A 144179-nucleotide genomic window follows, 5' to 3' on the forward strand; every position below is an offset into this window, starting at 1 on the left:
GCCAATTTAGGTCCTAAGGAAAAATAAGGGAAATACCTGATAGACTTTATGAATCTTTTATGAAGGGATCCATAGACATTCTGCTTTGCTTCAGTGCACATTATTGGTCCCCAGATTAGGATTTTGGGCTGTTCACAGATTACAGTTGTAGCCTGTAGGTTAGTGTTGTTATGACATTCAGTAGAGATTCAGAGATTTGTCTTCTTACAAGATCCTCTTTAACATAAAAAGTCAACATATAATCATATTTCCATCTTTTACTTACTCAAGTGATTAATTATTAGCCAACTTTTTTTTTTATCTAAGTATGTTATTTGATAATTAACAAGTTGAATAAGCATAAGGATATGCACGTGATTTAGTATTTGCGCTTCACTCTAGGTTGAAACGTTCCCAAATAAAGGTGAATATAAATGTCTGAACAATATATTGTATATATTATAACATTAAAAAAATACAGCCTTGACGTTCAGACAGAAAAAAACACCCAAGTTAAACTTTCCCGACTAACAAGTAGTATACTACAGTGGACTCTCGATATAACGTATCGGTATATAACGTATATCGGCTATAACGTATATTTTCTCAGGTTCCGACTAATCTACATGTATTTTTATCCCGTTATAACGTAATATGGTTTGCATATAACGTAGCTCTTTTTCGGATCCCCGCAGCCAATTGCATGCACTTGACTCTGACGAGTCTCTCACCGCACTGCCCTCTGGGTAGATTAGTTCGCCGGAAGCAAGGCGTACATGTCTCGTGTCATGTGAAGTGCCAGTTTCCGTTGTTTATTGACATCGGAATGCCTCCCAAAAAGAGGACTAAGCTTACTGTGCAGCAGAAGGTAAGTCAGACATGGAGTTGCACACTGGTTTTGTGTCTATTGCATCGCGATGTCATTACGTGTCTATTCTCATTGATCAGGTTGAAATCATACGGGAGTTGGAAGGCAACTCTAGCCTCAGACAGACAGATCTATCTATGGTACTACCGTAAATAACGTATTCGGGGTCCGGCATCGTGAAATCCGTTATATACATTTAACATATTCGCCTTATAAAGTATTTATTTTCCCGGTCCCGACGATACGTTATATCGAGAGTTGACTGTACCAACCACTTTGGTCAATGAACTTGAGACGAGTTATCATACCAACATAGGGAAAAGGCCAGCTACAGGCTAGCAGGTGTTAGGATGGGGTCCCGCAGGTTTCCCTTCCAGCACACAGCGCCACCTGCGGATCAACCCAGCTCTCGCCCTCAGCGTCGTGCAGTGGGATGTGTGGAGTCTAAAGTCCAGCTTTCTGCCTACTGAGCATGTTCGGACCTTTTGGAGGCGCTCAGAGGCTAAGTCCCATTCTTCCCCTACTGAGCGTGCTCAGACCTTTTGGAGGTGCTCAGAGGCTGTCCCATTCTCTCCCAACTTAGAATGCTCGGACCTGTTGGAGCCGCTCGGATACTAAGTCCCATTTTGCCCATACTGAGCATGTTCAGTGAAGTTATGGCCACCGCCCTGTGGGCGGGGACTTGCCTTTTTATAGTGTGAGCCAACGCCCACCGGGTGCTCACACTTTAACTAAAATTCTTTGAGACTGGAGGTCAGGGCTAGGTTCCGGTGTTAGGCAGGTTGCCAGACTAGGCTGCTAGGATAGCATTCCTTGGCCCAACCAGGGCACTGTCGTTAGGGACCAGAAAGCTGACTTAACTGCCTGTTCTAATCAAAGAGACCTGAGTGCATTACCCCTGCCAGGCACGTAGCCTGACTAAGGGCTCTGTGCAGTGGTTGCTGTTCCAGCCCGTGGCGCTTCCAGCAGGACTCTGTGGAATATACTATTGTCCGTGTATTGACATGTTAGCTCCAAGCTGTTGTGGAGCATTTTTGTATTGCTGATCAGGGGTGACATTTTTTCCCTTATGCATAGTCTTCACCCCCTTCCCTAAAGTGCATATCCTTCACAGCCTTAAAGCTCAGGAATGAGTTGAGCTACACCTAGATTGAGATACACAGAAGACCCGTACTGGACAACCAGGGAGTAATATTTTCCAATTAGGGATGGACATATCGCATGTGCAGTCAATTTAGCTGCACAAGGCGCAGGGAGGTAATGGGCCCATTCAGCTGACACAAAAGGTTTGCCATATCTAATACAAATCGGCCCAGCTTGCTCTGTGTGATTTGAGTAGAGGAGAGCCTGGTATGGTGTATTTTACAGCAGCAGTGCAGGCGGTCTCAAGCCGCACAGTTCTGCCCGACTGAAGAGTAGAGCATCGCTGCTAAATTTAGTCAGATCACTGATCGGTTGACTCTGCTGAGTTTCTGTCAATCTGTGTTAGGATTCTTTAGCTCCGCCTCCCGACTCAGTGACTGCACACAGTACAGACACAATCCTATCTGTGGTGTATTTGACTGATGCTGTGTGCATAATATTTTATTAGAAGTCAATAAATACACTAATAATAAATATAAAAAAAGAGAGATTGAAGCAAGGGTGGTAGATAACATGATACAGATACACAAGGAGTTAAATTAGAAAATACATCCCACAAATTGTCACACAATTTTTTCCCGAGTACATTAATACCCCACGTGTGGATGAAAACAGTTTGGGTACATGACAGGGCACTGAAGGCAATTAGACTTTTGGAGGAGAGCATCATTTTCAAGTGCCATGATGCACTGGCAGAGACTACAGAGCCCCTGAAGTGCTACTGCAGTGAAAACTACCAACAAGTGATCTCATTTTGGAAACCTAACCGCTCAAACAATTTATTATAGGATATAGTGATCATTTTGACCCCAGAGATGCTTTCCAAACAGTAATACACAGTACATGGTGCAAAATTAAAATTTTAACAGATATCTGCTATTTCAATGCCCTCTATGTCATGCCCAGCTTGTGGCACTGTGAAAAGTCAGCTCTCTAGTTATTATACTCTAGCTTTCTGATTTTAAAACCACCATAAACTATGGCACTAATCCTTTGATTGGAAATATGACAAGGCTCAGAGGTGAAAGAGCTGCAGCCTTTGTTGCCTAAGACCATATTCACATCTGTGCAAAAGTCTCCATTGGAAAATCGAAGTAAAAAGTCCTGCGAGTCTGGTTTTAGTTTAAAAACAGCGGACACCCTATGGATTCCATTATACTGAATGGGGTTCGTCGGGCTGTGTGTGTAACCGCTGTTTTAGCGGTCCATCTCTATCTTGTTTGGGTTTCCCGATGGGCCCGACCAAAAAAAAAAAAAAAATCACCTCTGTAAATATAACCTTATTTTAGAAACTATATCCCTCAAGGAATTTATGACGAGGTATAGTGAACATTTTGAGCCCAAGCGTGCTGCCCAAAAATTAATTTGCAAAGTGAAAAATTGAACGTTTTTAAGAAATATGTCTAAAGTGACCAGCATGTTGTGTTCACTTTGTATCAATAGAGATACGCACCCATAGAACTTTTAAGTAGCTTAGATCAGGTATAACAATGTTGTATACAATGTAAACTGCAGTTTGGGCATACAGCAGAGCTCAAAAGGGAGGAAATAGTGTGCTTTTTTGCTTTTGGACACTATACTGCTCTTGCAGAGGCACAGAGCTGCAAAGCAGGTTCCCAATTTTGTAAACAACACCCCTCAATAAATTTATTAAGGGGAGTAGTGAGCATTTTTATCACTTGAATGTTGCATTTATTCAATTTCCATAAATGAATTAGCAACTGATTTGAGAAAATTACATTCACAGTGCAGTCACATGGGGTGTTTTTTGCTTTTAAATACTTGCCTCCATTGCTGAAATATTGCCATCTGTCAAAATGCAAACATCTCTTTGAAACAATGAGAGCATTGCTACTTACTTCTCTAAAGCGACGGCAAGGCTCTGGTTGCTCTAAAAAGCTAATTTGCATTATGACAAACACTATAATATCTCAGCAATGGATGCACTGATTCACAAGGGGAAAACACTGATTCAGGTGGCCTAACCTACCTAGCTGTGGATCTGGGTTGATATGTTGGGTTCTGACAGACTTTGGTGTTTTGCGTGAAATTATGTCATTTTTGGCTTTTTTTTCCCTTTTGTTTTTGTGTTGTTCCAATACACACATTATTTAATTTTCTGGAAATATTTCAGGAGTGCTAAAACTTACAGACATGACTATACATTTACAGTGGGTATTAAAAGTATTCAGACCCCTTTACATTTTTTACTGTTTCATTGCAGCCATCTGCTAAAATCAAAAAAGTTCATGTTATTTCTCATTAATGTACACTCAGCACCCCCTCAGAAATGTAGATATTTTTGCAAATTTATTAAAAAAGAAACACTGAAATATCACATGGTCATAATTATTCAGACCCTTTGCTCAGCATTGAGTATTTGCACCCTTTTGAGCTAGTACAGTCTTGAGTCTTCTTGGGAATGATGCAATAAGTTTTTCACATCTGGATTTGGGGATAATCTGCCATTATTCCTTACAGATCCTCTCCAGTTCCGTCAGGTTGGACGGTGAACGTTGGTGGACAGCCATTTTCAGGTTTCGACAGAGATGATCAATTGGGTTTAGGTCAGGACTCTGGCTGGACCAGTCAAGAATGATCACAGAGTTGTTCCGAAGCCACTCCTTTGTTATTTTAGCTGTGTGCTTAGGGTCAATGTCTTGTTGGAAGGTGAGCCTTCGGCTCAGTCTGAGGTCCAGAGGTTTTCTTCCAGGATATCTCTGTACTTGGCCACATTCATCTTTCCTTTAATTGCAACCAGTCGTCCTGTCCTTGCAGCTGAAAAACACCCCCATAGCATGATGCTGCCACCACCATGTTTCACTGTTGGGATTGTATTGGGCAGGTGATGAGCAGTGCCTGGTTTTCTCCACACATACCACTTAAAATTAACACCGTAACGTTCAATCTTTGCCTCATCAGACCAGAGAATCTTATTTCTCATAGTCTGGGAGTCCTTCATGTGTTTTTTGGAAAACTCTATTCAGGCTTTCATATTTCTTGCATGAGGAGAGGCTTCCTTCGGGCCACTCTGCCATAAAGCTCCGACTGGTGGAGGGCTGAAGTGATAGTTAACTTTGTGTAACTTTCTCCCATCTACCTGCTGCATCTCTGGAGCTCAGCCATAGTGATATTTGGGTTCTTCTTTACCTCTCAAAAAGGCTCTTCTCCCATGATTGCTCAGTTTGGCTGGACAGCCAGGTCTAGGAGGAGTTTCTGGTCGTCCCAAGCTTCTTCCAGTTAATGATTTTGGAGGCTACTGTGCTTTTAGGAACATTGAGTGCTGCAGAAATTCTTTTGTAAACTTGGCCAGATCTGTGCCTTGACACAATTCTGTCTCTGAGCTCCTTCAGCAGTTCCTTTGACCTCATTATTCTCATTTGCTCTGTCATGCACTGTGAGCTGTGAGGTCATATATAGACAGGTGTATGCTTTTCCCAATCATGTCCAATCAGTTTAATTAAACACAGCTGGACTCCAATGAACGAGTAGAACCATCTCAAGGAGGATCAGAAGGAAATGGACAGCATGTGAGTTAAATATGAATGTCACAGATAAGGTTCTGACCATGTGATATTTCAATTTTCCTTTTTTAATAAATTTGTAAAAATATCTACATTTCTGAGGTTTTTTGTCAAGATGGGGTGCGGAGTGAACATTAATGTTGGCATTAAAGTTTTTTGATTTTAGCAAATGGCTGCAATGAAACAAAGAGTGAAAAATTTAAAGGGGTCTGAATACTTTCCGTACTCACTGTGTATGCATGCATATTTGCAACATCTATACATTTGGGTATATCTAGAAATGTAGATACATACACTTCTAGATATATTTTTACATGTACCTAATTTTTCTGATTTTAAGATGCCCTTTTTTCCCCTCAAATTTGAGAAGAAAATGTGTGGTACATCTTATGGTCCAAATGTTGGGGAGGGGGGCGTAGGAGCGCAGTCGCATCATTGTCCCATTGCTGCCACTGCCAGCCTCCTGCAGTGGAGCTTCCTGCAGCAGCAGGAGTGGGGTTGATTCTGCGGGCCCTGGGCTTGGAGGAGACGGTGTCCCAGCAGTGCAAACCTATCCCGACATCTGCTGTTCTATTACAGTGGATGCCAGGTCTGTGAACATGATGGTGGCCGCTCAGCTGCCGAGCGGTCGCCATGGCTACTGGGTCTCCGCTGATTCAAGCCCCCTAATAAAAAAAAGAGCTAGCTATCTATCTATCTATCTATATATATATATATATATATATATATATATATATATATATATATATGGAGGGGTTGTACATCTCACCCGGACTACTAAGGTGTGTGAGATGAGTAAACTCCAGAAGGAATGTTTGTTCTCAGCAGACAACTTTCGTCTGCTGAGCATTTTGGTAAATGCTCAGTATTGGGCTGGATTTTTAGGAATGGAAGGTAGGTTGGTAGTGGGACCTGTCATTCCACCCCCCTCCAGTCCATACTTTGGGGATGTTCCGGCAGCGACTCAGCTGCAGAGAGTATCCTCGTCAAGGAGGCTTAAGAAGCCAGCTCCAGCAGCAACACTTTGGCAGAGCTTGGCTGGAGAGCTGACAGAGAGGTCATATTTTTGGAGCTGTGTCCTGAATCATTCTACTGGCTTTTGATTTCTGTTATTCTAGGTGAGGTAACCTATTCTATGTTTAGTTAGAGCCTAGCCGGGCAGGTATTTATTTTTGTATTGTTTCCTATTGTTGCTGCACTACCTTTTTTAGTGAAAATAAACTCTACCTTTGTTTTGGACTAAAGAATCTGGACTTTTGTGTCTATTCCACCCCAGACCCTGACACATATATATATATATATATATATATATATATATATATATATACACACACACACACACGCTAAAAGTTCTAAATCACCTCCTTTCCCAAGAATCCATATAAAAGTAGAAAGTTACTGTGAAACACATACACATTAGGTATCCCTGTGTCCAAAAACGCCTTGTCTACAAATTTATAAAGATATTTTTCCCTTAGGGTCAACATCATAGTGGGGGGAAAAAAAGATTAAAAGTGGTGAACTGCTGTTTTTTTCCGCAGTTTCTCCTCTGATTTGAATAAAAAGTGATCAAAGCAATAGACATTCCCCAAAATAGTATAACTAAAAAGTACACCTGGCCCCTCAAAGAAAAATGCCCTATGAATCTTAGCAACTTTAAGAAAATAATTTGTTGCAAAGTTTTAGATCCTTGTTAAGGGGTTAAAATGCAAATAAAGGGTGCATGCACACTACGTAACGCCGGGCGTGTATGAGAGCCGTACATGCCGGCGTTACAGCAGGGCTGCCGAACACTTCCCATTCACTTCAATGGGAGCGCTCGTAAACGCCGCTGTTACGAGCGCTCCCATTGAAGTGAATGGGAAATGTTCGGCAGTCTGCTGTAATGCCGGCGTGTACGGCTCTCATACACGCCCGGCGTTACGTAGTGTGCATGCACCCAAAAGTATATAAATTTGGTATCCCTAGAATCGTACTGAAACATAGAATACAGGTGACATATAATTTTAGCTGCAGAATAGAAGCCGTAAAAACGAATCCCGTAAAGGTCACACAAATAAACTTTCTCCAATTATACCCAATTCTGATTTTTTTTTGCATCTTCCCAGAATAATAAATGGTACCATTATGAAGAACAATTCGTCCCGCACACATTAAGCCTTCACATGGCTTGTGAATGGAAATATAAAAAGGTATGGGGTTTGGGAGGTGGGAGTCAAAAACAGAAATCGAAAATCAAAAAATGTCACCAACAGGAAGGGGTTAATACAATACATCTAATATCCAATATATCTTGATGATAGGTGTGCTTGAGTAGTGGGCAGGGTCTCCTTTAGTAAAATTGTGTCGATCCTTGACACAACCCCCCCCTTCCATAATTCCTGGGGATATCAGGGATTCCCGGAGACTGTGTTTGTCCCTAGGAATGGTGACTTGCTATAGGTGAAACCTGGAGGAGCTGGCTGTTTCGGAATGGCACTGATTAGATGGGATATCTCCTAAATTTTCAGTTTAGAAATATTGATCATTTTAAGTTCTTAGTGTCACCTGTTACTTTCTTGATTTAGGGAGCGTTCACACAACCGTCGGTGTCCGACAGGTAGTGTCCGCTCCTAATGTCCGCTCAAAATCTGGCACGGACATTAGGAGCGGACACTAGCTGTGTCCGTGACACCTGTCATTCACTTAAATGGGCATCGGGTGCGTTCTTTTGCACTCCGTGCCCGTCCTTCCCTGTCCGCAAGTGAAGATGTCCGACTTCTCAAGCGGACAGAAAAACCCGACTTCTCAAGCGGACAGAAGAACCCTACATGTCGGGTTTTTCTTTTTTTTTTATAAATTCTTTATTTATAAACACAGATACAGTAGAAACCGAGCAAACTGTAAAAAACAGGCAAACGATTGTCATAACAACAAAGGGCCCCTGAGACCCAGGAACCGAACAAGACAAGCAAGTAAGACAGACTAGGACGAAACAATATGTACTACAACAGAAGCCGAACCCAGCTAATCCAGGTACGGAAAACACAAAACAGTGGGACAAACCCACTAATGCAAGTCTCAGAGGCACACCGCGGTATGCGCTCAGAGAGCTGCCAATTACAACTAACCGGGGGAGAGGTAGATCAAGAAAAAACCCGAGCTACCCATTCCCACAGCGGCAACTCCTAACAAACAGTAAAAAAAAAAAAAAAAAAAAAAAAGAGAGTGAAGGGGTCACAGCCTAGAGCTAACTTCCCAAAGGCCGTGATCTCTCTCAAACTCGGAAACCACCAGATCCCAGGGAGCCGGAACGCCCCGCATCCAAAAGAAAAACAAAGAACAAAAACGATAACAATGTGACTGTCTGCGGTCCCAGGGGCAGCGCCCCCAAATAGGGGAGCCCCACCACCAGGAGCAGAGAGAGAGAGGATGCGAGGCGCCCCAACCCGCCCAGGAGACGGAGGGGGGGCGAGACTCACCGCGGGCAGGCGGCGCAGACCGAAGTCCAGAACCGCCCACACGCGGGGTACAAAACTTAGCTCTATGCAAAAGAGAGAAAATAAAGCATGAAACAAATTCAAACAGTGGAACAATACGTTTCAGAGGGAAAGCGGATTAGCGACCAGCAGGACCGACCGGCCCAGGAAAGTTCAAGTGACCGTAGGAGGCACCGATCCTTCGGGAGGAACCAAAGGGGAGTCTACAGCTCGGAACCCCTGGCGTGGCAACGGCTGGGAGGAGGGCCCGGTGACAGGCGGAGGGGCAGGGAGAGGAAATTCCAACCAGTCCGGTAGGGATAGGCCCGGGACATCCAGGAAATGGGCCAGGGCCTCCACCTGATCTGGAGAGTGGAGGGTAAAGGTGGCGCCATTGCGGCGTATTTGCAAATGAAATGGGTGACCCCAGCGATAAGTGGCGCCAGAATCCAGGATGAGGCGAAGAACGGGCTTTAGGAGGCGCCGCATAGCCAGCGTGCGGCGAGAAACGTCCGGGAGAAGAGTAATTGAACCATCCAGGAACGGAACCGGGCCATGACGCCACGCAGCTTGGAGAATGTCTTCCTTTTCTCTGTAATAGTGGATACGGCAAAGAACATCTCTGGAATCGGAGGAGGAGGCCCTCCCTGGCCCCAAGACACGGTGGATCCTGTCAATATGGATGTCAGTGTCCGTCGGCTTAGACAGAACAGTGTTGAAGACGGAGATAGCGATGGAGGGGAGTTCTTTAGTAGGGACAGCATCAGGGATACCCCTCAGTTTAATGTTGTTCCGGCGTCCCCTATTTTCCTGATCATCGACCTGCAGCAGTAGGTGACGGTTAAGCGACCGTTGGGTAGTTAGGGTTTGCTCCACCACAAGTAGACGCTGATCAAGGGAATCCGTGCGGAGTTGATGGGATGAGACTTGAGACGACAAAGAATGCAAGTCCGCCTTGAAGCCGGAGAGAATTTGATCCTGTCTTTCCTCAACCCTGCGGACCATTGCCTCCATGTCCATTTTAGTAGGCATAGTACGGAGCAATTCCATAATATCTGACAACTTAGGGCGTTTGGACCGACTCCGGGATGGTGAGGTACAGGAGGAAGAATCAGAAAAAACAGGAACCGTGGGGGTCCGCAGGGTAGTGGGAGTAGCAGAGAAATCCATGTCAGGATCAACCTGAGGCGTGGGCTGAAAGGGGTCGCCTCTGGCAGGTAGAGACCACTGCAGCCCTGGGGAGACAGATGAGGAAGGAGCCACGTGGGATAGGGCCCCCGGTGTCCCATAGGATGTAATGGGAACCAGAGAAGAGGACACAGCAGTGGGGGCTGGGGGGGCATCAGATACAAGTCCTTGGGAGGAAGGGACCAAAGGTATCAGCAGGGGGGGCACCCCACCCAAGTCCTGGGAGTGAGGGGGGGCTGAGTCCTGTGCAAGTCCTCCATGAGGTGGTATAGAGCAGGTAGAAACAGCCTGGGGAGGGCCAGGAGGGGAGCTGCCGGAAGAAGAGGGGGGGAGGGGGGACGCCACGAGGTCCGCTCCACCACCATACTGAAGGCCGGGTACCTGAGCAGTAGTGTGCCGGGGAGTCCCCACGTCGGGAGGGAGAAGAGCCGGTGCCGGAGGACGCAGAGAGTCGGCTGGGTCCAGGATCTGGAGCGGAGGGGACAGCTTCTGCAGCATCGCTGCCTCCGAAGTTCTGGCAGGAGCGCGCGCCGGCGCCATTTTGGAGCCGCCAGGCATGGGGGCTGAGGAGGCCGCAGACAGGAGGAATCGTGCCAGGGGAGGATCGATCCGGGCCGAGACGGTGGACTTGCGGCTCGCACGTCGCACCATACTGGAGCGGGGAGCAGGTAGGCTCTGTGACCCGAGTAATCCGGGGAAATTGCCGCTGGAGTCCGGGAGCTCTGGAGGACCACGTCTTCACGCTGCCATAGCTAGGCCACGCCCCCATGTCGGGTTTTTCTGTCCGCTTGAGAAGTCGGACATCTTCACTTGCGGACAGTGAAGGACAGGCACGGAGTGCAAAAGAACGCACCCGATGCCCATTTAAGTGAATGACAGGTGTCAAGGACACAGCTAGTGTCCGCTCCTAATGTCTGTGCCAGATTTTGAGCGGACACTAGGAGCGGACACTACCTGTCGGACACCAACGGTAGTGTGAACGCCCCCTTACATAACTTTACTGTTTCTCTTTCTTGATGTCACAATTTCATTGTTGAGGAGGCTATATAAATTGGATATTGCTGAAATTGTACTGACATATAAAAAAAAGTTACCATGTTATTTATACTGCATGGCAAGCTTTGTAAAAAAAACAAAAAAGCCATAATTGCTGGGGCGGGGGTTTCATATCACTTTTTAAAAAAAAAAAAAAAAAAAAAAAATGGAACAAAAAGTGAACAAAATATCGTATTTTATACCTCAAAATTTAGGTTTTTTTTGTAAACGTATATTTCTTGAGTAAAAGTAGTAAAACATAAAACCTATAACGTGTTCATACAAAATGTAAAAACAGCCCTGTGATGGCCGTTTAGAGAACACATTAATACCAATGGGTGTATTCCATTTTTTGACAGTCCATTTTCATAGACCTTCATACATAGGACATTTTCGGCTGTTTTTATGGTCATGTGGACCTAACAGAAGTCAACGGGGCTGTTTTGAACAGCTGTCAAAATGTAATAGCATTATGGCCATTGAATGCTTCTAGGAAACACAGTGTTCCTGTGACGCAGTAGCTCTCTAAACAGGAGAGACACAGTACACTGCAGTCTTGCTTCTGACAGCACATTACCTAACTATGCCAAATCGCATGGATCCTGAACAGCTCATTGCATTTATCTAAGACCATCTTGAAAGGGAATGTATAAGTTGTGTGAGCATGCATCAGGGTACACCCCAGGTTTTGTGATCACAAGGGAAAATACACCAAAATTGATCTCCCAGAATTCCCCCCCAATCCTAAGAGCTAGAGGGAAAATAGTAGGGAATTTGGTATACCCTATGCTTAAATATTCACTTTTCACCATCTGTTGTGCATTTACTATCTTGTACTTACACCCCTGGAAACTTAATGACATTACAACCCTTGGTAAATTCCTTGAGGTCTACAGTTTTCAAAATGAGTTTACATTGCGAGCGATTCCACTTTTCAGGCACCTAGGAGCAGGGCTGGTTTAACTATAGAGCCAAGGGTACACTTGCATATGGGTCCTATGGTAGTGGGGGCCCTGTTGAGATAGTCCTACATATGTTGTCCTACTGGGCTGCCCAAATTGTATATAATAATGAAGTTTCCCTGGGAACTGCAGGGACGATGTGATGATGTCACGCCTGCAGCTCCCTGAAGACTCCAGACCTGAGACTGCAGGGGAGAAAGGAGAGGTGATTATTAGTGTTTTATTTTTCTCTTTTTATATGGTAGGAGAGGGACATTAAACTGTAGGGATAACTGCAGGCATATGAAGATGACCATGTATTCATTTTAAAGAGGAGTATCTCATCTTTAAAATGATGCCAAGATATCATCATGATGGCCCTTAGAAATCCAGAGCAATTCGCTGGTGATAACAATGATCTCAATGCAAATCTCAATTCCCGAGAGCATTTTTAACAGTAAATTTCTCCCAATCTATAAGGGCTTTCACGAAGATCTTGGTACCATTTTAAAGATGAGTTTCTCCTCATCTTCATAACCCTAAGGGATCCTGAGATATGGGGCTCTAAAGTTCCCTCCCTTCCTATCTCAGGCAGCATTTTAGAGCTACCTGGGGGAGGAAAGAGGGGAAAGAGCAGAGCCACAGACTTCAGCGACAATGAGAAATCATCATTGTCTTTGCATTACCTGTGTGTCACTCCAGGGGGAGGGAGAGTGAGGACTTCTGTCCATGTTATCCCCTCTCCTATCAATCAGGGAACATATTATACTTTTGCACTATGATTATCCCATAGAGGCATGATGTAATACCCCTCTGAGCCTAATCATAGGGTTGTTCTTATGTAATACCACTCTGAACATAACCAGGAAGTTATGGCGCTGTGACCCAGATGCTTACCATCGTCCAGGACGCAGCACTAAAAGAGTTGTGCCAAACACTTAAACAATACATACTCAAAGTCATCAATAAATTTACATTTGACCCATACCTGATCTTTATAGAGTAAAATATGCCGACCGCCTCTATAGTAATATCCATTACATACTATAATAATAGGAATAATGGTCATTAGAGATGAAAATATAAAACATTTCTGACAGGCCGCAAAGTTCTGTCAGTCAGATAACACATTTTCAACCACTGAATGCCACCATATAAAATCCCAGTTTTGGGCAGCTTTCAAATGGGTATAATAGCAGGTGGTAATGTAGGGGGGCCCACTTATGAAACCTTTGCATTGGGCCCACCAATGTGTTAAAATGGCCCTGCCTTAGAGCTGAGATGTAGCAGAGCTGTCTCAACTCTGCTATACCTGAGATCGGACCACAATGGAGACTGCTGTGGACCGATCTTAGACTCCGCCTCCTCACAGACAAGCCTCCGGCAGAACCAGCATTAATTGGCCGAATGCTGTACACTGTATGGCATTTGGCCAATCAACACTGGTCAATGCATTCCTGTGGGAAAAAGTCAGCTCCCACATTATTAGTGGCGTAATATAGGGACTTGGGCATGTTAGGTGTAATCAGATTTTATTGAAATTTTTTGCAATAAGGGGTGAAACAGATACACAAAATAATGGAACAATAGGGAAGAGGGGAACAAGACTTATATGTAAATAATGTGACCACGCAGGGCCAAAAAAGCAGGCAATGGAAAACATGGGGAAAACCCCAACATAATGGGCATCAACCAAAATAGAAAGTGAGTAACAAGAAAGACAAGGGGAGGGGGGAAAGGACGAAGACACAAGACACAAGGGGAAAACAGGACAGGCAAAAGGTGCAACGAAAACAGAGAGAATTAAAGGAGGGTGGACTCAGAAAGGGGGCAAGGCCCGGAGCAACAGATCACACAGGAAGCTAGGAGATCATGCGAAAAGGGCAGTGAAGTCTGACGACTCCTGGAACACCACCCACGGGGGACTTGGGCATGTTAGATGCCCCCAGGCATGCTTCCCTTGCTGTCCCAGTTGCATTCCAGAGGTGTTGTCATCATTTGCTGAGGTGTCATAGTGGACTTGGTGACTCTCCTGAGTCGAATAGTGGTTTCCCCTGAAACAAAGCTTTTTCCCCATAGACTATAATGGGGTTCGATATTCGTTCGAATATTGAAGGGCTATTCAAATCGAATATTGAATATTTCACTGTTCACTCATCTCTAGTCCCAATGGTAATAAAATCTGTGAAACAGCTGTGGAGTGAAAATGCTCACAATACTACTTGATACATTCCTTGAGTGGTGTAGTTTCTAGAGATGAGCGAACACTGTTCGGAACAGCTGTTCCAAACAGCACGCTCACAGCACGCTCCCATAGAAATGAATGGAAGCGGCCGGCACGTGGGGGGTTAAGCGGCCGGCCGCCGGCAAACTCTGCGTGCCAGGTGCTTCCATTCATTTCTATGGGAACGTGCTGTTTGGATCAGCTGATCCGAACAGTGTTCGCTCATCTCTAGTAGTCTCCTAAATGAGGTCATTTTTGGGCCATTTCCATTGTACTGGTATTTTAGGGGCTCTGTAAATGGCCAGCAAAATTTATCCTTCAAATGCCCAGTGGCACTCCTTCCCTTGTGTGCAAATTTTGAGCCTAAATTAAGGTGTTATTGAAAAAAAAAATTTAAATGCCTAAATTTCATTGCCATATTATTTTAATTCCCATTAAATGATTAAAGGAATAACAAAGGTTCCAAATGCTGTTTTGAATTATTTCAGGAGTGCAGTTTTGAAAATGTAGTGATTTATGAAGGTGTTAGGAAACAGATGCAACACTGAGCAAATAGTGAGTACCAGTTCCCAATACACTGATCAAAATGGCATAATACTGCACTGAGCGTCCTGTGCACCCCGGGCTGCACCAACCCCAACCCTCCAGAGATGTTCACCAGTGCCCCTGATAGTGGGGATGGACTTGGAGGCTTCCATCGGGCAAGGCAGTACGGGTCAGGGAGAGCGGCACGCACAGCGCACCAAAGTCACAGCAGAACCTATTTAGGCTTCCGCAGGCCACATGACCCTTGTGCCAGAAGGCCACAGTCCGGTTCAGAAGGGGGCTGGCAACCCCACATGCCAACGTGGAAGTTTCAGCCCATCCCCTTAAGAACCTGGAAGGAGAGGGCCGCGGACAAAGAGAGAAGAGGTCCAGCAACCCCCGCATGCCGCCGCGGAGGTTTCAACCCAACTTCTAACAGGAGATTTCTAATATATAGGCCTTTAAAATCCCCTTCAGAATTGAAGTGATTACTACGAAATGAGTTTGAGAAATTTTCTTGTAAATTTGGAAAATTGCTGTTATACTTGCAAGCTTTCTAACATCCACAATAAATTGAAGGAGGATTAAAAGATGATTGCAATATAAAGAAGAGATAAGGTAGATAATATGTATTAACTCATTTGGGTGGCATGACTAAAAGTAGAGCATTTCATATTTTGAAAACTTTGAATTTCCAGATTTCAACCAAATTTTCATTTTTTTCATAAAAAAAACACAAGAAATATCTACTAAACTTTATGACTAGAGATGAGAGAAGGTTTTGGAGAAATTGATTTTGCTGCTTCTCTGGATTTCCCCCCAAAAATTGATTCTATCCGAATTAATTAACTGCAAATAGCGTTAAAAAAAACAGCTATTTCCTGGCTGCAGAAAGCCTGTATAGTGGTGGAGAACACTGTGCCTTGCAGTAACACGCATAGGGAGTCTTATGTGGTAGTCAAACAATACAGTGAAACAGTATGACACACACATGACAGTCTTCATTTCTTAGAACCGCCTGTGTCAACCCGCAAAGAGCTCGTGAACCGCATCCAGGCTGCGTTTGTCGTGGTGAGGGTCATGTCAGGAGTCTGTGAACAGGTGCGTCAATCCATCTCCCGGCGTTGCACTGCTTGCATCAAGGCAGGCGGCCAGCATTTCGAGCAACTCTTATAAATAAGGAACAGTGATTAAACTGATTTCCCATTAAAGCGCTTTCTCTTCTTCGTTTCTCCTTTCACATGGCGCAGCGAGGGATAGGAAACCGACATCTCGGTCTACCTGCAGTGCCACAACGGTGCATTTCCGGGCACATGTTCATTAATAAAAAATGCTTCATATACCGGATAAAGTCCACCCTTTCATTTTGTGTACTTACTTTCCGGACACCCTGTATGTAGTGTCCCAGAGGATGCAGGTGTTATAGTAGGACCTAATGGGGGTAGTAGTCCCTCTGATAGCTCAGCTATTAGAATGTTCACAGTAGCTGACGGTACAGACTGCGGAGCACCCCTCAATGGACACACAGCAAGTAAATTTTCAAAAAGTAGTATAGCAAAAGACATAGTCCTTTGTTAACAAAACGTTTCTTTACTGAGGAGAACTTCCCTAAAGTGCAGCAATACCTCCCACTGATACTGTCTCTTATGTACAATACAGCGGGGTGCGTGTAAGGAGGATTCCCTTATAAGGGCTAGTTCACACAGAGTTTTTTGGCATCAGCATGATGGACACCTTTCATAACAGACATTAACAGACACTAACTGATGTTAATGTGTCTGTTTTTTTTAACTGATCCATTTAATGGACACACTAGCTTCATTAGTGTCCGTTATTGTCAGTTAGTGTCCGTTTTTTTATACTGTTTTTTTCTGGATTGTTTCTGCTTTCTGAGCATGGGCAGAAAAAAATGGACACAAAATAGCAGACAGTAACTGATGGTTATCAGTTACTGTCCGTTATAAGTCCGTTGCCCATAGACTTTAATGTTAAAAAAATAAGGGGCACTTGTTGTCCGTTTTTTTTTAACAGACAGAAAAGTCCTGCATGTAGGATTTTTTGTCCACTGGAAAAAACGGACTTCTGACGGATTGGGTGTAGACGGACACAAATAAAATGAATGGAAATGTTAACGGATTTGTGACGGTTCAGCTAGTGCCCGTTGCTAAAATCTGCTACGGATACTGCTAACATCACTAACTGTAGTGTGAACGCCCCTGAAGTATAAATCCTGCCTCTACACCTAGATGTCATCATATCACAGATGTATCAATATAATAATAAAACATGGTAGTTTCTTCAGTAATCTATCCAGTTATTATCTGGATGTAAACACTAGAAGAGATGCTGTACATTGCCTATCTGCATGCAGTAGAGTGTGATGTGCGGCACTCATGAAGGAGTGGGCTGGCTAGCGACCCCCCCTGGCTCTGGGGTCTAGTGGGATATTCACCTGCTCCCCTGTGGTCCAGTCCAAGCATACATACCGACAATCTATTTTCAGAGCACCTCCCTTCTATCGTTATGTTCAAATGGAGGTGTTTGAAGCTGATTTTTGTGCAGATTCTGCTACAAGATCAGCTCTAAATTTCGTATGAAATCTCATTAATTTTAATGAGAGGCCAAGGCAATTTTTTTTATGCTTTTTTTTTTTTTTCAGATAGCAGAAGAAAAAAGTGTAGTTTACACTCTTTAAGTAGATTCTGCCTGAAACTCCAATTAACATGAAAGGAAGGCAGATTTTGGAAATATTTTATTAAGCAGATTTTTAGAATAAGGCCCAGAATCTGCCACTGACTTTGTGGCGAATTCTGTTCCAAAATCAGTGGCAGATTCCATCCTCATTCAATCCGCTGTTTAGGTGGTGAGATGGTGGCAGAAATGAAGATGAATCCAAGGTGGATGTCCACTTCATATTTCCATACCTCCCAAATTTTGATGAACTGAAAGAGGGACAAAATGTGCAACGCGCTTAGAGCGCCGCGTCAAATTTAGCTCCACTCACTTTTATGTAGACTCTGCCCATTCTCATTCATTTTCCATGTGCCCCCACACAGTATAATCCTCCTACAGTCACCCGTAAATTATATGTCCCACCTCTATCTCTCCCCCAGTTTCATTTACACCCTTCATGTGCCCCCAGTTTCATGTCCCCCCTCCATCTCTGTCCCAGATTCATGCCCCCCATCTCTGCCCCTGTTTCATGTCCCCCCATCTCTGTCCCCAGATTCATGTCCCCCCATCTCATCCCCCCATGTCCCCCCATCCTCCAGACGCAGATCTGAGATGAAATCGGGACATACCTCCCTCCAACCGGGACCGCGGGACACGTCACTGAAATCGTGAATGTCCCACGGAAATCGGGACGGTTGGGAGGTATGTATTTCTCTTCATTTTATGACTTTTGGACGGTATCAAGATCAGCCTCAAAATGTGCTCCAAATTCCTAAAGATTTTTTCTCTCTGAAACATTATGTGTCAAATTCCTCCATGTGAACCAGCTCTAAAACTCCATTCCTTAAATGAGTTCTCCATGAAGTATGTTGTCACTTTACCTCCTCAGGAGTTTTGTATGTGACAAGCCCAGGCGTTTTGGGTTGCTTTCGATCCCAGGTCACATGATTAGAACCAGAACCCAGCACTTGAGTCGCTCTGCCTCCTCTCCCATGTACACTGTGAGTTACCTGTATCTTGGAGGTTGGCTGAATACATGATTATAATAGCAAAGATAGCCCCCACAATAAAGGTAACTAGCAGTTAAGACAGGAGAGGAGGAGGGAGGCAGAGTGACTCGAGCACCAGATGCTGGTTCCGATCACATGTCATACAAAACCCAGGAATAAGTGATTATAGTCTCCTTGGGGAACCCATTTAAATCAATTTTTGGTGTTCAAATGAAACTGATAGTTGCTCCAAACCACATTCATCTACCTTAAAAAAAAGTGTTTTAAGTTAACATTATTTGTAAATACACTACATAATTCAAAAAAATTAAAAAAAGTTCTGTGACAGCATTCAAGATAATAGAAATAAAACCACTCGGTTAGTTGCACAGCATAACTCCATCTCCCATTTGGGGTTACTCACAAAGAAGAAAAGCAGTCCTTTCTGTCAGCAACCATATAAAGCATAGCAGGAATTTTTTTTATTCAAACCATAGCATCATACACCACTTATCGACTTTTCTGCTGTGTGTTATCAAGGTGGAATGGATCTGGAAGCCCCATAGACATAAATGTATCATGTGTGGGGAATGAAGCAGCAATGGTGCAGACCCAACCAGTCAAAGACAGGGACAGAAAATCTGGTGCAACACAGGTTTATTTAAAAAAAACAGTAAAAGAAATAAACCTTCACTTTAGGTACAAGATAGGCAAAATAAAATACAGCCTTAACTTCAGGAAAAAATGTCAAACCCTGCTTGTCTGAGCACTAACTTAAACAGTATGAAGCTAACTATACGTGCAGCTTACTACCAGCCACACGAGCAAACAGATAACACGATTAAATCTCACCAGTCTCTGAGTTGCAGGACAGCCCCAAACAACTCTTCTCACTCCCAGGATCTGCCCTGAAGTGCAGGCTCTGCAGCAATTTATGGCCCGATAATGAGCTCAGGAGCCACACCTGGGGCTGAAGCCTATTCAAGACCCACACTAGACCACATGTATGTCAGAAACCTGGGGGTGATATACCGTGACTCCAGCTCTCTGCCTGTCACCTTCTCACACATGATATGCACTTCAATGACAATCGGATGTCACTCTGAGTGTCATCCGACTGCATCCCATGATGGCCCTTAACTCGGATGCACACTTGGCTGTGTGCATGGACCTTTATAGTCATCATGCACTAGCTACATCCAGAGGTGCATTTACAAATCAGCAGCACTCCTTGCTGGCTCAATGTATATAAATAGTGTGAGAGAGTGAAAGGTGCAGTCTGGGAAGACAAGTATGTTCCAGGCAGGCACCTAAGGGGTGTGTGGCTTTATGTCTAAAGTCACCAGGGAATTGTGTAAACTTTTTAATATCAAACAGTTGCGTACATCTGTTTACCATCCCCAGACAGACGGGTTAGTAGAACGGTTTAACAAAACCTTAAAAAACATGCTAAAAAAGGTGGTAAGCAAGGATGGAAAAGACTGGGATGTTCTGTTACCCTACTTGATGTTTGCCATCCGTGAGGTACCGCAGGCTTCCACTGGGTTTTCTCCTTTCGAGATGGTTTACGGCAGACATTCTAGGGGTCTCTTGGACATCGCCAAAGAGACGTGGGAGCAAGGATCCACTCCTCACAAAAGTATTATTGAACATATTGCTGGTATGCAGGGCAGGATAGCGGCAGTTATGCCCATGGTTACAAAGCATCTGCAGGAGGCCCAAAAGGCTCAGAGCCGTGTGTACAATAGGTCGGCAAGGGTAAGGACCTTTAAACCCGGTGATCAAGTACTTGTTCCCACAGTGGAGAGTAAGTTTCTGGCCAAATGGCAAGGCCCCTATGAGGTAATGGAAAGGATAGGGGAAGTGAACTACAAGGTTCGTCAGCCAAGTAGGAGAAAATCTGAACACTTTTATCATGTAAACCGGCTAAAGGCGTGGAAAGTCTGCTAACAGAAAGGTCTCCAGTTAAACTGTCTCCCGTGAAATCCCCACAGGCTGTAGTTGGGACTACTGAGGTAGCAGCAGGAGTAGGAATATCAGAAACCCTCACAAAAAAACAACAACAAGAGTGCAAAGAGTTTGTAACTAGGAATACAGATGTGTTCTCTGAGCCCCATGTGAAAGTACGGATGAGGCCATACCGGGTCCCTGAGACTCGCCGACAAGCCATTTCATGGGAGGTGCAGAAAATGTTAAAATTAGGAGTCACTGAGGAGTCCAAAAGCGAATGGGCCAGTCCCATGGTTCTACTACCCAAACCGGATGGGACATTGCATTTCTGCAATGACTACAGGAAACTACATAAATGAAGTGTCTAAGTTTGATGCCTACCCCATGCCTCGGGTAGACAAACTTATTGAAAGACTGGGAGGGGCCCGGTACTTCTCTACGCTTGATCTCACTAAGGGATATTGGCAGGTACCCCTAACGGATAGCGCCAAAGAAAAGGCTGCCTTTATCACCTCTGAGGGACTTTTTCACTATGTCGTGTTACCGTTCGGGCTCCATAGGGCCCCAGCCACGTTCCAACGGTTAATGGACATAGTTTTGAAACCTCATAGAAAATACACCTCAGCGTACCTGGATGACATCATCATTTTTAGCAATGACTGGGAGAGTCAGTTGGCCAAGGTACAAGCTGTAGTGGATTCGTTGAGAGCAGCTGGCCTGAATGCCAACCCAAAAAGTGTGCTTTGGGGATGGAGGAGACACGCTATTTGGGGTATGTGATCAGCCGTGGTATAATCAAGCCCCAGATTAACAAGGTCAACGCTATCCGGGAATGGCCTCGACCTCTGATCACCAAACAAGTTAGGTCATTCCTGGCCATTGTTGGGTATTACAGACAGTTTATACCCAATTTTGCCACAGTATCTGCTCCCCTGACGGACCTTCTAAAGGGTAAAAAGTCTGTTATGGTGCAGTGGAATGACAAGGCCGAAAGTGCTTTTCAGGTGCTAAAGGAGGCCTTGTGTGGATCGCCTGTCCTCATTACGCCCAACTTTAGGATGGAGTTTGTGGTCCAGACAGATGCGTCAGATGTAGGGCTGGGAGTTGTCCTGTCTCAGCAAGTGAATGGAGAAGAGCATCCAGTCACCTACCTGAGCAGGAAACTCACAGCAGTAGAAAAGAGTTACAGCATAGTAGAGAAAGAGTGTCTGGCCTTAAAATGGGCATTAGCAGTTCCGTCTGGGGACCGACCACTCACCCCTCACTTGGATGAGCAGGACCAAGGACAAGAATGCCAGGGTTACTAGGTGGTTCTTGTCACTGCAGAACTTTAAATTCACAGTGGAGCACAGAACCGGGAAACTGCAAGGCAATGCGGATGCCTTGTCCTGAACTTATTGTTTGGTGACTGGAGTTCGCCCAGAGGGGTCAGAACTGAGGAGGGGGGTATGTGAGAGAGTGAAGGGTGTAGTCTGGGAAGACAGGTATATTCCAGCCAGGCACCTAAGGGGTGTGTGGTGAGACCCACACCAGGGGGGTCAGCTGATTAATCAGGCCCTAATAACAGTCTGAGTGTGAAGACTAGCAGGGTGGCACCACACTGACAGAGTTGAACTGTCCAGACCAGACCTCCAAAGCAGGTATTGTCCCACCCGTTGCTGTTGCCAAGGTGGGAGACTGGTAGCCAGTCTCCTGTATAGTCAGAGAAAAGTTTCCTTACGTTTAATTTAGTTTTCTCTGTCGAGAAGGATTTTGTTTTGTTTATCCTGTGGCTTTGCAAAAGTAGTGAATGCATTACATGTGAATAAAGCCTGAACTTGTGTGCAATCCAGTGTCTGTGTCCCTGTTTCCTGCACTGCTACAAGCATCTACCTGAGCGATTCCCCACAATAGCTTGTCCTGGTAAATTACACACTGGGACATGGTCTACATGCCTGACCGGCAATCTGATGTACCGTGTTTCCCCGAAAATAAGACAGTGTCTTATATGAAATTGTCATCTTAAATATAGGACCTGTCTTATTTTCGGGGGACGTCTTTATTACAACTGGCAGTCATGCCGGCACTTCCTTAGCGGAGCGTAAGCATAACTGCCGGTTGTAGGTAGTGTAGGGGAGGGGGGGAAGGTATCCTACTTACCTTTCCCATCTTCCTAGCAGCGCAGGTGCTGCTGTTCGTCCCGGCAGTGGTGGGTGGGGCTTAGTGAGGCTTCGGGAGCAGGGCTTAGTGGAGCTTTCGTTGGCGGGGCTAAGCGATCCCCACTTCACTGACACAGCAGCCAGCTGGATGTCGTGCTCTGTGCTCCGTGTGCACAGCAAAGCCGGCTACTGTCTTTTCTGTATACCGGCTGCTGCCTCTGGGATTAGCTGGGAGAGCTCATCCTACAGCAGCAGGGACAGTGGACACAACAGCAGAGGCAGCAGCCGACTTTGCTGTGCACACGATTTTTGGGCATGCCTTATTTTCGGGGGGTGCCTTATATTAGGCAATTCAACAGAAACCCCCGCATGCCTTACTTTCGGGGAAACACAGTAGTAAGAATAATACTCTCTTTAAACTTTATTATTGCCTTTTGTTGCTATTGCGTGTCAGGAGAATTTCGAAACATATGCATTCAATAGAAAGCTGCAATGTATGCCACTACAGTGGCTTGCAAAATTATTCATACCCATGAGACTTTTTCTCATTTCGTCACCTTACAACAACAAACTTAAAAGTATTTTATTAAGATTTAAGTGAAAGACCAACACAAAGTAGTAGATAATTGTGAAGTATAAGGAAAATGATACATGGATTTTCAAAATTTTAATCAAATAAAAATCTGAAGTGTGACGTGCAAAAGTATTCAGCCCTCTATATCAATACTTTGTAGAGCCACCTTTTGCTGCAATTACAGCTTCAAGTCTTTTATCTGCAGCTACAGATTTTTGCCCATTCTTCTTGGCAAAATAGCTCAAACTCAAACAGCCAGATTGATTGGAGAACGTCTGTGAACAGCAATTTTCATGTCTTGCCACAGTGGGGTTTAGGTGTGGACTTTGACTGGGCCATTCTAGCCTAACCCCACTTTAGGCCAGAGCCCCATGTGGCATAGACGCAGCAGAAAAAAATGCAGCAGACTGGGTCCGGCCGTGAGCGTTTTATGCTCTCCGCTGCGAAACCGTTTTTTTAAATCCGGACACAGAGTACTGCATGTCCGACATTGTGTCCGGATTAAAAAAACCCGGTTTCCGCTCACAGTCGGACAGCTTTCTCACCCATTCAAATGAATGGGTGAGAAAGAATCCTGCAGGTTTCCGTATCCTGCTCTGTTTTATGCAGGAAACGGAAACGTGCATAACGGAGTGCCAGGCGCAGATGTGAACAAGCCCTTATACTACAAGCTACAGTATCAAGAGGATATAAAGGAATAAAATATAAATATATTTATAAAGCATACCTGAAATTCTAAAACAATCTTTGATAAATGAACAATAGATGTCGATACAAAAAACTTTATAATATATATTGTTAAAGAAATACGTTCCTGAACCTCTTATCAGACTGAGCTACTTTTTTTTTTTTCTTTTTTACATAAAAATCTATGGAGAGGGGAGGGCAATGGGAATGAGAAGGCGGCTGCTGGAAAGACATACAGATAACTGCAACTGTTAAACTCTGCTACATTGTGAGTCAAGTAGCTCTTTAACATGCCTATGTTTTAAGATATGACTCTACAACTGCACAGAATGAAGCCTTGTGTGAGAAGTGAATATGGAGACTAACTCAATATAAGGCTAAGTTCTGTTAATATGGCCCTTTGCTCTAATCCATTATAGGATGAAAGCAATGGACTAAAATGTTTTATCCACTTTCTAATACAGATGGCCTATCCTTTCGAGCAGGGCCATATGACATATGAGCAGCGCTGTCCCACTAAATGCTATGTAAGCTTTACCAGGAACAACCCTATGCCCGAACAGCTGATCTGCGGGGTCTCGGTAGTTGGACCTCTGTAGAGCTAATATTGATTGCCTAGTTTAGGATAGGCAATCAATATTAGAAAGTGGACAACCCCTCTAACTGGGATTCACTTGCATACCTCCCAATTTACAAAGGACAGAAAGAGGGACAAAATATGCCCAATCCTCCAGTTGCCCTCAGTTTAATGTCACCCTCTAGTTGTCCCCATATTAATGTCCTTCTCTAGCTACCCCCAGGTTTAATGACCCACCTCCTGTCAGTCTTAAGCTACAAAAGCTTAACATAAAAACCAGCTCACCTCTCCTCGCTCCCCTGCTGTGCAGTCTGCAGTCTCTTGTCCCGGGAGCTGCAGGCATGATGTGAGTGAGCTGGAGCACAGTGGTGAGGCAGGAGGCGTCCACTCCTGCTTCACTACTGTATAATCCAGACACAGATGAGTTGAATCCTGCTGACTGGGACAAGGCTCACAATCCAGGACTGTCCCACAGAATTCGAGACAGGTGGGAGGTATGCACTTGTGGGTACAGGATACATAAAGATTGGTGTTGATAACAACACTCTTCATAAATCTTCTTTACTGTATGCAGTGTAGGGCAGCTAGACTCCATCCACCAGTTTGCAAAGAACTATGAATTCCAAATATCGCATGCAGCGGGGAAAACTGCAAAATATTTCAGGCTATAAGTCATGTATGGCCTGAGTATTATGACATAACATAAAGAAATAACTTTCACACTAACGTTGGCCTAGCTATAATTCCAGGGCCAGAACAAAGGATAGGCGAACCGCTACGACAGTGCTCACATATGGAGCCCAAAGGACCTTATTAACTAGTATGGGATCCATTGGTTGTGCTAAAACCGCCGGACGAAAAAGTCCGACTTGCAACATTTTTTTGTTAGGCAATTTTCAACCCTGTGACGGAGTCTCTAAACAGAGTCTAAGGCTCCGCTCCCACGGAGTAACGCGCTGTGCATTCAGACAGATGCCATTCATTTCAATGTGTGCCAGCTCACGTGCGCTACACATTGAAATCAATGGGTTAAAAAGCCTCCCATTGATTTCAATGTGTAGCGCACGTGAGCTGGCACACATTGAAATGAATGGGATCTGTTTTGAGCGCTCACACTCTGTGTATACGTGTCTGAATGCATGGCGCGTTACTCCGTGGGAATGGAGCCTAAGGCCTGGTTCACATCTGCCTTTGGTATTCTGTTCTGGGTGTTTGCTTGGGGACCCCCCTGAATGGAATACCGAACGCATTAAAAAGCGGTGAGCAATGAGAACACACAAACCCCATAGACTATAATGGGGTTTGTGTGTTTTCCACACGAATCATGCGGAGACAAAAGTACAAGGTTAGGCAGGGAGGTATGGATGATTTGAACAGGGTGCCACGCAAGGTGGGGATAACCTTTGTGGCTAAAGAGTGGGGGTATCTGCTTGCCAGGAGCCGCCATTTTCGTAGCAATGGAGACGTGATCGATAGAGCATCGTGTGTTTGTGTAAACACCTTTATTGAAACGGGCCGTTCTGTCATTCAAACACAGAGACGTTTCCGGAATCATTTCAGCATTGGCCATCATGGTTGTGCACCGAAGTTTGACACGATAATGAAGTGGGTGAATAACTTTCAACGAACAGGTTCTTTGAGACTCGGAACTGCACGACTGTCACAACATCTACAGCAGTGTATGGACAAAAACCGACACCAATTAACAAATGTAATTTTTCATATGTAATTAATGTTTTAATTTCTTTTTTCTTTTGTTTTTCTTTGATTTTTGTAATGGCAACATCCAAGCTACACATTGAAAAAATAAAATTTGAGTTTTGTTGAAAAATGAGTGTGTAACTGTTATTTCAAATCATTCATACCTCCCTGCCTAACCCTGTACTTCAAGTACTACATGATTTGTGCGAACAACGCATGGAAAACACACGGATCCCATTATAATCTATAGGGTCCGTGTGTTTTCATTGCTCACCATTTTTTAATCCGTTCAGTATTCCCCGGCACGGAATACTGAACGCATATGTGAGCCAGGCCTAACCCATGTGTGAACATAGCCTCATGATTACCTAGTAAATTCTTCAGCAGAGAGCAGTGGCTTAACTAGGAATGGCGGGGCCCCGTGGTGAACTTTTGACATGTCCCCCCCCCCCCAAAGACCTCGACCAACCCCCTCCTACGCATTCCTGCGCATTCTATTATGCCCCATAGTGGCCCCTTCACACAGTATTATCCCCCATAGTGGCCCCTGCAAACAGTATTATCCCTCATAGTGGCCCCTACACACAGTATTATCCCCCATAGTGGCCCCTGCACACAGTACTATCCCCAATAGTGGCCCCTGCACACAGTATTATCCCCCATAGTGGTCCCTGCACACAGTATTATCCCCCATAGTGGTCCCTGCACACAGTATTATCCCCCATAGTGTCCCCTACACACAGTACTATCCCCAACAGTGGCCCCTGCACACAGTATTAAGTCCCACTGTGGACACCCATAAACAATTATTATACTCTAGACCCCAGAGTATAATAATCGGAGACCCGGGGGAATAAAAACATAAAAAACCACTGTTACTTACCTGTCCCCTGGCTCCTACGTTGTCTTCTCCGCTGCCATCCCTCGTCAATGACGTCGGACGTCACATGACCCGGGACGCAGGCCGGGTTCATGTGACGTCAGTCAACTAGGAAGGAGGCCTGGCAGGATCGTGGAGAGGTAAGTAACAGTGTTTTTTATGTTTCTTACCTCTCCCGGTCCGCCGATCATTATACTCGAAGGTCCGAAAAGACCCCCGAGTATAATGATAGCAGCGGTAGTGGCTGTCACCGGGCCCCTGATGTCCCAGGCTCTGTGGCAGCTGCCTCCGCTGCTATGGCGGTAGTTACGCCACTGGCAGAGAGACAATAACACACTGCAGCCAGTCATTGGCTTCAGCGTTCACGTGCCATACTTGCTTTGCTCTCTGTTGAGGCCATTGTTTGGCTGCAGAGGTTACCTGAAAGATGTAGGTGAAGTTGACACTGCTGGATTGGTGGGTCAACTAAAGATAACCCAAGGAAGCATACGTTTTTTCCTTTATTTGACACCATATCCTGGTGTGCTCCATTTTCTTTAAATCACAGAAACCTCTTTAACTTTTCTATTATTTACCTTTCGCACTGCCATTTTACCTCAGGTGTTCTCTCACATGACAGCAAGTGAATGAGTGCAGATTAATAATGTAGGAAATGGTTTTCTCCTTTCAGACAGAAGCCAGCCCCCAGGCACATTTTTGTGAGGGAATCTCCTCACGTGGAGATATTTGTTCTTATTTACCTCAGCTGTGATGTCATTTTGTCTGAGTTAGGAATGTGCACTCACACTGAGCCATCCTGTACTTATGTATACAGTATACAGACATGAGTGACCCACTGACTGCTAAATCCCGTCACAAATAAGGAGGTGCATGCTTTCCGCCATTGTGACATATATAGGTGGCCGAGGCCAGCTATATAAAGAAGGACCCAGTGGAATGACTAAGGTCTCCTCCATAATAATGCTGTGAGCAGGACTTGTAATGCAGTACAAGTGATTTCTTTCCTCCCCTTGACTTGCAGCTTTCTCCTCCCCACTTTCTCAACGTCATATGATCCAATAGTGAATTGGTTGTAATAGAATTACATGCATGGACTAGACGAAAGCAAAAATCTCGATCTTTGTATGAAGTAGACGGCTCGGTGGAGGACATGGAAGGCACAAAGCACACAGGATGCAGGGGGCACAGTGACAGCCGTGCACAGTGAGTGAGGCACATTGCTGTGTAGGATTCCTGGGATTTGCACTCCTGTATAACTGTCTATCCCTGCTCGCTGGGAGAAGGTCCGCCATATTCTGCCTTACCACGCCCGGGGAGCAGAGCCATTGAAAAGGCTGGCTGGGGAAATGATTGCAGGCAGACACAGTGAACGCCAGCGACAATACACGGCCAGTGTGCGGGCATGAGAAGAGGCTTTATTCCGGGAATAAACCCAAAGACCCTGAACGTGAAGCGACGAGACATTTGAAGATCTGGAGGAAGGAAAAAAAATGTGTGAGAGGGGGAAGGGCACAAGCTGTTAGCGCTACGACTACCGGGGGCTTCCAGCGATCTGCAGCCAGTTTGCGCCTTACTACCGGGAAGATCGGAAGAGTCGAGGAACCCGGGACCTGCCCCGCTGCACGTCTGCCCATATCTAGCGCTCGTCTTCCCATGGATGTCACCATGTTGTTTGGTGCATGGTTCTGAGAGGAGGCGGAGTTGGAGCAGGCGAGTGACAGCAGATCGGGTGTTAGGTGTCCCCTGTACACGGGCAACGGCAGCACCCACCCACCCACTTTAGGGTGCCATCAGATCAGCCGGCTGCTGGGGGGCACCTGAGTGCCGGGCTGCCCTAAGCTGTGGATCTCTCCCGTATCTGACAGTGTCTCCCCCGATTCTGCACGGCGAGCCCCCTCTTTCCAAGAAGAAGCAGCAGCAGTAGGTCTGTGACTTGCAGGGTGGGGGTCTGTCTCTTTCCAGCACCACCAGCAGTCAGGAGACATGACTCTGGAGTCCATCATGGCGTGCTGCCTCAGCGAGGAGGCCAAGGAAGCTCGAAGGATCAACGACGAGATCGAGAGGCAGCTTCGCCGAGACAAGAGGGACGCCCGCAGGGAGCTCAAGCTGCTGCTTCTGGGTGAGTGTGTGCCCGGGTGTGAAGGGGATTGTGCCCCGGCCTCTTCCTGCACACACATGTGTGTCCCCCTCCCTACTCCTTGTGTGTCCATTCATCCGCACAGCAAACAGTGTACATAGAAAATGCCATATACGTGTGCGTGTGTCATACACTAGGATGGAGGATGTGGCACATAGGGCAGAGTGGGCACTGCCAGTCTGCACATATAATGTAGCCTCTAGATCTTCCCTGGTTACATAGAGCCCCTGCTGTCAGTACTGGGCATAGGCCTAGTGGGTCCATTGCAATGCTTCTTATCCGGATGTCCATATAATCCATCTTGTGTACACACCCCAACCAACCATCCATCCTGCTTCATGTTTATTCACATATGGAAGTTGATTGTATTTCTTTATGCAGGCACTGACAGGCCTTATATTTCTAGGGCATTAGGCTATCATTACATTCCCCGTGTCATGTGTATTATATGTAATAACATTTTATAGATTGTAGTTGTAGAATTATCAAATATTCTTGTATGCTATGCAAGATGTTTCACACTGCAGAAGATTACATGGTAACCCCCATCATCCCCATCTTTTGTATATAAATTCCACCTGTAGTGCTTTATGTATCCCATAGTCTGTTTGCTTTTTCCACATTTGTGTGCATATATGTAATATTTATGGGTATAATAAATATATAGTGTGTTTATACACACAATGACCCTTCAGTTGACTAGAACAGACATTGGATAACTCCTCCATCAGAACAATATAGTTGTTGGATTTTATAGGATGTCAGAGCCACAACCCCACATATATATTACTTCAACACTTCATTTCTGTTTTATATACTGAATAGCATTTGACTGCAAATAGTTGGTATTAATGCTTGCATGTTTATAGCTACAAGGGCATTGTAAAACAATAAATATCTTTTATGCGGTTACCGTTTCCACAATAGTGATTCGGATCTATTGATCTAAGCTTGTGTGTAACATACATGTGTGCATTACTGTTACATTAAAGATGGATGGATAGTCTGCAAGTAACCACCGTTAAGTGATGATGAATATCAAAATGGAGCTGAGCATGCTCTGCTAATGCATTGCTTTTATGGCCTTGCTGTTGAGTGAAGCTAGGTGCGTGAAGCATCTAGAATTGCTTTCGTTCTTGGTAGGAAAACAATAATGAAATAATGTCATTACGCTGCCATCATGACCATTTTATACATTGATAAAAATCCAATTTCTGATATGTGTCCAGTATGTACTGTGTCCATGGTATGGACTGTGGGTGCTTCAAGGTAATCTGTAGAAGGAATATAAGGAGCTGCAGTGTGGTTAAATGAAAGATCTGAAATGTCAGACTTGGCACAATCTGAATTGGTAGGCTTTCCGATTGGTGTATCCACAGAGCATTCACACTTGGTCGTCTGGAGCTTAGTTTTAGCTGCCTGGTTTCTTATCCAGATTCATACTACACTGGTGTGTGTCTTCTAAGCCATTGGCGTTCTTGCATCCTGTTCAGTTCTGTTGCACATATACTTGTTCCCAAAACTATAGTATGTTTGGTGTTTTATTGTCCTTACTGTTGTAATACAATAAATTGCAAGATGTAAGTAATGTTAGCTTAAATTTACAGGTATAGAGCCGCCTAAAAGAACAATTACTGATAAGCCAGTAGCCTTTTCACGTATGATTTTTTTTTTTTTTTTTTTTTTTTTTTAAATATTATTTTTGAATTGCATATGAATCAAACTCTACGCTGCAAACTTTTTAGGCCTTTCTGATCACTGAAATAATGGTACATGTAGTTTGGGTAATAGTCGGCAATGATTCGTATACAGTATTCTCACATATGGAGGTTTGTCTTATTCCTGCAGTAATAAAAGGCCTTGTGCAGTAATTTCTGACCCGTTACAGCAGAGGAACACCTGAATTGTACTTGGTCTTTGGAACCTCTAATGCCATGCCTGCGTAAAGAAGCTTGGCATAGGGGCAAGTAAAACAATCTATAATTCTTGTTCAGTGCTACAGTTTAGCTCAGACGTGTTACTCGCATTGACAGTATCTTTGAACAGGAGGAAATCTGTTTGTCTTTCTTATAAAGAGAGAGTTCTTGGGAACCTCTTATTATGGCTTAAAGAAACAGTCTGAGAAGGCGAGTTTGGAAACACTGGCCTAGTGATTGTCTTGGTTGGGGAACATGGTTTATCCAATCTCTTGTTCTTTGACTTCCTTCATCTTTTTCTAATGTGGATACAGCACTGTCCTTTTTACTTGAGAAGTCATGGTATCTACACTTTCATATGTCTAACTGTGCAAGACTCCCAACTCAATTCTGAACTTGGACTAAAGCATCAGTAGGCTGTTAAGAGGCAACATAGAAATGTCAGAGCCAGACAGACCATCCAGGAAAATGGCAGTATAATCTCACCTATAGACCTCCATATAGGACAGCACGAAAGTTAGGATCTGATAGAAAAAAAATCTTATTCTTTGGGTGAGAAGCCCTTAAGGATTTATTATCCAGACAACTAAACTCTGTTGATCCTTAGTAATGTTGTAACATCAGTACAATTTTACTATGTGCTAGGTAAGTAGTATGAGAAACTAAATCCTTTGTTGCTGTATGTTTTATAATATATTTTCTTTTTTTTAATATCCATGGCCACATCAGAACTCCCTCACACGGATGTTTTTAGCTTTTAAAAATCGAATGAATTCAATAGTCCTCCCTCCCCCAAGCCACGGTGGGAGTAGGGGTGGTTATTCAGTTACTTTTGACATGCATTTTCATTTTTTTCATGTATTTTTCAAGTCATATACAGAAGGCTATAGGACATTGCATAAGAAAGGGACAAAAAACTATGCTGCGTTTGAAGGAGATGCCCTTGACGCAAAAAACACAAAAAGTAAAGACCACCACCTCAAAAACCTATTGTCTTTAACAATGGAGTATTTCCATCTGGGACATTCCTGTAAATCCTATTGATTTAAGTCTTCTCTTTGGAACCTTCATCTACCTTTAAGAAATGGGGGCTCAGTTATTCTTCGATTCTTATAGATGTGAATGAAGAGATCAGCGTATAAGTGACATACTGCCTCTTGCTGCAGCCATGACCATACAGCCTTTTATTTCATAGTTAAAGGAACCTGTCAGGCGGTTTTTGGGACCATAAGGGTCCATTCACACGGAGGAAAATGGTGGGTAATTTGGTGTGGAATTTTCCATGCTGAAAAAAAAGCCTCCCATTGATTTCTATGGGTTCTGCTAGCTGCTAGTTCCGCTAGTGGGGAAAAAAAAGCTAGCAGAACCCATTTAAATCAATGGGAGGCTTTTTTTTTTTTTTTTTTTTTTTCAGTGTGGAAAATTCCACACCGTTTTCCTCAGTGAATAGACCCTTAACCTCTCGAATATAGTGTCCCAAACCTGCCGATGCTAGGTCTGTGTGCCCCAGGATTCTTTTAAAAAATAAATTAAAAACCTTCTCTCCATCCACTGTTGATTTTCATCTGGCCCCATTGAATGACTGTGGGCATAATTCTCATGCAGATCCACTGGCATATGCGCTGCTCAAGTCACAGTCTCGGACTTGGATTTCTGTTGTGGACTCTTTTGCATATCCACAATATAAATGTGTGCCTGTGGGTTAACCTCTTTAAATATCCTATTCACTCAAAGCTGCTAAGATATGCTTGCTTTGCTTAGCAATAATCATTTGTAGGCCTCATGTAAGGTATTTTGTGGAGTAAAAATATCAGCTAAACAAAGAAGTGCCATGCATTGCATATTAATAAGAGCTCATTCTTGGGTGCTGTGTAATAGCTTTGGCAGGCAGTGCCCAGGAATGTACACTGTTAGTGACTTGTTTTTCCTCTTATTTGCATGCATCATGTTGTGTTTCATGTGCCCTCTTCCAGACAGAGAGCAGCAAATAAATAGTTTTCTCTCCCACCACCTCTATGGGACTTTTCTTAAAGGATTAGATTTTTGTTTATGGCTTTTATAAAATTTCCTATAGTTAATATGCCATTGACTACAGATTATTATTATTTATTAAAATTTATTTTTATTTGATTTTATATTTTACATTTATTGCTTATTCTGCAAAAACGTTTGAAAATTTAATTTCACAATTTGTATTATTGTCATTTGCTTTGTGTAGAATCTCCATTCAGCAAGTAAGAATCTACTACAAATTGTGAAATGAGTTAATTTTTTTATTTTTTTTAATATAGGCAATAAATGTAATGAATGTGATTTTCGTTTAGGTAACCAGTAGTTTATTTTCTTGCAAGATTTTTAGGACATTTCGCTACAAATTGGCAACACTGATCAGGTATATAGAGCCGCTTCTGGCACCCATCCGATACACAATATCGGGCTGGAAGCATAAAGATGTGCTTTTTCACAGAAAGTCCACAAAGTTCTCCTTCGCAGACTTACTACTCCTATTATACGTATATGGGAAAACTCCAGTATTTCTTTAGGTATAGTTGATGTTCTGCGATATATTTTTTTTTTTTTAATGGAATCAGATTTTATTTTTTTCTGCAATTACCCAGAATCCCATCTGCTTTGCAGGTTCTGTAGCACACAACCTTTCTGCTGTGGCCAAAATGTTGTGTTTTATGCAACATGGGGAACTGGCCTCAAGCAGAAAGTACAGAAGCTGGAAGAGTTTCTCCTCTGCACACATTATGATTTTACAGTGGATGTAATGTGCAGAGTGATGGTACCAGTGCATCTATTGATGTTAGAGTACTGGGATAATGCACACATAAAATATTACTGTCTACATTGTGACATCCCAGCATATGAAGAAAGTAATAATAATGATGTCACATGCATGCCTTATGATGTCCCAGTAAGGTAATGGAGGTGTTCTCCAAACGCTCTTCCATGATCCATAGTTATCACTTGTTGCACCCTAGGCCTTAGTGGTAATAGACCCCTTCAGTTCTTGGGTCCCATAGCTGCTGCTATATCTGCAATAGATCTTTTCCAGTAAAATACTTAGAGCCCCAAAATTAACTAAATAACTGCTGCCTGCCATGGGATAAGTAAAGCTACTAGGGCCAGTCATACATATCAGACAGCTGTTGAATTCTCGACACACTGACTTTTTTTTTTTTTTTGGTCTCTGGTGTGTATGGGTGGGGAGGACAATAGGGGTTGCTTACACATTGGTTATGTCATGCTTTTGAGAGTCAGCTCAGTGTTTGATCATATCCTTACGTCCCCACTGTCCTGTACTGTATATGGGATGTTCTGAATGGGAAATCTAGTAATGTGTGATCAGATCTTCCAGTCTGTATACACCCATGTGCAGGAGTCTCTAATAAGAAATTCTGGGATATATCACCTTTAAAGCCTATAATACTGTGAATACCATCTTGTTTGTTTGTTTGTTTGTTTTTAAAAAAGCAGTTTTAATGTCCTTTATCCTGCATGAGACACTGGACAGTCTACTTTCTCATTCAAGACTCCCTTATGATAACATGAACTGTCCTTCCTTTACCTTGATTATTGCCTATATTCATTTACTTCTGTATGTTTAGAATCCAAAAAACTGTTGTTGTTTTTTTTGGTTTTTTGCCCCTTTTAAAATTAACGTTTTGATATGTCTTAAGATGTTTATTTGCTGCTAGCTTCAAGTTAATAACAGTTAGTAATCTATTTCAACAAAGGTGTTCTGAACAGTACTATACCCTTTATAGTACTAGTCATACTTTGCTAGTATGACAACTGGTTTTAGTCAGTAAGATTAGCTAGGAGTTGTCCTGCTTTTATTATTGTGCGTGACCAGCTAGAAGTCCTTTTCATTTTCTCCTTTTTTACTTTTTTTTTTTTTTTTCTCCCGCCTACTAAAAGCCATATCTTTTACAGTTTACATGACTTTATGACAGCTTGTTTTCTCTAGGACAAATTGTTAACATTTAATATTTAATATGTTGTGTACTGGGAAGCCAGAAAATAAATCCTGAAGTGGATATGGAAATATTGAATTTCTGTACCTCTTCTTATAGATGTCACCAGACAATGGCATAGTTCTATGGAGTCCCTTTAGACCACATTATTGCAATTGGTATTCTGTATTCAGTTGTCAGGTTAAAGTGAAACTTCATTTGGGAAACCTTTGCCTAGAATGTGGATGATTAAAGAGGACCTTTCACCACTTTTGGGCACAGGCAGTGTTATATACTGCCAGAAAGCTGACAGTGCGCTGCATTCAGCGCACTGTCGGCTTTCCCGATCTGTGCCCGGTGTGAAGAGCTTACGGCCCGGTACCGTAGCTCTTCTATGGTCAGAAGGGCGTTTCTGACCATTAGCCAGGAACGTCCTTCTGCCTCGCGGCGCCAATCGCGTTGTGCCGTGGAGCCGGGAGGAACTCCCCCCTCCCTCTGCTCACACAGCTTGTCCGTAGACGAGCATTATCAGGAGAGGGAGGGGGCGTTCCTCCCGGCTCCACAGTACAGCGCGATAGGCGCCACGAGGCAGAAGGACGTTCCTGGCTAATGGTCAGAAACGCCCTTCTGACTGTAAAGCGCTACGGTACTGGGACCGATAGCGCTTTACACCGGGCACGGATCGGGAAAGCCGACAGTGCGCTGAATTCATCGCACTGTCAGCTTTCTGGCAGTATATAACACTGCATGTGCCCAGATATGGTGAAAGGTCCTCTTTAAAGGTGGGCCCCCACGTAGCGGAAACGCAGTGTTATACAGTCACTGCAAGGTGGATGGGATTTTAGCCAATTTCATCCACATCTTGTGTTGCGAACCCACTGTGATTTTCAAAACCATCATGGTTTTGGAAATCGCAGCATGTCAACTATACGTATAGGGAAATTGCCGGCGCTTCCATAGATATAACTGAAGCAGAGGAAGAAAGGTAGAATGTTGGCCAGTCCAAGGTATGCTAGTGTCTGTGAATCCATATCATGCCACCACTACAGAACTACAATGCTAGATACACTTTTAAGCAATTCATGTACACCATCTTGCTAGGTTTGCTTCCTATCTGTAATATGCCGTTGGCTCTGCTAAATGTTGAATCAATTCATCATTAAATTGTTCCTGTCCTTCAGTCATTTTTTTTTTCTTTGATGGCCGTTGTAATAAATTGCAAAGTTATAAATCATTTACTGAAAATGACGTCTTGCCACCAGAAACAAAACTCTTCAAAGGTCTGGCCACTAGTGGTATCTCTCCTTGTTAATTTGTTGTTGTTGCTGCCTGCTTTTAGGTGAAATCTTAATTTATTTATTTTTTATTTATTTTGTTGTGCCCTCACATATGTCGTGATGCACACTTTTAGGTGAAATCTGTCTAAAGGAACGAGATGTAGTAAAGGAAATGAGCTGGGTTTATATTAGCATACTCCCTGGACCTCATGGAACATTCAACAATAACCAACAGGTGGGGTTTTTGTGTGGGGCAGCTATCCAGCTGGTCACTACATGACTCATACATACTAAAGGAAATGGCAGCATATATACTGATGGCAGATCTCAAGAACTTTGTAACCATTTATTAAAATGCTGCAGTTGTCTCTTTCACTTGGTGGTGACATGGGTGGTTTGGTGGCCCATCCACAGGTTTCTGCAAACCTCTATTAGCTTAGGGGATAATCAGGAAATGTTCCACCCTAAATATGTCTATACAGATAACATAACAGTTGGCTGAACTCATTGGTAGGGCTGTTTGACCATTTAATTTGTGGTGGTGGGGGAGGGTGTCCTTAGTGTGTGTGAGTGTGTAATTCTCATGTTGACTTTCAAATGCCTGATTTTTTTTTTTGCCTGGTTTTTGGATGAGCTGTTGCCAGAGGTTTCTGGATTTGCCTCTTTCTGTTCTTCTCGTTTAGAATACATGCATTATTGGTCAAGCTTAGCATGTTTGTGTATTTGGGAAATTGCTTATAGTGTATAAACCCTTTGTAGGAGCTGCACTTCGGTCTGGCGTAGGCCGAAATGAATGGGCCTAGCCTGGAGCGTGCTGCCGCAAGGCGGACACGTGGCTGAATCAGCTGTGTAATCCGCCTGATGAAAGGGCAGCTTGCTTCTTTTTTTTCTGTGAACGGCAACTTGCTGCTCACAGAAAAAAAAGAGCGCTAGTGGTCTACATAGACTGTTAATGTGAGGGGGCGGATTTTGACATGGATGCCGCGCCAAAATCTGCCCTCTCTTGCCCTGTGTGAACGGTGCCTTAGAGATGGCTGGATGATATTCATCATGTATGATCCATTGTTCTCCTGGGAGATAAGCTGCTGCCATAAGCAGCTGTGGGTTCCAGTACATTGATATTAGACATTTGCCTGGCACTGCTGCATTTTGCAGCCAAAAATTGTACCTGGTCTCCTAATTGCAGACTTGGGGCATTTTAGTTAATTTTCAGGTGTTTTTATTTAATATATAGGCCTTTAAATCGAAGTGTTGCTGGAATAGGACCTCACAGCTCTTGACATACATGTTTTGTGTAAACGTGTGTCGTTGCAGAAATGACAATTCTGGAGCATCTTTTCTTATAAATTAGCGTTGGGCTTTTATTTTGTTATTCCTACTACTAATTTATGAATAAATTTGGTTCTCATTGGTTTAATGCTATATATATCCAGCTTCTACTGGTCCTTGTTGAATACCCAAGGCACCCAGACAGTGACTTGCTATGCATTAGGCCACCAAAAATTGATTCCGTAACAAACCACAGCAAGTTCAAGCTAGACTGTTCCTTTTTGTTCTAGCATGTTGGGGGAAAAAAGACAATGTCAGTCACTGTCTCCCATTGAAAACAATGACATGTACAGCTGATCTTTAGGCAGAATCCATCTTAGGCTTGTAAGAGATGTTCCCATAAAAAAAAAAAAGCCTTAAGAATATAGTTGAAGTTACTTCATTATTAAAAATAAACTGTAATCAAGGTCTGTGCTCACCTATTTCCTCATGGTGTGAAACATTTCCACTATTTGATTGCCATAGTAATACTGCCACCAGCTGTAAGAGCTTGGACACATGTTATCCACCCCTCTGCTTATTTACCCTGGAAGTCCCTTGTAAAAGCCTCTTATTTTACTTTCACTTTCAAGATTCCTTATTCTCTCCAAATGAGTATGTGCCAGAATAGCGCATAGCTTTCACACAACTGGGGATGGCGCTAGCAAGCAGTACACATGGTACGTCCTGTGGTAAAACTATATAAAGGAGGTATATACAGGAAATAAAGCAGTAGAGTAGAATAGGGGTGAGTAAAGAGATGTTTTGTATTGGTAGTGTTAACTCTCTGGGGTGATGCAAGAATGGAAACTGGTGGAAATAGTGTGACCATAGTGCATCATAGTGTCATCTCTCCCCCAGGTAAGCATTGCACACGTAATCCTGCTGTCCACATGATGTAAAAAAAAAAAAAAAAAAAAAGTTCTTTATTCCTTTACTCCATCATCCACTTCAGTTGCATGCATGCTCATTGTAGTAGTCAGACAAGTGGCAACATGGACATGCAGCCCCATATGTATTAGGCTTTAATGAATGACCGCTATATGAATCTTGGGCGCTCATGACCATGTTGCCAGTTCACTGGTTGCGCTTCCTTGAATTATTTTTGTATAGCTGTTCTATTGCTATATGGTCCAGTTCTTAAGCTTACACACCCATTGCATGCAATTTTTGTGGTGGTCAGGGGTCACCATTGGCACTCTAACCAGTGTCTGAGTGTATAGTCTTAAGCTGTGATGCACAGTGTAGTCTGACATTTTTCAGTCAAAATCCACTTTTCGAGTCCTGGTCAGGAATTCTGTCTTCCCTCAAGGGCGATACGTTATTGTTAAATGTTGCCTTTGTGGTCAATAGATATGCTTAGTTAACTCCTACGCTCTCATTGAATATCTGTTGGTGTTTTTCCACAAGCTATGTGCTGTCTTGGGACATCTTGATTTCTCTAAAATAGTTTGGTGTTGGGACTTTATATCACGACTTTATTCTGGACTGCTCCTCCCCGTCTCTGGATAAACTGTCTTCTAAAGCTAAGGGAGAGTTTCGTACTATTCTCCAGTCCCTTAATGTTGCTGAGGCTTTGCGTGACTTCCATGGGAGTAAGACAGTGAGTGTGTATGTGTAGATATATATATATATAATTTATTTTTTCCCCAGCTCACCATCGTTACACCAGGATTGACTGGATCCTTTTGTCTACCATGGTGTCACATGACCCACAGGCACACAACCACATACTGCATAATAACCAATACCACATATAAACTTTATCAAATAAATAAATAAATAAAGACACGACAACTGCTTTGTGGAAATAAAATAGGCCGCGATGTTTTATTTTCGGGGTTAAATAATAATAGAAGATAAATAATCCAATAAATATAAAATCAAATAAAATATCAAATAATTCAGATAAATAACCAATTTTATAATAAATCAATCAATGAATAAAATAAAACCAAATGTAAACGATGTACACAAATTCTGACCATTCAAGTCCACCCAGAAATATCTGGGTGACTAAAACCCCCTCTAATAAAACTTCGCGACAGTCTTGAAATTAAGAATTCGGGAGGGAGGGTGGGCGCTGACTTGAATCCCCAGCTGTTTTCTTCAAGACTGACGCGTCTCACCAGCTGAGCCGTCTTTTATGTTCAAAAATTCTCCCGCCATAAACAGCTGTCCAATCAGCTGCTTAACTGGTTACTGGGCAAAACATCTGGCATCCAATCAGCTGATGTCCCGTTGACAGGCAGAACAGCTGGAAATTTCTAGAACCTGCTCGTGCTAGGCACAGCTGACCTAGCTTGACCCCAGTGGCAAGCACCATTTCTTTAAGTTACCTCAGAAAATAGGAGAGAGCTTAATTAGACTCAACCAATAAAACCGAATATTAATATTTAATAATAAACTCAAATAACAGCACCAAAAAATTCCCTGGGGGCAGTGACACCATGTGCCCCCCACGTTAAACACTCTGGGGGCCTTTCATGCTGCATATCCTAGTCTATGCCAGCCACATACCCTGTGCCTGGTTAGACCACGACCTGCTTATGGTTGAGATTGGTTTCCATGCCCCCACTGTTGTTCGCACCCAATGGCAATTAAATGAAGTCCTATTGACTGACCTTGGCATTAAGATGTATTTCTGAGCATAATAATGCTTCAGACACTGACCCAGCTATGAATTTGGCAGCCCATGAAGCCACGAATAGAGGTACCTAGCAGACACTTCATGCCTGAACAAAGAATGGTCAGACGGACTTGACACACAAACTATTAAAATTAGAAACTGCTAATCTGCTTCATCCCTCTTGCTACCTGACTAAACAATAACAGATGTTAAACTCCAGCTAGACTCCATCCTTTTTCATAGGACAGAAAAGACTATTCACTGGTCCCAAGTGAGGTTTTTTAAACACTCAAAACACACCTGATAAACTTTTAGCCTCTAAACTTCTGCAGAATTTTAAAGATTTTCTCTATCTTATTGGTGACCGTTTGTTGTCTAGATCGGTTGCCAATGGATATGACCACGAATGCAGAAACTTTCTATGGTCTGGGACTTGTCAATAACCCAGCCATGATTTTCTTCTTGCAGCTGGGTTATCAGGCAGGGACACTACTTGTATGAGAAGATATCCCAACCACAATTAGGAATTCATGGCTCATTTTTTCAACCCCAGAAATGTTCTGCATTCATGGTCGTATTCACTGGGAACCGATCAAGACTGTGACCTCAAGATATTTAGAGGAAATCTTTAAAACTCTGAAAATTTTTTAATTGCTTATATTTGCAAAAATAGATAACTTTTAATTATGTACCCCTTTAAAGTTAATAGTTCCAAATCAGAAATATTGCAGTGTAATGTCCCCCCACTCAACAGCCAATAACCTTAAATTTTGGCTTACAAACATTGGATAATTGCCATATCTCCAAGGAAACGTTTGCAGACCCCTGCTACCCATTTTAAATGGAATTAAAGGGATTCTACCACTAAATCAGTATTTTTTTTTCTGCTTTAGATGGCGGAGTAGCCTTTAGAACGGCTATTCGTCTCTTACCTGTAGACGTGGTCTCCGCTGCGCCGTTCCTTAGAAATACCGTTTTTTACCGGTATGCTCAAACGGCGATGGGGGCGTCCCCACTGCTGCCAGAGAACACTCTATAGCGACGCCTCCATCTTCAGCTGCATCCTCCCCTTCTCTCGTTGTCTTCTGTCTGCGTCAGCTCCGACGCCTGCACAGTCGGCTCTGCCAGTGAGACACTAGTAGAGTGTGCATGCCGGCGGCCATTTTTTGTTCGGCTTAGACTTAGAGGAGCATACTGCTCGTGCCCGCAATTGCGGCCTCGAAAAAAATCACCGCCGGCCAGCATGCTCTACTGGTGGCTCGCTGGCAGAGCCGGCTGCGTAGGCGTCTGAGCTGACGCTGAAGGAAGACGACGAGAGAAGAGGAGGATGCAGCTGAAGATGGAGGCCTAATGGATGGACCTAATCTTTATAAATATTACATTGCTGCCAGGCTCTCACAAATCTGCTCTATCTATATTGAGCTAGACTCCACAGTACTGTAGTTGACCCTAGAATCCATCTTGGTTGTCCCGACCTCAAGCCCTTTTTTTAGGCTCTTTAATCAACCTCCCAGCAACTGCTAATGCTTCAGTAATCGAACTCGAAATCACCTCTACTCTGTTTCGTAACACTCTTTTCCCTCCTGGCCTATCCCCCAAGGCGTTCATTCTGTGGAGACACGCCAGGTTCAAGTTTCTTAATGATTTTATTCATGTCAGGCGGGTCTTCACCAAAGATTACTTTACTCTCACGTATTCTCTGCCTTCCTCAGAACTGTTTAGGGCGGTCACTCACATCACTCAACCCTAAGATCACTCCTATTAGTTTTGAGAGATTTTATTTATATAGAGCAGCTGACAGAGGTTCCCTTTGTTTTATATATGGTATACTGAATGCTCCACCCTCTGGACTTTATGAATGCCTAGGAACAGGACCCGGAGACCTCCCTAACTCCAGCTCAGTAGACTCTTTGTTGCACCTTCATTATCCAGTGCAGTTGGCAGTATGGAGCCTTCTCTAAAAGATTCCATATAGGAGAAATCTGGTCCTCTCTAGATTGCATAGTTTTTACCCTACGGTCTCACCCTCTTGTTTTTAGGGCTGTCATGCATCTTGTGAAACTCTTCATAACCAGTGGACATTCCCTGTAGTCCTTCTCTTTTGGACATCCATTTGTAGGAAAGCGCAAAGACTCTTGTGACAATCTATCCCATTAACTGCACCAATCTTTCTACTCAGCCTCAAGCCAACTAATTTTCAGTAAGAAAAATGTAAACTCCTTTAGTATATATTGATGGCAGCGAGAATTCATATTGCTTCCAATTGAAAAAAAACAGTCTTTCATTGAGTAAGGTCACTGGCCATGTAGACTTCATCATTCGTCTTAAGAAAATCAATGCAACTGTCTCTGATTACTGCCCTCATTTTGAAAAGGTCTGGTCTCCTTGGGTTAATGGGTCCAATATCACAGGCTTATCATATTGTCTTTAGCTTTGATTTGTAATTGAGTGTGTTGTTCTTCCATAGGCAGGGTCTTCCCTCCCCTCCTTTTTAGGGTGGGGTCACATCGCGGCGAAACCGTTTTTTTTTTAACTGGACACAAAGTCGGACATGCAGGACTTTGTGTCCAGTTTAAAAAAAAAAAAAAAAAACTTTCGCCGCGGACGGGTACAAAACGCTCACGGGTGCTCACTTTTCATACCCACTCACTTGAAGGGGTTTGAAAACTGACTGCTGGGTTTCTGTCCCCCTGTCCAGTTTCTCGGGGAAGAAGACTGAAACCCAGCTGGAGTGGCTAAAGCGCGCACAGGCGCAGATGTGAACCCGCCCTTACTGATAATGTACCTTTTTACCTCTTGAACTCTGTAAGCTTGGATTTCTAAGTGTCCGCCCATGAGTGTCTTGTGCCTCTCTGCAGCGAAACCATTTTTTTTTTTTTTTTTTTTACCGGACACAAAGTCCTGCATGTCCAACTGTGTCCAGTTAATAAAAACTGTTTTGCCGCAGAGAGGCACAAGACTCTCATGGATAGACACTTTGCCAACCCATTCAAGTGAATGGGTTTGAAAACTGAATGCCGGGTTTCTGTCTCTTGTCCGCCGAATTGCCTAAAGCAGAGACCGGGTGCTGGTATGAACCCGCCCTAATTGTAATTGTAAAATTATATATATATATATATAATATATATATAATTTTGGTATGAATTTACCTTCCGCTTCTACCCATTGTGGAAGATGTCAGTTTTGTTTGCCTAAAAGAGAAGTGCAGCATGCTGTGCTTTTCTTTCCTACAAAAACCATTACCTTACTGAAAGCAGCTTTCTATTTTTTTTTTTTTTCCCTCCACAATTGACTGTAATGGTATGACTGATACGTCTTCAAAGTTTCGGTGTACATCTGTCAACATTTCCAACAACCTGTGTGTTCTGTACACAGCTTTATGGGGTTTTGTTTTTGTAAATGAAAGGTCCCGCCTTGCAAGGAATTCTAAATCAGGCCATTGTTTTCATGTCTGTCTTTGAAGCGGTAATAATGGCAAAGCTCTGAAGACAGAAATTCTAATTACAAATTATAAAATAACGTTAATTTATTTATTTTTTCTTCAGGCGTCTGTGTTAAGACATATATTCTTGATTTCTAACTTATTTTTTTACTCCAAAGAATTTAAAGCGTACCTTCCCATTTCATTTTATTGTGGTGGTTTTTGTTTTGTTGTGTGGAGTGTACACTGAGCATTTTTGTAATATGCTTAACTAACATATCTAACTTAATTTTAATAGAAAAACGGCTCTAAAATTCTCCCTAGGAACTCTCTGAGCTGTCTATCTAGGGAAAATCCATACACGTTTGTATTGTGAATATGTAGAGCTGTAGCATTTGTGAATGGGAGAGGGTTACTTAAATGGCTCTATCTCCGGTGTTCTACTGCCTAGAAAAATGGTGGGATTGTCAATTTTCATATGATATTATGATTGCAGTATTAGCCATAAAATACACTGAGATATCAATAGTTAAAAAAAACTGTCAGGAATTTGAGCTTTATAGGAAGCCGTTTATACTAAATTATGTGTGTGTGTGTGTATCTCAATTACATTCACAACTCTATTTTTAATGAAGCTGAAGATTGTTGTAATATACTTAATAAACCTATCACCCCTCCCAATATAATGGCAATAAACATAAATAAATGGGCGTTACACTTTCAGCTAGTTTTCTGTCCTTCCTAAGTGGCCCTTATATTTTTATTTATTTTGCCCACTTTTATAGTGCCGACATATTCTGCAGCGCGTTTTTCCCAAGGGTCTGGCTCAGCAAATTTCAGAGCTCTTTCTATCGCTATGTTCACACTAGCATTTGGGTTTACATTTGGGTCTGCATGGGGGCCCAACAGACAGAAACCCTATCCACTTAAAAATCAGTTACACGCGGAAACCTGCCAACCCCATAGACTATAATGGGGTCTGCTGATTCAGGCTGAATATGGGATGGAGACAAATGAACCTAGTGTTACTTGTATTATATAAATATGGTCATTTTGGTGGATCAGTTCTGAATTTTCTTTCTCTAGGAATACCATAAAATGTGCATACTCTGAATTTAGTATAATTGAATCCTATCAGTTACTCTTATTATTAAAACTTAAAATTGACTAGAAAGAAAACAGGCCATATACTGTGAACTGTTGTAATACCTCGACTGGTTTAATGCTTAATCTCTTCCTTAGAGATACCTTGTCTCCTAATAATAAACTTTTCCGAATACACTGATTTACTTTGCAGCAAGCTTTCTTCTATGTTGCATCATGTTTCTCAGTCTCCTACTCCCTGTGTCTCTACTTCCCCTGTTCAACTTGGTTGGCAAGTGGAATCCATAACTGGTAACAGCAGATGCACTCTATGAATTCTAAACTCACTCCTTAACCGTGTGAAGGAACCACGCTGACATGCCTGCTTCTGAACCACACACTACTATACAAGAGCAGTGGTCATTTTGACAATGTATCCTCCCGACCCCAATTTATATATATTCTCCCAGCTCTCTCAGTCCTCACAAATATATGAGATAATGTTCACACTGATATTCTAGTCCAGGGATCATGTACACAGTGAGATAATCGAAGAATGCAAAAGGATATCATGGTATAGGGAAAAATTCAACAGTGATGTAGCAGTAAAGAGATACAGTATAGGCAGAAGGAGTCCCTGCACTTAGGGTTAGTCCTGGTCAAGTCCTGACTGCAAGGACTCTCCCTGCTGTGATGTGGCTATGCAAATTGCATTTATTTATATAATGAATATAATGGATTTATAGCAGACCTTAGCACTTAACTAATTCTCTTACTCTGCAAAAGATGTCTGTAGAGATGTGCGGAGAAGACATTGTAGCTAGAAAATTTGTGACCTGAGCTGCTGTGCTGGTGCATGAGATGGCAGCTGAGCAGCATGAGAACTATGGGCACAGCTCTGGGCTCAGCTCCCTTAGCTGATGTTGCAAACAGGAAGTCCCCACCCACTATGACGGAGCTATTGTAATGAAAGGCTCTATTCAGCTGTTCAAAAATGATTTTTGACTGAATGTCATTGGAGGTACGCTTTAAACCTTTGTGGCATGGAAAGGGGTTACTTGAACAAATGACTGCAGTTTATCATTTGTAACTCTGATACAATGGTCTCTGAAATCTGAATAATTGTCAATTGAGATGCTTGCTATATTATGTAATATGAGCAGATCGAGTGTGTGTTTGTTTGTTTTTTTTGTTTTTTTTATAAATCATCATCTAATTAAAGCCTTATTTGTATTCCGCACAGAACCCTGTATATACAGTTGTTTTTAAGGTTGATGGATCAGTGGTGGTCCATGCACTGTAACCCACACAATCGCACATTTGCCCCCCTGTGAATGGAGTAGTGTGCACGCTGCAGTCACTTTTTATCTCTATGTGCTGTACTTGGCTTACTTTCTGTAATATCTTAGAGATGAATGCAGCATACTTTCCTGACCTGCCACTCCATTCACTTGGGACCTAATTCTCTAGATCGCACCCTCACTGATAAGACCGCACCTCCTGCCCTTTCCATAAATCTGCAAAGAACCTTAATTTTTTGATGAACTATTAATTTTTAAAGAGTGAAAACTTTAGACCCTTTTTCACATACTGGTGTGTCCTATCGTATAGGATTCCATACAATCATGGATTATATAGTCGCCCATTAGTTTGCACTGAGTGGTTTCCTTCAGCTTCAGGACCCACGGATAGGACCGTTCATTTAAAAGGAATCTATTGTCAAAAATTTTTTAAAGGCTTTGTCATATCCTTGTGACTTTATGGTAAAGCAAATCTATGAAGCAGCTATACTGAGCTGCCCCATAGATTCCATAGATATTCTGTATAGTGGTTTGGAAAGCTTTTAGTAGAATTCATAAATGATGAAAGAATGATGTCATAATGGCATCGCTGTAGGGCTGTATAGCTTTTTCATGAGAACTAAATGGCATTTGATACTTACTGTAGTTTAGACACGTTTTTAGATGAGCTTAAGCACCATACCGTGATGGGTGCATGTGATAATTCCATTGTCTTTTCACATGTTTAAATTTTAAGAATGTTTGTTTGTTTGTTTTAAAGCCAGCACTACACAGTTGGTATAATATGGAACTTTTTTTTTTCAGCCAGATTTGGACTTAAACAGCCCTGTTCTCATTCCCTTCCTTGCCTTTTAATACTTAGATTGCAGTGACAGGTTACCGTAATACTTAGATTTCAGTGATGAGTTACACTATTTTTTATTACACTGTAATAATGTAAGTAATTTGCCAGTTTTGATTGTCTGCTTCATTGATGAATTCTGATTCTTGAGGGGAAAAAAAAGACACGTTCTAAAATAACAAATAAACATAGATGCGGCATATACACGGTGGGACAGCTCTACTCAGAGGGGCACCTTAAGTCGTTAGTTATGTTAAGGGAAGAGTTCTTACTCCCTCAAAGCGTGTTTTTCTCCCCCCCAAGTATCTTCAGGTTAGGCATTACTTGCAGTCCCATGCAGTCACAGGCCCTGTGTTTCCCAAAATTAGCTCTCCATCTGTGGCATCTGCACTCTGAGGTTAGAGGTGGAACATCAGCATTCTATAAACTTCTTACTACCCCTTCTGAACAGACTAAACCAGCTTGCTTGTCCCGTTGGGAATCTGACCTCAGTCGGACGATTCCCCTCGAGGACTGGTACTCAGCATTGGAGCTTGTCAGGAGGGTTTCCAGGGGGCGGCCCATTGGGAGATGGCCTGTAAAATAGCCCTTAGGTGGTACCGTACTCTGACCCAACTGGCACATATATCCTCCTCACACACTAACCTTTTTTTTTTTTTTAATTCAAACTTTGTTAATTTTTTTCAAAGTACAGAGAACAACAACAGTACCATAGGCAAAATAAGAGAACAGCAGAGAAAATGAGCATAAGACCAAAGACCATGACCATCCATAGAATAACAGCTGTCCATGGTATACGAAAAACAGTCAGGACCAGGCCCAAGCGCAAAGATGCGCTTCAGCATAAAGAGGCCAGAAATAACAATATCAATATAAAATTTGAAAATGGAGAAAGGTAAAGGAGGGGGTGAGGCAGACGGGAGGGTAGGAAGGAAAAGGTAAAAAAAAGAGTGAGGGGGGAGGAGGGGGGGGATGAGTGAAAAGAGCAAAATGAAATGAGTCGCAAACCAGAAAAAACTCCAATATGAAAATAAGTAAAGTCCGCGCAACCATCTGGAAAGAACATGGCAAAAGGAGCTATCAACTCTGTGGATCTTCTTCGTGCAGCCAGGGATGCAGCTGATTTATCCTATGAGGGACACTTGCTGAAGCTGTATCAGGACTTGGCACCTTCTACCCTTCAGAAGCGCCGGGTGCTGAAGCCACTTTTGGATTACCTGCGAGCTAAGGGGTTTAACTATGCCTGGTTATTTCCCTTCGGCTTTTCGGTTCCTCACAATGGCAAGAGATTGGTGGTCCGTATGCCTCAGGACTTGGAGCGCCTATGGGGAGCTCTGAACATCCCTCCTATCACTGTTCCCTCTTGGATGCCGGTGCAGGAAGAGGTGCTACAGTTACCGGCGACTTGGCAACTTCCACCAAGTTGCTCTGAACCCCTGGATGCTGCGTCGGCTTCTGCTGAGAATTGATAGCTCCGTTTGCCACACACTAACCTTTGTTGGAGAGACTGCAGCGCTATTGGCACCAAGGCTACATATGTGGTGGGAATGCCCCCCAGTTTTGGCCTTTTGGAATGCCGTTTTCCAATTTATGTCCCAACTGTCTGGCATTCCGCTGCAGCCGTCCCCGGGTTTAGCGCTATACTTTCTTGATTCAGCGAGCCTTCCGGATACTCTGAGCACTGTATTGAGCCATATTATTTTGGCAGCGAGACTGATGATCGCCCGCCATTAGAAGACTACGTCTTATTTTACTATAGCACAGCTTATTCATCAGGTACACTTAGCCTTCTCCCTGGAACGGTTGCTAGCCTCCAAAAATCACTACTATCACAGAATGAGCAAAAAGTGGTCCCTGTGGTTTGACTACATTGCAAGAGTAAATATGCCCCTGGGTGATTGAGTACTTCCTTGTAGCCTCACTGCCCCTGGTTATGATTACTCCCCGTCTTGGTCCTACTGTACAACTGATCAAGGTATGAAACTGAGCTATGATTCCCCCCCCCCCCCCCCTTTTGGTGTTTTTTTTTTTTTTTGTTCCCCATATTTGAGGGACCTACTATATTTTATTGTATGCTTGCTTCATTGTTATATGCCTTCCAATGCTCTTGATGTATCCCGGGTTATCCCCTAGATGCACAGATTTTGTCCTTGCTAATTTAACTTGCTCCAATTTGGGTCCTCCTCCCTATGTTCTTGTTTTATAATGTTTGTATATGTATGTATAGATGCCACAAGCAATAGGTTGCGCCCTCCGTTATGCATCAGCACTTCTGTAATATCAGGATGCAGATGCTATTACATGGCATCCAGGGACCTAATGAAGGCCCCCAGGTCTGCCTAAAAGTAATACCGCTGCCATGACAAAATAGACTGCCTGTCCGTTTCTTTACTGACAACATAAAACATTGCGCTTCATAAGTTTCTTAACGGTTTCATACCAAGTGCCCTGTAGTCACAAGAACTTTCAACCAAGTACCCCACATGTGGATGTTACCCCACCTGCATGCAGAAGCCAGAGATCATATGATTATGCAGGTACAGTCCTATGAAAAAGTTTGGGCACCCCTATTAATCTTAATCATTTTTAGTTCTAAATATTTTGGTATTTGCAACAGCCATTTCAGTTTGATATATCTAATAACTGATGGACACAGTAATATTTCAGAATTGAAATGAGGTTTATTGTACGAACAGAAAATGTGCAATATGCATTAAACCAAAATTTGACCGGTGCAAAAGTATGGGCACCTCCAACAGAAAAGTGACATTAATATTTAGTAGATCCTCCTTTTGCAAAGATAACAGCCTCTAGTCGCTTCCTGTAACTTTTAATCAGTTCCTGGATAAAGGTATTTTGGACAAACAATTCAAGTTCAGTTAAGTTAGATGGTCGCCGAGCATGGACAGCCCGCTTCAAATCATCCCACAGATGTTCAATGATATTCAGGTCTGGGGACTGGGATGGCCATTCCAGAACATTGTAATTGTTCCTCTGCATGAATGCCTGAGGATTTGGAGCAGTGTTTTGGATCATTGTCTTGCTGAAATATCCATCCCCGGCGTAACTTCAACTTCGTCACTGATTCTTGAACATTATTCTCAAGAATCAGCTGATACTGAGTGGAATCCATGCGACCCTCAACTTTAACAAGATTCCCTGTGCCGGCATTGGCCACACAGCCCCAAAGCATGATGGAACCTCCACCAAATTTTACAGTGGGTAGCAAGTGTTTTTCTTGGAATGCTGTTTCTTTTTGGACGCCATGCATAACGCCTTTTTTTATAACCAAACAACTCAATCTTTGTTTCCAAAATGAAGTTGGCTTGTCCAAATGTGCTTTTGCATACCTCAGGCAACTCTATTTGTGGCGTACGTGCAGAAACGGCTTCTTTCTCATCACTCTCCCATACAGCTTCTATTTGTGCAAAGTGCGCTGTATTGTTGACTGATGCACAGTGACACCATCTGCAGCAAGATGATGCTGCAGCTCTTTGGAGGTGGTCTGTGGATTGTCCTTGACTGTTCTCACCATTCTTCTTCTCTGCCTTTCTGATATTTTTCTTGGCCTGCCACTTCTGGGCTTAACAAGAACTGTCCCTGTGGTCTTCCATTTCCTTACTATGTTCCTCACAGTGGAAACTGACAGGTTAAATCTCTGAGACAACTTTTTGTATCCTTCCCCTGAACAACTATGTTGAACAATCTTTGTTTTCAGATCATTTGAGAGCGGGCTGTCCATGTTCGGCGACCATCAAACTTAACTGAACTTGAATTGTTTTGTAGAAAGAAATGGTCCAAAATACCTTTATCCAGGATCCAGGAACTGATTAAAAGCTACAGGAAGCGACTAGAGGCTGTTATCTTTGCAAAAGGAGGATCTACTAAATATTAATGTCACTTTTCTGTTGAGGTGCCCATACTTTTGCACTGGTCAAATTTTGGTTTAATGCATATTGCACATTTTCTGTTAGTACAATAAACCTCATTTCAATCCTGAAATATTACTGTGTCCATCAGTTATTAGATATATCAAACTGAAATGGCTGTTGCAAATACCAAAATATTTAGAACTAAAAATGATTAAGATTAATAGGGGTGCCCAAACTTTTTCATAGGACTGTATATACTTCTATGTTGGCCACCACATGGCTGGAATTTTATCCACTTACAGCTGCTGCAATGTTAGTATTCAGACTAAATACAAATAATTTAATATTTTAAAAAAATACTTATGAAGCCCACATATTATCCCCAGCAGTGCCAACCACATTCTTTACAACAAGACATCACTTATTGGCGACACGACACAATATACTGCACCAGAAAAACGCAAAACAAACACCACAATGCCACAACACTGGCGCAGCCTGTAGCCCCCTCCTCCAATCTATACAAGCCTGTAGGTAATGATTATTTGCAGACATCTTTAGATTGGTTGAATTAAACAGCCACAGGAGATATAGAGCTGCATGGGGAGTAGGAGTGTGGGCTTATGAGCTCAGTTACTGTGGCTCTCTACTCCAGCAGCACTTCCTTGCTGATCTCTAAAGGGGGAGGAATGGCACCAGTGAATTTGCATATTGCAACAGTGCCCGAGTGAAACACAAACAAAAAAAAATGTAAGGTTTAAAAATCTTAATTTTTTCCTTCCCAACATGTATAAATATATATTATAAAGATACATATTGGGTATTGTTGCCTCCATAACCACCCGGTCAATACAATTGCCACATTATTTATTCCACACTGTGAACACTTAAAAACCTGCAATTTTTTTATTTTTATTTTTTCTTCTTCACCACAAAAAGAACAATCAAATAGTCTTAGGGTCCATTCACACGGAGGAAAATGGTGAGTAATTTGGTGCGGAATTTGGGTTCCTTTTTATGCAGAAAAATGAACCCATTGAAGTCACTGGGAGACTTTTTTTTTTTTTTTTTTTTTCAGCGCTGAAATTCCACACCAAATTCCTCTCCATTTTCCTCTGTGTGAATGGACCCTTAGACTTTCTGTAAGAGGGGGGGAGCAAAAAACTGCAAACGAGATAAGAAAATGGGTTTTTATTGTGCAAAAGTAAAAGTACAAAAGTAAAATTTTGATCACCCCAAGCCTATGGGTAAATATTATTATTATTATTATTATTTTATTTTAAAATGTGTGTGTATGTATTTTTTGTTTTTAAAGGGAGTAAATTAGAAGTTAGGCATGGAGAGGGAGTTTAGCTTAAGGGGTTCTATCAGCAAAATTTTGCTGTATGAGCCCCACATTTGCGTGAATAGCCTTTAAAAAGGCACCGCTAGTCTTATTTTAAACCCCCGTGGGTTTAAAATAAGACTAGTGGGGGGGGGGCGGTAGTGCACGATGCGACGTCATCTTCTGGCACGCCTACCTTGAATTGAATTTGGCTGATAAGGGCTGAGATAGGGAGTCTGTTACCTCTGTATGAAATGCAAGCTGACTCAAATCCAGCTCTGCTACATCAGTTTACACATCAGCGTCATACTGTGGATCAGAGCAGATAGCAGAGCAAGTGAAACCCCGCCCACCAATGTGCGAGAAATCCAGGAAGTGAAGAGAGTACAGAGCCTTCAAGCTGCAGAACAAGAGTTATGGGAATACCCCTTTAAAGAAAACTCCTTTAATGGTCTCAAGAATTTGGCCTAATGGAAAAAATTATTGAGGGGAACATATAATGGTTATAGAACAGTCAATGTATTTTTATGAAGGATGGGGGAGATGGGAAAAAAAAAAGTAAGAGTGGGTAGAGAAAGGACGAAAGATATGAAAAATGAGAGGGTGGAAACTTTTTAAAGGATTTAGGAATTATGAATTGGCTCTAAGGAAGGGGAGAGAAAAAATGTGGTAGAGGAGGAGTGGATATTAAATTTCAGGGGTGTGTCTGAAACAACAAAGTTAGAAGTTAGACTAAAAATTTCTTATAAAAAGAACTATACAGCTCATATTCTTGGTTGAGGCCCTTGTTATACATTGTGGTTCTGTTTAATAGCAGGCTTCCACATTGTTTGTTGGACTTATGGTGTTTTATGTGGTCTCCCACACATTGGATTATCTCTCCAACATACAGTATGTGAGACCTCACACACATTTGATAAGGTAAACCAAAAGTTACTGTTTAAAAAAAAACAACCAAAAACAAAAAACCTCTTTGACTTAGAAGGTTTGGCCCTTGGAACACTGATGGCAGCTAAGGCATGGGTATGCCCCTTTCTTCTGGGTGCTAAGAAACTGTTATTTCGGAATCTTAATGGCTGATCCAACATCAGTGCACACTAGTTTATCCTTAAAGAGAAGTGTGCTTTGTCCTCCACCAATACGTTCTACATTCCTGAAACTGATATTTGTGAATTTGTTTGTAATTGTGCATTAAGGATCAAGTGTTAAAAGATTAACTATACATTACCTAGTGCTGAATTTACCAGTTTCTGACCTTCACGGGGGATACACATATCCAAAGGAAGGCTTTTTGGTAAATTCCAAGACCAGTGTGGACATAGATTTAATTATAGTTCCACTTTTGTGTCTTATTTTACATGTTAAGGCCACTTCCACACACACTGTTAGTGTGTGGTCAGTATTTTGCAGGACTATTTGTAAGCCAAAACCAGAAGTAGAGACTACACAAAAACTATAGTATTGTATAAGTTGCATGTTCTAGAACAGGGGTAGGGAACCTTCGGCTCTCCAGCTGCTGTGAAACTACAACTCCCAACATGCTCCATTCACTTCCATGGGAGTTCCAAAGACAGCAGGGCAAGTATGCATGCTGGGAGTTGTAGTTTTGTAACAGCTGGAGAGCCCTACGTTCCCTACCCCTGTTCTAGAACCACCTGGTCTGTGTAGTTGGTAGGCCAAACCTCAGTCTCCAACTGCAAATCCTCTATTTTGCTATAACCTGATTCCTTCTTAGATAGTTGGCATCTAATACTTTATGCCAGGTATGAAAACAGCAGGCAAAACTCCTTTGATGTTTGATTCACACTAATGTTGCATCGCTGTTGTTCGGGTCCATCAGGGGACCCAGACAACGGTTACACATAGAGCCTGGTGGACCCCTTTTGACTATAATGGAGTCTGTAGGATACTGAAACCATTGATGGAAAGGCCTCTGTGGAGGACTCTCTTTTTTTTTTTTTTTTTTTTTTTTTTTTTTTTCTCCCTACAGAGCAAATGTGAATGAAGCCTAATTCAGGAGAAATCATTTGATGGTAATACCAGAAAAGAACAAATTACAAAAAAAAGTGTGTTCAGTGCCCCATGACAAAGAACAGTCATAACTAGAGATGAGCAAGTAGTATTCAATCGAATACCTCCCTGCCATAGGTATTCGTGTAAGCGGCCAAACACCAAGGGGTTAAGCGCATCGAATATTCGATGCGCTTAACCCCTTGGTGTTCGGCCTCTTAGGGTTCATTCACACTATGTCTTTTGGCTCGTAATTTGGCACGTAGACGCCGCGGGAGCTTTTGCGGGCCGTAAAATCACGGCCGCAAAATAGCGCCGCGTATACGATCCACGCTCCCATTGAAATCAATGGGAGCGTATATAGCCCGCAAAAGCTCCCGCGGCGTCTACGAGCCAAAATACATTGTGTGAATGCACCCTTACACGAATACCTATGGCAGGGAGGTATTCGATCAAATACTACTCGCTTATCTCTAGTCATAACCCTTAGGTGACACCAGACAAAATCTTAGCAGGAAAAGCTATTAAAGCTGAATTATACCATATTAAAGCGTAACTAAACTATTTAACAACTTTTGATATTCGGCCAGCATTTGTGTCGTTAATGCATTTTAAAGGATAAAAATTAAGAGTCTTCAGTAGTTGATATCTTTTAATGGCTGAAAAGCTGACAAATGGCAAACCTTGGAGACTACATGGGCCTCTTCAACAGGCATGGTATACACAATATGTAAAGCATTGCATATTTATATACAAAATGACCTAGGAACATAGTGGTAGATGAGACAAGTGATGTAAAACAGAACTATCAATATAAGGAGGGAAGTAAACCGCCAAAGCAGTAAATACTGGAGCTCCTTGATAAGTGTGATAGTTTTATTGTCCCCTAAGAGCTGGTAGTGATGCCCTCACAAAATCTAAAGAGGGTGTCTAGAATAAAAAATGTTGGTCCCTGTCCATAGCTGCATATGAATTTCCTAATCTGTACTAGGTTTTCAACCAGCGATGTCTCTGGAAATTATATAGGTAGAACTGCAACCTTACGTTAGATTCACACTAGTATTTGGGTTTCCGTCCTTTGGGTCCGCATGGGGACCCAAAAGACAGAGACCCTGTCCGATTTAAAATGCGGTTACATGTGGAAAATCATGGACCGCATAGACTATAATGGGGTCCGCTGGGTTTCTTCCAGTCTTATACTGAAGCCAGTGGAGAAAAAAAAGTCTTCCTTGTAGGCCTTTTCTTGCTGCCGATTTTAGTGAGCCTCTCCCCACTTTTTTTTTTTTTTTTTTGCATTGCACACAAACAACATCAACTAAAAGCTGGTTCAGACTCCCAGTTTTGGAAACCTCTACCATTTTGTCTTACAAATGCTGAGCATTTGATGATAAAAGTATCTTTAACCTGAATCTGCCTGTACAATATGGTGCCATTTGGAGTCCCCTATGTTTTTATAGTACGATGCCTTAACTTATTGAGATCTGCCATGTGAGACCTTGCATATAGATAATAATAATAAATTTTATTTATATAGCGCCAACATATTCCGCAGCGCTGTACAATTTGTAGGGTTCAAATCCAGACAGAAAGATACATTACAAAGAAAATCATATCACACAATGGGACTGAGGGCCCTGCTCGCCAGAGCTTACAATCTATAAGGTAGAGGGGGTTACACAAGAGGTAGCAGGGGCGGCATTGCTTATGCAGAGGTCAGACACTTTTGTAATAGAGGTGACTGTCATTGCATAAACATAAGACTTTATGAGCAGTTGACAGTCGTGTCCTGTAACATGTGGATGGAGCTTGGACAGATAAAGTTATCCTTAGATGACATCATATCATGTGGGGAAGTGTGGGAGTGGAGACAGAGGAGGGTTAAGGGTTTACGTTAGACATTGTGATAGGCCTGTCTGAAAAGATGCGTCTTTAGTTTGCGTTTGAAACTGTAGAAATTGGGAGTTAATCTGATTGTCCGGGGTAGAGCATTCCAGAGAAGTGGTGCAGCTCGGGAGAAGTCTTGTATACGAGCGTGGGAGGTTCTGATAATAGAGGATGTAAGTGTTAGGTCATTGAGTGAGCGGAGAGCAGGGGTTGGGCGGTAGACAGAGATGTTGTTCTACTTTTTAGGGTCATGAAAATACAGTATTTAGTATTTTATATAGACTTAAAAAGTAGGAAAAAAAGTCTTTTCACAGACATTGCACCATTCCTATCCATGGATAGTTTGATACTGGAACTCAAACCAGTCTACCTTCACCAAGTATATTCCTTCTCCACCATCATGTTAAAGAGCACACAACAGTGATGAAGAATATACTTTGTGTGTTACCCTTTTAGATTTAGAGAGAAACTGCTTTTGAAGTCTTGTGCACTGGGGATGCGCCTTCAGGCTTGGGGATCACTGCTTGTTCTACTCAAGTAGGAAGGAGGTTATAGCAGTGGGAAGATGAGCTCTCACTGCATTGGGTGGTGCAAACAGGAGTAAAGTTCTGAGTGGCAAGAGCAGTACTCCTAGAGCAGAAGCTCCGCCCTGTTGCACCAGCTGCCTCATTTACATAAAACTTCAAAGCTGTTATTTTCAGAATCTATAAAAATGACATAATTACAAAAGTATGTTGTTTATCTTGGTAGTGTGCTCCGTAACATGGTGGCAGCAGTTGAATACACTTTGAGGGGGTGGTAGACTTTCTTTAACCTTGTCACTACCGGGGAAATTTCAGGTTCAGGACCAAACACATTTTTGGGATTTTTGTATGTGCGGTTTTGACGGTTATAACATTTTTAGCATACGCGTTGCTCTACTAATTTCTGCATATTTTTCAGTGACACATGGGGCTTGATTTTTATTTTGCATTCGTTTAAAAACTCTCTCTCTCTCTCTCTCTCTCTCTCTCTCTCTCTCTCTCTCTCTCTCTATATCTATATATATATATATCTATCTCTATCTCTGGGAAAATATAAACGAAAGAGGATGGAAAATGTGTCATTTTTCTTTTATCATTTTTATTTATTTTTTTTTTAATTTATTAGCACAACGTTCTACTAAAAACCTTTCATAAAATAGTTTTTCCTCTCCATTATGTTAATTTGGATTGTGTTGTCAGGGGTGGAGCTAGAACCTGTAATAAAGGAGTTTTACTGGAGTATTATTTTTATATTTTTTTAAAATTATCTTAATTTTTTAAATTTTTTTGGCTCCCCCCCCCCCCTCTTTTATTTTTTTTACATTGTGTCCCCATAAGTTCATAATAGACCTTTGGGGATATCTGATCGCAGGTTTTTTTTTTTGTTTTTTTTTTGTGGTAGAGGCTGACTTCCCCTGTAACTGGGGCTGATACATTAAGCCCCAGCTCCAGAAGGAATACAGCCTCCTGCCCATGACTGTCTCAGCTGATCTGGGTTCTGTAGGACCCAGCAGCTCTTACAGCCTCTGATCCCAGTGCATCAGGTGATTGCTGGGCCAGAGGGGAGCCGCATCATGGCTATGGCATGGATACAAAATAATTGAATGGCGAAGTTCCTAACAATTAATTGAGCCGATTGGCATATATTATTTATATACTGTATGTGTGTGTGTGTATGTATATATGTATATGTATATGTATATATATATATATATATATATATATATATATATATATATACACACTCACCGGCCACTTTATTAGGTACACCATGCTAGTAACGGGTTGGACCCCCTTTTGCCTTCAGAACTGCCTCAATTCTTCGTGGCATAGATTCAACAAGGTGCTGGAAGCATTCCTCAGAGATTTTGGTCCATATTGACATGATGGCATCACACAGTTGCCGCAGATTTGTCGGCTGCACATCCATGATGCGAATCTCCCGTTCCACCACATCCCAAAGATGCTCTATTGGATTGAGATCTGGTGACTGTGGAGGCCATTGGAGTACAGTGAACTCATTGTCATGTTCAAGAAACCAGTCTGAGATGATTCCAGCTTTATGACATGGCGCATTATCCTGCTGAAAGTAGCCATCAGATGTTGGGTACATTGTGGTCATAAAGGGATGGACATGGTCAGCAACAATACTCAGGTAGGCTTTGGCGTTGCAACGATGCACAATTGGTACCAAGGGGCCCAAAGAGTGCCAAGAAAATATTCCCCACACCATGACACCACCACCACCAGCCTGAACCGTTGATACAAGGCAGGATGGATCCATGCTTTCATGTTGTTGACGCCAAATTCTGACCCTACCATCCAAATGTCGCAGCAGAAATCGAGACTCATCAGACCAGGCAAAGTTTTTCCAATCTTCAATTGTCCAATTTCGATGAGCTTGTGCAAATTGTAGCCTCAGTTTCCTGTTCTTAGCTGAAAGGAGTGGCACCTGGTGTGGTCTTCTGCTGCTGTAGCCCATCTGCCTCAAAGTTCGACGTACTGTGCGTTCAGAGATGCTCTTCTGGCTACCTTGGTTGTAACGGGTGGCTATTTGAGTCACTGTTGCCTTTCTATCAGCTCGAACCAGTCTGGCCATTCTCCTCTGACCTCCGGCATCAACAACGCATTTCCGCCCACAGAACTGCCGCTCACTGGATGTTTTTTCTTTTTCGGACCATTCTCTGTAAACCCTAGAGATGGTTGTGCGTGAAAATCCCAGTAGATCAGCAGTTTCTGAAATACTCAGACCAGCCCTTCTGGCACCAACAACCATGCCACGTTCAAAGGCACTCAAATCACCTTTCTTCCCCATACTGATGCTCGGTTTGAACTGCAGGAGATTGTCTTGACCATGTCTACATGCCTAAATGCACTGAGTTGCCGCCATGTGATTGGCTGATTAGAAATTAAGTGTTAACGAGCAGTTGGACAGGTGTACCTAATAAAGTGGCCGGTGAGTGTGTGTATATATATATAAAAAATTAATTTTTTTTGTTAAACTTCCCAGCACTACTAGAGGCATATTTTAAGTTTTCTAACCATTATCTGTCATAATTGTCATCATAGGTCTTCAGTTTGCTGCCAATGGGTATGACCATGAATGCATGAACGTCCTATGGTTTGGGTCTCGGTTTTATTATTGTGGTCAAGTTATCTAATGGTGTGTGTGCGTGTGTGTTATCCCTGCCTGTTTGTCTTCCTGCATATTATTTTTAGAGCCTTTTTTTTTTTTTTTTTTTTTTCTTGTAGAGACTTTTTGGTGCTGGTAGATAAATAATAATAAATGAGGATGTTAGAGTACATCTAGCTTTCTCTTATCTTTATATACTGAGTTGTTAGTACCCCTTCAGTTATTAAAGCAGTGACTCTTCTAATACTGTATATACTCGAGTATAAGCCAAGTTTTTCAGCACAGTCTTTTTGTCTTGAAAAAGCCCCCCTCGGTTTATACTCCAGTCAAGCAAAAAAAAATATTTATTTTTTTTTGTGGGGAAATCTGTGACCAGCCGCAATAGTAGTGTATAGGATTTCCCATAAAATAGTGATAAGAAAGAAGAAGCTTTAAAAAAAATAATAATAAAAAAAATGTTCTAAATCACTGTTTTCCCTAGAATACATATAAAAGTAGAAAATGACTGTGAAACAATACACATTAGGTATCCCTGTGTCTGAAAGTGCCCGGTCTACTAAATATAGGGTATCTGCAGTGCTCCTGTTCCATTGGGAAGGGGTTAATAGGAGCACTGCAGATACCCTATATTCAGCCAGCCTGAACTCCAAGTGGGGGAAAAAAGCTCAGTCCTCAAGCTCAGGGAAGAGGCAGACAGACAACCAAAACACCCCCTCCCCTTCCCCAGCACCTACTGCACCCAAAAACTCAGACCATTTTAATTTTTGAAATTTTCCAGTAGCTGCTGCATTCCCCCCCCCCCCTCGGCTTATACTCGAGTCAGTAAGTTTTCCCAGTTTTTTGTGGTAAAATTAGGGGCCTCGGCTTAAATTCGGGTCGGCATATACTCGAGTATATACGATAAGTATCGTTTTTGTAAGTGATTTAATCTCCTTTCTTTTAACGTACACTCTTATGCATTTCCCAGTTTATTTGGTAGCCTTTTTTTTTCTCTTTTGTTATTGTCTTTAGGCTATCAGTTTCCCAGTCCCCATGCTAATGTCATACTAGTCATGTAAGCTACAGATCATACACAGGATGGGCACAGCAATGATGTCTTTAATGCGGCGAGTTCATTCATAAGTATGGGTAGTGTCTCAGACTACTGCAGCCCACAGTGCATAGGGTAGTCTGAAAAACTAGTGCTACCCATTGTAGAAGACAGCAGAGGGGACCAGGAATTGGTGTGTGTATATGGTTCAGTGACTCTAAAGGAGACTACAGGTTACACGTATTATACATTCCCCAGTTTATGTTAAGATGTTAGATAAAACCAGAGAATCACATAAAGAAGAAATATACAGAGTATGATTTAGGGTGTTGGTATAGCTCTCCAGTATTGCTGATGGTGTTGAGAGCAGATACCTGAATTATCTGCTGCTGACTGCTACTATTTCCGAGGGAGTGACAGTAAGTACTTATGAGTACGTATGTTACAATAACTGCAAATATAATAATGCACTTCACTAACACATCAGTTAAACTAGCTCCAGAGATTGAGTTTGATATTGCAGTTAACTTCCTGTTAATCTGGGATGTGACTATTTTAATCACATTCCAGATTATCAGTATTTCCGGGCCATCTGGTACCAAATAGATATACTGTATCTGTCAAACTAGAAGAGTCTTCTGATTGTTGTGAGTTTCAAGATTGCTTCATATACAAAAGGAATAATGCAGAAGTATCCCTAAACAAGCAGGTAGCTGAAAACCAATACGTATTAAAGTGAGGACTGCCAGGGACTGCCAATAAAACAGTTTTGCTAGAGCAGGGGTAAGCAATTTTTTTTTGTACGGTGTGACTATTTGCATTAGAAAACAAATTGGTGCTCTGTGTGCCGTAGTTAGTCAACCCCTACATAAGTTATTATAACAGCACTTCCAGTTATAATAGGAATGCAGATTAGTTTTGCCTTAGATGCTCTGTTAGAAGCTTCCATTGCAGGTAGAGCAAAATTCTTGACAAAATAGTGTAACAGGCTGTGCTATTTTGTGCAACAGAATGACAAGCCCTCCATTATACTCAGTATAATGGTTCTTAGTGGCCCTTAACATACCCCACACAGTATGGTGCACCATTGTTGCCCCCCCCACACACACACAGTCTAATGCCCCATTGTTAAGTCCACACAGTATTGTGACCCTCTAGCTCCCCACCCCCTTCAATTATTGGCCCCACAGAGAACGATGCTCCACTGGTACACAGAGTATAGCCCATTAGTGGCCTCACACAGTATGATGCGCCTTTAGGTATCTCCCATAGTATAGTGTCTCATTGGTGTGTCACAGAATATGTTCCAGTATTTAACCCCTCTGTGCTCTATGTTTTATATCTGCATCTGCAAACATCGATCCAATCCATAAATTTGCAGCTGAGGGGAGAACCATGTTAATATTCATTTCACTCAGCCTCCTCCATCACACCTGCACTAGTTTGCAGATTTACAGACCAGATCGACGGATGCCGGTACCGGAGGCTGATCAAACAGAGGAGACACGATAATCAGTTATAAAGCACATGGCACAAAGGAGGAAGTAGCTGTGTCAGGGAGTCATGGCATGTGCGCCAGGGGTTGCCATCCCGTGCAGTAGAGGGTAATTGATTCCAATAGCGAGGTGTTTGATCTGAATAAAACAGCAGGTAGAACCTTGCGAACACTGTATTAACTAAACTGAAATATGCAATGTAAACAAAATCATGTTGGTTATCTTTGTTGATCAGTTTTGGTAATTTTTCAATTAATCGACCAGCCCTAGTATAGGCCCGCTATTCGTCTATGGTACATCTTCTCCTCCCTGGCTGCAGTGACTTGGTGCATGTGAACGTTCACTATCCTGTATGCCCAGGCTGAGCATGCTCCCTTTTGTTGCAATGGCTGCTCTCTAAGTACAAGCAGCTTCTTGGCTTTCTGTTGGTGCTGATCAGCTGACAATTTTACCCTTAAGTGTATAGATTACGTCTGAGGAATCCAGCTAGTTGCCGCTAGTTTAGGAATCTATAATGCCCTCTGTTCAGGTAGTATCTGTCAGGGTTTATATATTTTTGCTGCATGGAATGGAGTTGTAGGCTGTGCTATTCCTTGCAGTGGCATCCATCTGCAGTGCTGATGACATTGAACTCTTTGTGTCAATTTCACTTATGCATCAGGCGCTTTCTTGGTGTATATGACCAGTAGGTGGGTGGGACGTAGTGTGAAAGTAGCCTAATTTTTTCCATACGGTTAATACCATCAGATTGATGGAATTTAATATACGCTATTTAAATCTCCTGTCAGCAGACTTGTACATGCTTTCAGTGCTGGCAAGATTGTTTTTACAAGTGTTAAAGCAGGACAGGTTTCTAATACACACATACACCAAGTGTACAGTAGAAATAAAGTGTGAAATGTGACCTAGATGTTCTTGCCCATTCACATGGGACATGAGCCAAGTACAATTAGTGTCAGGGAAGAAGCTAAAAGATAATTCACTTGCTGTATTGCAAAGTAACGGGGGGGAGGCTGGGAGCTATACACAGTATTAAAAAAAAAAAATGCCATTGATTTAAAAAAAAAAAAAAAAGTGGTACAACTTAAACTTTAAAAAGGGTAAGGGGGTGTTCACACTACTGTTGCTAATGTATGCTGCTGTCTTTCATCAAAGGATGATGGCAACGGACATTAAAGTGTCACAGACTGATTCTTTGTCCATTCCCATTGGCACGAAGGTAAACAACATGATGAATGCTATCTTGAGTCATGTTTGTTTACTTGTAACAGAAGATAAAGGCCTCCTTCCATCATGAAGACAGCAACGGACATTAGCAACAGTAAAGGTTTCTCTTATATGTTTTATGTACAGCTTGTACTCCTAAACTCAAGCTGCATATTTACAATAGATTTATCAAAAGTGAAATTCATAATAAGGGCATTTCTGATTTTATAAATGGAAATCCATATCTATATCCTCTATATGATGAAGAGGGAACAACTATGTTAAGTGAACAAAGTGAGTGGGACCAAAGACTATCTTTCCAGCATCAAAAATACTAAAACTGGTAGTTTTACTGAATTTAGCAATATGGGGAGTCACAAGTGATAATTTGCCCTGAAGAACATTGAATATAATGGTGACATATTGTTCAGGTTGTTTCCATATTTGTTGGTACCTTTTAACATTTTATACTTTATTAACAGTAGAGAAATCATGTTGTGAACAGGACCACTGAGGGCTTTCAGTAACTGTATCCATAGCCAATCCGTCATCTCCTCAGTGGGGTTGTCAGGCTGCACATGCCGAGCAACCAGTTGTCTTTCTGTATTTTACTGTTAAGGGCTCGTTCACATCTGCGCCCAACACTCCGTACTTCAGGTTTCCGTTTCCTGCATAAAACAGATGCAGGAGACGGAAACCTGCAGGAGTCTCTCATACCCATTCATTTGAATGGATGAGAAAGATGTACGGCCGTGAGCGGCGGTGAGCGTTTTATGCTCTCCACCGCGAAACCGGGTTTTATAATCTGGACACAGAGTCGGACATGCAGTACTCTGTGTCCGGATTTTAAAAAACGGTTTCGCGGCGGAGAGCATAAAACGCTCACGGCCGGACCCGGTCTGTGCTTTCCGTCTCCTGGCATGCAGAAGACGGAAACCACAGAACGGACAGCTGAATGCAGGTGTGAACCTAGCGTTAGTGGTAAATTGAGGTACATTTCGATGTAATACCACCCACTAAATCTAAAGAAACTTTGTGCCATCCTTTATTTGTAAGCTTCAACCTGCTCAGCTACTGTACATTAGAATTACAGGCTTCTCTGAGTCTTCCAATTTATGCATTCTCCCTATGTTTATGTATATAAGTGCAGGCATGGGTTTGCTTTCTACCAAGTGACGTTTTCAGAAGTCAAAATTCACTGATCTTATTTAAAGCTAATTTAATAGCCTAAAATAAATCCATACAATATTTGTTTGATAAATGCCATATTCACACTTGTGCCAGATTTTAAGGTAAGAATAGTGCTGAATGCCACTATTGTCAAAATGACAGAAACCTGGTAGACTTGAGTATAAGTCAATTGGATCCTTTAACTACTATTGGGGTCCATTGTACACTAAATATTTTATTGGCCTCAATAATGAATAGAAGATGTTATGGTTTTAATGCCTTTTATAGTAACCAATATTACCCCATAATGCCCTACTACAGCAGCTGTTCCATAGTTCTTATACTATTATTTTTTTTGTGCAGGATTACATTGCGATTGTTTGAGAGAGGTTTTTAGTTACCCAAGCCTACTTGTATGGTATTCAGGGGGTTCTTGATCTAAGTCTAATTTTCCTGTTTTAAAGGGGCTCTATCAGCAAAATCATGCTGATAGAGCCCCACATATGCGTGAATAGCCTTTAAAAAGGCTATTCAGGCACCGCTAAAGTTATATTACACTACCCCCCAATTTTAAAATACCCTAAAAAAAGATTGTGATCAACTTACCCATCATGCACGGTGGGCGGGCATTCAGGGTCCGCCGTCTTCATCCACACCTCTTCTTCCTGCGATGTCCTCGGGTCCCGTCTAAGTCGCGAACTGACATTGCTAAAAAATGGCCTGGGCGCATGCGCAGTGGCATGCTGCTTCTACTATGGCTATACTTCAGTATGTGTATTTTTGTATATATCCATATAGCTATATTCTTTATTCTCCTTATGGTTGAAGTAGCTTTCCATATTTGTCTCAAATAAGGGATAGATTCTGCATTTAAACTGGGTGGTGGGGGGGTTACATAAAAATTCAATAGTATTGAAGTTTTGTGTTGCTGATGCCATGTACAGAGTATTACCAGTAGGATCTGCTCATTTTTGCTTGCATTGCTTTGACTGTCTATGTATTTCCTTTTGCTCTTTAGGCACTGGAGAAAGTGGAAAAAGTACATTCATCAAACAAATGAGGATTATCCATGGATCTGGCTACTCTGATGAAGATAAGAGGGGCTTCACTAAGCTTGTCTATCAGAACATATTCACAGCAATGCAAGCTATGATCCGGGCTATGGAGACCCTTAAAATTCCATACAAGTATGAACACAACAAGGTAAATTTCACTTAAATTTCTCTGTAAAACAAGATGAAGGACCCAGTTAAACATGTTAACTACTATGGTAAATTTACCTGATATTTGATTGATTTTACCTGCTCTGTTTCCACACCTAAACCGCTGTAATGTCTGATGGGCATCACCATTGGCAATTCTATGAGGATGACGTCAAAATGAGTAGAATCCACTCAAATATAACTCAGATTTGAATGGCACAAACTCAAATTCTTATTCGATGCACACAATGATGCAAATCTAGCCTCCTGTTTGCTTCAAGTCAACACCGTCTTGAGTTTAAGCTCTCGCCCTGCTTTCCTTCATCCTGTGCTACCTGTTCAGTCAGTATTATGTATGCCAGCTGGCTCTGCTGGAGGTATGGTTATCCGCTCTTCAATATTCTCCTAAATAAGCAAGGAAATTATTAACAGTAATTTTCTTCATTGTAAAGCTTCATTCACACTTATTAGTATTTGATCAGTATTTACTTCAGTTTTGTTTTGTAGTCCAAAATTGAAAGACAAAGTAAAAAAAAAATACATGTATAAATGTTTGTCTTATGACAGTCTGTATTTAGGATTCACTTTGTTTCTAAATGTTATAGATTAAATAAGTGTGAAGTAAACGTTACTGTGTGACGGGAATATGACTAATCTGTAATCGTGATATTGTGCGGTGTCACCTGGGCAGAGCCTGTAAGGGTCAGTCCATATAATTACATGATACAAGAAGTCTTGGTTTCTACAGAAGTAAATGAGGATAAATCTGTGTCTCTCAGGTACATAATGTCACTGAAGCCAGATTTTGACTATTGCTACCCAACCTATTGGTCCTGATGTCTAGTGTTAGAAGCAGCAAGAAAAAAAACTAGATTGCACTAGCCTTTGGATCTTCTTTGTTCGAGTCCACATGGAGACACGCAAAACTAAGAGCCTGTCCACTTCAAAAGTGGTTACCCATGGACATTATAGTCTCATGTCTTCTTTCTCCCAGTTTTAGGCTGAATCTGCGGCAAAGTCTCCCAATGCAGATGTGAACCTAGCCTTACACATAGAATTCCTTAAAGAGGACCCTTCACCATTTTGCCCACAGGCAGTTCTATATACTGCCGGAAAGCTGACAGTGCGCTGAGTTCAGTGCACTGTCGGCTTTCCCGATCTGGGCCCAGTGTGAAGAGCTTACGGTCCCGGTACCGTAGCTCTTCTATGGTCAGAAGGGCGTTTCTGACACTCAGTCAGAGACGTCCTTCTTCACAGCACAGCCAATCGCGCTGTACTGTGAGAGCCGGGAGGAACGCCCCCTCCCTCTGCTCGCAGTACTCGTCCATAGACGAGCATTATCAGGGAGGCTTTATCAGCTTTCTGGCAGTATATAGAACTGCCTGTGGGCAAAATGGTGAAAGGTCCTCTTTAATGAAATGAATTGGGAAGATATGTAACAATATTTATGTAACAATTTTTCAGTAATCTTGATGTGACTTTTTTTTTTTCTTTCTTCATTGATGGTCCATCTAAAGAGGACAACTGGCCTCAAACACTGCACAGATCAGGTGTTCCAGCAGCCTCCAGGTGACTAGGAGCTTGTGCAGCGCTCTCCCTCTTTAAGTAATAGGAACTGCTCAGAAGCCCCATCCACTGTATAGCGGTAGATCCTGGGTAGCAGCACTGCTATTACTTAAATAGGATAAGTGCTGCACTTTGCTCCATCCACTTGCAGCTTCCAGCACCCTGAGGATGCTGAAACAACTGATCTGTGTGACATTCGGTTGTCTGACGTCCACAGATCACATACTGATGAGCTATCCACAGGATAGGTCATCGGTATGAAAAATAAATTTGGAGCTGGAAAACCCCATTAATGGGCTGTCAAAAAATAGGATATGACCTATGTTTCTCAGTTTTAACAGATCCTTCATTAGACTGCAGTGTTCTTCACAACATTTGTGTGCATGTAACCAAAGTCTTTAATGTTAACCCTAAGGTGGATTTTGTGATTTATTTATTTATTTATTTATTTATTTATTTTTTTAATTTTTATTTTCTTTTGTGCTGCATGAGTGCTTCATATCTCTGCACCATTTCAGACTACTACTCTGAAAACGCTCAAATCTACTTTCTAAATGACATAAAAAATTAATAGTTACCCATTTTCTGATTATCTGGAGAAAATCTATTTCCCCATTTCCAGAAACAGATAGCCACTACTACTCCACCTCCCCTACTCCCCCCCCCCCCCCCCCATCAATCCACCCGATTATACTTACCATTAAGGCTTCTTACGGCGGGATAGCTCCTCCCTCTGTAATGATTCTGGCTGTGTGGATTTCCCTCTACTGTGCTTCCACACATGCACAGTAGAGGTGGATCACTTCTGCTGAGAAGGAGTACAGGAGCAGTACATGAGGAGCTGTCTCACTGGAAGAAGCGTGGAGGGTAAGTATATAATATGGGTCGGCGGTTGGGCTAAGTAGGCAGGGAAAGGGAAGGATAGCTAGAGAGACAGGGAGGGGGGAGTGAGGAAGGATGGGAATAGTAATGTGAGAGGGGTTAGTGAGGAAGTTACATAGCAGGAAGATGAGCATGTAAACAAAAGCAGAAGATACCAGGAGCTCCCAGAGACTCCCGGAAATCACTCAAAACACACTAAAAGGTATTTGAGTGCATTTATTAACCCATTAATAGCACTAACAGACTTTTTTATTTATTTATTTAAAAAAAAAATACCAAAAAAAGTATTTTGCCCGGAAAACCCCTTTAAATGGAGTAGCATTTGACTGTACAAGTCTTTGGAGGAGGGAGGAAGGGCAGCATGAAACATAGAAACAGACACAGGCAAACAGAGGCTTCTTCAGAACAGAATCTCCACGGCAGACTTTATAGCAGTTTGTCTCCACCTACAAGCTCAAGGACAACTGAGAACTGGAACAAGAGACGAGAAGCAGTAGAAAATGTAGAAAGCATGTTGTCTGATTACCAGATATAGTGGTGTTCCTTATTTGTCTGATTACCAGATATAGTGGTGTTCCTTATTTACACACATATGGTATCTTATCCTGAAAAGTCTTACAAAAAAGTCAGGTACACTTTAAACTACATTGATCAAAAAAACGCAAATGGTTCACAGTTTTTGAGACATGGAACAATGTAGTCAAATGTCCATGGAAAGTGGTTGCTTCCCGATTTTATATTTACCTTTAAGCTAGTTTCACATAATGTTTAGTTTATGGTGGTGGTATTTTTTTTGTTTGTTTTTTTGTTTAAGCATTTTTAATTTTTCTGGCTAAAACAGTGTGGTCAGCTGATAAATCTTCCAGCCGAATATAATATTTAAAGGCTCCATACACAGCTTTAATGTTTTAATCAAAACACAGCATTCATATTATATTATGAATTATATTATTATTCATACAATTTAATTGATTGTTTTATTATTATTGTGCTTATATAGCCCTTTAGTGCCTGGCCTGTTTTAGGCCTTAATGACTGACTGATATTTCATCTACAAAGAGTTGGGGCTGGCCACTTTTCTCCCTGCATTTTTAATGCGGAAACCTCATGGACCCCATTATAGTCTATGGGGTTTGTCTGGTTTCCTAAGGTAACCGCTTTTTTTTTATACGAATTCGGGTTTCCGTTCGGGTGAGTCCGCTCAGGCTCTGTTCCCACGGAGTAACGCGCTGCTCATTTAGATACGTAAACGCGTGTCAGAGCGAGGCGCTTCAAAACAGATCCCATTGATTTCAATGGGTACTGGCTTACGCGCGCTACACATTGAAATCAATTGGAGGATTTATAACCCATTGATTTCAATGGGTATCGTGCATAAGCCAGCACCCATTAAAATCAATGGGATCTGTTTTGAAGCACCGCGCTCTGACACGTGTCTAAATGAGCGGCGCGTTACTCTGTGGGAACGGAGCCTCAAGGACCCCCGAATGGAAAATCTAATGCAAATGTGAACTTAGCCTAAGGGTCCATTCACACAGAGGAAAATGACGCTGAATTTCAGCGCTGGAAGAAAAAAAAAGCGCCTCCCATTGACTTCAATGGGTTCCTTTTTCTGCCAGCAGAACTGAAATTCTGTTAGCAGAAAAAGGAACCATTGAAGTCAATGGGACGTTTTTTTTTTTGTTTGTTTTTTTTTTGGGGGGGGGGGGGGGGTTCAGTGCTGAAATTCAGCATCAAATTCTGCGCTATTTTCCTCCATGTGATTGGACCCTAATATAACAGTTTGGCCGCCTTTTTTCTGAAACAGGCCCTTCTCAATTTCATGCTGTAGATATTGCACTATGGTCAACACTGCAGTCCGAAAATATATGATCTTTTTTAGTTTATAGTGGTTGGATATATAGGTTTAACATGAAATAAAAGTGACATTTAACCTTCACCCCATAGATGCAGACTACCAACATCTATATATTTTTATTTTTTTTTCCATTCTCTCGCTTTTGGTTCTACATACAGTGAATGTAAATTATGTTTTTGGTTTTCTTTCTCATTTTTCCATAGATGCCAACGATGAATAAGTATTATGAAGAAAATATTTTTACTGTTTTCTATAATGTGTATTTTTATGGAACTAGAAGGAAATGTTTATTATCTCTTTAGTGACAGACTTAGCAACCAATCATCTGGTTTCCTGCAAGAGATAACTGGTGACAGTTGAGTTCTCTTCTTCCTGGGTAGCTGCTGTTATTGTACTTAGTAAATGTTCACATTACATCATAAATTATGGTGAAAGTGATGTGGTGTTTTAATTTGAAAATGAGTCCCAATTTTTTATATTTTAACTTTAATCCAAAATTTGTATTATATCACATTATATTAGTAAATACTAAAATTTGGCCATGTTTTGATAAAAATCTTTTCTCTGTATCTAACGCTTTTCTCTATTTGCATTCTTGGTTTCAGCGCTGTGTGACATATTAAAAAGCTTAGCCAGTGAATAATATGACCACATGGTTTATTATGTGTCCCAAGGTAATACCAATTTAATAAAATAAAAGGTCTTCCTTAGGATAAGTCATAAGTATCAGGTTAGTGGGGGTCTGTCACCTGGTATCCCCACAGTCCAAAAAGCAGAAGCTGCAGCACAGTAAGTACAGAGTGCCAACCACTGTGTAGTGGCCATGGTGCATTACTGGAGCTCAGTCCCCTTTTATATGTATAGCAACCCAGGATGGCCACAATATAGCAGATGAAGGGGTGTGTGTGTGTGGTTTTGTTTTTTGGGAGTGGGGTGTTTTTTTTGTTTTTTTTTATTTGTTTGTTTGTTTCAAATGTTAACATTACACAGCTTTTTTTTGTATTTTTCCTCTTAGAGATTATTCTTGACCCTCTTTTTGCGGAATCTCTTACTTTTTTTATTACTCAGATTAGATTGTAAACATAAAAGGTAGAGTTGTACACAAGTTACGTTGCCATGGTTATGTTTTCTTGTTACAAAGTAAAATCCTAACTTGGATCTGCCCTTAAAAGGGAGTCTGCCACCAGGAAGTTAGATATCAGACCAGCCACATTGCATTGTAGGGAACGATATGCTGAGCATCATCATCTCTAGCTAGTCCAACATATGCACAGTTTCCTTTTCTCCCCCCCCCCCCCCCAAAAAAAAAAAAAAAAAAAAAAAGATAAAAGTTCTGGCATGCCCATTGCTCTTGAGCCTCTTTTTTCATATTTATGAAAATTTAGATTTTTTTTCAGGGAAATATCTGATAGCATGATAGTGATAACACCCCCTGACAGTACACCTCTATAGTTTTGCACTGGCGGTGATGATACCCAGTTTCTAAAACTAACAGAGCCAATTTCTCGGCAAACGAGGTAGATAACAGCAAAACTGCTGGAAAGCTGACAGTGCGCTGAATTCAGCGCACTGTCGGCTTCCCCGATCTGTGCCCCGGGTGAAGAGCTATCTGTGCTGGTACCGTAACTCTTTACAGTCAGAAGGGCGTTCCTGACACTCTGTCAGGACCGTCCTTCTGTACAAGCTGCGCCAATAGCGCTGTGCTGTGTGAGCGGGGAGGAACGCCCCCTCCCTCTGCTCACAGTGCTCGTCCATAGACGAGTATTATCAGGAGGGGGGAGTTCCTCCCCGCTCGCACAGCACGATAGGCGCTGCTGTGAAGAACGACGTACCTGACTCACTATCAGAAACGCTCTTCTGACTATAAAGCGCTACGGTACCAGCACCGATAGCTCTTTACCTGGGACACAGATCGGGAAAGCCAACAGTGCGCTGATTTCAGCACACTGTCGACTTTCCAGCAGTATATTGAACTGCCTGTGCCCAAATCAGTGAAAGGTCCTCTTTAAATATCATCTTTGCAGTCTAATAAAATATCATATTTTTCAGACTATAAGACGCACTTTTTTTTCCCAAAAAAAAATTGGGAGGAAAATGGGGGGTGCGTCTTATAGTCCGAATGTGGGTGTTGGGAGAGGGGTGGAGAAGCATGGCCACAGCAGTGTACAGCAGAGACCCGGAGCTAATGCCCGCAATCGGAGTCCAATCTGATCGCAAGAATTACCACCTGTTACCCCCCTCCCCCTTCCCCAAAGGTTTTAAAACTGTCCCTGGGCCCAATGGGTACCTTTATTGTTGCAGGCGGCCGCCTACATAATGAGATCGCAGGAACCGTCCTGTTCCTGTGACACTAGGTGCCTTATGAAGGCTCCCAGGCTTGTCATAGGGATATTGATATGGCGGTTGGTCTATATATAGCCTCAATAGTAATGTACAGAATCTCTCATAGACTATGGGACTTGCAATCAAATGATTGCAGGTTCAAGCCCCCCAGAGGAAGGCAAATAAAATAGAGTAAAATAAATAAATAAAAACAAAAGTTCAAACGCCCCCCTCCCCCTTTCCCTAGAATACATATAAAAGTAGAAAATGGCTGTGAAACACATACACATTAGGTATTCCTGTGTCTGAAAATGCCTGATCTACCAACTTATAAAAGTGCAGAACTGCTGGGTTTTTTTTTTCCACTTTTCACCTCTGATTTGAGTAAGTTGTGATCAAAGCAAATAGACATTCTCCAAAAGTACATCTGGTCCTGCAAAAAAGTGGCCTTGTAGCTATTGCAAAACTACAACTCCCATATACAGTATTTATGTTGTTAAAGATTTTACCAGATTTTTTTGCTTCAAATTTTCAACGCTCCAGTAAGAGGCAGTCGGTCTACATGCTCAGTATCACAGCCCTGCGGACACTGCCCTTCTGACAGTACATGGCCAAAATAGCATATCGGACACCAAAATGAACAGCTTTGATTCCTCTGGGATAGTGAGGGCATCGTAGGGTCATGTCTTCAGGAGTCGCAGTACCATAAACTAGCCTCTGAGAAGCCCTCTTGTAGCAAGACCCAGTGCTTAATCAGTACGTATTCATTTACATATCTGCATGAATCAAAGCTGCCTGCCCAGTTTTACAGCATTTTGTCATTTCTGTATTGATGCATTATTATTTTTGTTAATTCATGGCCTCAGTTTGTCGAAGGTGGTTATGCCATCAACATGATAAAAACAGATAAGGCTTGATGGGTAGAAAGAAATGTATCCTAGTTTAGCATATTTGTAGATGTTGCTTGTAATATAATTTTAACCTTGAACCTGGCTGCCAGGGGACCCGAACAAAGGAGAACTGAACCATTAAACCAGCATTTTCCCGCAGACACCAGCTGTCCCAGTAGGCTATAATAGGGTTCATCAGGTAGCCACCATTTTTATATTGAAACAAGTGAAGAGAAATGACCTACAAGTGTTCTCCAGTGTGTAGTACAAGCAGTCTCATGGTTGCCGGTTCAGGTTCGCTGGGAGCTTAAACAAAAATCCAAAAAATAGCAGCTGCAGAGAACACAAGTGCACTCCTAGTCCCATTCATTTCAATGGATGTTGGAAATAGTACAGCACTTCTCCAGTGTTTCCATCAAAATGAATGGCAGCATCTATGTTCATAACATGGGTTAAACACCCCCGTTCTTGGGATCAGTGGGAGTCTTTCTTGGCAGTCAGTCCCCTACTAATCGGTAATTAATCCTCTAATTATATAAGAAAATTATTTTATAAAATTGTGTCTTGGTATTTTTTCATTATATATATATATATATATATATATATATATATATATATATATATACCAAAAATAAGAAACTTGAGAATCTTATTGAAAATCGGTGTTGAAAAATTGGATTTTATGATTTTTTGCAAAATTGCCCAGCTCTGACTGACTCTGTGGCACCACTACCGCTCTGCTTCCATACAAGTTGAGTTGTAATAGCATGGCTTGGCCACTATGCTTCACTCGCTTCCAACTCTGTACACTGTGTGGTTTCGGGCCTGGCCTTAATCTCGATTAGATGCTAATGGCCTATCCTAACAATAGGCCATCCAAAAAATATCCCAAAATCTTTTCACACAACCTCAGAAGAGATCAAAGCTGTAATGATGCTTCACAATTTTTAGAGACTGGTATTATTTAAGTTTGCTTTCAGAAAATCAGTGAAATGTATTCTTTTTATAAGGTCTGTATGGATCAAAAGACTGTGGATCAGATTTACTTATGAAAATGCACCAGAATTTTGGTGTGATTCATGCCAAAAACTCATACGTAAGCTGATCTCAATTGGCACTAGAAAGACACAGGGTATGGAGCCAGGAGGCAGATTTACTTGAGGAGCTGAGCTGTAGTTCCTCGGCACAGACACTATACAGAGAACAGAACTGTTTGCTTCTGTTTGTTTGTTTGCTTCTGTTCCCCGCAGAGTGGCTGGAGGGAACGGCTGATTGATGGGGGGTTTAAGAGTCTGACCCCTGAAAATCTGCTATTGATAACCTATCCTAACGACAGATCATTAATATCATTTACTGTGTGTGTGTGGTATGTTAATGTATACGCTGTATACCCAGCACAAGAACCTTTTGTGGGGTTTATTGCAGGGAAATACCAGTCAGTAGAACTAAAAAATAAATACTAGGCATTTACCTCTGAATCGCCAATCCAACCGTTACAGGAGTTTGTAGGATAATATATAAAAAAAAACAAAAAAAAAAAACTCGCAAGTCTTCAGTAGGTGATACCTTTTTTAATGGCTAACTCATAATGAAGACAGAAAGTGACGTTTCAAAGCTTCCTCTGGGCTTCTTCTTCAGATATGGCTAACACGGTACTAGAAAAAACATTTTCCTTAGGATAATATAGTGACAGATTTACTTTAAGGAACTGATAATTGGTCACTAACCTTTCGACAAACCTAGAAAACCTAGAGTATATCAATAGTTTGAAAGTTTGTTTTTTTTTAAAAAAAATTCATCGTGCTTAATATATATATATATATATATATATATATATATATATATATATATATATATATATATATCATACTAGCTGGTACCCGCGACTTCGTCTGCGGTGATTGTAGAAGTGGGTATATACAGGTGCGGGTAAGATTTTCGTACTGTGTATAAGGTATGGGATATGAAATGTAACTGTGTATCTTGTTTTTGCTGTAATTCTGAGAATACGTGAGACTTTTGTGTTGAATGTAATTTGTATTTCAGCTGCTATATGGTGTTGGTATAAACTGTACATAGTGTCTTTGGGACAGAGGTATTTCAGGTTAATATACTTCAATATACGACATTGTATGATTTGTTATTTTCCGCCAGTACATGTCAGTTTTGGGCACAGGATACTCTCGAGCACCCACATAAACTCTGGCCCTGTGCATGACAGTTTAGTAACTCCATGCGCCTCTTAGTAATAGCAATTAACCCCCATCATGTCCTTCACATTAACCCTTGTGTAAGAGTTACTGATATGTGAGAGACTTGGAGGTAATAGTTAAGTATCTTCATTATTGAGGTTTATTAGTAACCCTTATATGGGGCCCACAGGGGTTAATTTGAGGGACATGATGGGGTTTATTCCTATTAATATGAGGCACACAGGGGTTAATATGAGGGACATGATGGGGTTTATTCCTAATAATGTGAGGCACACAGGGGTTAATATGAGGGACATGATGGGGTTTATTCCTAATAATGTGAGGCACACAGGGGTTAATATGAGGGACATGATGGGGGTTATTCCTATTAATGTGAGGCACATGGAGTTACTAAGACTAAACTAATAACCCCAAATGCCGGACATTAATGAGAACAGTAATCCTATGTACCTGTGTGTTTTTCAGTGTCACTTTGCTAGCAGCTTCCTCTCCTCCTCGGGGAATGTTAGCAGGATGCAGACCACTATAGCAGGCACAGACCTGAGCGATTAAGCTCCACCCCCTGGGTTTCCTGCACCCCTCTCAAAGGGGAGTGTCCTTATGCTTGAGCTTTAGCAGCCCACTGAAGAGACTTGGACTTCATTTAACTCTTGCAGGTCCTGGGCTGCTGGTGTGCCAGTGAAATATGGCAGGAGTGCCACTCTTGGCATGCTGACCTATGCTGTAGGGGGTAATATGAATTTTGTGGCCTGCTATGGTCCAAAGTGTTTGAGATTGAGATTGACATCGAGTGTAGTGACTATGTTTGTGGAAAATTTCAGCCAAATCGTATGGTCGAAAGTGTGTGAGATTGCAGAAATAGTGATGTGAGTTTGGGTTTTGTGGGGGTCCTGGGAAAAACGTATGTGCGTTATTGTGACGAAAAATAGCCTATTGCGCAATCGAGTGTAGTGACTATGTTTGTGGAAAATTTCAGCCAAATCGGTGGAGCGGGTTTTGCGTGATTGAGGAACAAACATCCAAACTCACAAACTTTCACCTTTATAATATTAATAGGATTCCGCAGTGCTTTACAGATATTGTCAATATTGCCCCATATAGGGATCACAATCATATTCCCTATCAGTAAGTCTTTGTATGTTATCCCCCGGGTACTCTGGTTTCCTACCACATTCCAAACTCCTTGCAGATGTTGTCCTTGGTGGGATTTGAACCCAATGCAGCAAGGCCACAGTGCTAACCACTGTGCCACTGTGCTGCCTATAAAATTTGTGTTATATCGGATCGGAATCAGAAAAAGCTTCTACTTTTTTATGGATCTTTTCTTGCTGCCCCCTTCCCCCTAAACTGGCATACATTTTGAGAGACTGCAGCTTACAGAGGTATCATATTAGAGCTTTACATAGAAGTATATATGGAGGGTAGGCAACGCGTGAGCAGGAGCTGAGACAGATTGGAAAGACAATGGCACATAAATAAGCTGCTAGAAAGAAGTAATCTGTTTCTATTTCACCCTAAGTGCTTTCTTCACATCACTATAGCTCAGTACTTCTTTGTAATTGCCTATATGATCCTGCTGATGCATTTGCGTGAGTTCAGGAATAGATTTTCCTCTGCTTTCTGTGTATGTTGTATAGTCTTCATGAACCAGCTCTGAGGCTACTGAGAATTAGAGATGAGCATCCAAAGGTAAAAATTGCTGAAAAATGGCAAATGTCATATAATGACCCCTAAATCACATAATTTTCTATGTACTCGCACTGTACTATTAATTTATGCGGAGTTTATTAAAAGGTTAGGTACATTTCGGAGGTAATCTGCGATCACATTTCACAGTTCCTAAAGTGCCACATTAGAATTATACACATGGTTACTACAGTTTCTAGAAATGCCACTGTATAAAATGTCACGTGTAGCATAAAGGGGGAAAAGGCTATAAAGAAGTGTATGCTAACTGTGAAAAGTCATATGGGCTGCCCTGGTTTCCTGACAAGTCATGTAGTCCTAAATACCTTCTAGCTTTAATGATGTCCCACAGCTCAGGTGCATCCTTACAAAGCCACACTGAGGCCTGTGCAGTACACAGATGAGTCTGGACTATTACACCTTACTTCATTGTGCTTGTGCCAGAACTGACATAATGATGTAAAGTGTCCTGTGGGGCATTGTTCAAGGCAGGAGGGGTGTTGGACTTCATACCTCAGGAGACCAGGGCTACCCATGCTGACTGTAAAGGCTATTTCAATCAGTATCCTCAATAGATACCTGTTGCTGTTTTGTATGATATGAATATGATGGGAGTGGTTTAGGAGCTGAAAATGTGATGACTGGTTCCCTTTAAAGAGAACCTGTCACTAACGCCATGTCTTTGCATATTTCAGTAGGTTCTGCTTGCCTTATTCCACTGCAGTTGGCAATTGTTTTTTTCCCTCTAGCTCCCACTATCCCGGAGTAATCGACGTGGTTAGTTTCAGCACCCAATATGCTACTTAGGCTCTGTGATGTGGGTAGTTCTTGAGGGTGGTGGGCTGACAGTAGAAAGCCTAATTGGGCTTCGGACTTCAGTATAGTATAGAAAAATCTGACTAAGGGCTGCATTCACACTACTATTGTTAATGTCCATTGCTCTCACCTATTGTAGGTAACTGATGAGAGCAACAGACATTAAATAATGGCAGTGTCAATCTAGCCAAAGGCTCCAAACATGTGCTGGCCGTTTTTTTTTTAAAGGCCAACACACGGACACATTACATCGGTATATTTAGGGCTAGTTCACACGGGGTTCCACATGCACTGGCATCCCGTCGTAGCTTTCTGCTCTGGATTAGGCCCAAATGAATGGGCCTAGTCCGGAGGGTGGTGTCGTGAGGTGGACGCCGCCGCTGAATCAGCGGCGGAATCTGCCTGAAGAATGGGCAGTTCACTTCTTTCTTTTTTTTTTTTCACTAGCGGGAACAAATGGATTCCGCATCAATATCCTGACCATTCTTCCCCATGTGAACTAGCCCGTAGTAAGTTTTTATTTTATTTTATTTTTCTTTCATATGCACAATTTGTGTGACTTTTGAGGGTATCCTGTAGCTTAAAAAGTTGACGTTTTAGACAAAAACTGGGGTTATTTTTGCATCCAGAGTCCAAAAGTTAGTTGTAAACAAGTTCACCAGTGTTATTTTCTATGCCCCTTATACCTAATAAATTATTATGGGCCCAGGTACAGGGCTATAAGCGTAGGTTAAAACTCAAGACTGGTCCGATTTCTGTCCATTTTTCGGCCTGGGCTCACTGCAAGAATTTAAAGGATCGTGGAGGGCACAGATAGCACAGCTGACATATAGATGGTGTCTTTCTGCAGACGCTGCAATGCACTTGTTTGTGTGCATGTATCCTAAAAGATCTAAAACGCCAAAGCCGCAAACTTTGTAAAACAAAAATTGGTGTTAGTGTCAAAACATTTGGCCATGACCATACTGTGGATGACTTTATTTCTTAAGATTTAATTGGTAGAAATGTTGTGTTTTGTGAATGCTGTATACATCCTCTTATTTTCCTGTTCTCCCATGTACTGTGGTACTGCAGTCTCTATTACATTGGGGTTGTAATTTCATTTGGTGGCTGAGATATGAGGAAGTACATATGCTTGATTAAAAGCATAAGACTCTCCTGTTGGAAACTCTATTGTGTTTCGCATTCTTTTCTGGATGAACCACTCCCTTTTTATTAAATCAAACCATTCCTTTTTGGCTGTGCTCCAGCGGAAATGCTGCACTTCATATAAAATCTTCACTTATCGGTACTTGTCTTCACGAGCAGACAAACTGTGAACTCTGTGAATACCCTGTGGTCAATTACACTTCCATTCTAATCCATCTCCCAAATCTACATTGCAGTGATGACTAATTAATTATCCAGCTATTCCACCGGGAAAGCACAATTCCCGTCTGTGCCTGACGAAGATGAACTAAAGTAGATGGTAGCAGAGGGCAGCAAATGCACAAAGTGCTGCCAGAGCTTTGACATCTCATCCCTGAGTCATTGTGGGAAAGGCTGCTTCTCTTCCGATTTCTCCTGATATTTTCCAATGTGCCATCAACCCTTTACACAGGATGACCTCATTTAGATTTGAGACTTGTGGATATTTTTGAAGGCTGTTGACTATCCTATACAGACATCGTAAATAAACCTCTGCACAGGACATACATTTGGTGGAAAGTATCTGCAACAGTTGTTGAAAGAGGCATACATTCACATGCTGCAGACTTTAAAATCTCACCATTGTGTGGATCTGAAATTTCCACAGCATATGTATCCTGTGCGAACATAGCCTAAAAAAAAAAAAAAAAAAGTCAGGCAAAACTATCAATTAGATGTGACTTTCATGGCCATCTGTTAATTTCAGAAGAGAATTCTATAAAGATGACGCAGCACACACAGGCTCTGTGGTTAAAACTGTTTCACTGGCAATGTATAATATTTTGTCATTATAGAAGTATATATGTCTGCCAATATTTATTATTTGGATGCTAAAAATTGCATAAGCCCATACTTTGAGATATGTCTTTAAGGCTAAGGCCCCACATTGCGGAAACACAACTTTTTTTGTTGCAGTTTTTTGAGCCAAGGCCAAGAATGGCTACTAAAGGAATGGGAAATATATAGCGAGCTACTTATACTTCTCCCTTCTGCTCAATCTACTCCTGGTTTTGGCTCAAAAAAACGCATCAAAATCTACAACAAAAAAAGCTGCGTTTCCGCAACGTGGGGCCTCAGCCTACAGCACCAGACCCCAATCCCCAGTAACCACCTGGCACCAGCCCTATCCTCGGTGCTCTAGATAGTAACCGTGTGAGAGTCCTAAAAGTAGAGGCTCACAGATGTAAGAGTTTGCCTCCAGAAGTCATCAGCGAAGCAATTAGGTGTTCTCTGCCATATCCCTGATTGCTCATATTTCTAAACTATTGAACGCCACTTAAAGGTGGTTTTAAAGTGATGACTGGTGCATATCCAAACACAGATAAATTGTACAAACTGAATTTACCCTTACCTTGCAAGTCCTAGTCTGTGCAACCCTCATTCTGCAGTGTCATCTAGATAACATTAGTACCTATCCGTGTCACAGATTTACTAATGAAACAATGCCAGAATTCTTTGACCGTTTGTGCAAAAAATGTTTGTTTTTTTTACCTATAATTTTTCCTAACCTTTTCCAAGAAGGGCATTGGAGAGGAGGTGACAGGTTAACAGTAGCTCCATGGCTTGTGTTTATAATGAAGCCATCACAGCTATGACTGAAATGTCTTGTAAGGGGTTTGTAAGGTTTAGATCGGGGGTTGGATGGTATTTTTAAAATGGACTACACTATTCCAACATAGTTTGCATTAAAAATACCAGTCGCCTCCCCACCATGATATCTTATTAGAATACTGACAAAAGCAAACCTGAAAATATGAACTTGGCACACTTTTTCTTTAACCAAGTTGCTTATTTCCGTACCGCATACAGGCTGCATTATGTCGGCATAACCTGATATAAATTAGGTCATGCTAGCCAAGTGGGACGCAACACTGTGGTTTCTTTGTTGGGTAGGGTCTCTGAGTTCTGTTGGTCACTGCCCACTTGGCTAGTATAATTGTAAGTGTAATTTGTATAAATACTATAAAGACCTATGTCTTTTGAATGTGTGCATTCTGGGAGTTGTGGTTTTGCAATAGGAGAGAGAGGATTACTTCAAGCCATTACACCACAGGCTTTGCAGCCATAATATTGCCATGACCTGCATTATACCAGTAGAAAGTCTGGCGCGGTGTCCAGGATTTCCCAGTTTATTTCTTTGTATATATTTTGCTTACTTATATTATATACTTATATAATTGTATTATATTTGCTTCAGTTCCAACCTAGCACACGAAAGTAATAATCACTTTTTAATTTTTTTTTTTTTTTTTAATGTAGACTGTGAGCCCATATATGGATCACAATGTACTTTTTTTTTTTTTTTTTTTTCCCTTTAAGGATGTCTTTGTAGACTGGGAGGAAATCCACGCAAACACGAGGAGAACATACAAACTCCTTGCAGATGTTGTTCCTGGCGGGATTTGAACCCAGGACTCCAGCGCTGCAAGGCTGCAGTGCTAACCACTGAGCCACCGTGTTGCCCCTTTTTTAAAATCTTAAACAAAATAAGGCGCGCTTCGGATCTTCCACCTGCAGTCCTGTTTTGAAGGGAAGCCTAATGTGATTGAGAGAATTATGTGCCCAGTGACACCATATCCTGGGTCCCCTCAGTGCCCGCACATGCAGGATTATGTCCAGAGAGAGAATGGTGACCTGTATTTACTATTTGACACACTGCTTCTTCTCTGCTCCCCTGCTGGGTCTGATATAACATAAGTGATCCCTACTGGCTACTCGTTCAGTGTTCTTCAGAGCAATGCTCCTGACATTTGTGGATGTACCCCCGGGGTACATGAACCACTGGTCTATACCAACCATTTTCAAAGGGCTCCTGGACAGATGACGCCAGATTGGTTGCTCTGGGCATCTGCCTCATTTTAGTTTTCCACTTCTTCATATAAATCATTCCTCATTACGTCTTTAGCTTTTTCAGCACATGTAAAAGTTTTCTGCTGACGAGGGGCGACAGCTTCCAGGTGATCTTCCTGAATTTAGTAGAATCCTAGGTATCCACACTTTATACCCAGAGAACACCAGGTAATTTCTCTAGTATTGTGTATATATATCACACTTCTAATAGAATCTAATTTTAGTCTTTGTTTTTAGAGGAGGGATGAACAAAAACAGGCCATTGTTGCAAATCACATGAATACATAACAGTGCACCATTGAGCATACAGAGGCAGCAGTCTCCCTTTGTAAACCACTTTGTTGCCACATATCATAGTAACTGCGGCTACTGAGGTTAAACAGCTGGAATGGAGCGTGTTGCCACACTGCTGGGTTATTTCAGCTCTCAGACACTTGAATGGGATCTGAACTTGCAAAAATCAGGAACTACTACTTCTCAAGGGACAGAGCTGTGTGCTTTTGGCACTACACCTGCTGACTTCAGCTGGCATCTTCCCCAGCCTTATAGTGATGACCTATCCTAAGGATAGATGATCTCTTTTCCTTTTCTTTCCTTGAGGATAAAGGTATACCATTATCTTCTGATAACTCAATAGATATAGGCATAACAAATAAGGATATTAGAAGTACAGTGCAGTCTGACTACTTGGTCATGGCCTTTCTTTTGTGTCTGGTGCTGCAGCACTTGCGCTGGGCTCTGTGTTGTTTGCGCCAAACTACTGAGTCAGTCCACTAAAACAGCGGTCACCTGCTGACCCCATAGAGTATAATTTCCACCTCATTTATACTAAAACCGGCAGAGAGAACTATTCTTTTCTGATTTTCAGCAGAGTCAACGGAGACTCCAGATGTGAACCTAGCCTTAGCCTTGTACAACCTGGCTGAGTTGGAACATAAAACAAAAATCAAGAGTGACACCAATTTTTTGGGAAACAAAGATCCTGTTCTTTACTCCTAGACAACCCTTTTCTGCCAAAGCTATTTTTAATTGTTGCATTTTCTTTATCTGACCACCTTCCAATAGCCATAACTTTTTTGTTTGTATTTTTCTGTTCACAGCGTTGTATGTGGGCTTTTATTTTGCTGGACAAACTGTTTTTCATTTAATATTTTTCACAATGTCCCATGACACTGGGGAAAAACAAACAGACAAAATGTACACTTCTTATGGGTATTGTTTTCGCAACCTTGCCTGTAGAGTCATAGTAGCATTTTAGCTATATTCTGTGGGTCATCACTATCATAGTGACACATTTATATAGTTTTTCTTTTAATATATTTACAAAAATGCAAAACTTTAAAACAAACCTATACATAGCAGCTCAAAGTTTTTATGTTTCAGATGACTCCCTAGGGGTCTACAGTAATCATCAGGTACACTGTGCAGTGAAACCTCTTTGAGACAACCACCTTAAACTGCAAGAAAAAAGTGGTCTACAGAAGTGGTCTCTCAAACAAGATGGTTAATATGGAAAACTGAAAATCCTTCACAGAAAATGTGGACTTCAGAAATGGGTGGACTTTTTGAGTGGTTACACTGCATTGCAATACTATTATATTACAATATTTTTTAGAAATCCATTGACTTCTATGTTATAGGCTGCTGAATATATTACAGCTTCTATAGTATAACCTTCAATAGGCTCCTGGCTGTCATGGAAACAAATTACTAATCCTGGAACTCGCTCTCAGATGCCACATTTTACTGAGGCATCTGAAGGGCAAATGCCAGCAATCCTAAAGGATCAGACATTGCCGCTGGTTTCCACCTTGTAAAACAGCTATGGCGTCTACTCATGTTTAAAGTAAATTCAGCTTTTATTGATTTGTTGTAATATTATTGATGTCCATGCTCAAAGTTTCCTGCTGAGTGTTTTGAAATATCCAAACTAGGAGGTTTAGAAATATGTTAGAATTTACTTACTAAACTCATATATATATATATATATATATATATATATATATATATATATATATATATATATATATATATATATATATATATATATTTTTTTTTTTTCTGTTTCTCTTAAAGGGCCATGCACTGTTAATTCGGGAAATTGATGTAGAGAAGGTCTCCACATTTGAGAACCCTTACGTAGATGCAATAAAATATTTATGGAACGATCCTGGCATACAAGAGTGCTATGATAGGAGACGGGAATATCAACTGTCTGATTCCACTAAATAGTAAGTAATGGTTTACATTGTAAAAACTTTGCCTATTGACTTAAGTGCTAACTTTTCAATAAACTCCCCATAAATCAATAGTACAGGCGATTAAAAGAAGCTTTGTAATGTCTTATCGGAGAAAATTACTTCTTCTCTTCTTGTTCAACTGTTTCCCTGCTCCATTTGCTGACTTTCACTTCAAAAATTCTGCTTTATCCATCTTGAAACAGACTCCAGTTACATGGCTGTTATAAGGTGAGGAAGCAAACATGGCAGCAGAAATACAGATTTAGACTGCCTTCACACTACTGAGTTTGTGTTTGAAACTCTGTTTATGTGGGCATCAAACTTCCCGACCTGTATGATGGCAGGGGACTCCCAATATTATACTTATGTATGATGCTAGGAATCCCAGCCTCCCACCAACCTACGGTCCTGCAACAATTAAAACATGGAGCAGAATGTCTCTGGGAGACCGGGGCTGCTGGCATTATACAGAACTATACTGACAGATTATCACATCAGAGATTCTTTACTGTGAAAGCAGCCTTAAAGGGTATGTTCACGCGGCGGAAACCTTTTCCACCATGTGAATTCTCCGCACGGCTAGCGAAATGAATGGGCCTAATCGAGAGTGAGTCTCAAGCCGTGGAATCCGTGGCAAGAAAGGGCATGACGCCCATTAAAGTGAGGCTCCCATTTTGCAGGCGGATTCCGCGTCAAAATCCGCCTGCAAAAAATTCTGTGTCAACATACCCTTAGTATGAGGCGGCATGATAGTGAGGTTATTCTTTAACTAGAGAGAGGAGCAGATTCTCCCCTACTATCGTCTCTACATATTACGTGTATGAACATATATATATATATATATATATATATATATATATATATATATATATATATATATATATATATGTTACATGATAACCTTTGTAATTGCAATTTTTGTGTTTTTTTTATTTCAATTACAGTTATCTTAATGACTTGGACCGTATTGCAGATCATGGTTATCTACCTTCCCAACAAGATGTGCTCCGGGTCAGAGTGCCCACAACAGGAATAATTGAATATCCATTTGATTTACAAAGTGTCATCTTCAGGTAGAGAGTTGGCATATTGCTTGTGTATTGAGTGGTGTGGGGGGGGGGATAGGAAGGGAGGCTGCAGAGATTTTACATTTCATAAAGCGTAAATTGGATTATATTTTTTATTTTTTTTGGCCCTCTCTGCAAGACATTTTTCTTTTCCCCACTTTTTTTTTGTGCTGATTTTGAGTGCCCCTTAACCTTACTGCATTGTCACATACATGTACATCAGGAAATGTAAGTAGTTACTGCATTCACATGTATGTGATGGTGATAGCGCAGGCTCAGAAGCCGAGCCATGCAATCACCACAGGGTCTCAGCTGTAACTGACAGCCAGGCTCCCACTGCAACAGTCAGGGCGGTGCCAGCTGTTTAACCCTTGACCGCGGCATCTTGAGTGTTTGTCAGTGAAGCTGACACCCCCATTGCACTCCCCCCACCCACCCACAATGCGATCGCAGGGTGCCGATGGGTTGCTATGCCAACCGGAGGCTTAACAGCCTCATGATTGTCATAATAGACTTTCTATTAGGACCTGTTAAGAGGCATGTCCTAATAGAATGCCTGTTATAATTTAGGGTATGGGGGCACTCGTCCACATTAGGGAGAGTGTTCGCCTACATAGGCAGTACGGAGACTTACAAGTCATTCCTGCTCCACTAGGGATTATGGGTAAAAAATATGCAAATCTAGTCTCCTGGATGGAATTAGGAGAACAGAGTGCACTCTGTACACCACCCTATAGAGGGCAGCATCCTTAACATCATGAACGACTCAGTTATAAAGTCTTTTAAGAAATACTGATTTAGCAATTAAATCCACATTATGATTAAAAGACTTTATAACTGAGTCGTTCATGATGTTAAGGATGCTGCCCTCTATAGGGTGGTGTACAGAGTGCACTCTGTTCTCCTAATTGTTATAATTTAGTAAGAGGCATAATACATTGCAATACACATGTATTGGATAGGTGATTGAGCCCCCTAGTGGTAAAGTAAAAAAAATATATATATTTCATATCGCAATGTCTAACAACCTGATATATAATGTTACACAATTTAACCTGCACAATGAATGGCATAAAAGATCATGCCAAATTGCCGTTTTTGCTTATCCCACCATCCAAAAAACCCAGAATACAATGTGATAGATAAGTTACTTAAATCCTAAAATAATACCAGTGAAAACTTTACATTATTTCACAAAAAAAATTCATCACACAAGTTATTTATTAAATGATTTGTGTTGTAAAAATAATGCCATTAAAAAAAAAAATACAACTAATCGTGAAAAAGCAAGCCCAAATATGGCTGTCAACATAAAAATAAGTGTCATGGCTCTTGTAATATGATATCTTTAAGGTAAAAATTGGCCATGTCCTTAAGGGATATAGGCATAGGGTGTTATTCAGTTTCTAACATTACCAACCTATCCTCAGGATAGACCTTCAATATTGGATCTATGACAGTCTGATTCCTGTGACCCCTGCAGATCAGCTGTTCAGGAACTCCTGGTAATGTTTACATTCAAGGAGCTGCGCTGCTCACATGCTGTACGAATTGTAGCAGAGGCTTCAATGAAGCTCTGCCCCATTGAAATCTTTAGGGCCACAGTGTAGTACCTAAAGCTGCCCCTACACATTGTAGGATGAGTAATCAGTGCAGCCCCTGCCATCTAAAAGTTACCCGGAGCTGTACGGTTCCAGAAACAAATAAATGTTCTAAGTAAAGGGTCAGAACGAAGCTCAAGAAAAGTATTGACCAATGGTTGTATGTTAAAATAATGTCTTACCAGTAGCAAAAGTTACCCCAAAATATTCCCTGTGAAGTGCGATAGCTATGTGTATTGCTGTAACAAATACAAAGTGAGTAGTATCACTTTACTCATAAATTCAGGTGTTTGTCCCTCAGCAGTTGTCAAATCCAACCACACCAATGTATGGGTAAATAATCAGTGTCCTGAGGTAAAGCTCCAACACTGTAAACAAAGCCATTACCCCGCAAGTGTCAACAGACTTACAAGGCTCCATTCTTTTTTAATTACTAGAAATGTAAATTTACAGTGTGAAGTGGAAAGGATGGCAATATCTGATTGTCATTGATTCAAGTTGCAATTTGTGTTGCCAGCTAATCTGTCTATCATATTTATCACAGCTAATTTGCTGTTGCCACTATGTAAGGCCTGGTTCACATCTACGTTCAGTATTCCGTTCGGTATCTCCCCCAACGGAATACCAAATGCGTTGATAAGCAGTGAGCTTATGAAAGCACAGGAGCCCATAGACTATAATGAAGTCTGTGTGGTTTCCGCGCGATGTCCGCACAGAACATACGGAGAGAAAAATACTTCATGAACTACTTTCCTCTCCACATGACTCATGCGGAAAACAACCCGGACCCCATTATAGTCTAGGGTGTCCGTGTGCTTCCACTGCTCACTGTTTGTCAATGCGTTCGGTATTCTGTTCTAGGGTCCCCAAGTGGACTCCCCGACTGGAATACCGAACGCAAATGTCAACCTAACAATATCAGTTGTGCACTACATATCCCTCCACTTCATCACTATACAGTCAAACAAGATTACATTAATAACTGCAGACTACTGCAAAATTTTTAATATGGTACTGTATCATATTCAGTGTTTAATATGACCAGATCATGTTTGCACCATGTCATTTCCAATCACCTACAATGTATGCTACTTTATTGTCGGTATTTGAAGTGGAAGGGTATATGGTGCACGAATGATAGTTACATTGTGAGAACAAGTTGGCTGCGATTAAATAAGCTGCATCAGCCTCAAGTCATTTGGCATTTCTAGTTGACCCATTAATAGTATTTCCCTATTATTATATTACTGTGTTACTGCATTCTTATTCCAGTCTAGTTTTATTGCTCTAAAATGTCATAAAATACCAGAATTCATGCTCATTCTGAATGGATGTAGTAGACTAAAATTATACACCAAATACTCCGGCAAAAGTATGAGAAATATATATATATATATATATATATATATATATGTGTGTGTGTGTATATATATATATATATATTTTATAATATAATTATTTTTGTTTTGTTTTTTGAGTGAACAAACATTTTAGACTATTAGTGGCCTGTGCCACTTAAAAGTGCTATGGTAATATATAAAGCCTCAGCTGGCATCTACATTTTGCTGCAGCAGCAGATTTTACACTTTTGACACAATGCAGAAATGAAACCTTAAAGAGGTTGTTCAGGCTTTTTTTATTTTATTTTATTTTTTTTGGAATGCCTGAACAACCAGTGGAGGTGAAATTTTTTTTTTTATCATGCTCTCCTGTTCCCTATGCTCTGTCCTTCGAGTGCGTTCCAGGCGTTCTGCTCCAACGTCTTGCCAAAATGAAACTGTTCACTGGCTGTGACGTCATGGATCCCTTCCACCAATCGGCAGCCTCAACAGGCCTCAGGAAGTGACCAGTGATGTTACATGAAGTGACATCACATGCCCCTCGCTGAGGCCACTGATTGGTCTCAGCGATCACATATGGCTGGGACTTCCACCACATGTCAACACAGACCGAGAACACGCGGACGGTTCTGGGAGGCACCAGAGCACCTTGGAAAGGGGAGTGTGATATTTATTTTTTTTTTATTTTTTTTTTCACTGCTCCCGGGCTATTTAAAACTTAAAGGGGTTGTCCAGGCAAGAAAGGACAACCAGTTTAAGTCTTCAAAAAAAGTTTTTGGTTTTTTTTTTATATTCCTAAATAAAGAGGCAACAATAACTATTTGGTTTGGATGTATTTGTAATGCCTTGCTGTTAATGTGCACTCGGTTTAGTTATGTTGTTACTGACCTGTAACTGTTGCTTTCCTCTTTGTAGAATGGTGGATGTAGGAGGGCAGCGATCAGAACGGAGGAAGTGGATACACTGCTTTGAAAATGTCACCTCCATAATGTTCCTTGTAGCCCTTAGTGAATACGATCAGGTGCTCGTGGAGTCTGACAATGAGGCAAGTAATAGTTATACTTTACTTGGTAGGATTTCAACACTTGGGCTCTATGCACTCGACTTTGTCATTTGTTAATGTGCTAGCCGTGTGTTACTTGGCTAGCACACTGACCCATTCATTTCTCTGACCCCATTATCACAGGCCCATGTATGCGGCAGTGATCCCCAGGCAAAACTCAGGACATGTGCTATGCCTGTTTTGCGCCCTGGGATTACTAGATGAAGTGAATGGGTCTGTGAAGGCACAGGTGGCACACAGATGTCATCCATGTGCTGGGCATTTCATCATATGGCCTCGGGGTGTTAAAGATCATTAGCCATCATTCACAGAGGAGAGCATAGAGGTGGCAGACCAGCCCTGCCATGAATGCTAGATTGCTGAGGTGGTCTGAACTGTAGGCAACAAGTTGTAAACACTAAGCAGCCCTATTCGGCTATATCTGGCAAACAAAGCAAGATAGATAAACCAATGGGAAAACACTTCAGTTAGCTTATAGGGAATGAGTTACCAGAAAATATCCTATTTTTATAACCAGGTTTTTATGTTAAAGGGAGTCTATCAGTAGAAAAAACACATTTTTAACTAATGGCATGTTGGAACAGCCTCTAAAAAGACTATTTTACTTCTACCTTCCATTCTAAGCTTCTCCCCGCTGTTAGGGTGCATTCACACTGAGTAAACGCTAGCTTATTCTGAACGTAAAACACGTTCAGAATAAGCGGCGTCTAAAGCAGCTCCATTCATTTCTATGGGAGCGGGGATACGAGCGCTCCCCATAGAAATGAATGGGCTGCTTCTTTCACTCCGTGCAGTCCCATTGAAGTGAATGGGGAGTGCCGGCGTGTACGCTCCGGCATGAGCAGAGCTTGCCGTATACGCCGGCACTCCCCATTCACTTCAATGGGACTGCACGGAGTGAAAGAAGCAGCCCATTCATTTCTATGGGGAACGCTCGTATCCCCGCTCCCATAGAAATGAATGGAGCTGCTTTAGACGCCGCTTATTCTGAACGTGTTTTACGTTCAGAATAAGCTAGCGTTTACTCAGTGTGAATTCACCCTTATGCAGTTTATGATCACGGAGCCACGTGGGCGTTCCTTCAGTGCTCCGAGCATTCCCCGCGTCATACCTGTCCACAGCCCCTTAGCTGCTTATGTTCACTCCTTTCCTCCTCTTCGCCGGAACTTCTGCCTTTTGCAGGCATCGGACGCAATGCTGTAGGCAATCTGCTCTGCCACTTAGGGTTCGGGCAGAGCCGACTGCGCGTGTCCGGGCGGCCATTTTCCAGTGGACTACTACACGAACGTACAGTACAGGGGGAATGCTGCCGGTGCTCCATGATTATAATTTGCATAACAGAAGAAACAGCTTTTATCAGAAACAGCAGAGAGAAGCTTAGAATGGAAGTTAGGAATAGAATAGCCTTTTCAAAGGGTATTCCAACGTGCCATTAGTTAAAAATGTGTTTTTCTAATGATAGATTCCGTTTAAACATGTTTTCTTTAGTTTAAATTAAAAAGACACTTGCAGCAGTTACATCATACAAAACAGGATTACAATAGATAACACCTCTATAGAGAACACCAGTGACTGACAATAGATGATGTCACAGTTTATCAATTCCCTGCACAGAGCTTGTGTAGAAAACCTGTATACCTCAGTGAGTCTTTTCCACACTATTGCTCCCTATGGCCATGACTATACTATAAAAGCATATCATTAAAGGGATTCTACCACTAAAACACTTTTTTTTTCTAGTTACCACGTCGGAATAGCCTTTAAAAAGGCTATTCGTCTCTTACCTGTAGAAGTGCTCTCCGCCGCGCCGTTCGTTCAAAATACCGGTTTGTACCGGTATGCTAATGAGTTCTCTCGCAGCGATGGGGGCGTCCCCATCGCAGGAGCAGCGATGGGGGCGTCCCCATTGCAGCTCGAAAACTGACCGCAGCGCCGCCTCTCTGGTCTTCGGTGTCCTCCCTTTGCTTCTTCAGCGTACTGTTGGACGCCTGCGCAGTACGCTCTGTTCGATGAAGATTGCCGAACGTACTGCGCATGCGCGAAATTGCGATCCCAGCCATAGTGCAGGCACCAAACTTTCGCGCATGCGCAGTACGTTCGGCAACCTTCGCCGAACAGAGAGCATACTGCGCAGGCGTCCGACAGACGCTGAAGAGACAAGGGGAGGACACCGAAGACCGGAGAGGCGGCGCTGCTCCTGCGATGGGGACGCCCCCACCGCTGCGAGAGAACTCATTAGCATACCGGTACAAACCGGTATTTTGAACGAACGGCGCGGCGGAGAGCAAAGAGAGACGAATAGCCTTTTTAAAGGCTATTCCGACGTGGTAACTAGAAAAAAAAGTGTTTTAGTGGTAGAATCCCTTTAAATGCTGTTAACAGAGAAGAAGAGAGCTCAGTGAAGATGATGGCTCCTATAGTCGTGTGCAAAAAATAGAATTAAAAAATCTATTAAAAAATTAAACCAGACCAGAAAAAAGTGACTTTAATTTTTGTATTAAAACTAGACAAAATTGAAGGGAGCCTGTTATTAGGCTTAGTTAAAAAAAAAAAAAAAAAAAAGTAAAATTCCATCTTCATGTAGCCTTCAGAAAGGCTATTGTCGGCATACCTTTTTTTTTCTGATCTTTGTAGTCATTTTCACGAAAACACACTTTCTTGTTATGCAAATGAGTCTTCAAGGGAGCACAGGGGGTGTTTCCCCTGTGCTCCGAGCACACCTGCGTCAAAAACCTACCAGCAAGTAGGAGATGGCGATGAAAGGTCCAGATCACTCCTTCGCCTCCTCTTATTTGCTTTATTGTCTTGTTAGCGCGAACATACAGTGATTGCACAAGATTCATTCACGACGACAGTATAATGAAGCAAAGAAGAGGGAGTGATCTACAAGCAAAACGGTGTCGGTGATAAAAGGTCAAGGATGATGACATTGGTGTTCTCGGAGCACAGGGGTAATACCCCATGAGTTCCCAGAAGACTAATTTGCATAACAAGAAAAAAGGTGTTGTTTTTTTGTTTTTGTGAAAACTTCTGCAACGATCAGGTAAGAAAAGGTGTGCCTACAATAGCCTTTCTATTATTATGGTAATTTTTATAGCGGCATCATATTCCGCAGCGCTTCAGTATGTCTTTGGGTACTCCGGTTTCCTCCCACACTCCAGAGGAAACACACGCAAACACGGGAGAACATACAAACTCCTTGCAGATGTTGTCCTTGGTAGGATTTGAACCCAGGACTCCAGCACTGCAAAGCTGCAGTGCTAACCACTGAGCCTCCGTGCTGCCTGCAAATGCTACATGAAGAGAAGCTTGGTTGAAAATGTAAAATCCTAATGATAGATTCCCTTTAAATTAGTGATACATTCCAATCTACAAGCTACAAATTGATCCTGGAGTACTTATTGAAAATTCTAAGAATACATGGAAACTGAGACCACAATGAATTGATACCTGTCAAAATTTTCTGAGAGATCGGAGTGTTCCTTTAAAGTTGCCGTAGGATTCTGAATAGTGCTCTGTTTTTTAATAGCTTTTAGTTACAGGCCGAGACATGCCACCCCCTTGCCATTGTCACTATGATTGAAAAAGTGAAGCCATAAAAGTCATTTATCAGATATGTCTGGAGAATGTTTGGCTGAAAAGAAACTTCAACACCCTGTTTTGAAGCAACACATATAAAATAAAAGCTGTTCTGTAACCTTTGTATGAAGTATTTGCGTCCTAAATCTCAAGAAGCTATCTGTCGGCTTGATGGTATTAAACACGTGGTTTTATAAATTACATTTCAGTGACACAGTGCCAGCATATTCTGCAACACTACAGAGATTGCCTTTCCCCTTTCAAAATCTCCACCCTTCTGTAGCAATGACCACAGTCTGTAAATGGAAAATTAGATACTTTGCAATGTATCTTCTTGCTGTCTTCACTTCAGTTTCATTCTTGCTTCTCTAAATCAGCTGCTGCTTAGAGCACACCAACCAGATTCGCTCACAGCTCCACCTCTCTAACTATATACTTATAGTCTTGTAGCTTATTAAGGAGAATATAAGAAGGATAATTACATTGTACCACAAGAGTATAGAGTCTTAAGCTGTGCTGAGGCATCATGGGACTGATGACAGAGCAAAGAGAAATATGACAGTAAGATGGCTTGTGATCAGGATTGTGGAGAAGCTGGATTGTAGGAATACGAGGGTAGTGCGTATGAAAGAAGGCTCTAGCGTGAGCATATTTTCTGGAGTTCTTTTTGAAAGACTGGACACCTTTATGCCTGAGAAATCAATTAACACATAGGGGCAGAGTTATGAAAATTGGCATTTTTAACAACCTTTTTCATAACCCCTGAGCTGGTGGGGGGTGGGCCTCATTTATGACTAGGCACACACCACCTCATAAATAAAGCGCATTATCCGCCGGGCCAAGTACACTGTGCCGGACCTTTTTGGGAAACCACCATTTGCGCAAACAATTGCAACGACTTATGCCTTATACATCAAGGTATAAACAAACTTGCCCCACTTTGTACTAATCTTCTGCATTTTACTTCTGTGGCAGCTTAGCTTTCCATCACTATAGATATATAGAACGTATATTCCGGTTGTATACAGTGGGTGAAAAGTGTATTATAGTGTAAATCGATGTTCTCCAGCCTTTTCAGACTCTTCAGTGCCCCACCCTCCACAGTATTATGCAACCTATTACCTTCCAACCAATATTGTGTCTCCCCACTCGCACACTGCAATGCACCCCACACATATTCTTCTTCTTCCACAGCTTCACATGGTAGTTCTGCATATCCCTTTAAAGGGGTTGGCCACTTTCAGACCAATATTGAGAGACAAAATTTATTGTTTGTATAATAAAAAGTTGCACAATTTCCCAGTATACTTTCTGTACCAATTCCTCAGTTTTCTAGATCTCTATATTCTGTCTCATTCTGTTACTTCTAGTGGCTAAAACTCTGACCATGGTCATGTGATGAGCACACAGGTGTCGCTTGTTGTGGTCACAGCACAATAATCAGATATCTGTCTGGTAATCAGCTGTGCACCTGTGTGCTCATCACATGACCATGGACTGTAAATCACATGACCATGGTCAGAGTTTTATCCACTAGAAGTAACAGAATGAATGACAGCAAGCCGAAATCTAGGAAACTATGAGGATTTGATACAGAAAGTATATTGGAAAATTGTATAACTTGTTATTATACAAACAATGATATTTGTCTTTCAATATTGGTCTGAAAGTGGAAAACCCCTTTAAGCAAGCATTACTTGCCAAGTTCTGTTCCCACAGAGCTCTCTACTGTTCTCCACCATTTGTCTACAACTCAGTGTAGCAGACTTGCACCAGTCATAAACAGCGGCTGCCCGAATAGTGGAGCAGGGCATAGATGTGACTGGGAAGAAAGGGGTGTAGGGAGCTTAGAAGCTCTCTGGCAGAATTGAGAAAAAAAAGGTCTGAGAAGCCGTGCAGTGTATAAGAGTACATTCAAGCTGCCTGAGACCAATCCTAGGAATTTTTTAATAAACACCTATCAGAGAAATTATTTGGTCAGTATGTGAATTCCATAAGTTAAAAAAAAAATGGCAGTGGTGTACATGGCCTTTAAGCTGATACTGATTATTTCAAATGGACCACAGAGTTAAGCAGACTGGAATTTTATTGCTAGACACCTAACAATGAGGCGAAGGGAGACATGGAAGAGGATATTTGCAAAAGAAGAGATTTCTCTTTGTACTGCTGCACTTTAGTTTTAATTGTAATATAAGACAAAATAGGACCATGAACTATGAGGAGATGAAAGGAGGGTGTGCCAAGATTTTTTTTGTGTGCAGTGTGTTGTACCTTTTTAGAAGAAATTGGACTTTAACCCCTTAACGCTAAATCAAGTACATTGTACGTCAGGGAATGTGGTTAGTTCCTGCATTCCCACGTTCATGTACGTGATGGAGATCTCACGGGCTCAGAAGCAGAGCCCGTGCGATCTCCATGGGAGGCCGGCTGTATCTGACAGCCAGGCTTCCCCTGTAGCAGCATAGCTGCTAGCAGCATAGCTAGCTTCCTCTATAGACTGCAATACACGTGTATTGCAAGTCTATAGTTAGTATAGAACCAGCGATCCTCTCTGATCACTGGTTCTAGTGTGCTTACAGCACAAATGTAAAAAAGTTTTTAAAAAAAAAAAAGTGTGTAAAACAAACAAACAAAACAAACATAGTTACATTTCTTGTAAATCTGGAAAATCGCTGTTACACTTGTAAGCGTTGTAACGTCCAAATTAAATTAAAATACAATCAAAAGATGATGCCGATATAAAGCAGAGATATGGTAGATAATATTTATTTATGTATTTGGGTGGTATGACTATCTGCCTGAAAAGCAGAGAATTTCACATTTTTAAAATCGCATTTTTTTCCAAATTTCCATCAAATTTCCTATTTTTTTTAATAAGTAAATACAAAAATATTGATTAGTGTTTACCACTAACATGAAGTATAATGTGTTACGAGAAAACATTCTCAAAATCACTTGTGTAATTTAAGGCGTCTCAAAGTTATTGCCATTTAAAGTGACACATGTCAATTTTGAAAAAATAGGCCTGGTCCTTAACATACTTTTGGGCTGTGTCCTTAAGGGGTTAAAGCTATTTTTCATGATTAATAATTGCTCACCTATACTAAAGATAGGCCATTAATGAATAGGTCCTCGTAAATCCCTTTAAAGAGGACCTTTCATGGTTTAGGGCACAGTCAGTTCTATATACTGTCGGAAAGCCGACTGCGCTGAATTCAGTGCACTGTCGGCTTTCCCGATCTTTGCCCCGGGTGAAGAGCTATCGGTCCCGGTACCGTAGCTCTTTACAGTCAGAAGGGCGTTTCTGACACTCTGTCAGGACCGTCCTTCTGTACAAGCAGCGCCAATCGCGCTGTACAGTGTGAGCGGGGAGGAACGCCCCCTCCCCTCCTGATAATATTCATCTATGGACGAGTACTGTGAACAGAGGGAGGGGGGAGTTCCTCGCCGCTCACACAGTACAGCGCTATTGGCGCTGCTTGTACAGAAGGCCGGTCCTGACAGAGTTTCAGAAACGCCCTTCTGACTAAACAGCTACAGTACCGGGACCAAAAGCTCTTCACCCGGGGCACAGATCGTGAAAGCCGACAGTGCTCTGAATTCAGTGCACTGTCAGCTTTCCAGCAGTATATAGAACTGCCTTTGCCCCGGACCATGAAAGGTCCTCTTTAATACACTGACTTATGACTACAGATGGAAGATGTTGCTAGAGTATAAAGGAGTAACTAATTATGGCTGTAGCTTATAAACAGTAACATAAACTGACTTATTGTTTTATAGGCTTATAGTGCATAAAATTGAGTGTGCAAAAGTGTCTGAGTACCCCATATGAGTGAAGTAATGGTGTCCATCCTCCAATCACTTCTGTGGGACAGCAGCAGCAGTTGAGAAATGCTTGTGGATCCTGTTACATAGTTAGAATGGTTGAGAAAAAAAAATTGTTCAAGTTCAACCAAGAGATGGGAAAGGACATGGCTGAAAGAAATGTACTTTAGAGATGTTCTCTTTAATCATTTTCTGAACAGTCCAAGGAATTGAATCATTGGAACAGCAGTATTTGGCTAACATGGAAATAGTGTTGTTGCCTATGAAATTTTAGAATAATTCTTGTTTGACACATCCTCAAAGCAACAATGTTCCAAAAAAGTGACTGGGGATCAGAGACAGCCAGGGCATGTGCTGCATTTCAGTGTCCTTTTAACATGATTTTAACATATTTTTGCAGAACCGGATGGAAGAGAGCAAAGCACTATTTAGGACAATTATCACATATCCGTGGTTTCAGAATTCTTCAGTCATCCTCTTTCTAAACAAGAAAGATCTTCTCGAGGAGAAGATTATGTACTCCCATCTAGTTGATTATTTTCCGGAGTATGATGGTAAGTAATAATGCATGATAGTACCAAACTATGTATTTATGTATGAAAAATATTTTTGACTGTTTCATTTCATATTCCTATTAAAATAAATATAAAGAAGTTCTAAGGGGCCATTCACCTTGAGGATTCTGAAGATAATTTTTAAAGTGGATTCTACCTTAAAATCAGCTTTTAGTACTGGACAGAATCTGCCTTCCAGTGGCGGATACTTCTGGATTTTTTGGGTTTTTTGTTTTGTTTTTTGCAGGATGCTGGAAAAAGATATGGCCCTGCTCAATTTTTCTTGCACAGCAGATGGTTTCTGTGGCTAATGAGCAAATAAACCCAGGGTAGGATGTCGTAGCTCTGGATTCCGCATGGTGGGACCTGCCAAAATCTGCCATTTGAACTTAACCTCACTGTTCCCTATACCTCCAATACCTATGCCATACAACCATGTGGATATACCTGGAACAGTCTTTTAGAAAGAACTGATAACCACTACAAATCTGGTATCCTGTTAATTTACTGCCAGTTTATATGGGCACCATGTAACACAATTCCTAAGTGGCCACCCACAGTTTGACCATGGAATCCAGTCCTGTGTGGACTTCATAATTGTGGAATCCTTGGATGTTTGTGAACTAAAGGGTTTTGATCACCTATTTCCATTCTATTCCACCTCCTGGTTTCAGGATTAGTGAAACTGTTTAGGCTGTGTGATGGATAGTTGACGCCAGTGGCTAGTAATGGGTGGGATCACTGGGCTTGGGAGATGGGGAGGGGTGGGAGGGGCTAGTAATGGTCGGGATCGTTAGGCTTAGTGAGACAGGGAGGGTTTTGTAACGGAGTGAGGGGAGGGCTGAGAGAGGGAGGGAACTAGTGTAGCAGCTGCGCAGCAGGAAGTTAACACCATGTAAACAAAGCCAGAGACACCCAGAAATTATTCCAAACACTGGTAAAGGTATATGGGTGTACTTATTAACCCATTACTAGCATTAATAGACCTTTCTTTAAAAAAAAAAAAAAAAAAAAATTCTAACCAGAAAACCCCTTTAATTTAAAAGGAACCTGGCAGGGCAATTTAGGGCATTACATCCCAAATATCCCTGGTATAACACAATCCACAGCTGTTATAAAAGTAAAAAAAAACTTTATACATGCTTAGAGATGAGTCCAATGAGTCTCATCAGATTCAAATCTGGTGCTCTCTGCGCCTGTGTTGTTCAGTCAAGCTGATGATTTACATCCAAAGGTCCAGTCGATAAGTGAGTATATGCTTTGTTTTGTTTGTTTATTTTTATGTCGCCAAATATTGTGTTTATTAAAGGGCAATTTGGGATGCTAAACCCCAGATGCATAAGGTTGTGTGGATGGGTAAGTGCCCCAAATCGACCTGACTTGTTTCCTTTAAGCTACAATTTAAAATCTAATCCTAAAGTTAGAAATGCCCATTTAAGATGGCATGTCATTGTGATACTGGAAATGCCCATTTGTAAGTTTTATGTGAAAGATGGTTATGTATCAGATGGTGAGTTTGACTATTCTTACGTCTGTTTTGTTCTTTCTTTTAATCTTGAAAGGACCCCAACGAGATGCACAAGCAGCAAGAGAATTCATCTTAAAGATGTTCGTAGATCTGAATCCAGACAGTGACAAAATAATCTACTCTCATTTCACTTGCGCCACAGATACAGAGAACATTCGCTTTGTCTTTGCTGCTGTCAAGGACACAATCTTACAGCTGAACCTGAAGGAATACAACCTGGTCTAACTGTGCCTGCTAGTTTTCCCAATCCCCCATTGGGCCATTGAAGAAATACAAGAAGGACTGTATTATCTATAAGAGAAGAACAGAAACAATTTGCATAATACTAATTTATTGCCGTCCTGAACTCTGTGAACGATCGCAGAGTTTGTAGTAATTATTATGATTTTATTTAAACTATGTAGAGGAAAACGGCTGCACTAACATTGCGGCACCAATTTTCTAGGTGAAGAAAAAAAAACAAAAACGACTTGTGTTTTGAATTGTAAGTCGTGCACTCACAAGGGCCTGTTTTAATTTTTATTGCTTTTTAATTTGTAAGGAAAGAGCAAGATGCGTTGAATTCTGCATGATGCTCTTAGGCTCCTACTTTAGGGTATTTTAACCTTTCAATTTCAAAATTACCATAAGATTTCCCATTCAAGAATCCCTTTCTGAGCCGCTTACTCTAGGAAAAACAAAAATTAGGCATTACTTCTTTCTTTCTTTTTTTTTTTTCTTATTATTTTATGTTTAAATTCAAGCCATCATCTTTGCTAATTTATATACTTTTTGAAGGATAAAAAGTATTGATACTGTGATTTTTAAATTATTGACATGTATAAAGTAGATTTGGTTTTTGGTACTGTCTTTTGTCACTTTGAGGTAAGATTCAATGAACTCATTAAGCAGTAGGGTACATGAGTTCAACTCTTCAGCTATCCACGTGAGACGACAGACAAAATGGCAGAATGGTGAGTGATATGTCTGCAAAAAAAAAATGACCAAGATACGCAAAGGAAGAATAGAGGGGATATTTTTGTGTGCCATTTTTCTTTTTTTAAGGGAAGGGGGATTTTAAACCATTGGATGAAATTTCATGTTTTACTTGCACATCCTAAATGCCATGAACACTAAAAGCTTCCCCCCAACTTAGTGCACTGTGTTCAACTATATGGATACACTTCTTTCTAAGGTGGTATTATTCAGCTGACTAAATCGTTAGTGCAAAACCAATTTCCAGTTGCCAAATGTGGCTCCTTTTTCTTTTTGTACTGTACATAGACAATTAAAATGCCAAAACTGACTGATTAGTTTCCAACCGCATCTGATGCCTGCCAAATAAGCCATTTCACTTCATACAGTAGGTATTTTAATTCCTAGTATTCCATTTATACTTGCCAAACAATCCGTGCATGCTTTACCTACGCAGGTAGCCTTGTATTTTAAGATGTTTTTGGTGCCCTGTATGTTGAGGTGAGGTGCCATACGGATTTTTTGTTTTGTTTTGTTTCTTTAAAGCTCTTACTTTTGAGCCTCGAAGAATCTGCAACACAGTTTAAGTGCACTCATTTGCTGACCTTCATGTTAATAAGAACAGTTACAAATAGATTAATCCAAGAACTTTTTTTTTTATATGTTCAGACCTGCTGTTATGTGATTTCTATGAGAAAGAATATTAAAAAAGAAAAAAAAAATAATCAAAGTATTAGTCCCTTAATGATTATGAAATGCACAAAATATTGTCTTTCCACGGTCTCCTTTGCACAGCTTTGCAGTTTTCTTTTTTTTTTTTTTTTTTTGGTTTGTTTTTGCAATTTACAGTTTATGAAGTTTTTGCAAGCTGTTCATATGGAGGGGGGTGCTCAGCTGTGCCATTTGTTTCATTGCTATGCAGCATGTGGGGGGTGGAAGAAGAGAGGGTCTTGAATGCTGAAGCCACTGCCTCAGGGATGCAGAGATGAGCTGAAAATTAAGAAAACACTGAATACGCAATGTTTACATTTAACCCATTCAGTCCTGACATCTCTAAGTGTTGGACACTGGAAGGATTAAATGGATGACTTACTACTTTCCATCCAAAAAAATTCCCTCACATAATTTTTTTTATCTTTTTATTTTTGCTCCCCAAGGAATATACATGTAATTTAACAAGTATAGTAAAAGAAAATACTGTTTGTAGGTATAGTGCAATTATAAATGCTATAATCATTGTACATACATCTCTCTATTTCTATATATATGGCAGCATCCATATTGGCTTTGTAATCATTAGTTTTTGGCAAACTGAATGTGCTGTATTGATAAATATGTATCTATGTAATTGTATTGTATGTCTTATAGCTTATTCACATTTCAAATATTATGTTTCTTTTTGTTTTTATTTTTTTTTTATTTTTTTTATTTTAAAGAAGAATGTACATTTTATTAGTTTACTACCGTCAGAATTTTTTTCTTTCTCACCATTTAAATATTGACTATAAACAATTATTCTGGTACCCTGGTAACAGATGTCATTTGAACTATTTCTAAAATGGGTACAATTTATAATGGATGTCTAAACAACAAAAAAGATAAAGTGTTCATTGATTGCCAATACTGAAGAGCTTTCTTTTCGAGGACTCTAATGTGCAGAATGTGGATGGATTACACGTCAGGATTTGTGTTATATAATGTGATGGTTACTTTATTTAGCACAACATCTTTTCAGACCTGGGTGGTTCAGAAACTTATCACAATTTATTGGTAAAACCTGAACTATTAACAGATATATAATATATATATATATATATATATATATATATATATATATATATAAAACATTTTTTATCCAAAACGTTTCTTTATGGTGTCGTTGCACACTATTGCTTTTGCAAACAGTATTTCATTAACATAACAAAGTATATCACGTACGTACAGTATACTCTACAAGGTGTTAGCTCACTTCTAATGTATATAATTGTCACCAATGTTGAACTTCTAGTCAGTGAAAATATGAATATATATATTTGTTTTGGTTTTATTTTATTTTTTAATGATGCTGTGACAGAAATGAAAATTGACACTGAAGCTTCACACTATTTAGTAGTAGTTGTTTTTGTTTCGGGGTGGGGTGGAATCTCCCATTTCTCTACGGTTATCTCTCTTGAGCAGATAGGAACAGAGCGCCATGCTGTAAGTGGTATCTGCAATGACATTTCCTAACCCTTACATATAGGAGACTCATAATCTGAGATTTGTTACATGCCATACTTTCTCAACTGCATACATAGACTGATTTTCTGGATGTTCTTGGGGCTATATTCGTTTCCAGAAAGCGAACAAATTTTTAATCTACTAATGCAATTTTTTTTTTCTGAGATCTCCCTCTTCCAGTTATTTCCTTATTGATGTGACCTGCTCTTGCACAGACTAAAGGTTTTACGCACAGGGGTTCCCACTAAGAATGTATAAGTGTTTCCAGATCTAATGGTCATGCCTTATAGAACTCCAGATCAGATAGTTGTGCCTCAAACCTAATTTGTAGGCAAAAAAAAAGGTGGCGTATTTTTAATTTTTATAATATTTTTTTTTTTTTTTTTTTTTTTCCTTTAAACGTTTGCCAAAATCAAGTGTTTTTCATTGAATGTCCTGCATGGGAACCTAGACCATTGCTAGCACAAGGAAACTGTAATATGTGTGCTTTGAAATAAATGACCTTGAACTTGACTTTTTTATTTTAACTAACCATTTCAATCCGACTGCTAATGCGCTGTACTGCAGCAGTGAGGGTAGGTTACTATACATGTGCAGGCAATCTAGATGTGCTGGTGTTCAAGTGTTTTAATTTTTTTTTAGGTTATCCTGACACACATACATTACCTCAGTGTGAGGAGAAATCTGATGTGTGGGGGAGGGGCGCATATAAATGCATTGCTGGTCCTTACAGCACTTCAGTGAGTGACGTATATATGTTTCTCTAAATGTGCAAGTAAAAAATATATATATTTTTGGGGGGTTGGTATGAGTTAAAGTGTGGAAAAATGGAATGCAAGGGCTGCAGGATGTGGCTTTGCTCATTTTTACTATCTTTCTGTGGTACATTGTACACGATTAAAGCTCTTCCTTCCCTTCTGGCATTGCATCACTAATGGCATCTTACCACTCCTAATAAAATTGAGTTTAGTGAGTTTGCATTGTATTATGTTTTTGACTTTAAGGACAGGTGTCTTCAACCCTACTTCTTAGTAACACAAATATATTCTCTAACTATACATCCAACCAAAGATCCACAAATTGTGCTTCTGGGTGTATATATGTATATGTAAATTTTATGGCACATACACAGTCATGTATGTGTATTACATGGTTTGCTATGCTTTCAGTATGTTATTCTGGGACGTTGTCATGTTGCCACAACTTAAACTATACAGAAGACAGATGTTGGAATGTGGTAATCGATAATCAAGCATCTGTTCATTTTTCTTTTTAAAATTTTAGTTAATTTGGCTTAATATTTGAAATTATACTTTTTTTATTTTAATTGTTTAGTATCAAATTAAACAGTGATGCATTATGCCTTTTGTGTGTCATGGATTTCAATTTTTACATGCTAATTTTATACAACGGAGCGTTGATGTTTAATAAACATTTTCCTTGTCCTGTAGGAACTGCATCTCTGACTTCACAATATATATATATATATATATATATATATATATATATATATATATATATATATATATATTCTACAAACAATGGTTCCACAAAGGCTTGTGAATCATTTTGTGTGTTTGCACACAGTATGTTTTTATTCAGCTCTTAAAGCAAATTATACATATGAAAACCCACCACAAATATAAAGCTGTTTGCGCTTTCACACTACCTTTGTTAATGTCCGTTGCTGTTTTCCATCCTAAAATGACAGCAACGGACATTAAACTATCACAGAGAATGGTCACATTGATTCTGTGTCCGTTCCCATTGACACTAATGTGAACAACATGACGGAAGCTATCTTCCGTAATGTCTGTTTACCTTTGTAACAGAAGATAGTCGTGCATTGCTGTCCTTAAAGGGGATGGCCACTTTTAGACCAAAATTGAGAGACAAATGTTATTGTTTGTGTAATATAACGTACAATTTCCCTTTTTGTATCCATTCCTCAGTTTTTGAGATCTCTGTTGCTGTCATTCATCCAGATTACCTCTGGTGGATGAAATTCTGACCATGGTCATGTGATGAACATTACAAGTGCACAGCTTGTTATAGTCACACACCGTGACCATCACATGATCATGGTCAGAATTTTATCCACTAGAAGTAAGAAAATGAATGACAGCAAGCAGAAATTTAGAAAAGCCATGAGGAATTAATACAGAAAGTATATTGGAAAATGTTATAGCTTTTTATTATTCAAACCATTAACATTTTGTGTTTCACTATTGGTCTCAAAGTGGTTACAGGGGCATTCTGGGACTTTCGTCTTGATGACCTATGTGATCAATGGGGGTCCAATGCCTGGTATTCCTGCCAATCTGTTTGAAAGAGGCTTTGGCCTCTTCCCTATGCAGATGATATCACATAAGTCACATGAAACAGCAGAAACAATTTTGCAATTCAAATGAGTGGAAATGAACTGTAATACCAAGAGCAGCCCCTGCTTGCCCAAATGCTGTAACCTCTTCAACCAGCTGCTGGGGATTTATTGTACCATGCACAATAGATTACAAGAGACTAACTGAAGAATGTCCTGTGGACAGAGAGATGACTACTTAGAGCTTAACCTCACAGTGAATATCGCATGGTTTGGGGATGCTTTGCTTCACTGAATTCTGGGTTGTGCTCCCAAATGTATGCACAAAGGATTTTTTTTAAAAAAAAAAATCTAAAGTACAAAATGAAATCCAAAAGAAATGCCCAAAAGCAATTGCATTGGAAAATGTAGTCTATGCACCAGTGTATATAGTAATCTGGAAAAATATATCTTTGTACCATATTAGCCAGTGGATATGAAATATAAAGATTAAGAGTCTTCAGTAGTTTGAGGCAGGAGAGAGTATAGGAGTATAAACTCATTACTACCTTTGACACATTCCAGAGGGGATTAAATGTGCTGCATGGATTTATGTCCTTCTACAAGAACTAGACATCACCAATCAAAGGGACCATAAAAACTCAGAGGGCCATCCTTTGAACTTCTAATTTGTTTTTTAATTTATTTGTGTGTATACTGCTTTCCATCACCTGTCACACCGAACACTTGATTCCTGTGCCTCTTTTTGTGTATAAATATGCAAGCCTTCAGAAATTCATACCATGCCTGATGAAGAGACCTAGTAGTCTTGAAAGCTTGCTATCTGTCATCATTTTTGTTAGCCATTAAAAAGGTATCAACCACCGAAGACTCTCAATCTTTATATATAGTAATCTGATAAACAACTCTCCCAGATTGCCTTGCATCAGAGTATTATAGTTCATCCAAGGGACTTCTGACTTTAAGCAATGTAAAGTACTGTACATGCATTATATCCCAGAACATGTTCACGGGAGTGATAATTTGTTCTTTATAGTAGGTGGACAAATTTAGGTTTGGTGGATTTATTAAAAAAAAAATATATATATTATATACATAGCCAAGCCATTTACCTAGATCCATTTTCCAATATATCAGTGCAAAATCTCTCCTGATGGTCAAATTGAATGAGGCGCTAGTACAGGTTTCCATCAAGAAATATAAGAAGAATTCCATTAGAAATTTACAGCATGTTCTCTAATGTAATTATAGTGCTGCTTTGGAGATGTAGAACTACAAATTTGAAGGCGGGAATGTCTCTGAGTCTTCTATGGCAGGTTATGAATTTGGGGATATGTTTATAGAAGGGGTTTCCAGCCCCAAATGCATTTTTGATACTGAAGACCTATTCACAGGACGCGCACAAATACAATGCAATGTACTCCTGTTCCACTGATTTCCATTCATTACTTTATTGAACCCCTGGCTATTATTCTTAGAAGATCTCAGGCCGGTGACAGAATGAAAACGCCTTATGCTGAGGAGAAATGGTCACTATGTTCTCTGCCTATAGTATAAAAGCTATCTCATGTGTACTGGAGTGTGTCAGCCAGTTTGGTAAGGGGTAAGAGATAATTAAACCAAATTTATTTTGTTACCTTTAAGAATAAATCATATTCTCTACAGGAAATTCTGGGTGTCTGGATGACTTTAAATGCTTTAAATGGTCTTCCAAAAAAAATTTTTTATTATTGTCTTATCTACATTCCAAAATGTGTTTCAAACTATTAATTTTTAATAGTAGGATGCCAAGATTTTTATAAAATCTAATAGGGCCATGGATATAGCATCCTGCTTTGTACCATATACTAGACAAAACACATAGCAGACACTACATGTTATATAAGTGTGGGGCTCATTCATCTTGTGTATGCGAAGCCCTGAACATGGAAGAAAAGTTGCATACGTATAAATAAGGTGCTCAAACCAATATCATGAAAAAAGACCTTATGATATAATGAATATCTTCAATACAAAGAATAAATTTTTATATATAATCAGAAGACCTAGGTGTGTATTCAAATAATTTGCTCAGTACATATAATAGATACCATATTAAAAAAAGAAATTGTGATAACATGTCACAAATCTGAAAAGAAATTGCAACAAATATTTGCTGTGCACAAAATAACCATGACCATAAATGGTCAGGTTAGCATCACCACATTGATGTCCGTGAATAACGAAAAATTACCCCAAGACATAAGGTGCTCTAGGCTTCCTCAGGTGTGCAAGTTTGTCCAATAAGTGCCTTAATACATATACCTAATGGGTACAGCCAGTCAGACCTCCAGTGTCTCTAAACTTCATCTGCGCATGCACGGTCTTCAGCAATCTGACATGATGATGTTATTACCCCTATATATGAGCATGCAAGAGTTTTATGTCTGGGATCATGGGACTTGCACTATGCGCAAAGACTAATGTTAAGTCTTACATTCAAATGATCAATAAAAAAAGAGTAACAATCAACAGAAATCATGTACCCTCTTCATTTCCCAAATTATGCGCATGCGCCATAGCCTCCAAGTACAATGGTTATGTATTGCAAAGTCTCAAAATAATTTTGGTCTAGTGTCACAATACCCAGGCCAAAAAGATTCATATCTACATGTAGTATGCGCAATACACCACGTATACAACTGTCATCATGTACAATACACAAAATGTATAAATATATAAACTACTGACATATAGCCATATATTACCAATATTAACAAATGTGCATGTCCCCAATTTATGCCAATCTGTGTGACTGGCTGGACCATACTATAGTGCTATATGTATATTGACTCACATATGTATAATAAGATAAACCCTATTAGGAAAAATAAATAGATAAAAATGGATAACTTTTTGATATATACATGTTACTCCAAACTTCAGAAAGAATGAGCTCCTGGGTTCTCAGCTACATCTGTCGTAATCTACTATTAACTCATAGGGTGCAAAGTCCAGCTTATACGACTTAAAGTTCTAGATGAAGAAAGAAGTTATCCCAAGGAGGAATGGGTCAGGTATACAGGTATATTCATTCATATACTACTACTACATATACTGACAACCCAAAGAATGCTCTACTAAAAAATAAAGTACATGAATTAAAACAAACATAGAATTAAATAAAATGAGGGAAATAAATATGTAATAGTACAAGAGTGTGGTGATATGAAATAGTGCTTTCTATGTGAAAGTGAAACCTGTGTTAATGATAGGTAGAAGTGAATGAACGAGAAAAAAAATATAAATATTTGGAAGTAATATGCGTGCTGAATGTGATAAATATAAAATAGTGTAAAATAGTCGTATGAATGAATGTGCACCTAATGTTGAAAACTATCAGTGTGATGTGTGTGGTGTGTGTGAAAAGAAAATTAGTGGCATTTTTAACTCCACGCATTCCAAACCCAGTAACTTTTTAACCCCTTCTCGCCGATGGCATTTTTTGATTTTCATTTTTGACTCCCCTCCTTCTAAACCCCATAACTTTTTTATTTCTCCGCTCCCAGAGCCATATGATTTCTTAATCTTTGCGGGACAAATTTTTCTTCATGATGCCGCCATTAATTATTCTATATAACGCACTGGGAAGCTGTAAAAAAAAATTCAGAATGGGGTGAATTTGAAGAAAAAGTGCATTTCTGCGACTTTCTTACGGGCTTCGGTTTTACGGTGTTCACTGTGCAGCCAAAATGACCTGTCCCCTGTATTCTGTGTTTCAGTATGGTTCCAGAGATACCAAATTTATATGGTTTTATTTACATTTTAACCCCTTAAAAAATCCCAAACTGTGTTTAAAAATTTTTTTTTTCTAAAAGTCGCCATATTCTGACAGCCGTAACTTTTTTATACGTCCGTGTACGGGGATGCATAGGGCGTCTTTTTTTGCAGGGCCAAGTATACTTTTTAGTTCTACCATTTTGGGGAATTGCTTTTGCTTTGATCACTTTTTATTCAAGTTTTTATCAGAATCAAAACAGTGAAAAAACGGCGGTTTGGCACTTTTGACTATTTTTCCTGCTACAGTGTTTACCGTAGAGGAAAAATATTTTTATAGATTCGTAGAGCAGGCGATTTCGGACACAGGAATACCTAACATGTATGTGTTTCACGGTATTTAACTACTTTTATATGTGTTCTAGGGAAAGGGGGGTGATTTGAATTTTTAATAATTTTTATATTTTTTTCTATTTTTTTTTACTTTTCTTTCTATTTTTTTTTGCATTTATTAGACCCCCTAGGGGTCTTGAACCCCAGGGGGTCTGATCACTAATGCAAGGCATTACAATGCTAATGCATTGCAAAAAATCATCATTTCTTTTGCAGGCTGCATAGACCAGCCTGCAAAAGAAAGAGAAAGCAGGGACCGATCGGAAACAATAGCGCAGCTTGTCTACTGCGTAAAACAATAGACACCCGGCGGCTATGGCGGCTGCCTGGCTCCCGGGCGGTCGCCATAGTTACACACCCGGCATGCGCCGTAATAGTACGGCAGATGTCGGGAAAGGGTTAAATTTTCCCTTCACAGACCCATATGAGGGCTTAATGTTTGCAGGACAAATTGTGAAACAGCAAAGAAATGGTGCTTTGGCACGTCAGATCTTTTTTTTCCTGCTATCCTCTGGCCGAGGCCTAATGCCCGTGATCATTGTGGGCACTAATCATGGTCATTAATACAGGGGACACTGTTGTACCGTGATGTCTGCCCAAGTAGTGTGCAGCCATTGACATAAGGTTCTAATCTTCTTGGTCAATTCTAGCTAGTTCAATCGTTGAGAAGTGCTTCTGTATATTTTTCCACAATTTTTGTGAAGGCATACACTACATTTTTGGTTTTGCAATTAATATAGTCTTTAATGTTATAAACTGTATTCTCATTCACTAGTTCTGAAATGTTGTAACTGGCCTATTACAATCTTTATTTCTACCTCTAAATCTACTGTTCGTGGTTTATGTTTCAGAAGATCTCTATCCCGAAATCTGTAGGTCATATCTGACGCCTGCATCCTGAAATCCAAATCTACTGAAGAGATGCTTTTAATCCTTGAAAATTGTCCTTTCGGAATACCTTGTTTTAGTTGAGTAGGGTAACAACTAGAATAGTGTTACTGTTGGTAGCAGTTCTTTTTGGTAAAAATATTGCTGTATCCTTCAAGGTCAATTTTAAGTCTAGAAATTCTGCAATTGAATTGGAGATGTTATATGTCAATGGAATGTTCAAGTCATTTTGATTCAACGTCTCTATGAATTCAGTTCAGCTCTGCTGATCCCCTGCCATAGTAGATGTAAGTTAAGATAAGATAGAATAATCCTTTAATATTCCCACCATGGGGAAATTTAGTGTGTTACAGCAGCATGGATAATACAGTAATATATTGCAAGAAAAGAACACATACAAGCTCATACAAGATAGAAAAAGATACTAGGAGTCATAGAAACTAAGAAGAAAAAGAGACTTCAGGATCATTTAGTTCTCAGTGCGGAGTGATCTTCACTTAGCCTGATATTGATTATACAGCAGTTGGGAGTAAGGGCCTCCTTCTTGGGGTGAAGAAGCCAGTCACTGACAGTACTGCCCAGCACTGTTGTGGTCTCCTACATGGGTTGGGAGTTATTTTCCAGCATGGAGCTGACCATGGACAGTCTACTTCTGTCACCAACCACCTGTACTGGGTCCAGGGGGCTCCCCAGGACAGAGCTGGTCCTTCTAACCAGCCTGTCAAGTCTATTTCTATCCCTGGCTGATCTATTACTCCCCCAGCAGGTCACTCCAAAGAAAATTTGTGATGGTACCACAGAGTTGAAAAAGGCCCTAAGAAGTGCCCCCTGGACTCCAAAGGCCCTCAGCCTCCTGAGCAGGTAGACCTTTCTTCAACCCATTCTGTGCAGCGCATCCAGGTGATCAGCCCAGTACAGCACACCCAGGGACTTATAGGTCTTGACTATCTCAATGCCTGACCCCCTGGATGTTCTCCGGATTTGGGGCACTTCTCCACTTACTAAAGACCACCACCATCATCTTGGTCTTCCCAGCATTAAACCTCAGGTGGTTCCGCTAACACCATTCCACAAAATCCCAGTTTAAGTCTTTGTACTCCCTGTCGTCTCTGTCTGTGATGAGGCCTACTATTGCAGAGTCATCGGAGTACTTTTGCAAGTAACAGCTGGATGAGTTTCTCTTAAAATCCTACAGTGTGAAGAGGAAAGGGCCAAGAACTGTACCTTAAAGTGCCCCCGTACTACAGATCACAGTGTGAGACACACAGCCTTGGGCTCTCATATACTGAGGTCAGATTGTGAGGTAGTCTAGGATCCAGTTGGACAGGTGATGGTCCACTCCAACAAGGTCCAGCTTGTCTCTCAGTAGCCCGGGCTGAATGGTGTTAAAAGCACTGGATAAATCAAAGAACATTATTCTCACAGTGTTCTATGGTTTCTCCAGGTGAGAAAGAGCTCTGTGAAGGAGGTGGATGATGGCATCATCCACCCCAATGCCCAGCCAATAGGCAAACTGGAGGAGGTCCATAGCAGAACTCACTAGGGGGCGTAGATGTCTCAGGACCAGTCTCTCTCTAGGACCTTCATCAAGTGAGATGTCAGTGCTACGGGTCTTTAGCCGTTGAGGTCCGTCTGATGAGGTGTTTTTGGAACTGGTACCACAAAAGATGTTTTCCACAGTTGTGGTACCACACCCAGCTTCAGGCTCATATTGTACATGTGCGTAATAACACCACACAGCTCGTTTCCACACATTTTAGGAACTCTCGTGCTTATCCCCTCAGGTCCTCCAGCCTTTCCTGCTTTTATCTTGATTTCCCTAACACTTGAAACTCTGTGAAGATTAGATTGTAACCAGATGGCAGTTAAGTGAAAGCAGGTTAGGGTGCTGCCCTGGTGTGTATTTTATTTTTTTTATTTTTTTTGGGGGGGGGGCTTGGGGGTTGGATGACATGCTGGGGTGGGAGACGCTGGTATGTGATAAAGTCTGATTTAGTTCATTGAGGTATTTGTGTCTCCTTCTGCCTGGGAGCCAGGCTGTCTGTGACCAGATATTGCCTTAAGACTATTCCAGACTTTACTGACACATCCTTCAGCCATTTGCTGCTTCATCTTCCTCCTGTAATTGGCTTTCCCCTCCCTAATCTGTCGACTCAGCCCCTTTTGCACATCCCACAGGCATCTCTTTTGTCTACAATGGAAAACTGCAAATGGTGTCTCCCAGCACGAGTACAGACTCCGAAGTTGTTCTTAATAAAACTTAGCTTTTATTATTTTTTAGCATACAGCTGGTTAAAATTACATTAGTGGTGGTGGGGTCGGTAGACCAAAGCTTACGCATTTCGGAGCATTGGCTCCTTATATCTCTTATATCTTGTCACCCCCTCTATCTCATCTCATAGATTGTAAGCTCTTGCATGCAGGGCCCTCAGTCCCATTGTGTGAATAAATTATTACTCTGTAATGTATTTTTGTCTTTGCTTGAACCCCACAATTTGTAAAGAGTTGCGGAATATGTAGGCGTCATATAAATAAAATGTAAACCCCCTGTCAACCCCCAAATGTAAAGCACCATGGAATTAATGGTGCTATATAAATAAATAAATAAATAATAATAATAATAATAATAATAATAATGTATTATTCTTATTCTTATACGCTTTAAATGCATACACATGTGTCTCCTCCCAGCACCATAAAATAAAGTCGCTATAGAAGTGGGCACATGATGTACTTATCACAGTCCTAGATATTTGTTAAAAAAAATTAAGTCATTGTGTCCAAAACTGTCATAAGTCAATAAGAAAAGAATCATAAAGTCGGTTGGAACCAACTTGTTAAAAAAAAAAGATGGAACTGCTTATACACCATTCTTGTGTGCTATGATGGTGTATAGCGAGTCAACATCCAATATGACTAACCACAAATTATCTGGTAACATAAGTTCTTGAAGAATTTGTAACATCCTCTCTTGTTTAATATTTTTATTAATGACCTGGTAGAGGGTTTACAAAGCAGGGTGTCCATATTTGCAGATGATACTAAACTTTGTAGGGTAATTAATAATGAGGAGGATAGTAGAATATTACAAGGGGATCTAAGGAAACTGGAAGCATGGGCGGAGACTTGGCAAATGCAGTTTAATGTTGACAAATGTAAGGTAATGCACTTTGGTCGACATAATAAAATGTATGACTGTGTACTTAATAGTAAATTACTGGATAAGACTGCCAATGAAAAAGACTTGGGGATTTTGGTGGACAGCAAGCTTACCTTTAGTGACCAGTGTCAGGCAGCTGCTGCCAAGGTAAATAAGATTATGGGATCCATCAAAAGAGATCTAGAGTCTCATGACAAGGACATAGTTATGCCTCTATACAAATCACTGGTACGGCCACACTTAGAATATTGTGCGCAATTTTGGTCCCCAGTATACAAGAAAGACATAAATGAACTTGAAAAGGTGCAAAGACGGGCAACCAAAATGATTAGGGGAATGGATGGACTGGAGTATAACAATAGATTAACAAGCTGGGGGTTATTCAGTTTAGAGAAAAGCCATCTACGGGGAGATCTAATAACAATGTACAAATACATGAAGGGACAATACAAAGAACTTTCTAAGGATCTTTTTACTCCTAGGCCAGTGACAGTGACAAGAGGACATCCTCTACGTCTGGAGGAGAGAAGGTTTCACCAGAAACATAGATGGGGATTCTTCACAGTAAGAACAGCGAGGCTCTGGAACTCTCTGCCCCAGGAAGTGGTGATGGTGGACTCACTGAACAAGTTCAGAGAGGGCCTGGATGCCTTGAAGAGAATAATCTTATGGGTTATGGATACCTTGATCCAAAGTTTTTATACTGACCTATAAGCCTCATGGGGTTTTTTGCCTTCCCCTGGATCAACACTGTAGGGATTGTAGGGTTATAGGTTGGACTTGATGGACTGATGTCTTCATCCAACCTCATCTACTATGTAGCTATGAATCTCTCAAAAAGAAAGCTAATTAGAACAACAATAGTTGGAAAAAAATAATCAATGTATTTACGAATATTTTCACACAGTTCTCCAACACTAAGATACAATTGGACATCCTAAGGAATTGGAGGAATTATTGTGTATTTTAGATGTTAGATAAAATGTAGGAATATTTGGTTTGTCAACTGACAAAAATGTTTTTCCTTTTTGGTAATGATTCCATACCTGAATGCTGTACCCAGAAGAATGTCCAATTTTTTTCTCTGTGGGAAATTACGGGAAAATTTTGGATTCTTAATTCCTCTAGGGATTTATTGTATTTTTCCAAACTGCATATATTCTACCAGAGTCTCGCATAAGGCTGAGTTCACATCTGTGATCGATTTCCGTTTTGAGATTCCGTCCCCCATTCTGCTTGAAAAATGCGGAGAGAAAAATCCTGCAAGCTAGACTTTTCTCTCTGCATTTTTTGGGAGAAAACACAGCGAGCCCCTGTATATAGGGCTACAGATACTCCCTGTGCTGTTTGGTGACATGGTGTGTACTGCACTCATCATGGACCAGAGGAAGTGAAGGAAAGAGTTGTCTCAGGAGAAAATTATAGACACACGTTAAAGGTAACAGTTATAAGGCCATCTCCAATCAGCTTAATGTTCCTGTGACTACAGTTGCACATATTATTCAGAAATTTAAGATCCACGGGACTGTAGCCAACCTCCCTGGACGTGGCCACAGGAGGAAAATTGTTTAATACGTTTATTTAAATACGTTTATTGACCTGTCTCCATTATGGTATAATTGTAATCTAGTGGAGTTCCACAGAAAATCAATGTGGGATGACAGAAGGGGCCAGAAGGCCTTTCACAAATACTGTATGATAACTTTTTTGAACCCTTCTACAGAGTTAAACATGAATTTAATCTTTATGAAAGAGACTTGCTTCTCTATTTATAACTGAAATGCTAGTATAATGCCACCAAAAAGGAATTGAGCCTGAATATAGATTTTTGGCTCTTTTAAGTTTATTGAATTAACGCTAGAGATGAGCGAGTAGTACTCGATCAAGTAGGTGTTTGATCGAATACTATGGTATTCGAAATACTCGTACTCGATCGAGTACTACTAGCTGTTCGAAGTTAAGATTTGATGCAGAACCAGCATTGATTGGCAGAATGCTATACATTGCCAGTCAACGCTGGTTCTTCTCTTACCTTTAGAAGTCTTCTCCCTGCGCAGCGTCCCCACGGCGTCTTCCAGCTCTGAATTCACTCTGCCAGGCATCGGGCCTGGGCAGAGTGAATTCAAGGCCGGAAGAGGATGCGGGGACGCTGAGCAGGGAGAAGAATCCAGCCCGACCCTCACTCATGGACTTGGTAAGTAGAATTTGATCAAATGTTGCATACCCCTGAAACGAGCATTTCCCCCCATAGACTATAATGGGGTTCGAAACCCGTTCAAACAGTCGAACAGTGTGCGGCTGTTCGAATCAGATTTCGAATCCCGAACATTTTAGTGTTCGCTCATCTCTAATTAACGCTCCTTCATATCCTTTAAATATAAGATTATTGTAAAGCAAACCCTGGATTTTCCTCATTTTTACATTTGTTGGGTTTCCTCCAATAATAATTACAGAATAACACATTTTATGTTTGTGCTTATACTGTACTATTCAGCTACTTATATTTGCAGGTTCGGTAAAAGGGATTCAACAAGTGTCCAAAGTGTTTGACCCCAATCACAGATTAATTACCTTTTACCTGGTGCTGCCCTAAATCATACCATTTCTAGTAGGTATTTGTAAGTTGCTAGAGGAGCGATTTCCCAGTAGCTGCTGGTGTACCCTGGGTGGAGGGGCACAACAAGCCAGTGAGCTCTAAATTGAACCCCCACCTGTCCCTTCCTACTTGCCTGCCCTAAACTGAACCCCCACCTGTCCCAGGGACAACTGGGCAACAAAACCCTACCTAGATATAAGTGATGACACCGAAAGTAGACAAGACAAACAACAACAAAGGGAGGTCAGCTAGCCAAGGGTTTGTTAACAATCAAACAACACAGTACAGAATTGTAATCCAAGAGAATAGTCAAAGGTAAAGACAGAGGTATATAATATATAATACAGATAAGCAAGAGTAACGCCAGCAAGCAGAAGGCAATAGCAAGCACCAATCTGAATGTGAGCAAACAATAAATAGGAAGGAAGAACCCACCTGCCTGCCCACCGGGTCTCCATCCTATTCCCCAAAGAAACTGCATAGGGGACGACTTCCCAGCAGTCAGTTTTAAAAGCCCGTTCATTTGAAAGGATTGCAGACCGCCGGTGTCCATATGCAGCCTCTCCGCGTGGAAACTGTTTTGTTTTTGGCCGTACACAAAGTCGGACATGCAGGACTTTGTGTCCATTAAAAAAAAAAAAAAAAAAAAACGGTATCCCCCGTGGAGAGTCTGCATACGGACACCGGCGGTTTGCTTTTAAAAGCCATTCAAATTAATAGGTTTTAAAACTAACCACCAGGCAGACACGAGCACAGGTGTGAATGCCCCCTTAGGGAAACGCAGTATCTTCTGGAGTATCTACGCGCTGTCTTCAGTATCTTTTAGTCCATTGTGAGAAAAGTGCATTACAAATGTTTGTTGTTAAGAACAAAACTATTCTGATGCAAAAAGTGTGGTACTTCTGTAGTCCACTAGAGGGCACTCTAGACAAACAAATCCACAGAAGCTTGATGGCCTCATCCGGAAGAAGGTTTGCAAATTTATTTACAAGTACAGGGGCACTAGACAGAATGGTTTTGATCCGATTGTAAAGGCAGCATTTCTGATAACAAAACTTTGGTTTATTTACTGCGTAATTCAACATTTTCCACATTGCACAGTGTACTGATTCTGGCCAAAAAAAAAAGTATGAAATGTCTGTTGTCTCAGCTGTCAGAAACATCATTTTTAAAAATTCTGATAATTCTTTGTAAAAAAAAACAAAAAAAAACAGGAGAACACCAAGAAATGCCAAAATTAGGCCCCACGTCGCAGAAAAGCTGCTTTTTTTTGTTACAGATTTTTCTGTGGAATTTTGATCCAAATCCAGGAGTGGACTTGGCAGAAGGGAAATGTATAAGGGTCCATTCACACAGAGGAATTTGGCACTGATTCTTGCACAGAATCTGCGTCAGAATCAGCGCTAAAAAAAGACTCCCATTGACTTCAATGGGTTCTGTTTTCCACACAGAACCCATTGAAATCAATGGGAGGCTGTTTTTCCCAATGTTGATTGGATAAAAGCGTATATAGAAACCCAAATGCTATCAATAAAAGTATACCCCATTCATACCTCAGTAAGTACCTATGCATTTCAGTGTGGGTTTCACGCTTCCTTAGGGGGAGAAACTGCAACAGATTTGGCACTGGTTGGAGCTAGGGCTATATAAGATCTAATGTGGTGGCTACTAATGGCCAGTCCTAGGTGAATAGGAGACAGTGACGCTAGATGGCAGCTGCCTTCATCACATGTATAGCTTAATCTGCTGAAACCATTGCATTGCAGACAGGTAATCCAACACTGGCCTGCTGTCAGATATAAAAGTATTAACCCATTTCTAGTTAAATAACCCACGTAAGATGACTGGGATATTTGTTGATAGCACTTGGATTTCTATATCTGCTTTTATCAAATTAACGTTAAAAGTTAAAGGGGTTGTCCGGGATAAACTAAGAATTAACCCCTAAACTAAACCCCCTCCCCCACCTAACTACTAATTTACTTCAATTTTTTTTTTTTTTTTTTTTTTTTAAAAGAAATCTATAATTACCCATATCCCTGGAGTGGTCATGTGACTGCCCCAGGGAATCTTTCTGATAATCCAGTGACGTTCCGTTTCACAACTTCCGAAATGTAAAGTCACCATTACTGCCCTTCATCCCTATCAATACTCATGGTTCTTCTTGTGTTCAGGAACGGCTCCTCCCCTCTTCCTCTCTGCTAGTATTGGGTAGAATAGGTTAGCTAGGGGGACAGGGGAGGAGCTAGTATTGGGTGGGATAGCTTAGCTAGGGAGATTAGGGAAGGGCGGAAGAGGCTAGAAATGGACGAGATAGCTTTGCTAGGGAGACTGGGAGAGGGTGGAAGGGGCTAGTAATGGACAGGATAGCTTAGCTCGTGAGACAGGGGGAGTGGTTAATAGGGGGCGGGACAGTTTAGCTAGGGAGATAGGGTGGGGATGGAACGCAGTGAGAGAGAGGGGGCTGAGTGAGAGGGAACTAGTATAGAAGGTACAGAGGAAGCTGCACAGCAGGAAGTTACACCATGTAAACAAATGCAAAGGATGCAGCAGCTGCCAGAGACACCCAGAAATCACTCCAAACCCTGCTAAAGGCATATGGGTGTACTTATTAACCCATTACTTGCACTAACAGACCCTTCTAAAAAAAAGATTTTCTGCCCGGAAAACCCTTTTAAGTTAAAGCAGACATCACCCTCTAGAGCCTGTAGATACACGTGTAGGCTGAATATGGATAATTTTCAGACTTTTTGGAGTGAGCCCCCTTTCCAAGCCATGAAGTGCATGATCTCAGGAAGTATGACTATTTTAGTCTTCCATATTGCAAGCTCATTTTATATAGCCATGCCAGTCCAGTTACTCTACGTGCTTTATATTCTTGAACCACTTTCTTTATGTTTCCCATTGCTTTTCAAGCCACTCTTGACTTTGGCACTAAATAAACACAGCAAATCGTTAACTAAAAAATAAACTTTTTTGCAACATATGTCCTGAACGTCTGGTTCCGCAAATAACTCCATAGCAATGTCTGCCCAAAATCAGCATATGAAAAAGTTCTGCACACATAGGTTTTATTCCACCCCAACGGAAACCTGATGAACAACATTAGGCTCCATTCCCACGAAGTAACACGCCGCTAATTCTGACGCGCGCGTATCACATTGAAAGCAATAGGTAAAAAAGCCGCCCATTGAGTTCAATGGGTAGCACGCGTAAGCCGGCACCCATTGAAGTCAATGGGATCTGTTTTGAAGCGTTTCACTCTGACGTGTTTACGTGTCAGAATGAGCAGCGCATTACTCTGTGGGAACGGAGCCTTATAGTCAATGGGGTCCACCAGGCTCCATAAGTTACCTCTATTTTAGAGGTCCACCTGTCCATGGTTCTGGTCTTCCAAAGGACCAGAACAACGGACAGGCAATGCTAGTGTTAGTCAGAAATCTATTGTGCAGTATAGACAGTGCCGCACCTCCCATGAGGCGACCTGAAGCGAGCGCTTCAGGCGGCACTATGCCAGGGCCTCAGGGAGGGCGGCATTTTTGCTAACCTAAGCCAGTCCAGGACAAGCTGTCCTGGACTGGCTTATCACCGAGCGGTGGTTTGGGGAGGCCACTGGAGCAGCGCTGCTCCAGCAGCCTCCCCTCACGCTCAGGCAGAGAGCAGGCAGTCTCCGGGCCTACTCTCTGCCGGCGAACGGGGCTAAGCCCCGCCCCTTCACTCGGCCACACCCCCGATCCGCCCGGCCACGGCCACGGCGGGGGGGGGGGGCGGCTTTCTGCAGTTAGCCACGGGTGGCGAAAGGAGCAGGCTCACCCCTGAGTATAGAGTAGCTTCCTTGGTTAATAAAATGTAAAACATTCAGATAATTCTTTCATTATTTTCTATATTATGAATGCGATGTCTGTGTTTCTTAGTAACACTACTTGTTGATTTATTTATTTTAATGGAAGTTGATGCTGGATCTGTTGTGTTAAGGCCTTTGTTCCTTTAGAAAAGTCCTTGAAGAACTGTAAAGGAATTAATAAGGAAGCTATCTGACAACACCCATGTGGAAAACTATTTTTACATCATTTGCCAGTTACTGCCACAAGAGGGACCCCTTGTCCAAATTCCAATCATTCATTTGCGGTTTCAAGAAGGGTTGAAGTGACTATTTTTGAAACATTGTAAACGTAAGATGTCTTAAACCGATGTTGTTGTGACCAAGGTTTTTCCTTATATAAGAATATACAAAAAAACTAAATGCTATATGACCATTTATACCACATCATCTTCCTCTGCTGCTAGTTACATAAACAAACATTAGCATAAAAATACCACGATAAAAAATAATGTAGCATATAGACGAGCACTTTTGGCACAGCAAAGAAAGTCCAGTCCAGCAAGTTTGGTGCAACTGTCCACAACCAGTTTTATTAGGGCTAGTTCACACGGGGCAAGAAGTGGCGGATTTTGGCACGGAATCCACCTCTAAATCTGCCCCCTCACAATAGAGGTCTATGTAGACCGCTAGCAATCTTTTTTCCGCTAGCGGTTTGTTCCCGCTCGTGGAAAAATTAAGCGAGCTGCCCTTTCTTGAAGTGGACGCTACGGCGCGCCCGCGTCAAGACAATCCCTCTGGACTAGGCCTATTCATTTGGGCCTACTGGGGAGTGGGAGGCTGCGACTGTCAAAAACCGCGACAGTTGCGGCTAGCCGCGGCAGGCGCATTTTGCTCCTGATCTGACGCACTTCCCATGTCAAAATCAGGACCAAAATATGCGGTCACTAGCCCATGTGACCTAGGCCTTAGTGCTCTTGCAGTCAAACAAAAACAAATATAATACAAAATAAAATCCTAGCCGTTCGGCTACTATATACAACAACAGGAATCCTAACCAAAGAGCCTACTGCACAGCTCCCTAGACACAAGCAGTTGAACTCACAAGTGGTGTTCCAGGAGCAGAGAGAACCCTATATCTGTGTGATGTCTGCCCTTAAATACTTCAAGTTACCAGGAATTAACCCCACAATACATACCGTATATACTCGAGTATAAGCCGAATTTTTCAGCCCAGATTTTGGGCTGAAAAAGCCTCCCTCGGCTTATACTCGAGTCAGCAAAAAAAAAAATATATATATATACTAGAGGGAGGACCCGGCTTCGCACGGGTATATTACATTTTATGTTTGTGTAGTGGCCCCATAAGAATTGTCCAATTTTGCATTGGTGTATTTTGTATGTTGTTTGTGTGTATGTCCATAAGCGTCATGTGATTGTATCTCATTTTGGATATCAGTGAAAAACCTATGATCAGTTATTATGGATACCTGGAGTAAAGCTGTATCTAATCCTTCCTTGTGTAGTACTGTGTTTAGACTCAAGTATCTAATCCTTGTTGGTGTGGTACTGTTTGCAGATGCACATATCTAATCCTCCGACGTGTGGTACTGTGTGCAGATGTGTGTATCTAATCCTCCCCTGTGTGGCATTGTGTGAAGAGGCACGTATCTAATCCTCCGGTAAGTGAAACTGTGTGCAGACGTGCATATCTAATCTTACGGCATGTGGTACTATGTGCAGATGCGCGTATCTAATCTTCTGGCGTTGTGATACCGTGTGCAGACAGGTGTATCTAATCCTCTGGCATGTGGTACTGTGTGCAGAGGCATGTAACTAATCCTCCAAAGTGTGGTACTGTGTGAAGAGGCGCGTATCTAATCCTACGGCGTGTGGAACTGTGTGTAGACACGCGTATCTAATCCTACAGCATGTGGTACTGTATGCAGATGCATGTATCTAATCCTATAGCGTGTACAACTGTGTGAAGACATGCATATCTCATCGTCTGGCATGTGGAACTGTAAGCAGACGCGTGTATCTAATCCTACGGCATGTGGAACTGTGTGCAGACGTGCTTATCTAATCCTCTGGTGTGTGGAACTGTGTGCAGATGTGCGTATCTAATCCTCCCTTGTGTGGTATTGTGTGAAAAGGCGCGTATCTAATCCTACGGTGTGTGTAACTGTGTGTAGACGCGTGTATCTAATCCTACGGCATGTGGTATTGTATGCAGATGCGCGTATCTAATCCTCTGGCATGTGGTACTGAGTGCTGAGACGCGTATCTAATTCTTTGGCTTGTGGTACTGTGTGCAGAGGCATATATCTAATCCTCCAAAGTGTGGTACTGTGTGCAGACACACGTATCTAATCCTGCCCTGTGTGGTATTGTGTGAAGAGGCACATATCTAATCCTGAGGCATGTGGTACTTTGTGCAGACGCGCGTATCTAATCCTCCCTGTGTTGTACTGTGTGCTTAGACACGTATCTAATTCTCTGGCTTGTGGTACTGTGTGCAGACACACGTATCTAATCCTCACCTGTGTGGTATTGTGTTAAGAGGCACGTATCTAATCCTGCGGCGTGTGGAACTGTGTGTAGATGCGTGTATCTAATCCTACGGCATGTGTTACTGTGTGCAGATGCGTATATCTAATCCTCTGGCGTGGGGTACTGTGTGCAGACACACTTATCTAATCCTCCCTGTGTGGTACTGTGTGCTGAGACGCGTATCTAATTCTCTGGCTTGTGGTACTGTGTGCAGAGGCATGTATCTAATCCTCCAAAGTGTGGTACTGTATTCAGGCACACGTATCTAATCCTCCCCTGTGTGGTATTGTGTGAAGAGGCGTATATCTAATCCTATTGCGTGTGGAACTGTGTGTAGACGCGCATATCTAATCCTACGGCATGTGGTACTGTTTGCAGACACGCGTATCTAATCCTCTGGCGTGTGGTACTGTGTGCAGATGTGTGTATCTAATCCTCTAGCATGTGGTACTGTGTGCAGATGTGCGTATCTAATCCTCTCCTGTGTGGTACTATGTGCAGATGAGCATATCTAATCCTCCCCCGTGTGGTACTGTGTGCTGAGACGCACATCTAATTCTCTGACTTGTGGTACTGTGTGCAGAGGCATGTATCTAATCCTCCAAAGTGTGGTACTGTGTGCAGACACACGTATCTAATCCTCCCCTGTGTGGTATTGTGTGAAGAGGCGCGTATCTAATCCTACGGCGTGGGGAACTGTGTGTAGACACACATATCTAATCCTGCGGCATGTGGTACTGTGTGCAGATGTGCATATCTTATGCTCTGGTGTGTGGAACTGTGTGTAGACACGTGTATCTAATCCTATGGCGTGTACAACTGTCTGCAGACGCGCGTATCTAATCCTCTGGAGTGTGGAACTGTGTGTAGACATGCGTATCTAATCCGACGACATGTGGTACTGTGTGCAGACGTGCATATCTTATGCTCTGGTGTGTGGAACTGTGTGCAGATGCGTGTATCCAATCCTTTGGCATGTGGTACTGTGTGCAGACGCATGTATTCAATCCCCCGGGGTGTGGTACTTTGTGCAGACGCGTGTATCTAATCCTTCGGCATGTGGAAATGTGTGCAGACGCACGTATCAAATCCTTCAGTGTGTGGAACTGTGTGCAGAAGCGCGTATGTAATCCTCTGGTTTGTGGGACTGTGTGCAGACGCGTGTATCTAATCTTCTGGAGTGTGACACTGTGCTGATCTGTGTATCTAATCCTCTGATGCGTGTATCTCAGTTTGGATATCAGTGTTGTATTGTGTATGTGGAGTGACCGTGTGTATTGCAGTTTGAATATGAGTGAAAGACTTGCAGGTTTGTATTGGCTAAGGGGGGGGGGGCACTGTGTTTGGAATGCTGTATCTCAGCAACGGTACGTCCGAGCGAGTTGGAGTCTCGTCTTAAACCTTCCCGGATACCTGAAGTATCTCTGTACCAAATTTGGTGAAGATCGGTCCAGCCGTTTGGTTCGCATTAGAGCACAGACAGACAGAAATTCATTTTTATAATATAGATTTTTTTTTTTTAGGAGGGCGAGGGGGGTCTATGACCAGCCACAATATCAATGTATAGAATCTCCCATAAAATAATGCAAAAAAAAAAGATTTTAAAAAAAGAAAGTCTTTAATCCCTCCTTTCCCTAGAATACATACAAAAGTAGAAAATGACTGTGAAACACATACACATTAGGTATCCTGTGTCTGAAAGTGCCCGGTCTACTGAATATAGGGTATCTGCAGTGCTCCTGTTCCATCGGGAAGGGGTTAATAGGAGCACTGCAGATCCCCTATATTCAGCCAGACTGAATTCCAAGTAGGGGAAGAAAAAACAGTCCTCAAGCTCAGGGAAGGGGGAGACAGACAACCAAAACACCACCTCCCCTTCCCCAGCACCCAGCAACTACTGCACCCAAAAACTCCAACCATTTAAATTTTTGAAATTTTCCAGTAGCTGCTGCATTTGCCCCCCCCCCCCTAGGCTTATACTCGAGTCAATAAGTTTTCCCAGTTTTTTGTGGTAAAATTAGGGGGTCGGCTTATAGTCGAGTATATACGGTATATTGAAAAATATGGCATTTCAGTGAAAAACCATAAATGTGACATCAAAGCACTTTCTGAGAGTTCAAAGCATGATTTATTTGTTGCCATTTTCTGATATTTTCTAAAAATAATTTATTTCAGTCTATACCAGATCCACCAACTTTGCTTGCACCCTGATGATTCCTACACTATATAGTGTATAAGGAAGAGGTAAACCACTCACACAACTTCCCAGTAATAGTAATGTCTCCCATAGTATCTTTGAGCAGCAATTATTCCTTAACAGTCTTAACAGTCATCCCACCAGCAACTTTTATTAGTTGGTATCAGCACTGTAATACATTGTAGATCAGTGTTTTCCAACCTTATAAGACTTGGGGGAAAAAATTTCCTCGAGGCACTACTATCAAATAACTTTTTATCAAAAGACAAAAACTACAGTTTTGATGTGTTTTTTTTTAGCAAAGTTTTTTTAAAACAATTAGAACTGCACCATGTGAATGCACCCTCAAAGCTACACCATCCTATAATTTCCACCCAGCACATAAAAAATTCTCCTTTAATCATCACCAAGCTCCCTTAGTGGCCCCACATAGTATCATGCTCCCCAGTGGCACACAGTACATGCTTCCTAATGACCCCAAGAACCTAAGAATATACCACACTGGCCCCCAGACACCTAATAATGCTCCCCATTGGCCCCCAGAAAATTAATAATGCTCCCCAGCGGCACCCAATAACTAGACTGAACAAAAGTGCCGCACACTCCAGACAAAAATAGTAAATAGTGGTGCAGGCAAGACAGAGGGTTCTAGAACCCCAACAGCAGAGCAAGTGTAATTCTGCCGCACACACAATATGTATCAAAGTGAATGGGAACATTTTTCTCTGCACTAGTGGATCTAGCGTGAGGAAGGTCTGTGGACTGAAACGTCCTGTTGTTACTATTGATCTACCATTTCCTATGTGCTTTATGACCATATATCCATGGCATATCAACCTGTGTAATCACATTATTACATATTAAAACGTTTCATCACTTTGATACATATCGTGTGTGCGGCTGAATTATTTTTGACACCTAATAGTGCTCAGTGGCCCAAGCCAAGAAATATCATTCCCCAGTGGCCCCTAGGCAAGTAGAAATGTTCTTCAGTAACCCCCAAGCAAGTAATAATGTCCCCTGTGACCATCAGACAAGTTAAGTCCTAAGTGGTCCCTAGACAAGTAATAATGTCCCTCAAAAAGCCCCTAAACCCTAAAAATGCTCCCCACTAGCCCCCAGGAATCTTATAATTTTCCTTGGTGTCCACCAGACAACTAATAATGCTTCCCAGTGGTCCCCAGGTAAGTAGTAATGTTCTCTAGTAACCCTCAGAAAAGTAATAAAGCCCCCCAGACAAGTAATGATGCTCCTCTAGTGGCCTCCAGACAAGTAGTTGCCTGACAATTAACAATGTCCCCCAATGGCCTCCAGACAAGAAACAATGTTCCTCAATGGCCACTAGACAAGTAAAAGTTGCCTTCCGTGACCCCCTGACAAGTAAAAATGTCCCCCAATAGTCCCCAGACAAGTAATAATGTGCCCTAGTGGTCCCTGACAACTAATAATGTCCTCCAGTGGCCCTCTGACAAGTAATAACGTTTCCCAATGGCCCCTGGACAAGTAATAATGTCCCTCGGTGGCCATTTTACAAGTAATAATGTTTCCTAATGGCCCCCAGACAATTGGTGCATGTGAATATACCATAATTTTATCTTTCCAGACTCAATGGTTCATAACAAGCTGTTTTCTTTGGAGGTAAATAGACTTGAAACAAAGCTTCCATGAAAGTAACAGCCACAATGTCTACATTAATGCTGTAATGCCTCCATAAGAGTGCCAGTCAGTTCATACTTTTCAGAAACTGAGAAGAAATGCTGTTGGTACAGCATTTTAATGGATTGCTAGTGGCTGAACAATTCCTCTGACAAAGATAATGTTAACCAACAATTTAAATATTAAACCAAGAGTACATTTGCACAACTTTAGCTGTAATATGTGAACCTGATCATGGACTAGACTCCAAAATAAAAACCAATTGAAGGACAGAACCATAAAATAAGAATACAAACCCCACACCCTAAAACAAGGTACAGACCCTACAATGAATATGAGATTGAGATTTACCTCCAGTATACAAAACAAAGTGGTACTAGTCAGGGTCTATATATAAAGAACAAGAAAAGTAGTACTGTACACCATCCATACAATGTTGGCCAAAAGTAATGGCACCCCTGCAATTCTGTCAGATAATACTCATTTTCTTCCAGAAAATGATTGCAATCACAAATTCGTTGGTATTATTATCTTCATTTAATTTGCCTTCAATGGAAAACCACAAAAAGAATTGTCAAAAAGCCAAATTGGATATAATTCCACAGCAAACATAAAAAAGGGGGTGGACAAAAGTATTGGCACTGTTTGAAAAATCATGTGATGCTTCTCTAATTTGTGTAATTAACAGCACCTGTTATTTACCTGAGGCACCTAACAGGTGGTGGCAATAACTAAATCACACTTGCAGCCAGTTGAAATGGATTAAAGTTGACTCAACCTCTGTCCTGTGTCCTTGTGTGTACCACATTGAGCATGGAGAAAAGAAAGAAGACCAAAGAAAAAAAAAAAGCAAAATTGTGAGGAAGCATGAGCAATCTCAAGGCTACAAGTCCATCTCCAAAGACCTGAATGTTCCTGTGTCTACCGTGCGCAGTGTCATCAAGAAGTTTAAAGCCCATGGCACTGTGGCTAACCTCCCTAGATATGGACGGAAAAGAAAAATTGACGAGAAATTTCAACGCAAGATTGTGCGGATGGTGGATAAAGAACCTCGACTAACATCCAAACAAGTTCAAGCTGCCTTGAGGGTACAACAGTGTCAACCCTTACTATCCGTCGGCGTCTGAATGAAAAGGGACTGTATGCTAGGATACCCAGGAAGACACCACTTCTTACCCAGAGACATAAAAAAGCCAGGCTGGAGTTTGCCAAAACTTACCTGAGAAAGCCAAAAACGTTTTGGAAGAATGTTCTCTGGTCAGATGAGACAAAAGTAGAGCTTTTTGGGAAAAGGCATCAACATAGAGTTTACAGGGAAAAAAAGAGGCCTTCAAAGAAAAGAACACGGTCCCTACAGTCAAACATGGCGGAGGTTCCCTGATGTTTTGGGGTTGCTTTGCTGCCTCTGGTACTGGACTGCTTGACCGTGTGCATGGCATTATGAAGTCTGAAGACTACCAACAAATATTGCAGCATAATGTAGGGCCCAGTGTGAGACAGCTGGGTCTCCCTCAGAGGTCATGGGTCTTCCAGCAGGACAATGACCCAAAACACACTTCAGGTCAGCACTAGAAAATGGTTTGAGAGAAAGCACTGGAGACTTCTAAAGTGGCCAGCAATGAGTCCAGACCTGAATCCCATAGAACACCTGTGGGGGGAGAGATCTCAAAATGGCAGTTTGGAGAAGGCACCCTTCACATCTCAGGGACCTGGAGCAGTTTGCCAAAGAAGAATGGTCTAAAATTCCAGCAGCGCATTGTAAGAAACTCATTGATGGTTATCGGAAGCGGTTGTTCGCAGTTATTTTGTCTAAAGGTTGTGCTACCAAGTATTAGGCTGAGGGTGCCAATACTTTTGTCCGGACCATTTTTGGAGTTTTGTGTAAAATGATCAATGATTTGACTTTTTTTTCATTCTCTTTTGTGTTTTTTCATTGCAAGCAAAATAAATGAAGATATTAATATCAGACTGTTTGTGCTTGCAATCATTTTCTGGAAGAAATTGAGTATTATCTGACAGAATTGCAGGGGTGCCAATACTTTTGGCCAACACTGTACACATACAAGACAATGGAAGTGGTACTATGCACTGTCAATAAACACAGGACAAAAGAAAGGTGTCTATGTACTGTACAAGGCAAAAGAGATGATACAGACAGAGGATCCCCCTTTTCAAATAAAAGCCTGCTCAGGGGAGGTGAGTAAAATAACACATAGTTATACTCACCTTTCCAGGGCATCAGGTGTTCCTGACTTATCTTTTGGCTATTTATGATCTGTGGCTGACGTCAGTAGGACATGTGATGTCAGCCACAGATCTGAAGAAGAAGCCAAAAGACAGCCGAATGGCACAAGGATGCCCAGGAGAGGTATGGTTAGGTGAGTATAACTGTTTGTTATTTTCCCTCACCTCCCCTGGGCCTATACTCGTTATACTCTGTGGTGTGAAGAGACCGCTTTTTAAGTGGATAGGGTTTCCATTTTTTACGTCCCCAAGCGGACCCGAAGAGCGAAACCTTAACGTTAAAGGACCAACACTTTTAACACCTTAGGGTTGGGTTTAATGCTGCTCCTGAGTTATACATCATACATGAGTACAGCCAAGCTCACCTGAAAGCACGGCATTGCTGGATAGATTTCTAGAACTCCGCTAAATACAAATTGATAATGCTGGCCAAATAGACGTGACCCCTAGGTCAATGTCTGCCCTGGGGGGTTCTCCTCTCACCCTCCACCTGTGAGAGTTGGCCTCTGGTCTGAGATCTCCTTCCACACTCCACCCCCTTCCTTTTTTCTCTCTTCTCCTTCCTTCCCTCCCCTGTTCACTTAACTCATTCGTCTCCTTTTCTCCCCCTCTATTTTTCATTCCCCCATTCATTTCTCCTGCTTTTGTTCTTATCGTTTCATGCTGCTTTACTTTTTGCTTACTTACAATAGGCTCCAGTTGGACTTCTCTGCAAGGCAAGGCCTTCCCAAGTATCCATGTTTGTTTTGGATTTTGTTCCTGTATTTTTTTTAATGTTATAAAGAGTTTAAATAAAAATAAAAGTAACGTTCTTCTGGCATTCGCCAGACTGACTTGTACATTAGACTGTGTGATTTGTCACATCATGCACTGTGCTTTACATCACTCCATCCAACGCTTGGCATTGGGCTTGGTGAAGTAAGGTTTGCATACAGTTTTTGTGCTGATTTTAACGGCGGAGTGGGCTTGGAATTGTGCAGTTATTGAGTAAGTAGAACGTTGGTAACTTTTATACATGATGTGATCAGCACTCAATGATCTGCAATGTTTTGTGGTCTGCCGTGGTTCCACTTTTCATTAATACCAGTTGATCATGAAATAACTAATAGGGAAATTATTTTAACCTGACTTCATACAACAGTGGCTCCTTTTACACTACCATGCCTGAACTCAATAAGCTCCTTTAGTGATATTATAGTGAGTCCTTTCTGTCGCAGTCATTTTTTCTTTTCTTCATTTTGAGTTTTTACTCCTTATATTCCAAAATCCATATCTCTTTTTAGGTTTCAATTCGCACAGCCCTATGAGGGCTTATTTTTTGTGGGATATGATGGTTTTGATGATTTCTGAGATGGCATAGAAATTGCCAATTTCTTGACAATCTGCAAACCTTGTCCTGAATCAGGCGCTTCCTCCACAGGGCCCTGTATCTTGTCAGAAATCTACATCAGCTCATAGCTGCCATATTAGCATAAATGTAGAGAATTTGGTATGACGGATTGGCCCACCCATGACCTGCACCCTACCCACTTTGAGAAAAGTGGTAAGGATTTTATTAAAATTACTATTTTAGTTGCAAATGGTGTTAAAATGTTGCAAACCACTGTTTCTCAGGGTCAGTACACATTTGTGTATGTATTTCGTCCAGTTAGAGTCCGCATGGCAAGCACACGGACCCCATTATAGTCTATGGGTTCCAAGAGCTTTTACAGCACAGCGCTTGCAAGTGAATTTGTATTCTGTTCGGGGGGTCTCCATGCTGACTCTAACTGGACGGAATACATACGCAGACATGAACCAACCCTAAGTCAGTCTGAAAATGTGCCAGATTTATCACAGTGACTGATGCCTGAAAACAAAACTGGTGCATTTTTACACTGTCTAGTCTAAGTTTATACCACCTCAGCTTACTTTGGCCAGAATTGTAGAGATTTTTGGTGCATTTAGTCACTCTCTTTTTTACGAATCTACACCTCTTTATCATAAAGCCACACCCAACTATTGAGCAAGACAAAAAATGTGCTCACAAACTAGATGTGGCAAAATGAGATATATTTTATATCAAGATCAAGTCATAACAAGAGTAGTAATCTACCCTGTTGCTTGATAAAATAATCTCTTTAATGGCACCAGTGTATAGAATTACATAGCACTGATGTGCAATGGAGTTTGGAAGCACGTGTGCCCAATATATCTTTGGACTGAAATTTTGATACAGCCATATGTATTAATAAGGAAAGTTTAATCCTATTGGAAATGTTCATCAGATAGATTTGCTTTTTAAACAAACAAAATCTACCTAAATGAAGATTTTGCTATCTATAAAAAATAGAGCTGGATTTCTTTAAGGACATTTGTATGTGAGGGCTTTATGCGTCATCTGGCTTGGCATCACTTTCAAAGAGAAAATAAAAACATATTCAGTGTGTATGTTTGCAGAGTGCAGTTTCCTGGATTTTTTTGGAACTGGGATCACAAGACAAGAGAAGTTGCTTTATTCCTCAGAATTTCACTCTAATAAAAACAGTAATTTGGCAGCATTAGATTTCTTAATGACATCATGAAAATTGTACTAAAGCAAAGGATGTCCAAAACTGGCCCTCTGGATACAAGTTCTACTCAGCTAGATATGTCTGGTCTTCACATAATGCCTTTATTTAATACTAAAAAATACTGCAGAAAAGACTGCGGTGGAAAAGCACCGTGATTTCTCCGCAGAGTTTTTCATAGAAAGTCTGCAGACTTTCTGCTTCTATTATACCTATATGGAAAATACCAGTGTTTTTGAAATTGCAGAAAAATATCTGCAGCAAAAATACTGCAATGTATGGATGGGAATAACCAGAATCCTATCCACTTTGCAAATACTGTAAAACACAGTGTTTTTTGTCACACATTTCTGCAATTTTCACAATGTGGGGCCCCAGCCGCCAGGGTATATTCAGCCAGCATAATTTGGCTAAAGAACTTTAAAACTTAATAGAGATGAGCAAACAGTGAAATATTCGAGATTCGATATTTGTTTCAAATAGCCCCTCAATATTCGACTATTCGAACGAATATCGAACCCCATTATAGTCTATGGGGAAAAATGCTTCATTTCAGGGGAAGCCACACTTCGACTCAGGAGAGTCACCAAGTCCACTATCACACCCTGTATCTGTGTACACTGTGTCTGGTGTAGCAGAGCTCAGCGCACACTCAGCTCTGCTACATCTCGGGTGTAGCAGAGCTCAGCGCACGGCCATCTCTGCTACATCTCCGGTGTAGCAGAGCTGTGCTCTCAACACTGCTGCATCTGAGATTGGACCACAATGGAGACTGCTGTGGACTGATCTTAGACTCCGCCTCCTCCAGCAGAACCAGTGTTGATTGGCCAAATGCTGTACTCTGTATGGGATTCGGCCAATCAACGCTGGTCAATGCATTCCTATGGGAAAAAGTCAGCTCCCGCATATTGCAAGCTGAAAGGGATCCCGACCAGATAGAGCCCCAAAGAGCTGGGTGAGTATAGCAGAGCTGTGCTCTCAGCACTGCTGTATCTGAGATCGGACCACAATGGAGACTGCTGTGGACCAATCTTAGACCGCCTCCTCCAGCAGAACCAGTGTTGATTGGCCGAATGCTGTACTCTGTATGGCATTTGGCCAATCAACGCTGGTCAATGCATTCCTATGGGAAAAAGTCAGCTCCCGCATATCGCAAGCTGACAGGGATCCCGACCAGATAGAGCCCCAAAGAGCTGGGTGAGTGACATTCCCCCCTAAATAAAGGTAATCCCTAGCTAACCCTGCCTGTACATCTATCCCTGTCTCACAATCATATAGTTCACAGTCTCATATGACCCGGATCTTAAATCCACTATTCATATAAATTGGAGGTCTCCTGATTTAGCCAACCAATTACTTTTTCCGATTTTTTTTTCAATGCTTCCGTTATCCTAGTTCCTGTCCCACCTCCCCTGCACAGTTATTGGTACAAAAAAGCGCCAGGGAAGGTGGGAGGGGATACGAATATTTAGTGCATTTGCCTCTTGGTATTCGATTGTATTCGAATACCTCAAACGGCCTGATATTCGATCGAATATCAATTCGATCAAACACCGTTCGCTCATCTCTAAAACCTAACTTTTAATATAAATTATAATAATAAATATTTAAAATGGTCAAAAAACATCATCAATTTAAGTTCATATAACACACCATGCTATAGTTAAAAGAGGAATGGTCTTACCTGGACCAACTAAGTGATGATGGGGACTCAACAGAGCATGTCCCACATGTCCCACAATGATTCTTGTCCTTACAAGGACAGTCCCCAGAGCTCCACCTGTGTCTCCCTATCAAATTAATTCATTTTCCTTTATTTAATTTGTTCCAATGTGTTTCATGTCACAACAAGATGGAGGGGCAATCCTCAGGGGATTTATAAGTATGAGCTCAGTGGGGAGTGGAAGCCCTTCAAGCTGCTGAAACATATGTCTCCATAGTGAGCTTGCTGGTTGTAGGGCTATAGAGGTAGATGTTTCACACTGAGCGGAGGCGAGCGTTCGTGTCAGTGGTGGGAGTTACGGGACCTCTCTAGCAATAGCGCTATATTTTGATGGTTCATGACAATGGACTCTTAAAATATCAGTCATGTGAATAGCTCCTATTCACGAACAATGAAGACAATGCAGCCGTGTAACGGCCGTTAAGAAAGCGACCATCACGCGACAAATAGATTAGTTCTAAGGCACTAAGAAAAGTTTAGAAACTATGAAAAAAATCCAATAGTTCCTGTTTTGTTGCACTAACATTTCTGTTTACAAGTTTGGTTGAATTAACCAGTGATATGTAAGGGAAGCTAACAGGAAAATACTTCCTTCCTTATCATCCATCATGAAGTACACATCGTTCTTGATTTTAGGTCAATGAGAAAATACATTTTAAGGCAACAATATATTATAAGAAAAGAAAAAGTCCAGGCAATGCCTCGAAAAATGCCTTGATTTATGAATACGCTATAGAGCCAAATTTGGAGTTTTGCCATTTAGATTACTCACAGTTTTCATTGTTTTTGTGAATTTACATTGGTTCACATTTCTGTAATAATTAATTTCTTAATATATCTTTTGACATGTGTAGAGATTTGGTTTACATGACTTTTGTCAATAGCATCCTACACAAGTAGGCATCAGAAATAAAATCAGGGTACAAGACCCATTCACACAGAATTTTTTGGCGAAGATTATGGTGCTGAATCTGTGTCAGAATCCACGTGGAAATAAGTCTCCCCATAGAGTTCTATGGGTTCTGCTAGCTTTTTTTTTTTCCGCTAGCAGATTTTTTCTGCTAGAAGAAAAAAAACTTCCTTAAGGGCTAGTTCACACGGGGACATGGACGCTGATTTTGACAGCAGATTTTGCGGCCAAATCAGCGTCCATACAATGTCCACACTATGTGAACTGCTCCCGCCGCGACCATCGTGGTCGCGGCATTCACCTCCGCTGTCGGCTCAAATGAATGAGCCGACATGGAGGGCGCTGCGGCTGGGCGGAAGCCGCGGCTCATCGCGAGCGGCTTCCGCCCGAAAGATAGGTCATGTCGCTTCTTTTTCTGCTAGCTCGCTAGCAGAAAAAAAAAAGCGAGCAGTTCACATAGGGATACATTGTATGGACGCTGATTTGGCCGCGAAATCCGCTGTCAAAATCAGCGTCCATGTCCCCGTGTGAACTAGCCCTAAGGCTAGGCCCCACAGCTTTAGCGCTGCGGAAAGAACCGCAGTATGAATACCAAGTTTTCCTCCGCGGACTTTCTGTTACAATTATATCTATGGGAAGGCCGCCGGCGTTTCCGTAGATATAATTGACATGCTGCAATATTCAAAACCGCAATGGTTTTGAAAATCGCAGGGTGTCCGCACTACATTTTTTTCCGCAAAGTGGGCATGGGATTCGCATGAATCCCAGCCCCTTTGCTTGCACTGTATAATGCCGCAATTTTTTCCGCAGCATTTCCGCCGCGGGCAAATTGCGGCGTTTACGTCCCGCGGGGCCCTGGCCTCAGTTGGATTCTGCCTGCAAAAATATAGTCAATGGGAGGCAGAAAATCCACGTGGAATTGGCAAAAATCGCGTGGAAAAACCACTAGCGGTTTTTTCAAGGTCCATACACTGTGCTGGAGGAAAAAAAAACCTTAGGGTGAATTCACACGGAGGAAAAAGGTGCTGAATTTGGTGTGGAATCCACATCAGATTCATCGTTGAAAAAAAAGCAGAAAAAAACGGACCCATTGAAGTCAAAGGGAGGCTTTCTTTTCAGTGCTGAAATTCCACACCAAATTCCTCACCATTTTCCTCCATGTGAATGGACCCTTAGGGTCTATTCACACTGAGTTTTTTTGGCGAGGATTTTTGCAAGGAAAAAATCCGCTTCAGGAATTAGCAAATGGTTTTACCAATTCCACATGGATTTTCCGCCTCCCATTGACTGCGTTGATTTGGGGAGGCGTTTTTTCCATGTGGATTCTGACACAGATTCATTGCCAAAATCCTTGCCAAAAAACCCTGTGTTAATGGACCCTAAGGGCCCGTTCACATGGCTGATACGCTGGCTTCTTTAGAATGTTCTAAAGAAGCCAGCGTATCAGCCGTGTGAAGGGGCCCTAATACTTCTACCTTCTACTCAATCCTCTCTCGGCTTTGGCTAAAAAGAAAAAAAAATCACCAACAAAAAAGGCTGTGTTTCCACAATGTGGAGCCTCAACATTAAAGATGTAAATGACAGAATAACCAAGAGGATTGAGATGAGCTGTACAACATGTAATTGTCCCCAATAAAGCCTAGATATTAAGAAATTTAAACTACAGTACCGGCCAAACAGTTGGAGGAGAAGAACAAAAACTAATCGACTTCACTGGGCCTGTTTGATTTTCAAAATGAACCATAGTAATGTATGCTTTAAAACTTTTTTTTCCTTGTCCCAGTGGACCATGGAGAAAAATGAATGTCTGAATAGACCCATTGAAATTGAGACTGTATGCTATCCGCAGAAAATAGGGATAGCACACATCCATCTGTGAATAAGGGATTACTGTGAACCGAACTTACTAATAACACAATATGCAGTGAGCTCTCATGCCTCCTATAGTTGCAGGTATAGGAAGCCAGCGTGTCTTCTTTTAAAAATTTCCCTATGCATGACTTTTATGGTTCTTTCTCTTAAACCGATCTCTGAATTCTACAGAAGTCTAGATATATTAATAAACATAGAACATTTTAATAATTATGCAAGCATTATTCTTACTAACATGATTCTTTTAGTGACTTCTGAAAGTACAAACCAAAACCATCTTCCTAACACAGTAAAACAATAATTCTGATAGAAAATGAAATGCCAAAGTGACTAATTAGTTTCTGACCTAAAGAGGCTGCCAAATAGTAAACGGTTTCAGCTGACTTGACATTTTTCTTTAAGAAAATGTTCCATTATGCCTGCCAGCAAAGAAGCAGAAATGCATATGCTGCATGGATGTTTGTTCACAAAGCTCTAAGAGAGACCCTTGGATTAGATTTCTTTATTGTTAGAGTTATAATCCTCAATATGTTTTTTATTATGACTGTAAGTGCCTTCAAGGCATAAAGTAAATTCAATTATTTGGACTCATTACAGTGTAAGTCATATTGCTAAAGGCACCGTTAGACAAAGGTATTTTTTTAACCAGTGTAGATCAATGGCAAAATGTCCCGATCATCTCTTGTTCTGTGTTTATTACACAGGCTGATGGAAAGGACATGCATGCACTTTCATTGTTTGATGACAACATGGCCGTTATTACATAGGGGTCTTCCAGTAAAAATATTTTTTTTGTCCTGCCAAAAGCCATCAATAATCCAATAAACAAGTAAACACTTGTTCATAGCGTCAGTGGTGGGACTACCACACGGTGACCATAGGGGCCCACTTCCCCTTCAGCCCTCCAGATGGCTTGATATGTCCCATATCACGTCACTGATGCTCAATAGCATCAAGACGTCGATAACAGCAATGTGGTATAGGAAGCATGGGGCCTTTCGGAGGGCTGAAGGGGAAATGGAGGTGGTTGTGGGCAGGAGAAATTTTGTTGGGACCAAATGTGTCCGAATTGAAACTGCTGTTATTATCTCTTCAGACCCCAAAGTATAATGAGGAGGGGAAGTGATCAAATATAAAAGACAGTGTTACTCACGTCTTCTGGACTCCAGCATGACTACCTGCTATCTTCAGGCTTCATCAATGGCATTACCATTTTCGCGTGGGTCTGGCCGATGTCACAACGCATATTGACGACAGTGTAACCCACATCTGTGACGTCATTGAAGAGGCCCAAAGATCCTCGCTGGAGGCCAGGAGAGGTGAGTAACACTGTTTTTGTTTGTTCACCTCCCCTGGGCCACCGATAATTATACTCTGGGGTCTGAAGAGGCCCCCGAGTTTAATAATAGTTTGTTTTTGGTGAACACCCAAAACTTCGGGTTCTGCCAAACCCCAAATTTTTCCAAAATTTGCAGCGAACACTATATTGCCCACTATGGACAGGGCCGGCGTCAGCATACGGCATAGTTGAGCAAGTGCTGGGGCCCACAGAGCCTCTGGGGGCCCCCTGGCACTTGCCCGCTCCACCACTTGCCTACCCCAGCACAGAAAGCAGGTCAGTGGGAGGTATGTCCTGAATGCATACGCGACTAAACCAAGGAGCTGTCACAGCTCAGCTCCTTGGTTTGTTGCGGCGCTCCGACAAGTGGCTGTGTAAGTGCGATGTGATGACATCACATCGCGCCTACAACTCTGTTAGTGACACTGCGGAGAGAGCGGCAGGGGAGTGTTGGAAGGTAAGTATACTTGTTTTTTTGTGTTAAACATTGAGGGGAACATAATGAAGGGGGCCCATGAAACTGGGGGGCAGATGAAGGGGGGGGGAATGGTATGAAACTGGCGGCAGAGATGGAGGGACATGAATCTGGGGACAGAGATGGGCGGACATGATTCTGGGGGCAGAGATGGAGGGACATGATTCTGGGGGCAGAGATGGGGGACATGAATCTGGGAGCAGAGATGGGAGGACATGATTCTGGGGGCAGAGATGGGGGACATGATTCTGGGGGCAGAGATGGGGGGACATGATTCTGGGGGCAGAGATGGGGGGGACATGAATCTGGGGATAGAGATGGGGGGACATGATTCTGGGGGCAGAGATGGGGGGACATGAATCTGGGGATAGAGATGGGGGGACATGATTCTGGGGGCAGAGATGGGGGACATGATTCTGGGGGCAGAGATGGGGGGACATGATTCTGGGGGCAGAGATGGGGGGGAAAAGATTCTGGAGGAAGAGATGGGGGGACATGAATCTGGGGCATAGATGGGGACACGAATCTGGCGGCAGAGATGGGGGACATGAATCTGGGGGCAGAGATGGGGGACATGAAACTGGGGACAGAGATGGGGGACATGAATCTGGGGGCAGAGATGGGGGACATGATTCTGGGGGTAGAGATGGGGGGACATGAATCTGGGGGCAGAGATGGGGGACATGAATCTGGGGGCAGAGATGGGGGACATGATTCTGGGGGCAGAGATGGAGGGGACATGATTCTGGGGGAAGAGATGGCGGGACATGAATCTGGGGGCAGAGATGGGGGGACATGATTCTGGGGCGCAGAGATGGGAGGACATGATTCTGGGGGCAGAGATGGAGGGGACATGATTCTGGGGGCAGAGATGGGGGGACATGAATCTGGAGGCAGAGATGGAGGACATGATTCTGGAGGCAGATATGGGGGGACATGAAACTGTGGGCAGAGATGGGCGACATGAATCTGGGGGCAGAGATGGGGGACATGAAACTGTGGGCAGAGATGGGGGGACATGAATCTGGGGAAGAGATGGAGGGGGACATGAAACTGGGGACAGAGATGGGGGACATGAAACTGGGGGAGAGATGGAGGGGGGCATATAATTTACGGGTGACTGTAGGAGGATTATACTGTGTGGGGGCACATGAAAAATGAATGAGAATGGGCGGAGTCAACATAAAAGTAGGTGGAGCTAAATTTGCTGCCGCACACTTTGTCCCTCTTTTGGTTCTTCAAAAGTTGAGAGTTATGCTGATGCCTGGCTGCCATCAGCACCCCCCGCGGACTCACTCATCACTCCAGAGCATCTTCGCCAACTGGCTGCATAGGTGACGCTGCGCTCCTGCGTGACACTCCTCATCCAGACGCAGCGGCGCGCAGTGTCTCGACTCTTGCCTCCTACAAGCAAGAAGGACAGGAGCGGGCTCCCTGCTGGTGAGTATTCTTCAGGGGGGAGAGAGGGGGAGAGAGGGAGAGGGGGGGAAGAGGTGGAGGGGGAGAGAGGCAGGAGGGAAGAGGGGGGAGTATGGAATTTTCAGCTGTTTTTATTAGGGAGTCTCAGTACAGGCTGGGGAGAGCAAGAGCCTCTGCTGAGACTCTTTAATAGAGTCTCAGCAGAGGCTGCGCCTAAGAAAAGTAACTACTGTTAAAGATCTAGCAAAACTTAGCATAAAATGTTTAAAATTGTTTAGAAGTTCCCCGATATCTTGCACTTCCTCTATTTTGCACTAATGTTTCTCTAAGTTTACATATTTTTTTTTCTAAATAAAATATTTGGGACTCTGTGGTACCTGCTGTTTTACTGTCACCACATGATTTGCTCCACAAGGGAGCCCACTGAGGCTCTGTAGCCCAAGGGCCCATAAAAACCTGGAGCTGGCCCTGACTGTGGAACATTATACTTTACTGAAGAGGCTGCTAAGGAACAATATACTGTATGGAGGGGAAACTATGGAACATTATACTGTGTGGAGGGGCCACTATGGAACAGTATACTGTGTGCAGGGGCTGCTATAAGACATTAGACTGTGTGAAGGGGCCACTATGAGAAGTTATATTGTGTGGATGGACCACTATGCGGCATTATACTGTGGGCCACAGTGTGACATTATACTGCGTGGAAGGGCCAATATGGGACATTATACTGTGTAAAGGGGCCACTATGAGACATTATACTGTGTAAAGGGGCCACTATGAGACATTGTACTGTGTAAAGGGACTTCTATGGAACATTATACTGTGTGGAGAGCTGCTATGGGTATTATACCGTGTGGAGGGGCCAATATGGGACATTATATTGTGTAAATGGGGCATTATACTATGTGGGGGCGAGGAAAGGGGGCAATATGTGGTGTGAAATCTCCTGTATTTTTTTTAAGTTAACAGATTAAGGCTAAGCCTCAACATAGCAGGTCACAGCGAAAAAATGCCACAGGAAATGCATTGCGGATTTTTACACAGCGCTTTTTACTCTGCAGACTTTCTGCTTCACTTATAGACACCTATGTATTTGACATGCTGCGATTTACAAAACTGTCAACTGACAATTTTGGAAGTTGCAGTATTTCCGTGGTGCATATTTTTCTGCAATGTGTAAATTGGGTTCACTAGAATCCCCTCCACTTTTCAGGGACTGTAAAACACTGCAGTTTGCAAACTAATTTCAGGGCCCTGTATGTTTGCAATTTAACAGCAGACAGTAATTCAATCAACTGTGTCTGCATGGGTGTGTTTTCCCTATGGAAGAGATTTTTTTCTGGTTTGTCTTATGTCTCAAGTCAAATTACAAAGTTGGGCACTGACTTATAGCGAGATACCTTTCTATAGGTGGGGCTAGAGTCAAAGTTTTCTTTTTTCCATTAGGGAAAATGTATTTGTATATTCTTTACCAAAGTGGAAAGAAAGGCAAGTTACTATATGTTCTGCTCTTCTGAAGACTTAAAATTGCTGCATCTATTAAAAAATAGCAAAGATGGAGGAGTTGAAATTTCTTTACTCACCTCTTTTAATGAAGTTCAGGTATAACTTCAGGTATAACATTATTTTCAGCAGACCTCTACAATTGCTGGGAATTTGAAGGTATCACCTTTATATGTCCAACTATTATGGCTGAGCAAGACAATTCCGCCAATGTGGAAAAAAAAGTCAATGGGAGGCTTTTTTTCAGTACCAAATAAAGCGCCATTTTCCTCCATGTGAATGGACCCTAAGGTCTATGTTCTGTACACTTTGCCCCGATTTTTTAGATAAGGTACTGTATTTACAGCTGGAGGTACTAATACAATGTTTGATCACCTACCTGATAAATTGTACACACAGAGCTCCACTGACGAGATGCAAAAACATTGAAACAGCTGTCCTTGGCTGAGAGACTGTACCTGGTAAAATCCCAACATCATTGCAAACAAAGGCCTCAGGGAAGGTCGGGCATGATGTTAAAGGGAGCGCCCCCTATTGGGCTGCATGACTGAGGCACTGACTTCCTAATTACATCATGGAAGACAGATTTGCATATTCTTCCCATGTTCCATTCACTTGGTGTACCACAGTTTAGCTAATAGCAGTTTATAGACATTTAAAACTACTGTACTTCATTGTACTCAAATTGCAGTCCTTCAGTCCTCCTTTGGTGGGACTAAACATTTATTAGTTAGTATTGCCCATTCTTCCAGACTTCTATATGAATATTCTAGAAAATCAAAACTAAAGTGCCATATGGTTTTTCTAATTTATACTATAACAAGTATGCAGAAGTACTGATCCCTTACTTTGTAGCACTTTGTACTGTCCAGGCAAAATTATTATTTCACATATAGCACCTACCTACCTTCTAATAAAGTCTGTAAGTCTGTAAAATTAGTTGTGATCCCCAATTTTCCCAGTCTCAGAAGTTGTCACGTGATCCATGGAAGGTGATTTCTTTATATTTGTTGAGTTACTGTTCCCCACACAGCCCTGCTCTTCCAGCTGAATGCTGATGTAGGAAAGGAAGAAGAGGGCTGTCAGAAAGGAAGGGGACAGAAGGCTGAGAATGGAGTTGTTTCTATTTGAGCTCTATAGTCTTCTCCCCTTATCACACATCTCTATGCTTAGTGAAACCGTTTGTTTTTTTGCACAGACACAAAGTCCTGCACATCCTACTTTGTGTCTGTGCAAAAAAAAAAAAATCCCAGTATTTTGTATGTAAGAGTTTACCTTCTTTTGGGAGGATATATTGAGGCAAGTGGGCATTTGAGGATATACAGTGTGTGATGATATTTTTTATGGAATTGGGTCACAATCTTTACAAGGTCATGAACAAGGTATTAAGATTAGAAACTGTTAAGGGATTCATATTTCTCCCTCCTATCATACCCTTTCCTACTTGGGAGGATCACGGCGGTTAAAATGACCCTTCTTCCAAAATTATTATACTACTTCGAGATGCTCCCTGTTGCGGTCCCGCGAAATGACTTTCGAGTTTTACAGAAAGCTATCTTTCGATTCATATGGCAGGCCAAACGTCACCGTATCCCTCGATCGGTCATGTTGTCCGTGAGGGAGTTTGGGGGGCTGGCTGTCTCAGATATTTTACACTATTACTGGGTGACCCATCTACGCTGTATCCCGTTTTGGGCCTCTGCCCCGGCATACACTAGATGGGTGGAGATAGAAAAGCTTTGGTTAGCTCCCATGCACCCCAACGTTTTCCTATGGGTTGGCTCTCCCCCCACTCCTACCTGCCCCTACTTACTTGGCCCCATCCGCTTTACTCGCTCTATATGGTCTACATGCAATGTTAAATTTTCTCTGGCCCCCCCACGCTCCTCCACGCTCCTCTCCTTCCTGACCAGGGTCGGACTGGCCCGCCGGGGTACCGGGGAATCCCCCGGTAGGCCCCAGCCTGGACTGACAGTGCTCACTTCCTCAATGCAGAAGCACTGGTCAGGGGCCCGATCAGGATGTCAGGGGCTGGTTCGGGCCCCTGTCCAGTGCATTTGCATTGATAAACTGAGCACTGCTAGTGGCAGGGGCCCGATCGGTAAGCTCGGGGCCCCAGGCTGCCGGCAGCGCTGTAATTACTAAAAATGCCTGGCTGCTGCAGTTTCCCAGGGCCCCGACACTTACACAGAGGGGCCTCCTGCCGGTGCTATACTTTCCCTATTAATATAAGGAAAGTATACATTGGACTCGGGAGCACACCAGGGGCAGCAGCTCTCCCTGCAATCTTTAGAAGCGATCTCTCCGCAGCCCGGACTTCCTTCCCCTCCTCCTCTCAGCAGTGAGTCATCGCTTACATCGGCCCGTGTGGGGACAGAGGAGTCTGCTGCTGCAATGATCCACAAATGTGAGTATATTTTTTCCTTTTTTTTAGTAAAATGTAATGTTTAATATGTATATGTGTACATTTGTTTAACCATTAAGTCCTATCATGGTGTCTATCATACACCACTATCACACACATATCATTATGATAGACACCATGATAGTACTTAAGGGTTAAAGCATGTGTCTTGTATACTGTGTGAGGACTGTATGTTTGTATACAGGTATGTGTGTGTATATACAGTATGCTATAATAATGTGTGAGTGTATGTATATATGTGAGTATATATAGTATATATGGTATATGAATGTATATAAATGTGTATATGCTAATTATATATATGTGTGTGTGTGTTTGTGTGAGTATATATGAATGTATATGTATGAGTGTGTAGTGTTGCAGTATAGGTATAATGGAAACAGAAAGTCCTCAGCGCAAAACTCTGTGGAGTTTCTGAAAAAAGCGCTGCAGGAAAAACTGATGTTTTCCCGCAGCGCTTTTTGGCTGTGGGACGCTGTGTTAAGTCTTATCCTTGTAGTGTGATGTACAGTATATTGAGATGTTACAGAGGACCTTTCACCTCATGGGGCACATGCGGTTTTATATACCGCTAGAAAGCCGACAGTGCGCTGAATTCAGTGCAGCTTTCCTGTTCTGTGCCCCCAGTAAAGAGCTATCGGTCCCGGTACCGTAGCTCTTCACTGTCAGAAGGGCATTTCTGACAGTCAGTCAGGAACGTTCTTCTTCCCAGCAGCACCTATTGCACTGTACTGTGAGATCGGAAGCGTTCCTCACCGCTCAGCGTCATCACTAGGCGGTAAGCAAAGCCCCCTCACACAGTACAGCGCAATAGACGCTACTGTGAGGAAGGGTGTTACTGATTGACTGAAATAAACGCCTTTCTAACAGTGTATTAATCCACATGTGCCCCAAATGGTGAAAGGTCCTCTTTAAAGATTAGGCGCAGACGTGAGACGCATTGGTTTTCATTGAGCTTTTGTCCCCAGCGCCCTGTTATCCTCCTGCCTGTGTCCGTTCGGGCTCATGGCCTCATTTCTGGAAATCCTGTATCTGATTGGTTTCAGTGGTCCCATGAGGTGCAGGACTCCCAGCAAGGAGGTGCCGGCACGAGACTAAATGGACACTGGAGGCGGACAATGGAGCAATGGGGACAGGTGAAGGCGCTTTTTATTTATTTTTTTATTTTACACCTTCCATCAGGCACATGAGATGATCCAATTCCTGGACAAATCTTTAAAGGATTTATCCATCTTTATAATGTTGATGGTCTGTCCTTAGGATAGGCCATCAGTATTACATCTGTGATGATACAACATCCAGGACCTCTGCAGATCAGCTCTTCCAGGACAGCCTGGCTACAGGTAATGGTAACATTTCTAGGAGCCATGCTGATCACTTTCCATACAGAGTGTAGCAGTAGATTTAGGTAGTATGTTGTTGCACATTGTATGGCGGGTGAGCAGCATGGCTCCCGAGATGGTATTACCTTTAGCTGCCCTCTCTCAGTATCGCTGGTCTGCAGGTTCCTGGTGGTGGGCCCCTAGAAACAATTCCACTGGTGGGCCCTAGACATCCCAGTCCGACCCTGTTCCTGACAGCCTTTCTTCCGCAATGGTTCGAGTGTGATCTGTAGCAGGCCTGTTCCAGATCCTCAGACTGAGTGGCTTCGTTACTATCAGGTAGTTCACTTTGCCGCTCTCTCCACGGCTCCACTAAAGTCTCTCGTCCCATGCAGTTTGAAAGGATTTGCCGTGCTGGCACCTCCACAAGGGGCCTCATATCCTCCGTGTACCAGCTTCTTGTCTCTCAGACGACTGGTTCCCCTATTTGGCATCGTTATGTGGCCAAATGGGAAGAGGCATTGGGCACCTCCATCTCTCAGGAACAGTGGCAGATTGTCTGGTCCCAGGCTCAAAAATCATCCCAATGTGTTACTTTTAGGGAAACACAATATAAACTCCTGATGCACTGGTACCATACCCCAGCTCTTCTTCACGCTTTGAACCCTACACTCCCGTCGAGGTGCTGGCGTGGCAACGCTGTAGTGGGTACATTATTTCATATTTTTTTTGTCTTGTCCTCTTGTGGGTTTCTTGGATGAGGTGAAAGCTCTGACAGACACTCTCTTCCTGCAGGGGGTCCCTTTAGATCCTCTCCTGTATTTACTGAACCTTCCTCCGAGACACCTAGGAAGCAAGACTTCCAGACTCTTCCTACACCTCTGTACGGCTGCAAAAACTCTAATTGCCAGGCATTGGAAGAGCGGAAACCCCCCTCAGGCATTGAACTCCTGGCTCGCATTAAAGATGTTAGGAGTCTCGAGTTCCTCACCACTAGTCTTAATAACACCCTAGACAATTTCCAATCTATCTGGTTTCCCTGGGATGCCCACTGTGCACTACGTGGCCTCTGACCTGGACCCTATTCCCCCGCCTCTCCTTCTGTTTCTGTTTGTCTGTTGTCCCCCCCTTCTGTTATTTTGATGTTGAGTTGTATACTTCTTTTTTTTTTATTTGCTTTGTTCTTTATTTGCATTGTTGGATATTGTGGAAAAAATTCTATAAAAATTACAGTTGAAAAAAAAAAAGATTAGAAACTGTTAGAGGTACGTAAATGGAGAAGTCACACCAGGGATTTGCTTATGAGAGTATCCACAGAAGAAGTTGGTTCCTGGCTTCTTGCAATTTCACTAAAGTGTGTGAGTCATAAGTTTGTTTTTGCGGTGTCTTGAGAGTATGAACTTCCAGAAGAAGTTACCTGATGGAAGTCGCCTTTTCTTTCTTCAGTCTATTTTAAGGTTGAATAAATATGCCCCTGATTACGCTTATTACTTATAAGTTATTTACAATGTGTTCAATGATCACACCCTGAGAAA

The 144179-nt window shown here is 41.8% G+C and overlaps 1 protein-coding gene across 1 annotated transcript; it reads left to right on the forward strand.

Moving 5' to 3' along the window:
• The first annotated feature begins 27974 nt into the window (after positions 1-27974).
• LOC142209269 (guanine nucleotide-binding protein G(q) subunit alpha) lies at positions 27975-101085 on the forward strand. Its single transcript, XM_075278208.1, has 7 exons — positions 27975-29173; positions 65096-65280; positions 83627-83781; positions 84735-84863; positions 88714-88843; positions 96666-96819; positions 98382-101085. Exons 1-7 carry the CDS (start codon positions 29038-29040, stop codon positions 98570-98572), a joined length of 1080 nt encoding a protein of 359 aa, XP_075134309.1. The 5' UTR covers positions 27975-29037; the 3' UTR covers positions 98573-101085.
• The last annotated feature ends 43094 nt before the right edge of the window (positions 101086-144179 follow it).

This window comes from Leptodactylus fuscus, chromosome 1, assembly GCF_031893055.1.
Source record: "Leptodactylus fuscus isolate aLepFus1 chromosome 1, aLepFus1.hap2, whole genome shotgun sequence".
NCBI lineage: Eukaryota > Metazoa > Chordata > Amphibia > Anura > Leptodactylidae > Leptodactylus > Leptodactylus fuscus.

What these genes read in the sequence shown, in the direction of transcription:
- LOC142209269 (XM_075278208.1), top strand. Translation starts at nt 29,038, where the DNA reads ATGACTCTGGAGTCCATCATGGCGTGCTGCCTCAGCGAGGAGGCCAAG. An exon ending in TTACAAAGTGTCATCTTCAG is followed by an intron (nt 84,864 to 88,713) that starts GTAGAGAGTTGG and finishes TCCTCTTTGTAG; the next exon opens with AATGGTGGATGTAGGAGGGC. An exon ending in TCGTGGAGTCTGACAATGAG is followed by an intron (nt 88,844 to 96,665) that starts GCAAGTAATAGT and finishes ATATTTTTGCAG; the next exon opens with AACCGGATGGAAGAGAGCAA.